Source organism: Acomys minous (assembly GCF_964271855.1).
Source record: "Acomys minous genome assembly, chromosome: 17".
NCBI lineage: Eukaryota > Metazoa > Chordata > Mammalia > Rodentia > Muridae > Acomys > Acomys minous.
In genome coordinates this window covers 3384513-3527191 of record NC_140500.1, presented here as the reverse complement: position 1 = coordinate 3527191, position 142679 = coordinate 3384513, and the positions used below count along the sequence as shown (strand labels likewise).

General features: G+C 47.0%; 4 protein-coding genes and 1 pseudogene across 13 annotated transcripts; 3 read left to right on the top strand and 2 right to left on the bottom strand.

Moving 5' to 3' along the window:
* Nucleotides 1-4428: 4428 nt before the first annotated feature.
* Nucleotides 4429-6763, top strand: LOC311588864 (bax inhibitor 1-like; annotated as a pseudogene). Its single transcript has 2 exons — nucleotides 4429-5162; nucleotides 6676-6763. The product of its transcript is annotated as a bax inhibitor 1-like (transcript).
* Nucleotides 6764-43661: 36898 nt separating this feature from the next.
* On the bottom strand, nucleotides 43662-67552 carry INTS13 (integrator complex subunit 13). 4 transcript variants are annotated; one of them, XM_084766579.1, is made up of 18 exons: nucleotides 67430-67552; nucleotides 66086-66321; nucleotides 64634-64708; nucleotides 60080-60282; nucleotides 59248-59328; nucleotides 57062-57152; nucleotides 55732-55860; nucleotides 54108-54192; nucleotides 51801-51890; nucleotides 51545-51634; nucleotides 50291-50469; nucleotides 49211-49381; nucleotides 48761-48915; nucleotides 48259-48489; nucleotides 46463-46602; nucleotides 44841-44976; nucleotides 44110-44187; nucleotides 43662-44011 (listed from the first exon to the last, which is right to left on the bottom strand). In XM_084766579.1, the coding sequence occupies exons 2-18, from the start codon at nucleotides 66308-66310 to the stop codon at nucleotides 43972-43974; spliced, it is 2199 nt and encodes a 732-aa protein (XP_084622705.1). In that variant the 5' UTR covers nucleotides 66311-66321; nucleotides 67430-67552; the 3' UTR covers nucleotides 43662-43971. The 4 variants fall into 4 exon arrangements, with proteins under 4 accessions (XP_084622705.1, XP_084622703.1, XP_084622704.1 ...); XM_084766577.1 differs by lacking the exon at nucleotides 67430-67552 and adding an exon at nucleotides 67163-67296; XM_084766578.1 differs by lacking the exon at nucleotides 67430-67552 and adding an exon at nucleotides 67092-67199.
* Nucleotides 67532-87062, top strand: FGFR1OP2 (FGFR1 oncogene partner 2). Of its 5 annotated transcripts, none has more exons than XM_084766588.1 (7): nucleotides 67532-67669; nucleotides 73687-73823; nucleotides 76651-76768; nucleotides 78089-78231; nucleotides 80442-80555; nucleotides 82813-82926; nucleotides 85023-87062. In XM_084766588.1, the coding sequence occupies exons 2-7, from the start codon at nucleotides 73689-73691 to the stop codon at nucleotides 85158-85160; spliced, it is 762 nt and encodes a 253-aa protein (XP_084622714.1). In that variant the 5' UTR covers nucleotides 67532-67669; nucleotides 73687-73688; the 3' UTR covers nucleotides 85161-87062. The 5 variants fall into 5 exon arrangements, with proteins under 5 accessions (XP_084622714.1, XP_084622713.1, XP_084622712.1 ...); XM_084766587.1 differs by lacking the exon at nucleotides 67532-67669 and adding an exon at nucleotides 67759-68114; XM_084766586.1 differs by lacking the exon at nucleotides 67532-67669 and adding an exon at nucleotides 67760-68058.
* Nucleotides 87063-89671: 2609 nt separating this feature from the next.
* TM7SF3 (transmembrane 7 superfamily member 3) lies at nucleotides 89672-122342 on the bottom strand. 2 transcript variants are annotated; one of them, XM_084766581.1, is made up of 12 exons: nucleotides 122160-122342; nucleotides 114034-114188; nucleotides 111844-111994; nucleotides 109763-109883; nucleotides 108690-108861; nucleotides 107620-107797; nucleotides 102512-102598; nucleotides 100653-100733; nucleotides 96063-96215; nucleotides 94144-94241; nucleotides 92789-92951; nucleotides 89672-91383 (listed from the first exon to the last, which is right to left on the bottom strand). In XM_084766581.1, the coding sequence occupies exons 1-12, from the start codon at nucleotides 122236-122238 to the stop codon at nucleotides 91121-91123; spliced, it is 1701 nt and encodes a 566-aa protein (XP_084622707.1). In that variant the 5' UTR covers nucleotides 122239-122342; the 3' UTR covers nucleotides 89672-91120. The 2 variants fall into 2 exon arrangements, with proteins under 2 accessions (XP_084622707.1, XP_084622708.1); XM_084766582.1 differs by lacking the exon at nucleotides 96063-96215.
* Nucleotides 122343-132713: 10371 nt separating this feature from the next.
* MED21 (mediator complex subunit 21) lies at nucleotides 132714-138866 on the top strand. The gene is made up of 4 exons (XM_084765003.1): nucleotides 132714-132802; nucleotides 136412-136526; nucleotides 137548-137648; nucleotides 138398-138866. Exons 1-4 carry the CDS (start codon nucleotides 132761-132763, stop codon nucleotides 138572-138574), a joined length of 435 nt encoding a protein of 144 aa, XP_084621129.1. The 5' UTR covers nucleotides 132714-132760; the 3' UTR covers nucleotides 138575-138866.
* The last annotated feature ends 3813 nt before the right edge of the window (nucleotides 138867-142679 follow it).

Here is a 142679-nt window from a genome sequence, read left to right as displayed (position 1 = left end):
CATCTATCTCACATGGTCTCCATTAGAAAATACGTGTAATGGCCTTGGCGTGGCAGAGCCTGGCACAACGCTGGTGCTCAAATAAATGCCCAGCTTCGTGATTAGGAGACAAGCAACACTGGGCGTCACAGAAAACACACAACTGGATGTCACATCCAGAGTAAAAAGTGACTGGTGCCCAAGGTCCTGACAGAAGCTTCTCCAGTCACTTTGTCACCAGCTCTTCTGCACAGTCAGCAGACCCGTCTGTGAACACTAGCAAGCACTGCTGACTGTTGGCCTTTCGGTTCTCTCAGGGACATCTGAACTCTTTCAATAAACTCAAAATGATCCATTTCTTAAACAGGAAAATGGCGGACATACAAAGGAGACTTGCCCTTTACACACACACACACACACACACACACACACACACACACACACACACACACAGAGTTGCTAAATTCCCAGCATATGGCAGCAGAACCACCAACAGATGCCACGTGAGAACACCGATGTCCACAGCCAAGACTTCTCACCCTTCTCAGAAGGGGCAGATGAACACATGGAGAAACTTCACTGCAGCCCCTAGTGCTACATAAGACTGGGTGTAGTGGTCCATACCTGTAATCCCAGCACTCAGGAAGCAGGGACAGGGGGCTCAGAGGTTCCAGGTGACCCTCTGCTACAGAGCAGGTTCAAAGGCAGCCTTAGCTCTGTGAGAGCCTGCCTCAACAAAGAACGAGCCGGGGAGGAGATGAAAACCTCTCCTGCTCTCCACAGTGAAACACAGCACAGCCTGTACTGTTGGGGATGGTCTGATGTATTTGGATGCTAATTACTGCTTGCTGTCTGTGTGACCCACCTTTTGCTTAATAAAAAGCCATCCCACCTGCACAGGGCAAAGGAGATAGGTGGGGCTAGGAGAGAGAGGAATTCTGGGAAGAAGAAAAGACCACCACGAGGAGAAAGGAGAGAGCCCTGAAGGGAAGAGAGGAAGGCCGCCATGGGTTAGATGGAGGAGAAGCACATGGTTGGCGTGGATGGAGAATCCAGCCCAGATGAAGAACATTAGCAAGTATTTGGGATTATGGATGGGAGGTAGCTTGATAGAAGTTATTGGAAGCAGATAGCACACCTGCCCCACTATGGGAGGTAGTTTAGAGGATTGATATCTGCCCTGCCCCAGGTTAAGTAAGGCTATTTTAAAATATAACAAGTGTCTGTGTCTTGGTTGATTGATAGCCGGGCCTACTGGTAATACAGATAATTTTTAAAAAACAACACTGTACACACACAGCTTCTGGCTCACTCACCCTGCTGAGCCAGAAGCTCATCTTTCAGGGCGTCTCAACGGAAAAAGTGTACATAGAAATTCATGACGCCTGTTAGAATTGGAATCCATCCATCTTCGCAGAAGCTGAGTTAAGGTTGGAATGCAGCTCTCCATGACAACCTTATCAGTGTTTGCGGTCTGCTTATTTCTAGGTACCACGTTCCAGGAGAGTGCTGCCGCTGAACTAAGGTTTTGGCCTTAGTTTATGGGCGTGAGACTAAGCAGAGACTCGGCTGCCTTCATATTATAATGTCAATTTATCAAACTAGAGCAGATATTGTACTGAACAATCCTAGTGATAAATGACAGAGAGCTATATGCTGACCTTTTAAATGGGAATTGTCTACAGATGGCAGGCAAATATATGGGCCTCACCTCAGCTTCCCAAATGCTCCCCAATCCACCCATCAACTACCACAATGAGTGTCTCAAGACGTGTGCGAATCTTGCCTGTTGTTTTTCCTGTTAAAAGAGGTCCACAGGGAGAAAACAAATTCTCCCTTAGGAAGTTATGTTTTCACAACTGCTTCACACAGACTTCCATTTCTCCGAAGGGAAAAACACCCGCCTCAGATGTCACTTCCACTGAGTTGTCTGTACCGAGACAACAGGACACTAGGTTTTTAATACACACACCCACACTTCCTCCCGGTCCACTGAGGAGCCTGCCTTTGTGTGGCAGAACTGCTGAGGTACAGCGGAAACAGCCTTGTGAGGAGCAAAGACATAGGTGGGCGAGGGAGAGTGGAGAGCATTTTCCAGAAAAGCATGTCACTCGAAAAGTCGCCTCTCTATCATTGTCTTGTTGCTGTGACAAAACAGCTGACAAATGCAGTTTGAGGGTACAAGGGTCTAGCTGGGTTCCTGGCCGGAGGGCGCAGTGGCGGAGAAGACACGGTGGCCAGAGGCAAAGCACTGGTGGCGCTGAAACAGCAGAGAGAAAACTCTCATCCTCGGCTCTCTCTCTTCTCCGCTGGGGACCCCCAACCCAGTCGGTGCATGATGGTGCTCAGGTTTAAGGCGGTCTTCCCTTCTCAGCCAACCTAATGTAGAAATGTCCGGAACTTCAGCAATTCTAGGCCCTGTCAAGTTGACAATCCGTATTAACCTCCTCAGCCTAAGTCCTTCTACCTTTTCCTCTTATTTCTGACACAAGGAACTGTTGAGGGGCCTGTGAGGTGGCTGGGTAGGCACTTGGCACCAAGCCTGATGACCGAGTTCGCCCCAGGACCCATGGTGTGGAAAGAGAGAACTGACAAGCTGTCCTCTGGCCTCCAAATGCACGCCATGGCATGCACACACAGACAAACAAGTGCAGTAAAATTTTCAATTAACAAAATGACATCGCTGTCGTGGTTATAAAAAGAAAAAGTGTTTCTATTTTCCATCCACTCTCATATAGGCGTACACACCTATTTGTGTAGAAACCTACCATGTTGGTTTCTCGCAGCCATACTCCTGACTCACGTGACGTTGCGTGGTATCCTAGCAGTTCACGATCATTTGGTCTTCCGTTGTTAGCATTTCCTTCTAGCAACACTGAGCTTAGTTTCTTCCCTTGCTGATACTCTTGTCAGCCTATTCCCAGGCAAAAGATGAGAAAACGGGAGAAGACATCTCCGTGATGTGGCTCTCTAACCCTCACCCCAGCCGGCCACACATCCAGCCAGTGCCTACGTCACTCGCGATTCTGCCTGGTGTGACCAGTCACAGTGGCACCCGATACAGTCACATCCTCCACTTCTCTCCCTAAGCAATGGAAGCACCCCCGTTCTCTCTCCTGAGCCCCTAAATAACTGTCACAGTTTGGATGTGAAACGTCTTCACCACCCCAAGTGTTTGAACATTTAGTCTCTAGCAGTACTCTTCAGGGACAAAGTGGGGTCTAGGAGTAGAAATGTGCATCTGGGGCCAGCCTTGCCATTTAGAGCCTTGTGGGCTTCCAATCTCCTCTCTAATTTCTGGTCCATCAAGACATGGCTGTGTTCCCCGGCAAGGCCTCTCCTCTGATGGATTCTAATGCCTGAAAACCGTGAGTCCAGCGGACTCTTTCCCCCAAGCTGTCTTTGCTGGTTATTTTGTCTCAATGAGAAGAAAACAGCCACAGAGCCTTCCTGGTGTCACTCTTAGCATTCGTTGTTTGTTTCTCCTTTTCATCCATGACTGAGTCGGGTGGTGGCCAGTGAGTGCCTGACCTAGAAACAAAACTAAAGATGCTGTCATCTATCCAACACACTCTTGTAAAGCAAGCGAATAAGAGCTGTTTGAATGCTTTAAGCTGTAGCTGGTTATTTAAAAAAACGGATGAACCGTAGTCAGCGTACTCACTCAGCAAATATTGTCTGAGCATCTGGCATGTGCCAAGCACCCTAAGGGACATTTGTGCCTACAAGGCGCTTGGCCTAAGTAACTCCTAGGGAAAAGGCATTTTGGGGAGCCACACACAGTTGGGAATTGTAGGAAAGGAACATTACCATTGTGCACCATACTCAGTAGACTTGCATGAAGAAGCATATGATATACTCTTAAAGGTGTAGTGTCCCTAAAGTAGAGCTACACTAGCTTCCCCAGTACTAACATTAGTATTCTCCTCTTTATTATTTAAACAAAATGTTAAACTCTAAGTTTGACTCTTTTGGTTTCACGAGAGCCATTGAGCCCCTGGACTTTCCATAGTCCTATCATTGCTGTAAGTGAGATTCCTGTCCGCCAAAGCATACATCTGAACAAACTTACTGTGCGCTGCTATGACAAAGTGCGTGATGCTGAGTACTTCATGACAAAGAGATATCTAGCTAGCTAACACTCTTGAAGCGAAAGATTCAAGATCCGATGGCTCCATCTGTCTGGCTTCTCAAAAGGGCAGGTTTGTCAGCAGCGCAGCACGACAACTGGAAAGAAAAAACAGGACTGACACAGAAAAGGCTAAGTGCATGAGGCAAGCCCTGTTCCAAACAACACAGGAAGCTAGTATTGCTCCCTTCTGCAGGCATGGTCGAGTGACAGAGCCAGAGCACATCCTGTCTTAGCAGAGCTGAGAAGCTCGGGAAAGCGGCCTGAGAAGTGGAGGCTGTGCTGGACAGACTTTGGAGCCATCAACTATTTGATGGCACTTTGATGCCCTCTTAGAAGTTTCCCACATAACTCCCCACGACACAGCAGTACCGAAAGAAGGTCTGTGCCAGTTTTGTGCTCTATATGTTTGTGGTGGCGGCAGGGGCCTATGTCCATGTGGTCACACACTCCACTCAGGCTGGCTTACTCTGCACCTCGGGTGCCCTGGGCTTGGTGATGTGCCTGCTGGCAACACCTCACAGCCATGAGACTGAGCAAAAGAGATTGTGACTTCGCGCTGGCTTTGCTCTCCTGACCCAGGAATAGGAGTGGGCCCTGGTTTGGAGCTGTGCTTTGCTATCAGTCCCAGCGTCCTCCCCACGGCCTTCACTGGCACCGCCTTGAACGCGCTCTACCCCAGCGCCGGAGCTGGCTCTTCTGGGGAGGCGTTACGATGTCGGCCACGAACCTCAGGCTCTCGTCCTCTCTGGGGAACCTTTTCTTTGCATCCATTTGGCTACTCCAGGGACCCGGGTGGGGCTGCTAGTCACGTGCGCCTTTGTCCTTTTTGATACTCAGCTCAGGGTTAGAAAGGCTGAAGATGGAGGCAAGGATTGCGCCTGGCGCCGCACTGACCCCTTCTTAGATTTTGTTCCGCTCTTCCGGAAGCTCAAGCTGATCCTGCTCGGAATGAGAAGGACAGGAAGAGAGAAGTGAACCGCCTGTCAGCCTTACCCCGCGTCGCTCTTCTCCCTCCTGACGTCATGACGTCATTGCTCTGCACGCATCATAGGTGCCATGGTCCACGATCACGAAAAGCATCAGGAACGATTTTGTACTTTGTAGTTTTCTCTATTTTGAATTTTTTGATTAAAAAATTGTAATTAGTGAACATAGTTTGGGGAGGAAGAAGTATGTGTTAACTACATAGGGTGTCAAACATAGGAAGGCCGTCTTTACTGTTTTCATTATAATCCAAGGCTGTCAAATATTTTCACACTAAAAATATTGAAATACTAGTGAAGCTCAAAAGGTTCAGCATTTCCACGGATAACATTTTACTTACAAAAATATAACATACTTATTTGTTTCCACTGTTTATCCCAAAGTCAAATGAGTGCTTACTGTTTTATTCCTGTATATGTAAATTTTTATAATCAATGTATTATTTTGGTTAGGCATCCTTAAGAAATATATTTTACAACTTCTAAAAAGACAACATTATGAAACATTTAAAGCCATAGAAGCAGTCATCCCAGGACTCGGGTGGGGAGTGAAGACGGAAGGATGTGAGTTCAAGGTTTGGGCTTCACACTTTGAGAAAAGTTCCACTACATGAGACCCTGTCTCAAATGAAAAGGCAAAACAAAAGAAAGAAAGAAAAAGAATGTTTAAATTTTTCATTTTGTATTTTGGTTTTAGTCACACATTTTCAATACTTGCCACTGAAAGCATACAGTTCACTGGCCTTTCCTGCTTTTTAAGGACAGCAGCTGTTAATTTGGACAAGACTGTGTTTATGAGGACCTTACAAAACAGGAAATGACAGTAATTATCAAATTGACAAGCTTCACCCATTGTCAGCTGTGAATTGCTCATAACAGTTTGCAGATGTTGTTGTAGTTGCTGCTGTGTTTCGAGACCGGGTTTTTCTGTGTAGCCTTGGCTGTTGCGAGTGCTGGGATTAAAGGTGTGCACCACCACACCTAGCTCAGATTTATTTTTATTTATGTATATGCATGTGTGTGTGTGTGTGTGTGTGTGTGTGTGTGTGTGTGTGTGTGTCGACAGAGGCCAGAAGAGGGGGGTTATGTCCCCTGAGCTGGAGTTACAGGTGGTTGTGAGCTGCCCTGTGGGCCCTGGGACTCGAACCCAGGTCCTCTGCAGGAGCAGCCAGCGCTCTTCGCCACTGAGCCCCGCCTCTCCAGCCCTCATTGACAATTTTCAGCTAACTTGTTCCTGCACCTGACAAAGTCTTCAGAGAAAACTCTAACTCTCCGATTAAGTTAATATTAAGTATAGGCCGTAACAGGGACACATAGAACAGCTCTGTCACTCGTCACATGTGTTGTGTGTTTTAGTTTTCAGGATTATTTTCACATTCAGCAGAACTGCATTCCAGTAGCTACCACGGCGAGGGGAGTTCTGACTGAATCATCTAAAAACAATAGATGATGTACATGATTGCATCTAGAATTTATGTCTACAGGGACAGTTCTCAAAACGTAAAAATAAACTGCACTCCCTCACTTATTACCCGTCTCTCCATGTTAGCGGTAAAGTCCCCTAACAGACTGCAGCTGCAGATCTAGCGTACTCACATTTGAGAGTCGCATCTTTGACATAACGAAGGAAGAAATGATCAAGAACTTCATCTACCTCAACTCTACTTAAGAAGCGTCTCCTTCAGCCTGGCGTGGTGCTCCATACCCCTAGTCCTAGCACCCAGGAGGCAGAGGTGGGCGGATCTCTGTGAGTTCGAGGCCAGCCTGGTCTACAAAGAGAGTCCAGGACAGCCAAAGCTACACAGAGAAACCCTGTCTTGGGGGCAAAAAAAGGACTCACTCACTAAAATGTCCACACCATCGCAACGATATGACACATATTTCTGTACTTAATTTTTAATATTTTAATGTACTTTAATATTTTAAGTAATTTTATATATGAAGAAAGTAAAATCTACAACCATTCAGATGTTTCTCTTACTGTTTACCAAATGAGCTGGAAAATGGGAAACACTTTCTGGGTGATTCGCGACACCTGGAAATAGCCGCACTCTCGGGTTTAAACTTTGTGGTCTGTTTTTATATTTCTGTTTTGCTGTTTTGTTTTGGACTCCATTTTCTTAGTGATTTTGCAAACAGAACACTCCCCAGCTGGGTGGCATCTCCACACCTAGATGGATATCACTCTTCCATTTTTGACAAATCGAGAAAACAACAGAGACCGCGTAATGAGACGGCTCACCCATGAACCCCAGCCTCCCCACCCACTCTTCTCCCTGTTGCGTCAGACGTCAGCCTACTTCTGAGCACAGCCATTTCCCTTTAGCAGAGGTCTGCGGCAGGGCAGATACCAAAGGTGCATCAGTCTCTGGAAACAATAAACAGAAACATCTATTCCAGCGCACTGCTACAACGTTCTTATTTGGTCACAATGTTAATCTTTTACTCTGCCTAGTTTATGGATTAAGCTCTGTCTGGGTATGTATGTAAAAAACACACACACACACACACACACACACACACATACAAGCTGGCATTGGGTTCTGCAGTGCCCTCAGTTACAGGGTCTTTGGATCATATGCCCCACCAATTAAGAGGGCCTACATAGTCCTGCTTGTAATAATTATGCCTAACTTCTGGTAGCATACAAATAAGTCATATTGCAATAGAAAATAATGACTGACAACAGGAAAACACCACGGCCTTAGGGAGCAGGTGCTGTCACCATCCTCATGGGTCTTTGTAGTACTCACTATTGGTGCATGATATATTTGTCAAAGAAAAATTTTAATTTTTCTCAGAACTAAACAGAAACCTTTTTTTTTTTTTAAGTTTTTCGAGACAGAGTTTCTCTATGTAGCCTTGGCCTGTCCTAGACTCGCTTTGTAGACCAGGCTGGCCTCGAACTCACAATGATCCATCTGCCCGCCTCTGCCTCCCAAGTGCTAGAGTAAGAGGTATAGCATTGCGGTACAGTAGATGTGCAGAAATGCTGCCGTTCGCTTACTTATGTAGTGTCGGCGTGTACATGTGGGGTAGGCACATGCCATAGCACACATGTGGAGGTTAGCAGACAACTTGTGGTTGTCTGTTCTTACCTTCCATCATGTCCTAATTTGCTCTTTGTGGCTGTGAAAAATACCATAAGCAAAGGCACCTTGGGAGGAAAGGGGTTATTTGGCTTATACTTCCAGTTCACAGTCCATCCTGAAGAGAAGTCAAATCAGAGCTCACAAAGGAACTGAAACAGAAACTTAGGAGGAATACAGACTACTGTCACGCTCCCTCTCACACCAGCCTGTGCTCAGCTAGCTTCCTCAAAGGGACCGGACCACCTGCCAGGAATGGTACCATCCACTGTGGGCGGGGCCGCCAGGAATGGTGCCACCCACAGTGGGCGGGGCCTCCAGGAATGGTACCAACCATAGTGGGCGGGGCCGCCAGGAATGGTACCACCCACAGTGGGCTGGGCCCTCCCACATCAGCAATCAAAACAAGTTCTTACAGATATGCCTGAAGGCCAGTCTGACAGAGGCAAGCCCTCCATTGACACTTCCTGTTCCTAGGTGACTCTAGTGTGTCAAGTTCATAAAAGCAAGTAACCAGTGCACACTCCGTGGGATTCAGGGACTGAACTCAGGTCTGTAGACTTAATCACCGTCACCAGCCGTCTTGTCTGGCCGGACATGCCATGTTTTATGGAGTCTCAGCTATTCCTGTCACACCAGCACGTGGTTTGCCCCTAGTGAACTTATTTAGCAATTTGGTTGCCGGTATAGCGGTGCTCCGAGGTGAAGAAGAAGAAGCAAGAGCAACAAAATGTCCAGTTTATATGGTGAAAGGGAAGGAAACACTCTGCCCTGGAGAGTTCAGGGTAGAGGGCAGGGTATGTCAGCCATGTTCTGCAGCAGATAGGGACCGAGGAGTGCTGGGAGAACCTGGAGCTGTTTGTCCCGGGACTGGGAGCACAGCATTTCAGCCTTTTGGAAATGGATAAAGGGTGAAGAAATCAATGTCCTTGACTGCTCCCTGTTGACAATGGGGCGGTGTCAGGGGGTTACAAGGCTGAAATGCTAGCCAAGCCCAGGAAGAGCAGACTGTTGCATTCACTGTCTGAGAACAGAGGCTAGGAGGGGCAATCCACGTCCAGCTGACACAGATCCGTGACGTTGGACTGGACTGCCTGTAGATAGATGCTTTAGTGCTGTCCTGGATATAGGAAATCTGGCAGGACACTGGAACATGTGTGCGTGTGTGTGGAAGACAAAGTTAGTAGGTTAGGGAGAAAATTCCCTTTAGGTGTGCATTTGAAACTCTTGGTAGAGCGAGCAGAGACGGAACTTTTGGAGTAAAGAAGAGAAAAGCTTGAATGTAAGGGACTTCCTTTTATTTTACCTTACATGCATATTTGAAATTCCTGGGAAGGCAAAGAAGAGAAAAGGTTTGAACAGGGGAGCCTCCTTCCATCTAATATGATTGCTGGCAGTCATGAAAAAGGTCCAAGTTTGGTTGCAGAGGTGTTATAAGATTAGCAGCCCTTAATGTGGGCACAGGGATTTGAAATTCTCTAGAAGGCGTCCCAGAGGGAAGCCTGAAGGGACAGTGGATGGACTATTCCCATAGAGAGAGTAGAAGCCAGTGACCTGTCAGGGCGTCCCCTGAGCAAGGTTTAACTCAATGAGATTGGTACAATCTGTTCCAGCAGCTTGTCAGAGACCAAGGGCATAGGCCAAGAGCAGACATGGTTACCCAGCACTAGGGTTTCGGTCATGAACAAGAAGAGAAGAAGATGGGACCGTGCTGGTAGAGGGAGAGCTCACCACAGGGAGAAGGCCCTAGACGAAGGGCTCGGATGTAGGTTGGCAGGAAGCGTTTACATCCGCCAGAAGGGAAGACTCAGCAATCACTTGTTTGGTGCAAGGATGCAGCAATTGGGTAATTAGGGGAGTCCCAAAACCAGGCAGAGGGTGAGGAATCCACCCTCGGAGATAGACGACAGGGGGGAACTTAGGCTGTTGACAGACAACACTTACCTGGACTCCCTGTGACCTGAGAGACGGATCTCCGTAGCTTACAAGAAACCTTTCGAGTTTGAAAAAGGAGATACATTTTAAACATGTACATTTTAAACACCATCACTGTTTGCAATATGCAGTGAAACACTGTAGGAAAAGGCATAGCAGAGGCGTGGGGAAATTTTTGGGTTAAAAGGATGAATATTCTTTGAGGTGAGCTTAGGAAAGGCAGAAGCCTTACGGAACTTTCTGACATCTGCAGAACAGTAACACAGGAGGACAGAAATCTCCTGTAGAGCAGAAGGCAAAAGCTCACTTGACCTTGATTTTTAGCATCATTACATGTCATGAAAGAGGGGATTCTTCCCTCTGTCCAGAAGACTGGGTATATATAATTTAAGTACAATGAAAAATATTTTAAGTCTACATTTAAAAGACAAACCAAAGGAAATTTACAATCTTAAGCTTGGAAATATAATAGAGGATCATACAGTGGAATGTTTACCATGGTTAGATGAATAAATCAGAGAGCCATTGATTAGTGCCAATACTTTGAACAGTCTCAATGTAGAAGTAGCATAGCAAAAGAAAGGAATAGAACATCCTTTTAGACATTTTTACCTTCATAACCTCATTTACTATCTTAAAACGCCTTCTTAGACCTTCTAACATACGTAACTTGCATGTATCAACCTTAAAACACCGTTTTAGACCTTCTAATATTCACAAAACATCTTCTTGGAAGCCTTAAGACATAAGTGAAATTGCTGTGAGCAGTCACTGGACTTTAGTTAAAAGAATGGTACAAGGTTGTATCTGAAACTTGTCTATCTTTATCCTGAGGTCTGTGAGTAAGGCAACCCTGTTCTCCCTTTTAAAGAAGAGATCCAGTATCTAACAGTTTTAACTAGCTGATGAGTTGACCAATGAACTAACATGGAAGCTTACTTTGGGCTTAGGAGCTAACTGTCTGTTTTCTAGCTATCAAACTAGCATCAGCTTAGCCATCAATGTGATCAGAGACCTGAGAAGGATACATTGTAACCTAAACGAATCTACGTATTAATAAAAATGGCAGAGGTGACTAGTTAAGTCATATCCCAGTAGATAGAGAGTATGCCAGTTGTCTCCTGTGGCAACATGGCACCATGGGCAGAGACAGTCTGGTTTCAGGTACAGAGGATGAGAGGCTGTCTCTGTGGAAGGTGAACATGGAAGAGACTGACCTTACCTTGTGTTCAGCAATGTGAGACAATGACTCTCCAGGTGTCCAGTTTGTCCACAGTTCAGACTGGGCCGTCGTATCAGAGGGCAAGACGTTGGGAGCAGTTTTGCCCAGTGGTCAGCACAACACAATCCAGGGTGGGGCCTTGAAATAAGAAACATTTTGAACCAGGGTTACAATAAAATGAGACTTGTTGGATTTTTAGCCTAAAAGGAGATAAACAAAGAGTTAATTATGATCAAGAAGTTTTATAAATGTTTTGTCATGTGGTCCAAATAAGAGTTTGAATTTAGATTCTAAATATCACATCCAATAAACAAATTATAAAGCCTTAGATAAGAGTTTACAGTGTAGTCTTAAATTTTGGTTTTTGTTGTTGTTTTGTTTTTTGTGTCTTTGTTTTGTTTTGTTTGAAAGCAGAAAAAGAAATTAGAGATGATTTTTATTTTTAAGAGTTGCACAGTACAGTCCTGGAGAAATGAGGCCAGGTTTTTTTAGCAGAGAGCATGGCATATCTGACCCTCCCAGCCCAGGACTAGGGGAGTATAGCTGCCAGTCACTCTGTCCAGAGGCAGGGAGCCAGTCACTGTATGGAAAACACTGACTCCACCCCAGCCTTCCCTGGCCTGCCTGTGGGCAGGTGGAACTTAGGGAGTAAGGACGGTGCCTGTGCATCTCTGGCTGACCTGCAGGGAGGCACGGAGGTGGGGGGGGGGGGGAGGAAGTAAGCTTGGCATGCTAGCGGTCATGTGGCCAGGCCATGTGGAAGAATTTTAAGGAGGAATTTCTGATCAAAATCAGACAACTGGTAACAGAGAAATGGAAGGTAAGCAACAGGCACCTTGGAGCAGCATGGACTTATAAATGGTGTCCCAGCGCAAATCATGAAGCAGGAAGTGCCAGTTGCAGGCTCGCTCCATTCAAATCACACAGCATGCAGAAGGCAATCTGGCAGCACCAAGCGTGGCACATGGGGTGCAATCTCTGTTCCCACCTGTCAGCGCCGCACCGTCCAGCGGAAATAAGACACCAACAACCAGACTTCTTCTCGAGATCTTTACTCAGGATTAAGCTCAGTGGGAATGGCCCCGAAGAAGAGAAGGGCCAAGCTTAAGTACAACTCCAGGGCCAATCAGCTCATGCCAGGTGCCACCTCCTCATAGGTCCGTGTCAGAGTAGGACTGCTCGTCATCAGATCACCAGTTACCCTTGCACAGCCTTTTGCCATATAAGGACTTGTTTATCTTAGAGAGCGCTCGCCGTTGGGATGGCAGAAACCTGCGCCTTGTTAAGGCATGGCACCTCTCCACACCTACCTGGCTCTAATCAGCCATGCAACGCAGCAGTGCAGCAGCATCTTCTCCTCTGGCTCCTGCTCAGCTCCCAGACCATGCCAATGCACAGGTAGTGGGGGCAGGCAGCTCAGTGCAGAAGTGCGCTAGGGGCCAAGTCAGGCTCCCTCGGGCTGGGGGGAAACTGGGAAAAAAGAGAGCATCCGTTTACCACAGTGCCAGTCTGGAACAACTAGTCGTTTCAAAGCAGCTGATGGCGGGAAGGTGACTGCACAGTGGCGCCAGCCAAGCACGGGCTTTCGACTAGGCTAGTCAGAGCCAGCAGGAGAGAGAAAGAGAGAGAGAGAGAGAGAGAGAGAGAGAGAGAGAGAGAGAGCGCATCATACTTAGAGAAGGGAATCTGGCGCAGACAGTAAAGGGGATGGGATTCCACTGTGAAGACAATGGAGAAATTTATTATAAGAGTGTGTGAGAGAAAGTGACAGCTCCTGCAGACCAGCTCCAGGAACCAGTGAAGAGGAGAGAAGAGAAAGTCTTGGTGGATCGCAGGTAGGGAGAATTGAGCAGGTGATGAACAGCTAGTTAAGGAAAACCAACTGTTGGTGAACAACTATCTAGAGGAACTAGTTATTGAGCAGAGGTTGAAGAACGGAGGAAAAAATAAATACTAGCCCAGATATAAGTTACAATGCAAACTGAAAGATCTTATGGCCCAGGAGAACTTTATTATTTTGTATCTCTGTCTTGCTCTCTGTTACTCCTTGGGTTCAATTTTTTTTCATTACAGATTATATCATGATTTTTCTCATCTTTTACAATCAACAAAACATTTAAAAATTTATGGAACAACAGTTTAAGGCCGGGTGGTGGTAGCGCAGGCCTTTAATCCCAACACTCCGGAGGCAGAGGCAGGTGGATTGCTGTGAGTTCAAGGCCAGCCTGGTCTACAAAGCAAGTTCAGGGCAACCAAGGCTACAAAGAGAAACCCTGTCTCAAAAAAAAAAAAAAAGAGAACAGTCTAACGAGGAAATACAAACAACTCTGTATAACCTACAATAAAATTTACAGCAAAAAAAAAAAAATCAATTAATTTCCAAGCAATGATCTGCATAACCTGATTATTATTCTTTAAAGAATACTTGGGAAAGTTTAATCATAAATTTCCCCAGGCTAAAGCCATTGTGTTTACATAATTGTCATAGCAACATAACTTGAGCTAAATGTTCTCTAATAAAGACAAAATGACTTATTCCCAGTCTCAAACCAACATGTGTGCCATCTAAGCCTAGGCTAACTGCCAAGGGTTCCTCTATTATAAAATATCTGTAAAGTATGACATTCCAAACCCACCTTCTATTGCTCTCAAAGCAGATTCTAAAGAAACTTTCCTATAGCTGACAGTATCTAGCCAGGCACTGCTATGTCAAGGTCCTAACTTTCTTTCAAACAGTTTCTGATTGAGTGCTTACAGTCAGAGACAAAAACTCTCTCATTGTCTCAAGCCTTTGGCCAGATCCCTCTTTCACCATTCTCTGTGGGAAAAAGTTTTCCAGTGTGAATTTCATTAGAGCTGAAAATTAAAGAGAAAAAGATGGTTTTAGGAGAAAAAGTAGATTTCAAAGTAGTTTTCAGACAAAGTTACACCTGCACCATACATAATATTTGGGGGCAGTGGTGATCAGCGGGAGATCTTTGGAACTTTGTCAAGCAAAGCCTCAACAGATGTTCTGGATGTCTAGAGATCATGTTGATGCTGAAAAGTCAGAGTCTTTGGAACGTTGTCAAGCAAAGCTTCAATGACTTGTCCTTATGTCTCCCACAGACAGCTAGAGAGGAGAAAGGTGTGAGAAGGGGCAGGAAGGGGTAGATTTGTCCTTTTTATATACTGGGTAGGGGCACGCCCAGTAGCAGGTAAGTAATGATGCCACGTGTTTCTGGCAGACTGGGTAGTATGCTAACTATTTCTGCTCCTGTAACTCCTCACCCATACCTCTGAAAGGAACCCCAGGGAAACTCATTGGTTCACCATGTTGGACTTAGTGGCATCCTTACTTTGAACTGTCTGTCGCTGGTTTCCTATTTCGGGTGAGTAGATACTTGTTCATGACTCCTCAGAAACAGTGTCACATGAACCCTCCGGAACTGGAGTAGCAGGTGGTTGTGAACTGCATGATGTGGGTGCAGGAACTGAACTTGGGCCCTCCGGGAGAGCACTATTTACTTTAACTTTCTGAGCCATCTTTACATCCCCTGTGACATGGATTGTAAGATCTGGCTTGAGAGATTTCAACATGGGCTGGATGTTGCGAGCTGAAGCTGATTTGGGGGAAGTAGAGGCCCTGCTTCCAGTTAAGATGTAGAGGTTGTAAAAGGAGGTGACCTCTCAAGCAATCTCCATGCTTGAGAGGCAGGGGAAAGGAAATGGGGTGGCCTAGATAGAGCAAGATGGCATAGACCGGGTCCCTGAAACATCCTCTCCTGTTGTGGTGGGAACAGAGTGTTGGCGACAAGGGTAAGACTGTGAAAGCCAAGGACTGAGACCCACTGTGAGCAGATCTTCTCCGATTGCAATGAAGGACAAAATGTTCTCATCGCCTGCTAGGCCAGAGGCCAAGTAGAGAGCAGGGGAGAAGGAATTCCGAGGGCACTGGAGCAGTCAGTCTCTGTCAGGTCAGTCAGGGAAGGCAGCAGGCTCAGCTCACTAGGTGTCAAGTCACACGTCAGCCAAAAGGGTGGGTGGAGCCAGCAGCCACCTGGCATGGAAGGGACATTGCCACAGAGAACCAACACAAGGTGCAGAACAGCCGCACAGAGAGCTGAGGACCCCGTTCTCTCAAAGCCACAAGGTACAAGCCACATCCTGTCAAGAGATTCTTGCCCCAAAGGCCTCAGTGTTTACCTGAAGAGTTTGCTTAAAGTTTGCTAACTGCATCAAGTTTTCCCCTGGGAAGAGCTCAAATGGGCCACTTGGGAGGTGGAGCCTCCTGAGAGTCACAGCAGTTGTTTTAGACCCCACTGGTTCTCAGCCTGAGCGGGGGTCCTGGGATGTGTGCCAGTGGAGAAGCCTAGCCGAGCTAACCAGCTTGCATGCACTGCTGCTCTCTGTTTCTGATTGAGATGTGGCATGTGGCCAGCTCCCTTATGCTTCTAGGGCTGTAACTGGGAGCTGTAAGCACAAATACAGCCTCTCCCCTTAAGCTGTTTTAGTCAGAATATTTTATCACAGCAACAGGAAAAGAAACAGAGACAGTGAGGATAGGCGTACATGACCCAATAAGGGAGCCTGGCTTCTTTTCTGCTGAGTCAGCATGTGCTGCCAGTATCTTAATCTGCACTGACTTCCCTGACTCTCTCCAGGAAGCAGTCCCACCCTCTCGGTACATTAGCTCTCAAGATGTTTTCTAACTGGCTGCTGTGACACATCTGTAATCCCAGCACTAGTGAGGCAGAGTAAGAAGACAGCCATCAGGCCTGTGAAAGGTTCACCAGGCAAAGGTCTACACCAGCAGGCCTGATGGCTGGAGTCCTGGGATCCACATGGGGGGGATGAGGAACCAACTCCCACAGGCTGTCCTCTGACTTCCGCGTGCTCACACTCACTCATGCACACACCCCACACATAGATGTGATCTAAAAAAAAAAAAAAAAAAGATTGCGCTGGAGAGATGGCTTCACAGTTAACAGCACTGGCTGTTCTTTCAGAGGTCCTGAGTTCAATTCCCAGCAACCACATGGTGGCTCACAACCATCTGTAATGAGATCTAATTCCTTCTTCTGGAATGCATGAAAACAGAGCACTTGTATATGTAAAACAAACAAATAAATATTAAAATAATAATTTTTTAAAAATGCTTACATTGGTCAGAGGTTACAGTGGTTGTCATGGTGAAGGGACAAAGCTACAAAAATAGAATAATGAAATATAGCAAGGGGAATAAATGCTGTTAAAGATCAATTGCTTGGTGAAGGGTGTTATGCTGACCTACAAGAATAAATTCAATCCGATGACGTCATTATACAACAGTGTCACGTAGCAACTTTGAGAACTTGAGATGTGGTTTGATGAGCCTGGGAAAAGATCCACCTTGTTTCTAAGATGACATGAGGCTCTGTCGAAGCCTTCACAGATGTCTTACAGAGTTTGGCAAATAGGGCCATGTGAAACCCTGATGCCAGACAGGTGTAGATAGAGACCCTGGCATTTGAGAATGCAAATACTGAATGTAAAAGAGTAATTAGACCATTAAAGGCGTGAGCAGCACCAATACATGAAGGGATAAGAGACACAATATTGGCTCTCACGAGCATCTCATCAATATCATAAGACAAGCCGTAGCTAGAGAGAATAGATATCAAAGCACCCAGTGCTTTTATTGCAGTGAATTTGGCCATTTAGAAAGAAGTTGTAAGGTTAAAAGCTTCAGAGCTCAGAATGGCAACTGTGTTAACTCCAGGAAGTATCATTTGTACTCCAGGGAGTCAATTGTAGACACTAACAAGCAGTTTCTGACAGCAAGGGAATGCCCAGGTTTCACAGGGTTTGTAGGCGGGATAAAAAGGAAAGCATAGGAGTAATGAGTGCAGATCCAGGAGAGGCACACAAGGCAACCTTTGCCATCAGGAAATGAACTGAGGGGCCTGTCATCACGAGGTCCTGCAGCAAAAAAAATGAGCCATTTTCCTTTGGTCAACTGGGAGGTAAGTATCGCTGATCTAATGCAGGCCACAGAAGGGAGAGCAGCTTAGGATCTGGCCACAGATAAACCTCTTACTCTAGCCCCAAGAGTTGAATGTTCCAAAATAACCATTGGTGTTTATGGTCCTTTGCCTTCAGGGACAGTAGGGATGATCTTGGGAAGAAGTGGATTAACTTCTCAAGGATTTACTCTGCATCCAGGTATTGTAGATGGGGATTGCAAGGAAAAATTAAAATAGGAGATGCAAATTAATGCAGGGGATAGAATTTTTCAACTGTTATGGTTTCCCTACATCAAGGGCAAAGCTGTTCTGATAGAAAGAATGAGGGCTTTGGGCTGGAGAGATGGCTCAGAGGTGAAGGGCACTGACTGCTCCTCCAGAGGTCCTAAGTTCAATTCCCAGCAACCACATGGTGGCTCACAACCATCTATAATGTGATCTGATGCCCTCTTCTGGCCTGCAGGTGTACATGCAGGCAGAGCACTGTATACATGATAATAAATAAGTAATAAATCTTAAAAAAAAAAATGAGGAGTACTGGAAAATGTGTGTTCTGGCAAACAGTGGTTAAAGATCAGAGACCCAAATTAATATTATAAATGAATGGTGTTGTAATAGAAGGTTTGGTAGATACAGAAGCTGATATCACTATCCCTTCCCAAAAGTCTTGGAAGCCAAAATGGCCACTTCAGAAGGTTTATACGCAGTTTATAGGAGTTGGTAAATTATCTCAAATAACCAAAGTGTCAGATGGATTAATTGTGTGGGACCATAAGGGTAAACAGGGAAGTTGAGACCTCATGTGGCTGACATACACATAAATTTATGGGAAGGGATCTTTTATAACAATGGGGTACTCAAAGTAATAGTCCTGCAATCCCAGAGACCACAAATGATGAAATTCGGGATGAAATGGTAGATGCTCCTGGAGAAAGCATTGATGTGTGTCATCAAAAACAACCACAAGCTGTTCCCATTGTCCGGACACAGGACACAACAGGGATTGAGTTTCCAAATTGTAAGAGGAGCCACTGCTGACATACCAACAGCCTTGCCCCTAAAATGCATATCAAACAGATCTGTGTGGAAGGAACAGTGATCAATAACAAAGGAAAAACTGCGGCACATGGACAAATGGTAAAGAGCCGTTGGAGACTCAACATACAGAAAAGTCTACCAGCGCGTAAAAAAAGAAAGAAAGAAAACAAAGTTATGGCCTATAACAGTAATTGATGTAAAAGATTGCTTTTCACAATTCCCTTGCATGAGCAGGATAGGGAAAGGTTTGCTTTCTCAATACCTACTTAGAACAACAGTGGTCCAAAAAAGAGATACCATTAAAAAGTGCTTCCACAGAGATTTTTTTTTTCAGAGACAGGGTTTCTCTGTGTAGCCTTGGCTGTCCTGGATTCACTCTGTAGACCAGGCTGGCCTCAAACTCACAGCGATCCACCTGCCTCTGCCTCCCAAGTGCTGGGACTAAAGATGTGTGCCACCACCTGGCTTCCACAGGAAATATTAAATAGTCCAACTTTATGTCAATATTTTGTGCAAAAACCACTAGAAATAATTTGTAGGCAATTTTTATTTCAATCTATTATTTATCATTTCATGGATGACACTTTGTTGGCTGATTCTGACAAAGATACTTTTTAGAGAACATGTTCAAGGAGACACAAAGAGTTCTGCCCAGCTGGGGGTGACATATTACTCCAGAAAAAATACAAAAAGGAGACTCAATTAGCTATTTGAGTTATGAAATAAGTCAACAAAAAATTCAACCACAAAAGATAGAGATCAGTTGCAAACTCTTACTGACTTTCAAAAATTGATGGGAGATATTAACTGGCTGAGGCCTACAATTGTATTAAGCACTTAAATGTTAAGTAATTTGTTTCAAAGATTACAAGGAGATTCAGATTTAAACAGCCCATGATATTTAACAGCTGAAGCAGAAAAGAAGTTAACTCTGATAGGACAAAGACGGCAAAATGCATGTGTGGATCTAATTGATCCTAAACTTGATTGTATTTTGGTTATTTTGCCTTCAACTCACTCTCCTACTGGTCTCATTATGCAAAGCAAAGACTGTATTATGAAATGGATTTTCTTAGTGCATAAACAAAGTAAAAATTTAAAGACAAACATAGAAAAGGTTTAGACTACATCAATCGTCAGAAATAAACCTGCCTGAAAGTGTAGTGCCTCTTATTACTGCTGAGACTCTATCATTGTGTGTAATCAATGAAAACTGGCAAAGAGCTTATAGTAACCACTTGGGAGAAATTAATAATGAATATCTTAAAAGCAAGTGGTTACAGTTTATAAAAAGAACAAATTGGATTCTTCCATGTTTTGTAAAGGGAACACCACTTCCAGAGGCACATACATTCTATACTGATGCAAACAAGATAGGAATGGAAGGTTATAAATCAGACAAAATAAGCAATATGATTCAAAGTCCATATTCTTCAGCTCAAAAACCAGAGTTATAGGCAATCCTATGATATCATTAGATTTTCCCGAAATCTCTTAATGTAAATCCTGACTCTCAATATGCAGAAAAAGTTGTTCTGCATATAGAAACTGCTTAATTTACCCCTGATAACTCAGAATTGATTTTGTTATTTATACAATTGCAACAAGCTATCAGAAGTAGAAACTATCCGTTATATATCACCATATTCAGGCTCATACAGGTTTGCCAGGTCTATTGGCACAAGAAAATGAGGAAATTGACCAGTTACTAATAGGAAATGCATTAGAAGCCTCAAATTTTCACAAAACAAAAACAAATAAACCCATCATGTTAACAGTAAAAAATTTCTATCACTTGTCAACAAGCCAAAGAAATAATTTTTAAAATGTCCTACTTGTTCTCTGTATAACCAAACTCCATTACCTGCTGGAAGTATCCCTAGGCATACCAAAAGAAATAAAAATCTGGCAGATAGATGTGTTTCATTCTGCAAAGCTTGGAAAACAAAGTTATGTACACCATACCATTGATACATACTCAGTGTGTCAATGGGCAACTGCTTTAAGTTCTGAGAAGGCTGATTGTGTAATTACACATTTAGCGGAAATAGTGGAAATTATGGGGATACCTGTACAAAATAAGACTGATAGTGCTACCACATATGTGTCAAGTAAGATAAAAACAATTCTTTGCATATTAAAAGCACATTACTGGTATACCACACAATCCTACAGGACAAGCAGTTGTAGAAAGAGCTAATCGTACCTTAAAAGAAATGCTTCTTAAACAAAAGGGAAGGGCAAAGTTCCCCAGGGACTGATTAAATAATGCTTTGTTGACTTTAAATTTTCTTGTTAGTGAAAAAAGAACAACAGCTGAAAAACACTGGGTTATAGAAAAACCTGGGAAAACTAGGACAACCAATTTACTATAAGGATCCATTGACAACGAAATGGAAACCTGCAATAGTTTTGAGGTAGGGATGTGGTTTTGTTTATGTACCCACAAGGAATGAAAAAATATGGTTACCAACAAAACTTATAAAGATTATAAAAAGGACCAGGGATGACAAGACATGAATGTCTTGGCATGGCAAATGGATCTTATTGGCTACCTGGTCCTCATGACATGCCATCTTTTTATCTAGCATGAAAGGAGATTTATACTTCAGTCCAAACAGATTTATAAAGTTGATAAATGCCTTTTACCTGCTCAAATACAGAGCAGGGAATTATCTTTAGCTGATTTGTGTACCTTGCATGTTCCATGCACCTATAAAAATTTGTTTCTTTTCAGAGTAAAAGGCCAGATAACAATGAAGACAACGCAAGTAGCCCAGGTGGTTCAGCCTCACAGACTGCCTTAGTTACTGTTTCCTCAAGAATTTGCATCCAGGTCAACTTCAAAAGGGCTAGCCCAGATGATCCCACAGAGACTGGACAGCAAAAAATGCTAGCTCTTCCAGCACTTGGCCAATATCCCATCTTTTCTTAAGGTACCCAAAATATGTCTTTGCCCCCAGAAAGCAAGAAGTAATGTTAAGAACATGACATCCCCATTCCCAAGAGGTGGGGTGGGTGTTTTTGTTGGATTATGGATGTTTGTTGCCGTTGAAGGGGTTGGTTATAAGCTGTTATTGGTCATGGTCAGGGAGGAAACAAAATAAAGGTTAGAATCAGGGATCTCTTTCTTTCTCTGTTCTATCCTTCCTTTCCTCTCATTTTTCTCTCCAATCTAGTGTTAGGGGAAAGAAGGGAAAGGAGGAATGATGACAGAAAAATGGTGAACTATGGGATAAAAGGTGGGATTACTAAATCTATTCGTGTCAAATACTTTACTTTGACATAGATTATTGTATATTGATAGAAATTTATGATTACTTTGTTCAACTCTCGATTAATATATTGTACATATGCAACTCATTAATAGGAATACAAGGTTATTTTGTCCAGCTTTTGCTTAATGTACTGTACATATGCACTTCCCTTGAAAATATGATGTAGATTTCTAGTCCTATGAAAACTAACTATTGCAAACTACCCAGGATGACTGGACATGCAAGTTAGTAGTTAATCACCTGGAAATAATCTTACTTGTAATCTTGTCAGGTATTAGTTTAGTTAATTATAGAAATAAGCCTTATTTTAGTCTCTTGTATATGTTTTTAAGGTTAAGCAGATAGTAAATAGATAGAAACAAGTGTTTGTGTATTTAGATATAAAGAGATAGATAGATGGTCTTCAAACAATTCAGAGATCTACAGAATATGGCATTTAAAGGTGTTTTAATAACAAAAGGTTTTTCTGACAGAGAGACATATCTGATCCTGGAAGCACCCCTAATCTGATTCAAAGAAGATGATGGGCATCAAAGAAACAAATGTGGCAAGACAGCCACTGGACAAAATAAGTCCTTTCTTCAACTGTTGACCACAAGCTGTCCAGATTTTTGACAAGCAGGACACTGGGAAATTGCCTGTCCAACTTTGCAGAGACTTGGTAGGCCAGTCCTTCAAAATTCTTGCTTCACAGAAAAGTCTGTCAGATATTCTGGGACAGAAGGCTGAAGACTGGATGTCCCAATGACCTCTGGTGACTATCTAGGCAGCCAGCTGTCCCATGACCCCTGGTGACTGTCCAGGCAGCCAGCTGTCTCTATCACTTCTATAGTTCTGGGAGATGCTTGCTCTATACTTCCTACATACTTAGGTAATATTATTTCCTTCTCAAGTCTCTAATGGTGTTGAAGAACAGATAATCATAGTCTTACTACAATTAAGTTTAGTTGTTTAGGAACTAAGACAATGTTTTAGGTCTAAAAAGATGTTTCTAGGTTGATAAATGCAAGTTACAAGAAAGCAATTTAGATACAGAACTTTGGACTCACCAAGATACAATAGTGGAATATTTTTTCCAAGGGTGCCAAATACAAATGAACTAGACACTGTAAATGTAATTCTTACCTGATAATTATAATAGTTAATCTTATTGTATATAGTTTATTAATATTAGAGAAAGAAACCATTTTAAAAACAAAACAAAACAGGGGACATGTAGTAGAAGTTTTGGTTTCTTTAAAAACTCAGTTATGTTATATAAACAGATGTTTGTTATAATCCCAAGTGTGGGATATGGAGCTGCTTTCAGTTTGTCACACAGCTGATAACTGCCTTGTGCTGGCCAGCTTCAGTTAGTGAAATTCTGAGGACTTGGCGAGGAAATGAATATCAGAGCCCAGAGAGAGGCATGCTTCAAGGGATGCTCTGAGAAGGAAGAAGGCTGCTGCTGTGCTTGCTGTTTGATGGACTACTGGATCTCCTGAGAACTGAGATTGGTACTTCCCCATAGAACCTCATGCCCCTAAACAGCTGGAAGTAGCTAAGGAACACTCCGCCCCCTGTAGTCACGAGGTTATTACGTAATTCAGATGCTGACCTCTGTGTCTGGTTGCAATCCTTGTTTTGAGAATCTCCTGTCTCAGTGTTGTGTAAACACTGCTTCCCAATTGTCCCCTTGTATGCCAATGAAACAGCTTTCAGCCAGTCACTGGGCAGGTGAGAGAATAGGGCTGGACTTCCTGCCAGCCAAGGGAGAAGGAGCGAGGAGAGGCAGTAGGGGATTCAGCCATGGGCAGAGGTCCAGGAGACCTCAGGAGGGGAGCCAGAGCAGGGAACGCTACAAAGCACAAGTATCTCTGGGATGTAAGCTGGGAATAGAGTAATAACTGCTGAGTTCTTGTTCTGTGAAGCTTGTTTAAATAATATAATAGTGTCTAAGTTATTTGTGTGATAGCTAGGTTAAGAGAAACAGAGAAGCAAACAGTTTTATGATGCAGGTAGATCTCTGTGAGTCCGAGGCCAGCTTGGTTTACAGAGTGAGTCCAGGACAGCCAAGGTGACACAGAGAAATCCTGTCTCGAAAAACCTAAATAAATAAATAACAAATAAATAAATATAACTTTAACAGCCCCCTTTCCCTTCCAACTTTCTTTCTCTCCTACATAATGTTGGAAGGTTGGTGGAAGGAAAATAGAGGCATAAGAAACCAAAATAAAATAAAGTTAAAAAGTATGCCTACAGGGGGCTGGAGAGATAGCTCAGTGGTTAAGAGCACTGCCTGCTCTTCCAAAGGACCAGGGTTCAATTCCCAGCACCCACATGGCAGCTTACAACTGTCTGTAACTCCAAGGTCTGACACCCTCATACCAACACACATAAATTAAAATTAAATTAAATATTTTTTTAAAAAGTATGCCTACAAATATCAAATGATCAGACTTGAAAACATGTACATACAAGTAACATTATACTGATTGATCAGGTTATACTTATGTATTTAGTAGTGTGTGTGTGTGTGTGTGTGTGTGTGGGTGTGCATGTAAAACAATTCTTGAAAAAAGAGGCCATGAATTTGGCAGAGAGCAAGGAGAGGTATATGGGAAGGTTTGGAGAGAGGAGCAGGAGAGGGGAAATGACGTGATGGAATGTTCACCATGATTAAATTAGACTAGGAGTCTGACTATGGGCAGAAGTAGGGAGTGCAGGCCTCTGACCTGTCAAGCTGTAGGACATGTAGTCATCTCCAATTTAACAAGAAGAGCCTTACCAGGTTCAGTTGAATCTGACTAGATTTGGAGAAATAAATCTTCATTGGATAACATAGTATTCAGCTTTGCCTTACTTCATCCTGTCTGTTTGGGGAGCACTTATAAAAATATGTGTATATGGATAGTATACATATCTGTTTATGTTTATGTATGTATGTATATATGCATGTATACACATTTATATGGATTTTTTATTCTGTTGACACCTAGTATTACCCCACGTGTGGCAGTTATTGCATTTCAATTATTTATTTAATGTGCACATCTCAGGAACAGAACTTTAAAATAGCTGAAGCTGTACTTGTCTATCTCCAGAATTTAGCAAATACCTGAGACATGGGCATTAACATATGTTTACCGCTGGTTTATTGGTTGCATGCGTGCGTGGTGGGTGATTGCCAACACTGTCGGTACAGGGCTAGAGGAAGGAGGGCTAAGATGGACACGGTCTAGCAGTGGATGGCCATTCCCAAGGGAAGCGATGGAGGTGGGCGCCTCGTTTCCCTTTGTCGATGCTGAGAAAAAGAGGAGGGAAGGGACAGAGTGTACACAGACTGCTCGTTCGGAATGCCCATTGTACAAAGTCGGGAGCCGGCGCAGTTTATTCTCTTGGTTTACAATTAGGAGCCCTTCTTCCTATCCTAAGAGAACAAACGGAATAGCATCTGCAGTCTAAGGCATCCCTGATTTCAAAAGGGATGTGAAGACTGTACAGCACCACTCACAGGCCATCCCAGGCAGACCTCAGAACAAGCACACTTCAGTGATGGTGGCAGCAACAAAGACATCACAATACACCTTCACAAGATGACGGCCTTGAATAAATGTATGTTTGGCTATTTAAAGAAACGTGGTCAGGCGGAACTAACGTAGTGTAGGTAAGAAACAACAGTGTCAAAAGCTCGGGAGGTTGGTGTAGAGATAAAGTGGACGCACACAGACTCGTGATCGTTGGCTGGGAGGAGAGAGAAAGAAAAACGAGCAAAGTGAGTCCCAGGTTACAGGACGGACAACAGGAGACCAGGCAAGGCTGCCCGACGTGCTGTGGGGCAGGAGGGAGGCCGGCCTGGGTGTTTCAGAGATCTGCAGAGGTAAAGTTCATTTTGATCTAAGTTCCTGGTGCTTGATGGATCTAGTTGGTGAAGCAAATTAACTTAGATGTAAGAAACTGAAATTTACACCACGGGACCTGATTTAAAATATGAAACTGGGGAGTGGGCTGGGGAGGTGGCTCAGCAGTTACTCTTACAGAGGACCCAGGTTTGGTTTGATTCCCAGCACCCACATGAAAGCTTGAAATCGCCTGTTAATTCCAGTTCCAGAGGATCCGAGACCCTCTTCTGGCCTCTATGGGCACTGCACGCATATGGCATACACTTATATACACAGGCAAAATACATGGATAAAATTTAAAGAATAGATCTTTTTAAAATACAAAACTGATCAAGTGCCACGGAGTAATAAAGTGGGGTGGGGTGGGGTGGGAGTGTGTGCCCCCCCCCCCCCACCACCCTTTTGCTGCAGATCAGCCCTAGGACTGTGTCCATTCCCAGTGCACTGCATCTCAGCTTTGAAATGTGACTTAAAGTGAAACAATTTGAATGTCATTAGTGTGCTTGGCAAGAACAGCTCCGCTGAGATCAAGGTCAGGGGGAGGGGAAGAGGGAGGGAGGGAGGGGGGGAAGGAAGGGGTGGGCGGCCAGCAAGGCAGATAGATATATCAGTCCCTCCTCCTGCTGCTGACTAGATGCCTGAAAAGAGCAAACCAATGGAGAAGGTAGTTGCTATATTTGCGCTCACAGCTGGAGGTGATACATGTGGCAGCTGCTCCCATCACAGAGTCAGCAGGCTGGGGAGACCACCCTGGAAACACCAGTGGACATGTCTTCTGGGCGATGGGAAATCCAGTCAAGCCGACAGTAAAGCCGACTGTTGCAGTAGGTTAACTGTTTCACTGACAGGAGATAGGGGCGTGTCCCCGGGGCTCTGTGCAGAGGAGAGGGAGTAGGGCTGTTGCCTTGTTTAACTCAATAAACCAAGGGGTGTGTGTGTGTGTGTGTGTGTGTGTGTGTGTGTGTGTGTGCGCGCGCGCGCGCGCGCGCGCGCGTGCATGTGAGAGAGAGAGATGAGAGAAAGAGGGGGTGGTGGTGGGGGAACAGCAACCACTCAGGGGGCTGAGACAGGAAGTTCCCAAGTTCAAGACTCCAATGGGCTACAGGGTGAGTTCGGGCCTCCTAGGCAGCCCAGTGCGATGCAGCTTCACAGTGACAACACAGAAAGGGGTGGGGCTCCAGGTCAGCGGGCACGCACTAAGCCTGGAGTGTAACCCCCAGTGCCACAAAAGGGAAGAAGAGGAGGGCTACTGGAGAGAAAATATGCAAAGTGACTATGGAGAGAGAGCTGAGCGCAGAAGAAAAGCCTCTTTTTTTTTTTTTTTTTAAACAGAAAAGTAACAGGTTAAGCACTTTCTTCAGAAAGCAGCCCGTGTTGGGGGTCCGGTGGGGATGGGTATTAGCTGGGTAGCAAGCATCAAATTCCAGTCTCATTTTCACTCAAAATAAAAGGCTCTGCATATCGTAGGGTGTTGCGGAAATCATATACTATGTACATATAAAATGACCGTGAATCTTTATCTTGAAACGATAAGATGAGATTTATTGCCCTGAAATAAATAGGTACTTGCTGTCTTTGGTGGAAACAATAAGGAAAAATTAATCAGCAGGAATTCTGCTAATTGTCACTTCAGTGACACCATTTCCTTTCTTTGAAATCCATCTGGATCTGAGCTTAGGGCCAGGAGGCCTTTGCAGACCCAAAGTACACAAGCTGGCCAGGAGACAAACAGAGGAAATGGCCCTCCATAAATCTGTCAGCGGGGGAGAGAGCCCGCTCCTGCACTTACAAAGGCCTTATCTGCTGCTGGCTGGGTGCAGTGGCTGTTCCTCTCCTCTGCTGGGGAGTGTGAGGAGAGGTGGGCGTGGCTTCCAGCTGCTCAGAGTGCATGTGAAGCACAGCGCTTCATGTGCCAAGTGTCTGGTGACAGAGAGAGAACCCGTAGCTCTGAAGGGCACCCACGTAGCGGACAACACCACCTCCCTCAGCTCCCTGGCCTTTCTAGCTCTCCGTTCTCCTTTCTGTTGTCCCTTCAAAGAGGGAGGACAGTCAGCACCCACCTCCTGACGTTTTCCTGCGGCAAACCTCCCCAGTTGCATATTGCATTCCCCCCTTCCAAAGTATTTGACTGCGTCCTCGTCTGGTTATATTGGAAAGTGTAACTCCGAGAATGGGGCACAGTTATTAGGGGCGCTTAGGGGGACACCCAGAGAAATCATCATTTGGACTACATTTTGGTAATGTTATACTTATTGCTGATTAAAATTTGATTTATCGGGCTGGAGAGATGGCTTAGTGGTTAAGAGTGCCACCTGCTCTTCCAGAGGTCCTAAGTTCAATTCCCAGTAACCATATGGTGGCTCACAACCATCTATAATGAGATCTGGTGCCCTCTTCTGGCATGTATGTGTACATGCAGACAGAGCACTGTGTACTTAATAATTTTTTTTTCTAATTTATTTAGTGGGCATTATCAAGCAATCTTTCTTTATGATGTTAATGTACCCAGTGAGCCCTTGTCTGTTGGCAGTGACCTCCTGGTGCCAGCTCTTTCTACAGACTGAACTGTGGTTCCCCCAAAAAACGCATGTCCTAAACCCTGGAGAGATGTTCCGCTGAGCGTCAGACAAGACTCTGCAGACACAAGGCAAGGGTCCTGAGAAGGGAGCGTGGGCCTGGATTGCCTGAGAGGGCCCACAGTAATCATGAGAGGTCTCGAAGGAGGCAGCAGGTCACAGTCAGCTGTGACAGCAGGAGCCGAGCTGGGAGGTCACGGTGGGGACTGGGAGCAGCTACCAGAACCAGAGAACTCTGTCCCTTCAGGCCACACAATCACATGCATGTGTTAGAACAAAAACCGGGAGCACATTTCTCCTATTAGTTAGGTAAACACCTTGCTCGTGTAAATCACAGCTGAGCCCCCATGAGATAGTCTGTGTTAGGGTTCTGCTTCTGTTCCCCTACCTGTGATGTCATTAGCTAACTGCCACAGGGGCGTGGCCCTGCCCAGGGCTATGTAAAAGGACAGTCCTACCTCACCCCTCTCTCTTCCTCTTCCTCTCTCCCTCTACCCATCATCATCATCTTCATCATCATCATCATCTTCTTCTTCTTCTTCTTCTTCTTCTTCTTCTTCTTCTTCTTCTTCTTTTTCTTCCTCTTCCTCCTCTTCCTCCTCTTCCTCTTCTTCTTCTTCTTCTTCTTCTTCTTCTTCTTCTTCTTCTTCTTCTTCTTCTTCTTCCTCTTCCTGTCTCTGTCTCTGTCTCTCTCTGGCATACCCCTCCTCACTTTCCTTCTCTCCCCAGGCTCATTTAATAAAGTCCTCTACAACATAATATCGGGCATCTGGTATCTTATTACCTTATATCTTACTGCCTTAATTATTAATCATAAAAGTCTGCCCTTTGCCTACACAGTTCTACCAACCACAAATGTTTTGATGAAGAAGAGGAAGAGGAGGAAGAGGAAGGAGGGAAGGAAGGAGGGAGGGAGGGAAGGAAAATGTGTATCAAAGCCACGCATGACTGCAATCTGAAAGGTGACTGTGGATGTAAAGCAGCCATGGGCTTCATAGAAGACACACACACACACTTTTTTTAATGTTATTGAAGAGACAGCTCCAAAGGTAAGAGAGCCAGCTCTTCTTCCAGATCACGGTGACTATGGAGAATGAAGGGAAATCCACGGGGGATGATGGATCTCTCCCCAGATTTGGGGAATCTTTACTGTAACTCGTTCAAAACACCCAACGATCAGGAGGCTCTGTACTAATTAATGCCAGTGTAATACTGAGATCGCCCAGATCGCAAGACCGCCGAAAAGGCCACCAGGACTCGATACCGATGCAACACACACAGGTTCCTGTATTATGGGCCGGAGCTTCAGGTCACAATCCTTCCTGACGCAGCAGGATAGAAGAGTGAGACCGGAGCTTCAAGAGTAGTGGGGTTTTTTTGTTGTTGTTGTTGTTTGGTTTGGTTTGGTTTTTTGTTTGTTTGTTGAGACAGGGTTTCTCTGTGTAGCCCTGGCTGTCCTGGACTCACGTTGTAGACCAGGCTGGCCTCAAACTCACAGCGATCTGCCTGCCTCTGCCTCCCTAGTGCTGGGATTAAAAGCGTGTGCCACCAACTTTTTGGATTTATAAGGGGAAAAAATATAAGCGGGGGTTGTGGGTCACAAGAATGTCAGCCTCCAGGCAGGTTGGGTGGAGACTGGATCTCAGGGGAAAGTTGTTTTATCTCAGAGGATCATTGGGAGTTAATCGTATCTAATCACACCGGTGGAGTTTCTGGAGAGTGCTGGCAGGTCTAGTTTACGGAACACAGGAAAAAGTGAGGTCACCTGGAGGACAAGTTCTCACAGAACATTCACAGACTACAGCATTAGTTACAGGCTATACATTACATACAGAGCATGGTGTTCGTTTTGTCCTTACACTGTGAGCTGGTACCCACTTCCTGCACAGAAGCAGGTCAAAGAGGAACGTCACCCAGGGACCCAGCCTGTCAGGTCTGCGCTGGTTTCAGATGGTCATGTCATGGCAGCCATTTCCAGACAGCCATGAACCACAGCTGTACTACAGTCCTGAATAGGACTGATCATGAGCTCACAGGGCTCTGTCTGCCAAGTGTCAATGAGACTTTTTTTTTCTTCCAAGACAGGGTTTCTCTGTGTAGCCCTGGCTGTCCTAGGCTCACTTTGTAGACCAGGCTGGCCTCCAGCTCACTAAGATCCACCTGCCTCTGCACGAGTTCTGGGATTAAAGGCGTGAGCCACCGTCTCTCTCTCGGTTTCCTCTTGAAGACTCCCTTGGGATGTCAGTGCACATGTACTCAATGATGTCTAGGTGGTTTCCTAATGAGATCTTCATTTCTGCCCTATAACGATTTTCATGGAGCAACTGTTTGAAGGCTTGGTGATTTGAGTTTTATGTTTTTGAGACAGGATTTTGCTTTATAGGCCAGTCTGGGCTCAAACAGATGATCCTCCTGCCGCATCCTCCCAGAGTCCTGGGAATTCAGGCATGCATTACCACACCTGGATACGTTTAAGGGTCTTTAAAACTTACTATTCACTTACTGGGTGCTGGGGAGGCGGGTCACTCACTGGGCGCTGGGGAGGCGGGTCACTCACTGGGCGCTGGGGAGGCGGGTCACTCACTGGGCGCTGGGGAGGCGGGTCACTCACTGGGCGCTGGGGAGGCGGGTCACTCACTGGGCGCTGGGGAGGCGGGTCACTCACTGGGCGCTGGGGAGGCGGGTCACTCACTGGGCGCTGGGGAGGCGGGTCACTCACTGGGCGCTGGGGAGGCGGGTCACTCACTGGGCGCTGGGGAGGCGGGTCACTCACTGGGCGCTGGGGAGGCGGGTCACTCACTGGGCGCTGGGGAGGCGGGTCACTCACTGGGCGCTGGGGAGGCGGGTCACTCACTGGGCGCTGGGGAGGCGGGTCACTCACTGGGCGCTGGGGAGGCGGGTCACTCACTGGGCGCTGGGGAGGCGGGTCACTCACTGGGCGCTGGGGAGGCGGGTCACTCACTGGGCGCTGGGGAGGCGGGTCACTCACTGGGTGCTGGGGAGGCGGGTCACTCACTGGGCGCTGGGGAGGCGGGTCACTCACTGGGTGCTGGGGAAGCAGGTCATGGCAACCACGCAGAATTTCGAAGACAACATTTAAGAGTCTCTTCTCCCCTTCCGCCGCCATGTGGACCCTGGAGATCACACTTATGTCATTAGGCTTAGTGGTGAGTACTGTACCCCCAGCCACCTTCCCAGGCCAAGTGCTGAGTTTCCGTGAAGCTGACAAAGTCTTTGCTCTTACATGTCAGTGCTCTGTCTAACCTGCATCTGGTAACCATGCTTCAGCTGGAAGCTTCTCTGTAGTGCGTGCTCTCTCTCTGGCGACACTGATGGCTCAGCCCCAGTCCTTGAACTAGGCTACATACTACCACAGTTAGAGAAATGTTAGTGTATATAAAAATATGTAAAATATATAGGGAACTTTCAAAATAGTAGGTTGAAAACGTGTTCAAGGGAGGTCATTGTTAAGTTTCTGTCATTCAGAGTGACACAGACGGAACTGGAGGACATTGACACCAAATGAGCTAAGCCAGGGCTGAAAACGGCGTGCTCACAAATGGATGCTGAAGGCTGATGTCAGGGAAGTGGAGAATAAGACAGCAGTTATCGCTGCCTGGAAGAGTGTCAAGGATGAAGAGGGATGGACAGACCGCAGGCACAGGCGCTGCTGGAGGAGGGCTTCAGATCCGCTGGTGAGTATAGGGAGCGGAAGAACACATTTTCCATATATCTATATTTTCATCTATTTACATGCTGGGTGCATATATGCATATGTGCAAGTGTGCATATGTGTGTGAGGGTGAGAGGGCATAGGCCAGAGTCAACCTCTTGTGTCACTCTACTTTTTATTTTTGAGGTAGAGTCTCTCACCAGCTGGGAGCCTGATGATGAAGCCAGGCCAGCTGCTGGCAGGGCCCCTGAGACCCACCTGTCTCTGTTTCTCAGCGCTCGAATTACAACCCTACACCTCCAATGCCTCGCATTCTTATGTGCATTCTAAGGATTGAACTTGGGTCCTCAAGTTTATAAGACAAGCACTTTAGCAGTGAGCCATCTCTCCAGATCCATATGACTATTTTATATATAGTAGTTTTCCAGTATTTGTGGCTTGAGATATAAAATACTTACTCTGAGACAGGCACATTGGCACACACCTGTAATCCCAGCACTCAGGGAGGCAGAGGCAGGCAGATCTCTGTGAGTTCAAGGCCAGCCTGGTCTACAAAGTGAGTCCAGTACAGCTAAGGCTACACAAAGAAAACATGTCTCGAAAAAACAAAACAAAAATATATGTACTCTGAAGCCCTACTACATAATAAGGTTTTTGTCTGTTTTGTTGTTGATGTCTTTGAGTCAAGGCCTCATGTATCCCAGGCTAGCCTGGAATTCATTATGTACCAGAGGATGACCCTGACCTCCTAAACCTACTGCCTCCACTATCTCAGTGCTGTGATTATGGACCACTCTAGACTGCAATGAATATTATTAATAAAAGCCTAAAAATACTAATTTCTTTTTTTAAAAGCCCAATTAAAATGTTGTGTTCTATATTTGTGACAAGTAAAAATTATTCCCATTTACAAATCTTGGGAGAGAAAAGAAAGCTGTAGCAGGAAGAAGCGCGCCCAGCTGCTGAGCCCTGTGGGGAAATACGTCAAGCTTTTACCAACCAGACTGATTTCCTTGACCACAGGCCAACAGGAGCGTCTCCCCACACCTCATTTGCAGCCTGCCTCCTCTGCAGGCTCACTTTCAACACTTACTTTGAACACTTTGAACACTCCCATCATGCTTGCTTAAGGGGCTTTGTTATCCCATCTCCTCAGTGTGCCCTTCTGCATGTGGCCGGATGAGCTGCTCACCACTGATGGTTTTCTGGAAACTTCCTCGTCCATGACAGACCTGCTCAAGGCGCCTACACTACAAACCTTCCTGCGTTCCTCCACTCTGGCGCACTTCACAGGGCTCCAGTGAGGGTTAAGTAAGTGGAAGCATCAGCAGGCCTCAGAGCAGCGGAGTGTGTGTGTGTGTGTGTGTGTGTGTGTGTGTGTGTGTGTGTGTGTGTGTGTGTGTGTGTAAGCATCAGCAAGCCTCAGAGCAGCAGAGGGCTCGAGCTGATTATAATTACAGCTGCCCTACGTGCCTTCCCCACCCATCCTCAGCACAGGGCACAAACAGAGAGAATAATCATGGGGGCCAAGCATGGAGCCCCACATCACCAGGATGTGTCAGGGACGGAGCAAAGGGCGATTGTCTAGAACACAGACCACAGTCCGGAGAAATAAAATATTTGAATAAGCTGTTTTCATGTCGAAGATGTGAGGTTCTTAATGGCTGACACTCAGGGCTTACGACTTGACTCGTAATCAGTGTGGCTTGGTGTAATTAGTATAATTAACCACACCCTTACTGAGCACGCTTTAAACGTTACCCTGACAACAGTCACACAAAGAGCAGGTGTGAGGCTGGGCAGGAGGGAAGAGCCCCAACAAGATAAATTCTTAGGTACAAAGGAAGGAAAAACAACAACAAAGTTTGTGTAGTTTAGTGGTAAAACTGTGCCAGATGTACCAACTGATGAAGCAGGGCCCAGCAGCCCAGGATGCAGGGCACTGCCCGGACTCAGTGAAATGTTGTCTGTGCAATCAAGCAGTGGGCTGGGGCGGGAGGTAAGGGTAGGGGTGTGTGGGTGTGTGTGTGTGTGTGTGTGTGTGTGTGTGTGTGTGTGTGTGTGTGTTGCCCTACGTGCCTTCCCCACCCATCCTGAAAGACAGGACTGAGGTTGCCAAGGATAGTGATGGCCTGGTTTCTAGAAAGTCTTGGGTGTCTGCAGGCCTCAGCGACCTCCCTCCATGGAGATAGGAACAAGGCTTGGATGAAAACTAGAAGAGGTTGAGGCAAGAGGATCGGAAGGTCAAGGTCATCCTCAGCTACATAGTGAGTTCTAGGCCAGCCTGAGCTACACCAGACCCTGTCTCAATCAGGTGAGACCAGTAGGGGCTCAGATTCCATCGTTACTGGTACAGAGCTCTTTAAGCATGGGCAGTGTTATTTCATTAAGCTCCTTTGTTCTCAACTGTAAAGGAAAAGCACTAACAGCCCCTGCTGCACAGCAGCTACACATGTTACATGAGGTCATGCCTGCAAATCTGTCAGCGGTGCCAACTCTCCTTAGGAGCCCACTGAGATGGCTCAGGGGTCAAGAGCAGTGGTTGCTCTTGCAGAGGACGAGGGTTCAATTCCCAGCATCCACTTGGTGGCTCTTTAACTCTGGTTGCAGGAGATCTGATGTCCTCTTCAGGCCTCTGTGGGCTCTGAACAAACATTACATAGACATACATATAGACAACATAAAAGACCCATACACATAAAATAAAAATAAATCTTAATATTTACTTGCATTCATCTGTTTATTGGAGCAGAGTGGGCGTGTATGTGTCACAGCTTACTTGTGGAGGTCAGAGGACAAAACAAGGCATCCCCTCTGTCCATGATGTGAGCTCCATGAATTGAGGTGACTCACTAACGTGAGTTTCCACACTGAGTAAAATAGAGCTTTCCTAAGAACATTGGGAGCTCTCATCTTAAAATAATACTCTACTCTCTGCTGAGGCCTGGAGAGCATCATGGGAAACATCCCCTTAGAAGTGAAGTGGACACTTTTATCATGCACGTGATTAACGGCTCTATCAAGAAAGGCCCTGCTTCTGTTCAAAGCTCCTTCCCCCGAAAAAAGCTAACTGTGGCCAAGGAAGGCAGAAGGGGCGGGGGGGTGGGGGTGGGGGGTGGTGGAGACAAACAGACAGGAGGAGGAGGAAAACAGACAGGGCTGGGAAAGGAGAGTAAGCAATGTCAACTGCAAGAGGAAGAGTCACAGTTAAGTGGCCAGGCCCCACCCACTTCCAGTTGGGAGGACGGGGTGCTGTGCGTGTGCACATGTGAAAAGGTAGGGGCTCAAGGGCCTATTCTCATTTGCAAAGCTAATGTTGCATGGTCATTTAGGCTTCAGAGAAGGTGCACAACAATTTTGCCTAGATAACCCTCAGTCATAGTTTCCAAGCTTATTTGAATACACACAGAACACCTCCTGGCCAGCCCCCTAACACTTTGCCAAGCAAGTTTCTCTCCACCCAAATTAGTGAATTGTAGATAAATGCTTTGACATTTTTTTTCTTTTCTTAAATTCATTAACTTTCTGATGCTTTAATTAATTTTTCATTTCACTTATTTATTTACTTATTTTAATTCCTGATAATTATAAAAATTCTCTCACTTTGCTGGTCACTCTGTCCAATTCCCTGTTTGATGGGCATGAAAACTTAAAAGCCCCCGGAGTGACTAACTGAACCCCAATATCTGTGGATGTTACTGGCACCCACTACATTCTAAGCCTGAGCAGCAGCCCTTCTCCAGGACCATGTGGGTGAGAGGCTGCCCCATTTCCTTGTGTCTCCATCAGTTAGGAAAATGCTACAGCACCCTTAGCACAGACTTTCACAAGACTGGGCCAGTGGCTGTGTGTGAGCTCTTACCCATCTCTTTCTGGCCAACATTCCAGAGGGCCTGACGGAGCAGGACCTGTGGGGCAGGGGAAGGCCCCTCTCTGGCCGTGCACCGCTCTCCAGAGGATCCACAAGCAGCTCGCTGCTCCCCACACAGGGCAGGGCTGCCCATCGGCAGTCTGCAGTGAGTTCTGTCCGTGAGGTGCCGAGGCTCCCACACACCAAGGGGATACCACTTCCATCCTGAAGGAACAGCGTGGCTGTGTGACAGACAGGAAGCTGAAGACAGGGAGGCTTCTCTGTGGTTGGTTTGTTGCTGCTGTGGCTGTTTTGGTTTTTGAGGTAGGGTCTCACGCTGTAGCCCTGGCTAGCCTGGACCTTGCTATATGAGGGGTCATGTTCCATTGGCAATATGCACCATAACATTCTAAGGGAACTCTTTAGAGCCACAGTCCCATTTGGCTTGTAAACCCTTCTTCTCTTGCCCAGCAGTGATAAATCCTGAGTAACCACATGGCAGTTCTCAACTGTCTCTAATCCCAACACCCTCATATACCTCACTGGTGTAGGCAAAACACCAATGCACATAAAATAAAAAAAATTTTAAACTATAAAGAATTATGAAATATTTTTCTTTTGGCAATTATTTTTTATAACCTAGTTGCACAGTTCTTAGGCATGGCAATATCAAATTTTAAAACAACTTTATTAGCCTATAAAATAACTTTGTTTAAAGTAGTAATATTGGTCTACAAATGCTTGGTGGCATAGGTCACAATGAGGAACTCAGGAGTCCCAACCCTGGCTGGGGAGGGCCAGCTCTTAAAAGCAGCTTCTGTAGGCAACCCGAGCGTGGACTTTACAACTACGTGGGACTCCAGCTACAGAGGGCCCACTCACACACACGCCCACCTGGTCTTCCGGCCTTAGTGAGTTCCAGGACTCACATGCACATATTTACACAGACACACACAAGTAAAAACAAACCTGAAAACAGAAACAAGGCTTCCCAAGCCTGGTGTGGTGGTAAATTTGAGACCAGCCGATAATAATCCCAAATGGAGATTAAATTGAATATCACAAAATCCACAGAGAAACAATGTGCCCTGGACGCTCTGGCAGAACAAACAGGAAAAGGCTCAAAACAAGTATATTGGGATTGTTCCTCACACGATGTAAGGTAACCTAAAGTAAGATAATACAAGGCGTTCCAAACATTAAAACTTTTTTTTTAAAGTAACAAAGCAGAATGTTTAGAAGTCAAAGACAAAAGAATGAGCAGAGAGGAGTGATCACAGAAGAAATGTCTACAGCTGAAGAAAGAATTTGCAAATGGGAAGACAGACACGAAGGGATTCTGAGCATATCCCAAATAGAGATGAAAATACGGAACAAAAGTTGAAAGACTGAGGTCTAGAGCCAGCACGACGGCTCAGCGCCAGGCCTGATGACCGAGCTCATTCTGGAACCCACACTGTGGGAGGGGAGAACTGACTCCCACACACTGACCCCTGACCTCCACATGTGAGGCATGGCTCACGCAAACAAGCACAGAACAGTAAGGTCCAGCTATCACTCCAGAACAAGGTAATGATGGAAAGGAATAAGGAGGAAATGTTAAGATAACAGCTGATATTAGTGGTATTAGTCATGCTTCTTTCTACGCTAGAACAAAACATCTGGGGGGGGGGGGAGGGCACGGGATAAGCACCTTAAAAGGAGGAATTTTCCCGTTAGAAAGCAAGAAGCCAAGCATGGCAGCACAGCTCTGCAGCTCTAGCATTTGTGAGCTGGCAGCAAAGGTCAGAAGTTCAAAGTCAGCCAGATCTTAAACTCCATCTCAAAAACCAAACAAGACAAACCACAGCAGCAGAAGCAAATGAAGCAGGAAGGGGGGACCCAGCACTGAGGGCTTGATACAAACGCGCCGTCCTGGGTCTTCACTCCAGCACCTCAATGCAAATCAACAACAAATGGTAACAGTTTTTGGTTTTTAAATTCAGCTATTTTAAGCTGTTCTCAAAATAAAAACAGAAGAAAAAGTCTTGTGCTAGGCCAGGCTAGCTTCCAACTGTCTTCCTGCGTTAGCCTCCCAAATGCTGGGTTGTGCCTGTGCCTTTTTTTTTGGGGGGGGGGGGTTGTTTTTGTTTTTGTTTTTGGAGACAGGGTTTCTCTGTGTAGTCTTGGCTGTCCTAGACTCTCTTTGTAGCCCAGGCTGGCCTCCAACTCACAGCGATCCGCCTGCCTCTGCCTCCCGAGTGCTGGAATTAAAGGCGTGCGCCTCTTAACCTGCACTGTCTTGGCTTCTCTGTCAGGCCTGGCTGTAGAGAAACAGGATGGCTCCTGTGCTTTCGCAACTTGTTACAGTGCATACAAAGGGCTCCTAAAGACTATTGACAGTGACTGAGGGACCACCTTTTCTTTGCCAATTCTTTTTTCTTTTTTCTTTTCCTGATTTTTAAATTATGTTTATTTTTTAACATATATTTATATTATTACACATGAATAAAATAAACTATGATGATGCAACAACGTTATTGTGCTGGGTGACTGTTCAAGCAGTAAACTGTCTCAGTCATTTTTTCATTTTGGAAGCTGCTAACCTACACTTCGGTTCACTCAGACATTTAAGTTTCATTCCTTCTCAACTCTCTGATGGATTTGAAGACCAGATAGTTTAGTCTTACAATTAAGCTTAGTTGGTTAGGGCTTAAGATGTTTGTTTGGCTTTGGTTAAGATGTTTTTAGATCCATTCTTCTCAACTCTCTGATGGATTTGAAGACCAGATAGTTTAGTCTTACAATTAAGCTTAGTTGGTTAGGGCTTAAGATGTTTGTTTGGCTTTGGTTAAGATGTTTTTAGATCCAGATAGATGTTTTAATAGAGGTGAGATATGATCGGTATTGATTTTCATTCAGAAATTTAGACCCAACAAGATAGGAAAGATGTTTACTTCAAGTTTGCCAAATATAAGTAGCTCAATCACTATGAATGTAACATTTGTATAATTCCTGATTGTCTTGTGGTTCTTCCTGCTGTATGTAGTTTCTTTTATTCATGTGTAATAATATAAATGTATATGTTCTTTGCCAATTTTTTTTGTTTGTTTTTTGTTTTTCAAGACAGGATTTCTCTGTGTAGCCTTGGCTGTCCTGGACTCACTTTGTAGACCAGGCTGGCCATGAACTCACATCAATCTGCCTGTCTTTGCCAATTCTTAAGCCAGAATATTCAGAGGAAATCCAGTAAGTGTTTCATTCCATTAATGACCAATTGTTTCTTATGACACCTTATTAACTGGGCATGAATGTGCTGGTTTTCCTGCCAGGGTGAACCATTGTAGTCATCTTGTGATTCTTACATCCTAAGAATAGTTTCTATAACCCAAGGTCATATAGATTTTTCTTCTATTAGTTTTATAGCCTTGTTTTAAAATTTTATTTGTCCACTATTTCATGCATCCAATTATCCTCTGATCTTTCCTCCCACTGACCCTGTTTTCAACAAGTCCCCCTTGTTATATTCATGTGTGTGCAGGTGTTCCCCTTACTTTCGTGTGTGTGTGTGTGTGTGTGTGTGTGTGTGTGCGTGCGCGCGCGCGCGCGCAGGTGTACTCAGCGGCATGCGTATGTGTGGGTACCAAAAGCTGACTTTGGGTGTCATCCCCTATCATGCCCACATTATTTTTATCTTTTGAGACTGGTCTTTCTATGTAGCCTTGGCTGCCCTTGAACTGCCTGCCTTTTTTTTTTTTTTTTTTTTTTTTTTTTTTTTTTTTGGTTTGGTTGGTTTTTGAGACATTTCTTACTGAACCAGTGTATTGCCATTTTATCTAGATGGGCTGGCCAGTGAGTCCCTGAGGTCCCGCCTCTGCCTCCAGTGTGGGGACTGCTCAGGGCCACACCCAGGCTGTCACGTGGGTGCTGGGCTCACCCGAAGGTTCTTAAGGCACTGCAGCCAGGCTCCCTACCCTTCTTCAGGTAACTTCTAAGTACAGAGATAACTGTCGTTTGCTGTTTTTCCCCCTCAATCTAAAACTCTGGAGACAGGCCCTAGAAAGTGGCCTTTGGCTCCTGAAACAATCTCAGTGTGGTTATAAAAAGACAAAGCCAGCCAATTCCCCCCAGGTATCACTGCAAACATCTTTTTTCTTTCCCCACGTCTCCATTTAGTGTCTCTTTGATAAGAATGTATCGTCTACTTAGCAGGTTTTGGTCTAGGAGTTAATATGAAGTAGCCACTGAGAAGAGCCCACAGTTAATATACCAGCAAATTACAGAAAGATACAAAATACAAAGAGTAACAGTACAATGACTCATGTTAGTGGGCTCGAACAAGCTACTTAGGAAGAAGGCGTTGGCAAAAGCTGGTTTAATGTCAGGTTTTTACAATGTTGCCCAGGCTGGATTCAAACTAGTCATCCTCCTGCCTCAGATTCTCCAGTGTTGGGATTACAAATGTGCAATGTGCATCACCATGCCTAGCATGCTGAATGTTAAAGTTGAAGAAGTCAGGTTATGTAGAAACACAAAATACTGAGGGCCCAGAGGTAGGACAGCAGGGCGTCTGGAGGCTGCAGCGTCCTCCTGCTGAGGCACAAGAACAGGTGAGGAGTGACAAGAAGCAAGGAGAGGGGGACAGTGCTCTAGAAACCCTCATAGCAGTTTCCATGACTGTAGTTGACTATCTTGCAAGTGGAATCCCCACACGCAGGAAGGAAGGTAGGAAGGCTGCTATGACTTTGAGGTCAGCCAGTGCTATAAAGTGAGACCCTGTCTTGAAAGAAAAGTAACGGCAGCCCTAGAAGAAGGCATAAAAAGTGCGCTTTTTACTTCGCTGCTCCCACTCACAGGACAGCCTGGCAGCCCGCATCTCTGCTGTGACGTGGGGCTTGGCATAAGCGCCTCCCCACAGCAGCAAGGACCTGAGAGCTTTCACTCTAGTTGCCGCTCCTCAACAACCCAGCCGAAGAGCCACACAGAGGCTGGCAGACCACTTCCTCCTGGACCCATCTTTAGTGAGGGGGAGCCCATTCCAGGGTGGGCAGAGATGGCAGGCTTGTTACCATGGCATCAGGTTACCCTGTGTGGCCCACAGCATGACTTGCAGCAGCAAGTTCCTGCTGTACATGACACCTGAACTGTAGGGTGTGAGATGGAAAGCCGGAGACCGTTTCAAAATTCCCGAAGGCACCCCAAGGGGGTGAGCACAGGGCTAATGGAGCTTCAGCTGGGCCAAACAAAACAGGCACAAAATCAAGCCCAATCTGTTTTCCTTACTTCCCCAAGAGCTCACTGGATGCCAAAGGAAGGGTATGGCACCACACCATGGGCGAGGGACCTGCACTAAGGAAAAGGAGAAAAGGAACAGAATGTCATTAAATTCTAATCCAAATAGTTTACTACGTATTGCCTTATTCTTACCAAGAAAGCGGCCATCACCTTCTCTCCATGGGTCTTTTATCTTCTGATCCGTAACAGTTGCAAAATGCTTTTAAAATGTTACAAAAAACAAAAACACTCAGCACTGGAAAGATGGCTCAGTGATTAAGTGCACAGTCTACTCTTACAAAGGACCTGGTTTCAACTCCCTGCATGAAAGAGAGATGAACCTATTTCCCAAGTGTGGGATTGGAATGGTCTTGTGAGAGAACAGGTAAGGTTAATCCACTCGAAGATCAACCACCTTGTGCGGGAGCTTGATTGTTGTCAGCTGAAAAGATCCCATCAACAGACTCTGGGAGGAGATATATAAATGAGCCCAGGACTGGAGGCGGGGCTTTTTGGAGATGGGATAGTTTTGGCTGTTCATCGCTCCACTTCGAGACACCCACCACTGGAGGGAAGACTTTGGGACTCTGGCTCCTGCCGAGGTTCCAGGTTCTGGTTACTCCAGGTCCCAGCAGAAGAAATCCTGCGGTTTACGCCAGGAGAATCATTCTTCAGAACTGATATCCTTATGGTTGTTAGTGTGTTCTTTAATTCTTTTCCTATTGTTTTGGTTAGCTGGGTTACAAGTGACGTATGCTCGGCTAATAAGTTGTAATAAAATATATTGGTTAAGAAAACTGAGCCTACACCTGCACTCACATGGTGGCTCCTGACTGTTTTAACTTCAGTTCCACAAGATCCAATGGTCTCTTTTGGTCTCCGTGGGCGCCAAGCACACATGTGGTGCTCAGGCCTACATACAGGCAAAACAGGAAATGCACATAAAATAAAAAATAAATCTTAAACAAAACAAAACAAAAACAAAGAAAAAAGTTTTGTTTTGATTTTTTCTCTTTTTTTAGATAGGGTTTCTCTGTGTAGCCTTGGCTGTCCTGGACTCACTCTGTAGACCAGGCTGGTCTTCATCTCATAGAGATCCACCTGCCTCTGCCTCCAAGTGGTGGGATTACAGGCTGTACCACTGCGCTAGATAAAAAAAAAACTTCTCAGACACTAAATTAGCACCTTTCTATATGATGAACTTATCTCAAAATATCCAAGCAAATATGTAGTTCCAACTGTGTATTGAGACAGTATAGAAAGACAAATATATATATATTGTATATAAAGTTGTAAAATTTGTCATTGTCCTCCTCACCCCAGGTCAGGGTTTCTCTGTGTAGCCCTGGCTATCCTGGAACCCACTCTGTTCAAGACCAGGCTGTCTCTGCCTCCCGAGTGCTGCCCAGTTCCCAAGTGATAATTTCATACAGCTTAAGCTAATGTGTTGCTTCAAATCACAAAGAGAGTAAAGTGTCAGTCTAGATGATACAACCTTCTGAATTAAGTCTAGCACTTTAAGTCTTTACGATTCTATGGAAATTTCTAGATTTGTGCGCTTCTAGATCTGTATACAATTACACTAATGGTTTAGCAGCCTTGTGGCAGAAATGAGAAAGCAAGCAACTCACACTTCATCCAGACGGTTTTGATCTGAACCAAGGGCACCCAAGCAACGCTGAGACACTTCAGTCCTCCACAGCAAGCCATGTATTGTTCAGGTCAATTCTTAGTATTTACATGAAGACTCCATGCCAATAAATCTGTGTCTTAATACTGTAATAATGATTGGCCATGGTCATGTTACAATTTTGAACAATCAAACATAAACCTTAGTTTTTATATATTGTGTACACAACTCAATTGCACCCTGTGATAATAGGACTGCTTGGCTCTCACTTAAGCTGTAATGTCAAAGAGAAATTAGCATCTAGTGGGTGACTTGGTGACTGGAGTGTAGCTGTCCCTCATGCTGCCCACTTAGAGCCTTAAAGTCAGTGTCTCCTGGACTCAAAATCCCAGAAAGATGAGTGATACACATGACTCCTCCCCAGTAAGCCCAAGAAAATGTAGGACAACCCTAGAAACTGTTTAACCCTGAGATAACATGTCTCTTACAGCATCTTATGAGATTCCGAGCAAACAGCACAGAAAGGACAAAGGAAACCAAACCCTACCAGGGATGAAAACAACCTCAGTGTGCCTCTTCCTCTTTTGTGAGGTTGTTTCCTTTATCCTTCTCTTTCAACACAAAAAGTTAATGGACAATAAAAAATTTAAGAGTTAAAAAAAAGGTGGTGGTATATCAAACTAAAATGTAAAGTCACACTAACTACTTCAAAATTCTGGCTTAAATGGGTAGCAGACAAAACACATGTGCACACAGGCAAAGCCTTAAAAATACAACCAAACCAGCAGTCTTCCTGGGAAAAGCGCTCACTATACACCATGCAGACAGATACAGTCTTCTATTAACTACTACAGATATCACTTAAGTTCTGACCAAGCTTTATAAATTCTTAAAGGGAGCTGTTATGAGTAAGAGTAACAAATATATTTTTCCGTTTCTTTTCTTTTTAAAAGATTTATTTATTTATTACGTACACAGTGCTCTGCCTGCATGTACACCTGCAGGTCAGGAGAGGGCGCCAGATCTCACTATAGATGGTTGTGAGCCACCATGTGGTTGAACTCAGAACCTCTGGAAGAGCAGACAGTGCTCTTAACCTCTGAGCCATCTCTCCAGCCCCAAATATCTTTTTAAAAAGTAACAGTCCAATACTTTGCATTTCATACATTTAGTAGTTTTATTTGGCAAAGAGAAGCCTAAGATTTTTTTTTTTATAAAAAACATTTCCAGAGGGAACACCTTTTACCGTAAAATAAACTGTGTGATTTGGGACGACAAATCTCAAACGTATATATTTTGACTCTGCCAATCTTAGAATTAGTACAAAAAGATAATTTGTTGAAATTCTTTAAAAATGTAAAAACCAGTCCAGGCAACATAGCTATACAATCTTGCTGTAAAAGTACTTATATCAAATTCTGCCCAAAATATTTTTTGCAATAACTAAGCTTAGTTTTCCAGTCATTCTTCACTGGCGGCTGGCTTTCCCATTTTCTGTTGTCTCCATCCTGAAAAGATCAGAAGGGGCAAATGAGATGGTAAATTAGAGCACTTACCAGCAATCCATATTTGTATCTACTTTTACCCATTGGAACTAAAATCTAACCTATTCACAACAGGAGAATGTGAGCACTTTAAGAAAGGGATTGAAGTTCGGGGTCCTCCAGCCAGTCCAACCTCCTCACTGTGCACATGAGAGAAAAGTGAGCCTGTGAAGATCAGGGCACGTCCCTAGGCCCCTCCCTGTCCCACTCCCCCTTCTCCAAGCACAGAAGGGAAGTCTCCTCCACTTAGCCAAAGATTTCTACAAAAGGAATCCCTTTAACAATGTACTGTAGGAGGGAATTTTTTGTTTGTTTGTTTGTTTGTTTGTTTGTTTTTCAAGACAGGCTCTCTCTGTGTAGCCTTGGCTGTCCTGGACTCATTTTGTAGACCAGGCTGGCCTTGAGCTCACAGCGATCCTCCTGCCTCTGCCTCCCGAGTGCTGGGATTAAAGGCGTGCACCACCACGCCCGGCCTGTAGAAGGATTTCTTAAAACAACTGATTAAAATAATCATGTCTGACATTTATTCTATTCTAATACTTTAACATTCCATAGTCAGTGTATGATTTTTACTCCCTGAAAACATAAAGCTGTAGGCAGCAGACAGCTTCACATTACAATCAGTAAACTGGGCTTTTTATGAGCTTCAAGTGTCTAAAAGGTTAATATCTTCCTCCTCAGAAGCTGTGTATTCAGCTCAGAATACCAGTACAAAACTGCTGACCACAAGCCAGCAGCTTCACGACAGGACTACACAATCAACAAAGCAGTTTCCACAGGAAGTTACACAAACCCATTCTCCTCCTTAAGGTGTTGGTATAGCTCAGCTCTGTTATTGACAGAGTTCAAACGCCCAGCAAACTCCTGGTGCTTCCTGGAGTTGGCAGTGTTGATCCTGTTACTCCACAAGGACAGTAAGGACACTGGCCCTGGTGTCGGAGCAGAAAGAGGGAAAGCAGAAAAAATATTACTTCAAGTTTTAGAAATGTAACAAACTTAACCCTCACTTCTGTTGCTCACTCTGTACTATTCAGGCCCTGCACCAGGCCAAGAAAGCCGAATAGATTTCCAACAAATCCACAAGGCACACTTAGAAGAACCAGCCTTTACGGCAGTGTAGACATCAGCCATACAACTGCCTTTGCAGGTGGGAAGTCTTTTCCAAAGCAGATGGAACAGGAATAAGGGCTGCTGCTGATCAGAAGACACACAACGATTTAGCTGGTAAAACTGTGAGACACAGGACGGTGGGAGGGGACACCTAGGGAAGAGGGAAGCGGGAACCGGGGTGCGGATGCTTCGAATACACATGTACGTGTATGAATTCGCAAAGAATAAAAAATCTTTAAGGTAGGCCTAAACGCTCACTGTAACCCGCAGTGGCATATCCAGCATGTGAGGTATGTATTTTTCAGTAGACAGACTTATATCCTATCGCCTCTAGCTCCGCACGGCCTGAGAGGCAGATACCAGAAGACCACCTCAAAGTGACCCCTGCTTCCTCAACCGCAAGCTTAGTGACCTGAAGAATGAGTGTGTCCAGAGCTCTAAGGAGAGGGCTAGCCTGCGTGGTCAGAGGATGACCCGCTGACAGCAGCGAGCTGCCCTGCCCTGCTCTCAAGGTCTACACGACACAAGTGGAAGGTACCAGCTAGTCTGATGACGTCCCACGTATCCAAGGGGACTGAACCCAGTGACCTCCAAGGATAGTAAGGCCCAGAATGACATCAGGAACTCGGAGTCCAAATCCCATCTCTTAGACCTAGAATATTACTTTAAGAAGAAACTAAGCTTCTCAGCCTCTAAATAAGAATAAATGTCTCATGGTGAAAACAAGGTCACACCGTACTTTCCTACTAAGTAAGTATCATCTAAGAGTTGGGTGGAAGGGGAGGAAGGGGAACAACACGCTCCTCTCTACCTCACATGCAGAGTGTAGATTTTACTACACTTTGCACATGCACATAACAAAGTGGGGGAGTACTTAGGAGAAGAGGGGGCTGCTGAGAGAGCAGGGACAGGAGAGCATCTCGTGCAAGGGGACTACAGTCAACACTCCATGATGTGCTCAATGAAAATGTCACAATAAACCAATTACTTTGCTTGTCAATTGAAAAAGAAAAGGGGCAATGATGAAGGGGCTGAGGGGAGAGCCATCTTCTGTAAGCCTGCAGTCAGTAGTCCAGGAGCATAATTAGATTTAAGCCTCTAACTTACAATTTCTTATAGACTTTATATTTTTTCAAAGCCTTCACTAATGGAGGTATACTGCTTTTTTTTTTTTAATGTTGAAAGCATCTTTATTTCCAAGGCTGTGAACAGTGTCTCCTGTCTGACATCCAGCTGTGAGGAGCTCCTTCTCACAGTCGTGTAAAGTAGCTGAGCCCCCGTGGCCACGCCCAGGGTTGTCCTCACCTTTAGACTTTTCCATGTGTGGCGTCTCGTCTGTTTCAACAAGGGGCTTTTTGTTTGGAGGTTCTGGGGAGTCAGGTGAGTCCTTTATGACCTCCGCTTCAGACAGCTCTTCTTTCCCTCGTTCTAAAATCCCTTTCAGTCTTGTAGAGGAACAAATAATGAAGCCAAGTTTAATTTACAAGTCTAAAAGATGGCCCAGTGGCTACACTATCTGTATATTATCAGTTTTCATATTACATAGTTGATCTTACAAAAGGTTCTAAAAGTCATATAAAAGAATCTAATGAATTCAACACAACTTTACTTCCCTGTATATTATAGTAATAACAGTTCAGGGATTTGTCAGATGTAGAGGGAAAAACCAAGCCAGAGGGAAACTTAAGATTATAGTTAAAAGGTTAGAAATAATGTAATACCCATCAGACATTTCACATTTTAGGAATAAAGAAAAATAAATCTATTCCAAATTACAATCAAGATTAGCCGGGCGTGGTGGCGCACCCCTTTAATCCCTGCACTCGGGAGGCAGAGGCAGGCGGATCACTGTGAGTTCAAGGCCAGCCTGGTCTACAAAGTGAGTCCAGGACAGCCAAGGCTACACAGAGAAACCCTGTCAGAAAAAAAAAAAAAGATTATAGCTTTATTGTCATGTGTGGTGTGGTCTAGGTAATAAGGAATGTGTTGGGTTTCATCAGTCAGGAGCCTCACTCTAAAGTTTTCCTTGAGATGGTGTCTCACTGGAGTCTTGGCTGACCTCCAGCTCAGAGAGCCAGTGCCTCTTCCTAGGCCTCCAGGCCCTAGTCCAGGCTTTTAGCAGACTCCCCCCGTAAGAGGAACACTTCTCCTACACGCAGAGGGCTGGAGCTGAAGCAGCTTTCTCTCTGTGTTCTACAGTCAGCAGGCAAGAGTGCATGGCTTAAACTGCCGAGAAGCAGAGTGTCCTACCTATCTAGAAATGGATAGGCCCTTCCAGAATCACTGCCGACAGTCCTACAGACCAGGGCTGAGGGGAGCAGACATGAACTGGCGATTATGAGGGCAGAGGCTATTTGTTACACAGTTGTGAGTGATTGCAATTTTCCAAATGAAAAGTCCTGCTGCTTTTAGGGACGTATCCCAATACCACTAAGGCAAACCCAGCTGTTTTGCCTGATTTGTGGCAACTCCTTGGTGGGACATTGAGATATCCACTGGCTTTTAAAACTAGTTAAATGGGAGAGGAGGAGGGTGACAACTATGGCTCTCCCTCAGTTCTCTCCCTCACCGTGGTGGTCCCAGGGCTCTAGCTCAGTAGTAAGTGTGGCCTCAAGCTTTTACTCTGTGAGCCATCTTGCTGGCCCACACTGTTAACTTTTATTTATGTAGTTTTACAAATTCAACCTTGATACCACTAGGGGGAAGCAGCACGCTGCTCGGGATGATGTCAGACTTATGATGGCATGCTGTCTGCTCCAAAGGGCTAACTCAAGCAAGACAGCGTTGTCCACACTCTGCTGTCATCACTGACCATTGGCCTATCTCCAACGTAAGGCAGAGTGTTCTTTCAGGATCTTGAGTGGCAAATCACTCACTCAACATAAACATGTTTTTTGAATTTTATAATATTCAAAGTGCATACAGCCATCAAACATCATGATAACTAAAAGCTGGTTAGGAAAAATTAAACATTTTTACCCTAATAGTAAAAACTCACTCTTTTTACAGCAAAGAAAGATGCTGTGACTAAAGGTGCAGTTATGGAGCGGACGAGCACAAGCACGAGGCACAGGCCGCGTGTGCCGAGAGAGAAAGGTCACCTGTCAGGGTCTGCCCGGGGCCTGTCTGGCCCGTGCTCCTTCACTGCTTGCTCTGACTTGTCCTCCCTGTCCTCCCTCTTCCTCCCTCGCTTCTTCCGCTCCTCCTCTTCTGGGGGTTTGCTGCGACATGCCGTCAGACACTCCAGGACTTTCTGGTGCTTCTCCGAGTTGTTGATATGGGCTCTGACGAGAGTCTCTAGCTCATTCCACATGATACGGTACTGTTCATCCCTGCGGTAGAGATCACGCATCCTCAGAAATGCTCCTTGTTAAGACATCTAAGCACTGAGAACTGCTGAACCCACTTGCTGTGGTAAAGCCAACACAGATGGAAACGTGTGTCTACCCTTCCCCCCAAGACGCCCTGCAGCAATGTCCACCATCATGCCTGCGTCGTGGACACATTCATCCCTCAGAGAATTTATAGATGACAACGTTATCTTACAAAGTCATGTCCAGTAAGTAACCCTGATGTGTGAACAAGTAAAGAAAACAGCACTACCTTTTAGGGCCCTTTCCTCGGGTACCAACTGTAGAAATAGGAAGAGGATCATTTTTCCTTTCCATGTCAACTAAGTTGTATATAGTTTTTTGACAGTTTAACACATCCTCTTCTGTCAAAGACTCTTTCACAATAACACTGGCTAATGGAACTACCTGTTAGGTTAAAAAATGAAAGAAAAAAAGAAAAGAAAAAGAAAATCCATCTTGAAAAACAAGCATCAAAGAATTAAGGAAGAACATGGTTTAAAGCTGACTTTATCGATAGCCACAGGAAGGGAACCTGTAGCTGCTGCCTCTGTCCTCCATCACTAAGCCTTCAGCCACAACAAACTCACATTTCCTTTCTTGCTTGAGAAATGGCACAATTACAAATTTAAAAATTTGTCCCTACAAATATAATTACAAATACACACTAATCCCCCCCCAAAACAGGAGGAGACTCACTCACCGCTTGCATGTTGAAAATGGTGGTTTGCGAGATAATCATGGGCCAGTAACGCGTGTGCTTTTCTAACTGATCCTTTGCACGTTCCAACGGGATCTCTAGACTTGCATCGATTTTATATCTGGGGTCTAGAAAAGGAGTTAACCTGTTTTCCCTCATAAATTCACCAAAATCCTAATGGTAACCAGATAAGACACAATTAGAACCTAGTCTGAAGTTCCAGCATGGGCTACATCTGACAGTCCGTTTCCCTCATGTCCTGTCCTGTGACTGTCAGCAAAGCCCTTTCTCTAACAGCGACCCACCTCACTGCTTGCCCCCCCATTTCGAAGCTGAATAGATCAACATTTACACAGTGGAAACGAAGCGCGCCCCACGTCCCCCTGCAGTTCAAGTACTCTCTTATGAACAGCTGCTTTGACAGAACATCAAAACGATGAGTGTTACTCTCTGAATAATGGAACTGTAGGTAAGCTAGGGTTTCTGTTGGCTGGTTTTCTGATGTTTGTATGGGCTCAGTTTTCCATAATGTATACTGATTGGCTTTCAACCCCTTATTAAAGTAATTACCAAAGAAAGCCTAATAAAAATAAATTACATAATACTTGGTAGTTTATGAAGAGTAGACACACACATAAATCCACATTTAAGTCCCACAACCGTCTCAAAAAAGAGGCCCTGAAATAACACCATATGCCAAGGAAAGCTCTAGTTAATCCTATCTTCTCCACAGCTCCAGACACGTGGCAGAGTGTGCAGTGATGATGGTTACGGGAACAACTCACTTCCCCGTAATGTTAACATGAACAAGAACTCTTCCTAACTGACTCAGTTCTACAGGTAACACATTTTATGGCAGGGCTGGAGAGACGGCTCAGTGGTCAGACGCACTGGCTGCTCTTGCAGAGGACGCAGGTTAGACTCTCAGCACCACACAGTGGCTAACAACTCTAACTCCAGGTCTGGAGGCTCCAGCATCCTCTGCTGGCCTCCAAGGGCACCAGGCGTGCACATGCACATGGTGCACAGACACAAACATAGGCAACACACTTATACGCATAAACAGTTTATAAAAAGTCTCACTGTAATCCGGTAGTCTGTGACTCTTCCTCCACAGCCTTCACTAATTGAAGGCGGATCTTCTAGAATGGACCGAGAACTGCTAAGGACATGCAAAAAGATCTCTCCTCCGTGGCTGCTAAGCATGTGGCTGACGACTTTAGAACCTGACTTTCGTGGCTGTTCCAACAATACAGACCGACCTGTGAGAAGCAAGACCAACTGTCAGTAACAAAGCTCAAACAGCTCATGTTTTAAGCAGCACTGCTAAGCTATGTATCTACACTTCTGTTCTTAATACTCAGCGTCTCTCAGACTCTTTAACGTTTACATAGTTATATGGCTAGTTTCCCAAAAGCAATTATAATGGCAGGTTTGTATACTTTATTCAATTTCAAGTTCACATAAAAATTTACTCCTAGGCATTCAAAGTGAATATTAAACTGAGAACTTCTCAAGTCACTAATGCTACAAAGCATCTGAGGAAAAGGTCTTAATCCTCACCCACAATGCCATCTTTCTGGAATAATCGTTTTTATTTCACATGCCAAACGCCATCAAATTTAATTTTATTACTCTGTACTTAATAATGAAAATAACCTTAGAAAAAACAAAGACTTTTAAAATCAATAGTTCTACAACTTAAGATTATCCTAAGTTACCAGAAGAGCTTTTAAAATTTACATTTAGAAGATGGAAGTCAGTAATTGAGACATAAAATAAGTAAGTAAAGAAAACTACAAATTTCAGCTCACAGATAAGAATCATATAGTGAGACACTGAAAATAATAATATCTATATACGGTAAGTATTCAAAGAAAACTCAGTCCACAGATAACATTTAACACAGTGGGCCAAGGTCAAGGGCTATTATTCCAGCTTCCAAAAATATGTTAAATCAGCCAGTCATGGTGGCACACGCCTGTAATCCCAGCAAGTGGATCTCTGTGAGATCAAAGACATCTTAGTCTACAGAGTCAAGGACAGGCAAGGCTACATAGAGAAACCCTGTCTCGGAAAAACAAAACAAAATAAAGTGTCAAATCAGATTCTAAAGATCAAAATTTTAATAAAAATTCTTAAAACTATGTTAGCTAAAACTTACTTAGACATACTTACAAGTCAGAAAGAAAGTAATTTTCTGACCCTCAGCAAAACCGTTAAAGGCTACTTACCACTACGTTAAGTTTAAAAATGATTTTGGCAAATATGCTATAGTGATACTACTGACTCCTCTTAACAATAACTAAAGCTAAGCCATTACGTGATCAACGTTACCGTTGAGGAGAAAATTAGTGAGGCAGGAAGAAGGTCTGCTGTTTACATCTACAGGGGAGATGCGGTAAGCTCCGGTGCAGTAATGTAATTCTGAAATAAAGAACCACTGATTTGAGAGAATCCAAGGAAATATCCTACACTTAAATACAATTTGCCTAGGCAATGACAAACACAAGTTCAAAACCAACCTCAAGGCCCAACATTACACTTACAAAGACCTTTGGTGTGCCCTTGCTCTCCCAGGCCTTCTACTTACCAATGCTGTTGGTCCTGGGTGTGCACCACTTCAGGGTTACTGTCTCTTTAAATGGGCCTTCTCTACTGCTGCTGCCTGAGTGGCTGTCACCTTTAGAAAGGTCAGAAACACTAACTTTACTAAAAAGGTCACCAACTTCAAAGATGGATCGTTACTTAAGTTCTCAGGGTTGCTACGTAAGCTCTGGAAGAGAGAAGGGCGATGTGAGAACACTCTTTTTACAGTCTCGGGACAGGGAGCAGGGGGCAGGGGGGAGACCAATAGCAGATGGATATCAACTATGCAGTAAGCAATTTCCCTTCAAATTTCTTATTTTTTCATTCACTAATTTAATGAATTTGGGTCGCTGCCTTCATAGCCAAAAATGAAACTTTTACAGACCTCATAATATCATGCTGGTCGCTCCCTGCCCAGGTCAATAAATGATCAAGGAACTAAGAATCTAAAATGCACAACTGAAGCTTTAGTGTACACGTGTCCACCAATAGTGGAGCAATGTGAAATTACAAAGCTGATGAAGTGTTAAGAAGATGCCGTGAGAGCCTCCGATGGGGAGCTCTGCCTCATTCTTAGACCCTGGAAACGCTTCTTTTCCTGACAAGACTGGCTTAAGTTCTCAGAGAATGCTGTAGAAATGAAAGAAATGAAGGAAACTATTCAGGAGCGAGAAGAGCACGTGTCAAGATCTTGGTAGCAGTGAGCAGTGAAGCAACACGGAGGACAATCAGGCAATGTGGCCCTGAGGCAGCACAGCCACAGAGCACGGCAGCTGCGCCCTAGTCTGCCTGGCTAAGGGACCGACGCAGCTACACGAGGAAGTCTCACTGGAATGCTAGGTGAGGAAATAAATGGGCTCCACTGAGAAAGCAGTTAGTGGGAGCAGAGATGCAGACATGGTTGTGTTTGAGGGACAAAAGATGAAATCAAGAAAATGTAATGATAATAGTGATATAAAAAGTATCAGAGAGGCATTTCAAAGATGATTTTGAGGTTTCTGTCTAGTGCTAAGTCTTGGTCACAAAGCTCACCAGTTGTTCTGGGAGAGCTGGGTTTTCAATAGAGTCCTGACATGAGGAGGTGCTTGGGTTAAAGTACAGGCCTACTACCACCTGAGACCCCCCTCTGATGTCCCTCCTTGGTAAGCTTACCTATAGGAGCACTTTACAATGGCATTAAGGCTTTATTCACTCATGTATACACGTGTGTCACGTATAGGCATGGAGGCGTGGCTAGTGACTCCTTGAATCTACACCTGTCTCTGCCTCCCAACTGTGGCTTTACAGGCTTTTATATAGGTGCTAGAGACTTGAACTCGGGTCCTTGCCATCTCCACAGACAAGGAATACTTTCATAGCCAAGGTAATTTTATACAATCTTTTAAGTTAAAAATAAATAAATAAAACCTCTTAAAAACTGACATCATCTTAATGTGTTCTTAGCAATGTCCACGAGTTACATTTTCAAAATCAAGTCTTCTATGTTCCTTCACTAAACATAGGAGATACATTTTCACAGTAGCTTTCTTCTGCTAGTAATTCAGTGAATCCCAAGACCCCTTAGGCACATAACCATCTCCCTAACCAGCTCACAACTATGCTTCAAAATAATGCACACAGCATGCTCAACACCAGTCCTGTCATTCTGTCAGCATCAGCTACAGAGAAAAGCCTCAGGAATAGAAACGGTCTTCAAACCTTACAGTGTCCTTCAATCTTAGGAGTGAACGACACAGTGTGATTTGCCCTGCTACAGCACCTGAAACACAGAGCTGCTGTGGTGACAAAACTTTGCTACCCTACGGCACGAGGGATGGAAGCCACAGCTTGGAGATGAAGGTAAACTCTACAGAATATCAGGTCCATGGAACCTGTCCTAGTTGTTTTCTGTTGCTGTGATAAACACCATAAACAAAAGCAAATGGGGGAGGAAAGGGTTACCTCAGCTTTTCATGTAGTCTACCATCATGGGAGGCCTCAGCAGCAACTCCAGTCAGGAACGACCCTGAGGCCACGGAGGAACCAGCCTGCTTCCCCAGCTTGCTCAGCTACCTTTCTAGAATACACCCCAGACCCCCTGCCAAGGGGTGACACTGCCTACAGTGAGCTGGACCCTCCTCCCGCCCCTGGCAGTTAGGAAAAGGCCCCACAAACACAGCCGCAAGCCAATCTGATGAGAGCAATTTTCCAGTTAAGATTCTCTCTTCCCAGACGGGTCTGATTTGTGTCAAGGTGACAAACACTATGATGGCGGCACTGGACGCAGATGAGCTCAGTCTGTGTGCCCGTGAGCCCTTGGCAGCCGTCTTACCACTTCTCAGGAAATCCACATGTGCATCCTTGTGGTGAAGCAGCTCCACGTCGTAGTTGGCGGAGGTGTTGGCGTGCTGCTCTTCCTTAGGCAAAGGTAAGACAGCTTAAATAACTTGGGTCTGCTTTCAAAGTGAAGTAAATCACTCAGCGTGCCTTTTGCTTAAAGTGACATTCTGCCACAGTTAGCTAAGTAAGAGAACGGTTTGCTCAGTCATTTATTTAAAGATGCAACCCTTTTCAGAATGTATTGAACGCTACTGTAGAACCGTTAGCTGAACACAAGACTCAGGTAAGAACTTCAATGTGTCAGAATTAACAAAAATGCCTCTTCCATAAATTTTGAATTTGTTTTACTACGAATGTATTTTCTTGCCAATAGTTTTAAAACTCAACTATACTATCATTAAAATAATATATGTAAGTTGAACTTAAGTTGTTAAAAATAGACAATAGCATCTTTAAATACCTGCAGTGAATTAATGAACACCCGTTATTTAACATAGTAAATACTAATAAACAAGCTTTAGTAACTTGTTTTTGGTATTATCTATTAACAGAACGAACACAGACTACAGATGCACACAGTGTCAGGTCCAACAAGCAAGCTGCCTGCTGCCTTCCCAGCACTTCTCTTTCCACTCAAAGATGAGTTGGGGTTTGCTACAATGTTTTACTTCCACTGCCTCTTATCAGATCCATTCCACAGGGTCTCCTAGAACTCGTAGTAAAGAGCCACCCAATAAAATTGGGAGGACATAAAAAAGAAAATCTAAGACTTCTCATGCAATTACTATCTATGGGATAACGGCAAAGCCGAACCAAAACAAAACCCAAAACCTAAAAACAAGGCTGGGTACTTATGATTCACATTTGTGATCCCAGCACTAGGGAGGTTATGTTTCAAGTCAGCATGGACTATAAAGTGAAATGTTGTCTCTATAGTAAGAAACAAAAAAGAAAAAAATTACAACTGGACTCCGAGACAGTCCTCCTGAATTTTTAGGTAAGAACAGTCACTGCACGGACTCGGTGTTAGGAACGACTCGCTTAAAGCTTACTGTGGACCAGGCACTTTGCTGGTCCTGACATCTTAATGACACTATGAAGAGAGAGGGACAGACTTCTGAGAAAAGCCCACTGGTGAGACCATCGACTCCTCCCACGGCTGTCTACCTGAAGAGCCAAATCAACTGGAAGCCATAGGTTGTTTTTCGTTCATCAGACCTATTACTTATTAATATCTTTACACTTGGGTGCATAAGAATGAAAGCACAGGAAATAAAAGATCCACTCAAATATACAAAGTAAAATCTAATTACACAGTTCTCAGGAAAAGAATCACAGAGAAGTAATTTAAAATATAGATTTTGATAAAGAAAATAAGAACATAGTTCTTAAAAATCTCGTATGACATGTTCTTATTAGAAACAGTAACAATACATTTTGTTCTGTGATCCTTTCTTTCTGATTTTCAGTATTTACTGACCTGTTCAAAGACACTGAATGTGGGCTAGCAAAACAAAATATGATATGGGGAGAAAAAGTAAAGGTTCAATTAAAGTGAATAAGGCATGTCAAGCAAACAATCAAAAAGCACAGGAAGCACTCTCAGCAGGGCCTACCTTCATAGGAATGTTAGTGATGGTCGTGGACGCCAAGTCAAAATGTTGCTGCACTAGAACATTCAACTTGGTAGCAAGATGCCGCCCAGCTCGGACACTGTGGACTTCACTGGTCAAAACTGGGGACAGCTGCAGGAAAGGACCCAAGAAAGGGAATCCACTGACTGTTATTTCTTAGTGCTTTACTGCAGACCATTAAGTATCCAGGGGCTCTTTACTTTGGGGAGAGGAACGTAAAAGTTGGCCAGGATAATTATTTCATCAGTAAAGTATTATCAGTTACATGTGCAATCCATGTATTATCTACAGGCCAGGAACTATGTGAGCCATAAGGTACGGCCACAGGACAGACAGTCACTGTCCTCTTAAAACCTAGGCTGGAACCATTCACTAAGCATGTTATAGTTTTTAACTTTGCTTATCAGTATGAAAATAGACTCCAAGTCATATAAAAATATTGAGGAAAAATAATTCATTTTATAAAGAACAAAACTGCAGATAAAAATTAAGAAGGAGCATGGAAATCACTACAAACATTTGACTTGAGGTAAGGTAGCAGAAAATATAGTAAACTAACAAAATTTTACTCATTCCAAGACAATAATAGGATAATTAATTTTTTTAGTTACCAAAAAGTAAAACCAACATGCTGTATCATTAAAAGAGGCATAAGATAATCAAGAAACCACCTAAAAATATGACAAGGACAACAACTTGAAAGTATCACCTAAATACAAAAATCCATACACTAAAGTAATAAGTGAATAAATTAAAAATATAAAATTAAAAATTATTTTGCTATAGTGCATTTACTATAACTACATAAATAGATAGATTTCTATTTCTAAATATAGACTACCATTAAAGATGTGATGTGAAGATACCTACTAACCAGCAAAATCATCTTTTCATATAAATTTTTTTCTTTTCTTTTTTTTTTTAAGTAAAAGTTGAGAAGTAGGTTTTCCTGAACATTTAAGTTGATTTCTTTGTCATCAGAAGGGGATTTTATTAGAATGTACTGCTTTTTCACAAAATGGGGAAAAATATAAAGTTACTGAAGTAACTAAAATTCATAAATGTAGTATGGATTTATAACACATTTTACTAAACTAGATGCTAATAATGAAGCAAAACGGGCACCATGTAAAATCTATAATCACAGTCTATCCTGACCACTTAGGCGCTTGACATACAGGTGTTGTTTTCAGTCTTTCAAACACTTTCTTGGTAGAAAAGAACAGCAACGTGATCAGTTTAACACTATCGTTCTCAGCAATGCTGAGCTCCGACACACAACCACGGCTTCCTGCGGCACTTCTGCACTTACCTCTTTTTTAGGACGATCAGAAACAAGGCTGTCTTCACCAACGGGGTAGGTATGGATCAACACCAACTCACATTTTTGAATCTGCATGAGACTTAAAAAAACAAAAACAAAAACAAAAAAAACCTTTCACTCAAAATGTTAGAATAGCTACTGTGAAGAATTAAGGAAAGCAAACAAACCACTTCAGCTTTACCGTAATAAATAGTGTCTGACTGTAGTCAGATGCTCTCAACACTTACACGGTATGTAAGCGCTATGTCTGTATAAATACCTAATAAGTAATTACATACATTTAAATGAAATGCAAAATCTCTGTGTATTTAAACTATAAAAACACTGGCAGTGGGTGCCAGAGCAGAGCCATGCACAGCTCCCTGGTCTCAACTGGCCCACTGAGGCAGCCCCACTGCGGCTGCCACTAGCAGCTGGGATGTTTACAAGAAGCCGTTCTGTGGAGAATAAGAGGCAGTACGAAGCAGAGCATATCCAATTATGTGACAATCCCTGCAAAGTAAAAATCTGTTTAAACTTAAAAAATGAGAAAGGTCTTATAATTTTCTATAGTTATCACAAAGAAAATAAGTTATCTGTATATTGAATTTTTTTTTCTTTTACGGACAAAAATCAGGCAATAGTAACCACTACCTGCAAATGATCACTTCTAAGAATACAAGCATTATTACAGTGTTACTTATTTATGCAGGGAGCGCACAGCGCATGTACGGGGTCACAGGGTGATGTGGGAGTCTCTCTTTCCACCAAACAGGTCCTGAATTCACGTTGTCTGACTGGGAACATCTCCTCAGCCCTTCCCTACCTAACCTTGTATTCTGAAGCAAAGCTGTCAACAGTGTGTTCGATGAAAGTCCGTATGTTCTAGCTGTACATTGCACACACTCACTGTTGGTGCATTTGTGTTCTTTCTGACTTTGACTAGAGGTGCGACTGTTTCTTACTGAGCCAGCCGCAAGTGAGCTGTAAGGGACATTGCTGAACCCTCGAAGACCCATCTACTAAGGATAGCTCCACTTCTAGTGCAACATGCCTACTCCATGGAAGAAGATTGGCAAGTGCTCACTCTGAGCTGCAGCCCAGTACAAGTGCCATGAACACGCACGCCCTCATTAGCTGTGATCTAACAGGTCTACATCTGGTCTACGGTCCTCAGTACTGTGGGTACCGACAGTACTTACGCTCTCTACTATGTCCCCTTGCATCTAGACTGACAGTTGGTTCCTAAGTCTCTGGGAATGTCCTGAGTGCTTGTCCAACTGTGCTAATTACCTAACTCTTGGGATTGTCCACAGCTTCTAGATGGAAAAATATTACAGAAAGGCAACGCTAAAATTAGAAGCTTTGAGCCCTACTCTGGCTTCCTTTAGGAAGGAAAGAGGACAGAGAAGAAATAATTAGTTAGGCCTGTGTGACAGCTCCATAAAAATCCCGAAGATAAAGGGCTCAGCGATCCTGACAGGGACACATCCACACGTTCTCCTCAAGGGGTAAATCCTCCCACACTTGCAACTTTGCTCTGTGCTGCTTCACCTGTGCCCTTTGTAACACGTTAGCACACTAGTGTTCACAGCAAGGAGTCAAAAATGACGGCACCAGCAAGTCAGACTGTCACCGATGTCTGAGAAGCTGAGCTCTTCATCTGTGGGGGCTGCACTAAGTGCAAAGAGTTAGTGTCATAACTGAATTACAGGACACCCAGATGGTGGTTATACAGTGGCAGAATTGTTTGGTGTATTAAAACAAACAAACCAAACACTTTTGATCATCTGTAAATATCTCAATGATTATTTTTTTCAATTGCTACTACTTAAAAATAAATTCACACAAAGCAATGAGCTGTTATATTCTGAACTAGTAAATAATGAATAACGACAACCACATCTGCATAATTTATAAATTTCTAGCAGGGATGATAATGAGCTACTAGCTCATTATAGATTTATATATTATTTTATCATTCTGAATGCCTTCCCTGTGAGAAGAAAGTAATATTCTAAATGTAAGGGAAACGAAAAACACTGTGATGAAACTTATAGCTTTAGGCTAATTCACTAAGTAAGAAAAAAAAAGAAGGAAATGCTACCAAACATACTAAAAACTAGCAAATGAGTATGAAGCACACATCACAGGAGCTAGAGACAGTTCTCTCGTCTCTGAGCTGTTGTACTCACTGATCTGAGTTTGCAGCGAGCTTGTTGTGCTCATGAATTGTTTCCTGGACACAGTCTTCAAGCATCCGCACGTGACTATCACTACGATATTAAAAAGAGAGAGAGACAACTTACAGACACAAACAGTAAGAACACAGTCAAAGCCACTTTGCGCTGTAGCTGCCCACACTGCATCTACAATTCCCTCAGCAGGGGCTGGAGGGAGAGCTCAAGGGTCAGAGCGAGCGCTGCTCTTGCAGAGGACCTCAGCTTGGTTCCCAGCACCCCAGTCTGGCAGCTCACAACTGCCTGTAACTCCAGCTGCAGGGATGGGAGGAGTTGCCTTCCAGCCTCTGCAGCACCTATACTCATGTGCACAAACCCACACACAGACACATGTGTACACATAAAAAATAAAAATAAGTTTTCAAAAATTACTTCAACAAAGACTATCAAGCATATTCATTCATAATATCAAATTACTAGCTAAAAAAAAAAATTAGTGAAGAAAACAGTCTTATCAACGTACATGATAATCTAAACAGTTTTCACCAAGATGCTGCTGTTGAGACAGTTTTGCTCTGTGGTCCAGAACGGCTTCAAACTCAGGGCAATGCCCTGGCCCTGCCTCCCAAGCACTAGGATAGCAGGCGCACGGGCACATACATCTTATCAACATAGAGCTTTATTTGGAACTGAATGAGCTCAGTCTCAATATTAAAGGCAAGTAAATAAACCAGAGAATCCATTTGCATATCCTTGTACATTTACAGGCTATCCACACTTTGCAAAATAAAAACGTAACGGTAATTAGAATTCTCTCAGGAAAGAACCACTGTGACTAACAGCCCACCTTTTTGCATTCGTAATGCAGATTATCCGTCCTCTATTCCCAACTCTTTCTGCATTCTCCATGAGTAAAGTGCGAGCCTCATGTTGATATTCGGTAATTTTGCAAAGGGTCTCCACTGCAGCAACAAGTCCATGCAGAATGCTGCAGCACTCAGGGTCTGCCCGAGGGTTAGGAGGCCCCACAGTGGCTAGCGCCGCCATAAGCTAAGAGGAGAAACAGCTATGTTAACAAAGACACCCTAAGAACACTACAGACCGATGCTTCAGAAAAATTTGGACAAGGTTTCAAATGTGGCAAACCAGCTACTGGGCAAAATGTCACTTCAGCCACTGACAGAATTCTGCCTACAAATGGGCAAGCTTGGATGTAGGCAGAGTCAATGGCCAAACTCTGCCAAGAGAGGGTAAGCAAGTCCTCAATAGTTCCTGCCTCACAAATACCTCTGTCAGAGGTACTGGGCCAAAAAGCTGGAGTTGATGCTCCAATGTTACAGTTTTGGGTAGCTGTTCAGGCAACAAACTGTCTCTGTCATTTTTATTTTTTCCACGTTGGGAAGCTGCTAACCTGCACTCCCTGTATACTCAGGTAATTAATTTTATTCCTTCTCAAGTCTCTGATGGAGTTGAAGACCAGATAGTTTAGTTTTACAATTAAGCTTAGTTATTTAGGGGTTAAGATGATTTTGGGTCTAGATAGATATTTTAAGTTGATAGAGATGAAATATATTGATTTACATTCAGAATTTTATACTAACCAAGATAGGAAAGATGTTTTCTTCAAGGTTGCCAAATACAAATAGTCAAAACACTATGAAAACACACTGATATAATTCTTGATTGTTTTGTGGTTCTTCTTGCTGTGTATAGTTTATTTTATATATGTATAAATAATATAAATGTATACATAAAAAATTAAATATTTTTTTAAAAATTTGGACATGGAGTGGTGGTGGCCTACACTTTTAATCTCAGCACTCTGGGAGGCAGAATCAAGTGGATCTCTCTGTGAGTTTGAGGCTGGCCTGGTCTACAGAGTGAGTTCAAAGACAGGCAGAGCAACACAGAGAAATTCTATCTCAAAAAACAACACAACACAAAACAAAACAAAAACAAAAGCTAACAAGGGGCTAGACAGATGGCTCAGCAATTAAGAGCACGGCTGCTCTCCCAAAGGACACAGGCTCAATCCCCAGCACCCATGTGGCAGCTCCCAACTGTCTGTCACTCTAGTTTCAGGGGATCTGACACCTTCACACAGACATACATGCAAGCAAAACCACCAATACACATAAAATAAAAATAAATAAACCATATGGCTTGCTAGTATTTTGTATAGGGAGTTTGTATCCATATGTAGAGTTTGTGATACACACATACATATTATCCCTTAATGAAATATTAGCAAGCCAAATCTAGCAACACAAAAAATTATACACCATGACCATGGAGGATTTTTGTCAAGAATAAAAGTTAACTCAGTATCAAGTGGAGAAAAAGAGGATTATGGGAAAGAATATTGGGAGAGACAGCTAAAATTAAGGCATATTTGAAGGGTAATATGGAAACCTAATACAGTAGAAACTCTGTAAAATATACAAACATGAAGGTAATCTAAGTGGAATTGCAAAATAACAGGGGCGATAGAGTCCCCAATAGCCACCTCTTGTCACCAAATGAAGTTTCCAGTACCAGAATTGAGTTGTTAACCTAATGGGCCCAATTGGAATCCCCAAACAGCCCAGGCTGTTGCCAATACTGCAGGTAGCTATCCATAAATGACAGTCAGGCCCCACTGCTGCAGACAACACCTACACAGCTGGTGCCTACAGAGCTTCATCCGTACATCTGAACGTCTCTGGTACAGGAAGGTACTATGCCTGCTCTCAAAACACCAAGACCCTTTATCTACAACAGTGTACAATGGCGTATCTATGAGAGGTAACAGTGACACAAAGCTTGCAGGAGTAACCTATCAATAACTGATTTGACTTAAGGCCTACTCCATGAAATGGAACCCATACCCCACACTGCTTGTGTGGCCAACAACCTGAGACTAGGAATCCCAGGGACCTAGGGTAAAACCAAATACTACTGGTCTAGAAAATGTGATGAAATGACTCATCACGATACTCTTGTTATCCTCATGGATCAGATGGTGGCCTTGTTCAGCCATCATCATCAGAGCAGCATACTCTGGAAGGGAACAAATACAGAGACTCACAGCCAGACAGTATGCAGAGAGTGAGAGAGCTCCGTGGCCTGAGGTCTCAGAAGCTCAAGGTAGCCCTAGTGGTTCCTTGTCTCTCCCTGCTGCCCGCTGATGCAGATGTGGAACTCTCCGCCCCGCCTCCAGCACCACATCTGTCTGCGTGCCACCATGCTTCCCACCATGACAACGATGACTAAACTCTGCACTGTGAGCCAGCCTCAGTTCAACGCTTTCCTTTGTGAGAGTGCCATGGTCATGGTGTCTCTTCACAGCAATAAAACTCTAACGAAGACAAACATTGAGCCCTAAAGGGGATGCGCCCATAAAATCCTTCCCCTCAATGCCCAAGGAACCCCTTGGAAGAAGTGGAAAGTTAAAGAGCCGGAAGGACTGGATAACACAAGAAAACAAGGCCCTCCAAGTCAGCCAAGCTCACTGAGCTCAGAGACAGGCAGCACGTGCAGGGCCTGCAGGCGGCTGCCCCAGGCCCCTCTGTGCTTACACTATGGCTCCCAGCTGAGTGTGTAAATGAGCAGGTCTAACGCCTGTGCCTTCTCTTGAGCTCTTTTCCTTCTGTTAGTTTGTCTTGTCCAACTTTGGAGTGATGGCTTTTGTTTTATCTTACTGTATTTTATTCTGTTCTATTTTTCAAATGAATGAATGAAGGGAAGCCTAGTCACTAGGGTAAAGGGCAACACCTGAACTGTCGCTTAGGACAGGCCACATGATGAGGAGTAACCAGCTAACCAACATATAATGACTCCACACTTTTATCTGGTTACAGTTTGGTGGGCTTTTTTGCTGTTGCTATTGATTTTGGGTGGTGTTTTACTTTATCTTCCTGGTTTTGAGGAAGTTTGTTGGGTTTGGTTTTGGATTTTTGAGAAAGAATTAAAAGCTGGATGGGTAGAGAAGAGGACTTGAGGAAGGGGTTGAATATAGTCAGCATATACTTAAAATTTAAAAACTTTTAATAAAAAAAGAAAATAAAGTTAACTTAGCATCAAAAGTTAATGCAAGACATAACCACACACACACACACACACACAAAAAAAACCCAAACCACACCAACACTCTACATAAACCCAGAAATATTATTAATTTTAACTTTTTTTTTTTTACAAAATACAAAAAAAAAAAATCAATGAACTGGGACAGACAGGAGTTTCCTCGTGCAGGTAAGGGCGTCCTTGAAAACCCTGTGAGGGCATCACACTTAAGGGACTACATGCATTCACCCTAGTGGCAGACACAAACCAGGATATCCCTCTCACCATCTTATACAACACTGTACGGAGGTTCTAGTCAGTACGATTAGGAAAGAAAAGGAATGTGGCGATCCAGACAGGAAGACAAGAAGCAGAACTTTCCCTATGCTACAAGTGCCATCATCTTATCTGTAGAAAACCTTAAGGAATCCACTCAAAAGCTACTAGGATTAGTAAGCACAAGGCTGCAGCTGTAGCTTAGTGGTAGAACCCTCACCTAGCATGCATGAAGCCATAGGTTCAATCCCAAGTACTATCAATTGATTTATTAATTCATCAAGGTTGCAGTATGATCAATACACAAAGTTAATTATATTTCTACACACTTAGAATGATCCAAAAAGAAAATTAAGGGGGAAAATCAACGTACAGTAACTCTTAAAAGAAGAAATACTTAGGAATAAATTTAACAAAATAAATGAAAACTACAAATTATTAACTAAAGAAATTAAAAATCTAAATAGTGTCCTGTGCTGATGGACTGGAAATCTCTATACCGCTAAGATGCAACAGTCCCCAAATGGATCTACAGTTTCAGTGTAGCTCCTGTCAGTCTCAGCTGACACCAAGCTGATTCTGCAAGGAATCCACAACAGCTAAAACATGCCAAAGAACAAAGTAAGAAAACAAATATTAACTAATTTAAAAGTCATACAACGCAGCAGTTATTAAAACAGTGCAAGTAGAGCTGGAACAAGGGCAGCAGCAGCCAGGGTGTGGATGCTCACATTCATGAAGCTGTAAGGTTAGCTTGTGAGCACCAGATAAAAACCCAGAGCTGAGCCAGCAAGACGGAGGAAAAATCAATGCCTTCTACCTGTGAACACACACACAGTACCCCCCACTAACAATCACGATAAAGTTTAAATTAAGAACCCAATAAATAAAATGTGCTATGTAGCAAGTAAGAAAAAAAAAGACTCTATAGCTGAGACTGCCTTGGGTTTTCTCTTAATATAACAGGATTTTAAGTCTGCAAAAAAATTAAAACTCTGCAAAGATACAGGAATATTTTTTAAATTAATAATTCTTAGAAAGTTTTTACCACGTTCAGATAATTTTCATATGCTAAGCATACCTCCTGTAAGTTTTGGTCTTCTTGAGTCCAAGAATTTAAAACATGTGCTCCTGAGTCACTCACAATGAAATTCACCTAATAGATGCCAAAGAAACAATTAATATTCAACTCTAATTTCACTCACTCCCCACAACACTGTAAAATAACACACAATTCCTAACCCTGGCAGCCACCTGACTCATCCCTCTGTAAGTGTAAATGCCCAGTGCACGCAGCTGCCCTCCAGCACCAAGCACACGGGAGTGCAGGGTCACTACGTGGACAGCGTCGGCGGCGGTAAAGATGTAGTTTAGCAGTGTAGCGGGTGAACGAGCAGGGCAATTTCAGTGGATGATGAACGATACGACAAACACCTCAGTTAGCCACTTCAGCCCAGGTGAGGATAGACAGGCTCTCTAGACGTAGCAACTGAGGGGACTCCTAACTGACTGCTGAACCAGCCACCAACCAAGCCGGAGTAGGTAACTCCCAGCACAGCAGACAGCAGATGCAAAGGCCTTTAATTTACAAGTACTCTCCAAAAGGCAAAGTCCGGAACAAGCAGAGGGATTGGACCTAACCCTGAAGAAACAGGCTTTCAGGACATGAAAGCCATACAAGGTGCTGACAGCCAAATAACGGGCATCAGTTACATACATCCTTTTCTTCCTCCTCAGTAAAACACAACATTAAAATACTATAAGGGATGAAAGTGGTATAGTGCCTGCCTAGCATGCAGTGCTGGGTTTGCTCTTAGCACCACAACCCTAAACCACAGCAGGTGAGGTGATAAGGTTCTAACCTGCTAGGCCTAGCTTAGGCTGCTGCAGATGCCACTACTTGCAGTTAGTCCTGACACAGCTACCCTGAGACCTAAGGGAGCTTCACATTGGAATGCTATCCAATGTCAGTGTCTCCTCTTACTGATGGGAGCTACAACAAAACACTACCACTATCACCACCAACAACAAGGTGGCTCATGTCTTTAATCCCAACATTTGAGACAGAAGGTGTATCTCTGTGAGTCTGAGGCCAGCCGGGTCAACAGAGTGAGTTGCAGGACAGCCAGGGCTACAAAGCAATTCATTCCACTTGAGACACCAGTTGTTCTGCAAGCTCAGCTGCCGCCCCTCACCTGTGACAGGCTTTGTGCGTGCCTAAGGTGCACAGTGCTTACCTCACCCCACACCTGTGACAGGCTTTGTGTGTGCCTAAGGTGCACAGTGCTCACCTCACCGGCTCCTAGAGAAGCAGTAAGGATAGAGCACTTTGGAAGGCCCTGGAACTTGTAAGTGCTCAGGGTTCACTAACCGTATTACTGCTGGCCATAATTAAATACCAGTGCTAAATTAGTCAAAGGGCAGCTCTGCGCGCATCTTTAACTCAACAGTTATAAAGCTACAGCAAATTCACAAAACAACTATTTACACAGTCGAGTACGTTCCAAGTCATAACTTTGTTCACAACACTCACCAGCTTTTTGAAAGGGAAGATGTCATACATTATTCTACAATATTCCATGGAAGACTCGACGGAGCAAGTCCACAGAGATTTGGAGATGGGAGCCAGAGGGATGATCCCTTGGGCCCTGTTCTTCACCAGCATGTCAAACTCCACGTGCTGCCTGCACGACTCTGCCATGTACGGGCAGTGATCCACAACAAAGACTGTTTTGTGAGATTCAGAAAAAATCTTCATTTTGTTTTTACCTATAAAAGGACAAACATAACAACCAAATGTTGATTCATAACACTTGCCTTAAGTGAGTTCTAACTTCTGTGTGCTTTTTTCAAGATCCAGTGGGAAGCCTAAGTTCTGAAAATTTTGTGCAACGAAGGGCAAGGCAGTGGTGCCACTGCAGGGCATGAGGTACCTCATGCTACGCGGTCAATTATCATACAGAATGAGGCCATTCGTCTTTTTTTTTTCTTCTTCTTTTAAAAAGCACGGAAAATAGGGGGGGAAACCTGTACACATCATTTGCATTTGATTCCTATACCTATGAACCACAGCTCTATTCTTCTTTATAATGATCCTTGCTGGGGGCTGAGGGGGGAACCACATGAAAAGACTGACAGCAAAAAGATACACATCTCCTGAGGTAACTGCATACTGGGTCTGCCCAAGGAGCCTCACCTCTTATCCTCCCCGTCAACCTGCAATACACTACCGTAATTCACCACGTAGTCCAGAACAGATGCTAGTCCATACTGGTGAGGAGGAAATACTTCTAAAACTTTTCCTTATAAACAGAGAGAACAGGTGGTGCGCTCCCCTGCTTCGCTCATAAAATCTTACACAGGAAAAAAAAACAAAAACAAAAAACAAAACCCTATATTGTACATGCACATGGGAAGGAGAGCGGGAGTGTTCGCGGTAAGGCAAGGAAGCGAGCTACGGTCCCGCTATTACCTTCTGCGGCTCCCGAGCGCGCCGCCCCTCCCCGCAAAACTCGCTCTCAGCAACCTTCTGCACACACCTGGCTGCAAGGTGGGGGGCGGCGGACAAGGTGAGCGGACAGGGAAGCCCTGGGCATCGGGGTTCGCTTACTTTCGTGCCCGGTCCTGCAGTGATGAACGGACGGAGGCTGAGGCAGACGGCAGACGAGGGTGGGTGGGGAGCCGGCGCGCAGCCAGAGTCTGGGACCACACGCTAAGGACTGGGGCTACCCGGCTCATCGCCCAACACACCGGCTTCCTAAACCCAGGGGCGCGCGCATGCGCGTGTCCGCACAAGCGCACGCTCAGGCTCGCGCGTGCGCACGGCGCTCCCGCACAGCCCCGCCATCTTCCCTTTTCCCCTTAGAGGGCAACCCACCAGAGGGCGAACCGGAAGAGGGCGGAGCAAGTGAGGAGGAGGGGGAGGAAACAACGCCCTCAACGGTTGTTCCCAGCCAACCGTTGAGAAGGAGAATGGTCAGGACGACGTGACTGGAGCCCCCACGCGGCGCACCGGCCGCGGCCCCGGCTGAACCAGCCTCGGCTCTGCACCCGCTCAGCCTCCCCTCCTCCGCCTTCAAGCCAGGCCGGTCGCCCGTCGGAAAACACGCGAGACCAGGCGAGGAGGGCGGGGCCGCCACCGCCCCTTCCTCCAATCAGCGGCGAGCCGCCCGTGGGGGGGCGGGGCCGGGAGGGCTCGGTACCGCGCGGAGGGAAGTCTCGCGAGACTTGTCGCTCCGGGGCTGCCGGTGGCGGAGGGTCTGGTCTAGCCGGGGATGGGGCGGAGGCGCGCAGCCTGCCGGTGCGTCCCGCCGCTGTCCGTGGGGGGCTGCGCGGCCCACGCTCGCTGAGCAGGCGCGGAGACTGCCCCCGAGCGCCTCGATCTCGCGGGGAGGCTGCTCGTCGCCGGGTCTGAAGCCGAGTGAGTGGACTAACACACGCGTGGGCGAGCCCCAGAGCCGGGCTCCCTCTCCCCGTGCTCCCGCTGAGCTCCTGCCGGGACCCGAGGTACGGAAAGTTCCACGGAGACCCCGAGGCTGCGCTCCGCAGGACACCCCTTCCGGGTTTGTTGTCTTCCGGGCCCCAGCTACTAGGGAGCTCCGTGGGCGGTGGCTGGAGGGACTCGTCCCACTTGACTTTCCTCCCGCCGCGCACTGGACACGGTGCTTGGCGGCTTGGACTTAGCCACAGTCCTGAGGCAGAAGCTGGAATTGTTTTAGTCCTGCTGCTGCTGCGGCGGCGCCTTTCCAAATTCTGTTCCAAGTTCAAAAGCTGGTTTTTCTTCAGAAAGCTGTTTCATAAGTGTGTGCGTGTCACCATTTTCGAAAGCAGCGCAGATCTCTTGCTCTCAGGGGGATGTGTGTGTGTGGACGGGGTACTTGTTTACATGTGTGGCCCGCACGCAGTCGTCTTTATCCCATTCTGAGGTTTTCATTGGAAGACGCATTTTTTTATATTTTGCAACCTCCATGGTCAGCTACCGTCGTGTAAGTCTGCTCTGCACGACTCTTCTTCCCGTCCCTGATGACCATCCTCCTTTGCAGACCACGGACCTCAGAATTGTGTAAGGTTCTGTGTTCCACTCACACTGCACCAGGTTATTTCTTCCCTCTCCGTGAGTATTACAGTTGGCCTTCCTTCGCCCCAAGCTGGTGTCCCCACCGCAGCCTTCCATATTTACTGGGAAATGCATTATCTTTCCTGAAACTTTTTCAAGTTCTAATTTAAGCAGATCGATTTGTCAGGGCTCCCCCGTGCTATCTCATATCATATTTTGCCTTTTTAGTGTCGTCTCGTTGCTGCCCCTCCTCCCATTCCAAGTTGTTGGCTGTTTCCCCAGCCGTGCCTCACAGGCCTCTGTGCGGGCGTGCAGTCGGCTGGGATGCTTGCTTGTCCCTGTTTCACCATCTATGCAAACCCAGTTCACAGAACATTCTTGTTAGACTCACTGGGGTGACGTTGGCAATGCAGTGAGCTTCCAGAGCTCTTGACACAGTTCTGCAGCATGTATTAGGGCGAATTATTTGTTCAATTACTTGTCTCTCCTGTCAGCTTGAGCTTGAGTCTAGAGTCAATGTCTCATTCATGTTTAAAATGAAAGCTAGTTCAGTGTCGGCACATAGCAAGCATTATTTATACATACATACCTATAATGTAACTGTTCTAAAGCATTTGCTATAAAAATCCTTAGCCCCTTAAAAATCAGAATATTAGAATCCAAAGGAACTTTTTAATTTTAGGGTTAAATGCCGTTAGCTGTTCTGCATATGAGCAGTCTTGTCTTCCTAACACACACGTAATTGTACTTTTGGTCTTAGTAAATAGAGATTGTCAGTGCTAGCAAGCACATGTGCATGCGCTCACCCTTTGCACTCAGATGTCATCGGATACTAGCATTTCACGTGATGCAAGTGTTGTTGCTAGTGTTCAGCATATGTGCTCTCATGCAAACGGGCCCTGACTCCTTGGCCCAGGTTAGGAGTAGCTGGCTGAAGTTAGCTTAGCTCTCCTCTGGGTTGTTCATCTGAGCACACACACAACATGGCCACAGTTGTAGGGAGTGTGTACGTTGGTTTTGATTACCAGTGCGTTTCCTCTCAAATTGTGTTCCTTTCAACTCTAAGAGTTGCTTTTCTTGATAAAGCTCCAAGTACATTCATTTTTCAAAAAGAGTAGAAATTGTCTGTACTTTGAAATAATTTATGTCTACACAAAATGCCCGCCCCACCCCCACCCCCCTTCTCTCAGGGTTTCTCTGTGTAGCCCTGACTATCCTGGAACTCAGAGGTCCTCCTGCCTCTGCCTCGTTAAATGTTCATTTTTATGTGTTTTTTTATATACTTTTTTTTTTTTTAAGATTGAGTCTTTCTACATAGCCCTGGCTGTCCTAGAACTAACTCACTATGTAGACCAGGCTGTCCTTGAGTTCAGAGATAACCTGTGCTCCTGCCTCCCTAGTGCTGGCATTAAAGTTCTGTGTCACCATTTCTAGCTATAAACATTCTTGACCTATTCAAATATTTCTCTGAAAGACTTGAAACATATTTTATCTTGCCATTTCCATGTGCCTGTTAATATAATGTTATCTAATTAAGTAGTAACATTAAAGATGCCCACCTGAGCAATAACAAATTTTAAACTAAACGTTTGACATTTTAAAAACACATCTGACATATCACACCATGTTTGTGGATCTCCAGAAATTTGGATAATTAGTAGATTTGTTTATAAGAGAAAGAAGAGTTACTTGAATTTCTTTAGAGTTTTCTTAACTAAAAGCTAAAAGTAAACAGCTGGCAATTGCTGCCATGGGCAGGTGGTGGTTTCTCTTTAATCAGCAACAGAATGTTCTTGACCATCTGTAAGAATCTGACTGCAAATATCTTCATGGGTAGAGTGGGTGAAAATGTGGCTAAAGCTGGAAGCAAAAGAAGAAAGAAAACCTGTTTCTTAAAAATGTTCTCCTGTGATTTAAGCCTCCCTGTTTAAAACAATTTTATATCATGACTTATTAAGACAAGCACTGAAAAAAAATAGGTTGATAAATTGAAGTTTTCCTTTCTTAAATTGGAGGTTTGGTGTTTTATTTGTTTTTGGTTTTGGTAACAGAATGTGGAAAACAGTGTCTCTTAGGAGCCAAACGGGGAAGAAATCATCCTCAAAAAGGGTGGCAAGGCAGATTCTCATTGTAAATTACTTTAAGCTATTTTGAGGTTTTGCAAACAGGAAATGAGTACACAGATTTTCAGAAGCTGTGTCACTGTTTTTCTGAAATGTTAATAAAATTAGTATTTGTTAATCTGTTTAGAATTCCTACTGTGTAGATAAGTTTTTATACTTTAAAATATAAAATATAGTTCATTTTGTTAGTCTCTGTGCAGCCTAGAGATCATTTTTTAAAGTAGCTGTTTTTTTAAAAGGCCACCATATTCACTGCTTAATTTTTATGTATCCTTGAAACAGTTGCTAAATTTTTATAGTTATATAAAAAGAAGTTATTTAAAATTGTCATTTAAATTTGTTCATTAATATTTCCATTGGCTGACTCAAAATGAAAAAAATAAAATCTTTTAGGGGCTCCACTCTGTAGAGTCAGAGAATTTTGTTCCTTCCATCTCAGGAAGTTGGGTGGCTGTTACATAGGAAAAAGCAGACAGGGCCCTCCATCCAGCTCCACTGCAGAATTCCAGGCCAACACTAGCTGGACTGCCACTCGGCTCCCGTATTTGGAATTCTTGAGTCTTTTCTCGATGGAATAAAGAAGTCACACTTGTCCTTTGTCTAAAGGGCAAAATAAGGTGGTGTTCTTCAGGTCTGTCTAACTGTCCAGTTTATCATCCAGTGACACTGGGTTTATCAGTGGTTTTTACAGTTTTTGTGTTTTATGCTTTTGGTATCATGACTTAAAAGTCTATCTCCAGATTACAGAGATTTTCTTTGCTTTTTTTCCCCCTTATACTATTACCATTTTAAAGTTTGTGCTCCATTTTGAGAAAAGCTTTAAACCACAGAGCTGTATAAAAACCAAATAAAAATTGTATTGAGATTACTTTCAGGTATATAGATAGGTGTTGAGTTCTTCCAGTGCCACTTGTGGAAAAAACACTAATCTTTCTCTTTAAGAAAAGTGTGCCAGGTGTGGTGGCACAGGCCTTTAATCCCAGCACAGGTGGATCACTGTGAGTTTGAGGCCAGCCTGGTCTACAAAGTGAGTGCAGGATAGCCAGGGCTACACAGAGAGACCCTGTGTGTGGGGGCGAGAGGTGGAGGGAGTGGAGTGTGTGTGTGGGTATTTGAGTGTGTGCACATGCGTGCATGCCCTTGAAGGCTAGTGGAGCACTTTGGATTGAAGCTGGAGCTGGTGACGTTTGTGAGCTCACTGACGTGGGTCTTGGGGTCTGAACTCATAGCTGAGCACCAGCACTGTTAACCACTGGGCCATCCTTCCAGCCTCCCAAACTCTTTGACTTGCCTTTGCACTCACACACCCTTTTTTTTTTTACTTTGTATAGCCAAAGATGGCCTTGAATTCACTACGTAGTAGCTTATGCTAAGCCTACACTTGCAGTGACCCTCCTGCCTCAGCCTTCTCTATGCTTGAACTGCAGGCGTGTGAGCAGCACGCCCAGCTCCCTTTGCACACTTTTGGAAATAAGCTGGCCACGCTTTGGCGGGCCTGTGTCTCAACGTATCAGAGCAGGCTTGTTCTGTGTAGAGTCTCAGATCTTCACAAGATGGCTTCTATGGTTCTGCTTCCTTAGCTTTCTGTAGCAATAGAAAATCAGCTTGTCAGTTTCTGGCTGCGTCAGACTGACAACCGAAAACCTACTGTCCTTGTTATATTGAGTCTTTAACTCCGTCACATAGCTTAAGTGTATGGACCTTTTGCCTGTGTGTGCGTGTGCGTGTGTGTGTGTGTGTGCGCGCGCGCGCGCCTGCGTGCTCCTAGTGTGTGCTTAGAGCTCATGGAGCTTATAAGAGGCTGTCAGAGCCCTGAGCTAGAGATAGGAATATTGTGAGCCACCCATGGGTGCTCAGAAGCAAGCCTGCTCATCTGCGAGAACAGCAGTGCTCTTACCGGCTGGGCCATGTCTCCAGCCGTGATGTGTTCTAGAACTTGCTACTGAAGCTCCCTGGGTGTGGAGCTTCGTTTGCTAGTTATTTTTAACTCCGAATCCTTTACTAGTTGAGCTTGTTAGAGAATATCTGTGGGAGTGTGGTTGCGTAACTGTCTCCAGTGGCTATAGTAGTTACAGGACCATTGCTTGTCCTCTGTGGGCTTGCGGGATCCGTTGCTCTACTCTGAATTGCTCGTTCGTGTGTGTGACATGTGTTGTTCAGCTCGCTTGTGTCCACAGTGAAATCTGCCTCTGCAAGGACCTCTCTTGTTCTCTCAGGGAGTGGATTGAGACAGACGTGGGACCCAGTTGGACTCCTTGTCTTGATCCGCTGCTGCAGACTCTCCGCACTGGGATTGCAATTATGGCTTCCACCTGTGGCTCTTCATTTGCTCTTGACTTAGTTACTGTATCTCTCGTGGTATCTATCTCTTGTTCACTCCCACTTTGCCAAGGGGAGGCTTGCCCCCTCTGGCCATGGCACCCTTGCAGCAGATGTCCTGCTGTTGTTGAGTGTTCCCTGACGTCACCTTCAGAATGCAGCTGCACACCTGCTGCCTGTTCCCTGTGCTGGAGAGAGGAGAGTGTTGGCCTCTGTTGCCATCTCAAAATCCCCTCAGCTTCTCCTGAAACAGTGAGAGTTGCCTGTATTAGCTAATGGTACCCTCTGTGGCAGCTGTTCCCACCGCTAAGAAAAATGCAGGAATTGGGACTTTAATGTCACTTTACATGAGAAGCAGAAGCTCTTCCAAGCGAAGTTGAGACTGACATAGAAAAGCACACAGAGGCCAGCTTGGCTGTTCAGCTGTGAGTGTGAGTGGGGAGGGGGGGTTAAGGAGAGTTCTTACAGTCAGATGTGCATTTACGCTACTACCCCAGTCGAGGTGCGTGATATTCCTAACAGCTTTCCTGTCTAACGAGTGAAGCCTTAGAAACTGAAGCGTAACCAGCAACTGAGGGTGAGGTGGTGCGTCGACTTTAAGTCCTGACCTTAATGTGTCTGTTGGTATTCTTTCAGAAATGAGCTGCACAATTGAGAAGGCACTTGCTGACGCTAAAGCCCTTGTGGAAAGGCTGAGAGACCATGATGATGCAGCAGAGTCTCTGATCGAGCAGACCACGGCCCTCAGCAAGCGAGTGGAAGCAATGAAGCAGGTCTGACTGCCCCTTGCTGACTCCATTTAACCAAGTTCACTGATACTTGGTTAAGTAATATTAAAGAAAAAATGTCTTGGTCTGTGTTCTGTTGCTGTGAAAAGATGCCTTGACCACAGCAACTCTTATAAAAGAAAACATGTATTTGGGGCTTGTTCCAGTGATGAAGTCCAGTCCAATGTCATTGGCAGCAGGCAGCATGGTGCTGGAGCTGAGAGCTCCGCATCTGGGTCTGCACACAGCAGGGAGAGAGACTCGGCTTGGAGTGGGTTTTTTGAAACCTCAAAGGCCACCCCCAGTGACACACCTTCTCCAGTAGTGTGTCAAGTGGTGCCACTCCCTGGTGGCCACAGCTTCAAATCTATGAGCCAGTGGGAGCCATTTTCATTCAAACCACAATAAACTACTACCTAATCGAATAATTTCTAATTGAAGTTTTCAGGGAGCCTCCCTTGTGCGTTTGTTTCACTTCGGAATAGGGGATATTATGTTGTAGTGGCATTTATATAGGGAGGTTGACACAAGCTGGAGTCATCAGAGAGGAAGGAGCCTCCATGAGATCCAGCTGCAAGTCGTTTTCTCAGTTAGGATCACTGGGAGAAGGCCAGCCGTGGTAGGTACAGCCATCCTGGTGGTCCTGCGTTCTCTAAGGTTCCGTGCTGAGCAAGCCAGTAAGCAGCATCCTCCATGGCCTCTGCATCAGCTCCTGCCTCCAGGTTCCTGCCCTGCTTGAGTTCCTGCCCTGACTTCCTTCAGTGATGGACACTGATGTGGACGTATAAGCCAAACGAACCCTTTCCTCCCCAGCTTGCCTTTTGGTCACGGTGTTTTGTTGCAGCAATAGAAACCCTGACTAAGACAGTAGGTTTATTTTAAAACCTATAAATTTCATCCCTCTTCTGACAGAAATGTACATTTGAGTCAAATAATAAATGAAATTGTTACGTCTATACATTTGATAACATATTTCACTAATGTCAGGATGTTTATACTTTTACTTATAAAAGTGCTTACATTTATTTAATAACCAAGTCATTTTTGGAAATTAATTTTTCAAATTCATTTTTTCTAGCATGTTTTAAATCTGTCATTTACAGTAGAAATTAAGTAGGTTTTGCTTCTTGCTAATAGCAAGAATCTTTGAGTAGACAATCAGATCAGCTACTGTGTGAGCCATCCCCCCCATAAGGATTTTCAGCTTTTAAAAAAGCAGCCCTTGGGTATGGAGGGCTGGCTGCTCTTCCAGAGGTCCTGAGTTCGGTTCCCAGCACCCACATGGTGGCTCACAGCCATCTGTAATGGAATCCCGTGTCTTCTTCTGGTGTACATGAGGACAGAGTACTCATGTACATACATGAATTAATTTTTTTTTAAAGCCCTTACCAGACAGTGATGACACATGCCTTTAGTCCCAACACTTGGGAGGTAGGTGGATCTCTGGTCAAGTTCCAAGACAGTCAGGGCTACACAGAGAAAAACAGTCTGCTTTTCTCTGCCACCAGAAATCGTATAGCAAGTTCCCTCGCTCTGATTTGCATCTGTGTCACCCTAAAGCCACCCACCCCTTGATGTCAGCCTGACCCAGGCGCTCCAGCAAGCACAGACCTCTGTGATGAATGTGCCTGAAAAAGGAGTTGAGTCCTGGAGTTAAGAACCAGGAATGCTGCTGGTTAGAGCTTCATTGCTGTAAGAGACCACTGACCACACAACTCTTGTAAAGGAAAACATTTCATTGGGGCTGACTTACAGACACAGAGGTTTAGTCCATCATCAGCATGGCGGGGAACATGGCGGAGAAGCTGAGCGTCCTGTATCTTGATCCACTGGCCTCAGAGAATTGGCTTGTGTTTGTGAGACATCAAGGCCCACCCTTGAGTCAAGAGTGCACCTCCTCCAGTGAAGCCACACCTCCTAGTAGTGCCACTCCCTATGGGCCTACGGGGGCCATTTTCTTTCAAACCACCAAAGTTATTATGAACTCATTGATAGTTACCCAGTAAGAATGCCTCAAGAAGAATGAATGAAATTCTAAAATTGGATTCTCATTTTTAGAAAAATTCAAAATCAAACCAGGCATGGTGGCACATACCTTTAATCCCAGCACTTGGGAGGCAGAAGCAGGTGGATCTCTGAGTTTGAGGCCAGCCTGGTTTTACAAAGTGAGTTCTAGGACAGCCAAAGCTATATAATAGGCAGACTTTGTTTGTCCACTCCCTTTTTTGTGGTGCTGGGGATGGAACCTGGGGCCTTGCTCGTACTAAACAAATTATACACACATCGGTGTCTTCTGGCTTCCTACCCTCTCAACCTTGGAAACCACAGATTCTCTCACAGGGGATTTGCCTGCTCTAGACACTGCAGTGAGTCATGTGGAGGCACCTGCTTTTGTGATTGGTCTTTTACTGCATTTTAGAATTCATTGGGGTATAGTAGGTGGCAGGCTCTTTTCTTCTGTTCATTGTCCAGTAGAGCTGCACTGCACGGGGACACAGGGCATCCTGTAGAGCTGCACTGCACGGGGACACAGGGCGTCCTGCAGAGCTGCACTGCACAGGAGCACAGGGCCTCCTGTAGAGTTTCACTGCATGGGGACGCAGCGCATCCTGTCTGTCCTCTCCTTCCTGAGTAGATGGCTGGACTGGTCTCTGTTTTCCTTACTGTGAGGAATAGCACTGTGAGCGTTTCCTTTTCTCGTCCTCAGGAATGGAGTGTTGGGTCATGTGACCCTCTGCTCAGCTGCTGCAGGGTCTGTTCACTTATGTTCACATGTCAGATAAGATAGTGAAATTCTGCCTTTGCATATGTTGTTCTTTAATCTTTTCCTTAGTATCAGGAAGAAATCCAAGAACTTAATGAAGTTGCAAGACACCGGCCACGGTCCACGCTAGTTATGGGAATCCAGCAAGAAAACAGACAGATCAGAGAGCTACAACAAGAGAACAAAGGCAAGACGCATTGTCACTAAAGTGAACGCTAATCTTCCATTGTGATGTTGGTTTGAGACTAGTTAGTGTATTTACAAGTTGGGGAGGGGCCAGAGAGATGGCGCAGCCTCTGTAGCTCCCTCTCCAGAGGACCAGCTACCCTCCTGTGGGCACCAGGCACTCACATACACACGTGAAATAAACAGAGTGCTCTTTCTTAGCAGGGAGGAAGTACACTGAAGTCACTCTTGCGTATCTAATCTGCCCCGAGTGACACTCAGTGCTGCTCTGCCCAGTCCTCTGCGAGCCTCTGCCCAGCTCAGCACCAGCTTAGATGCTTCTCCTCAACAGCCTGTGTGCAGTCTGGTTACCTGTAAAGGACCTGCACCCCATCCTCTGCAGTCCCAGCCTGGGTGCTCATAAGCCCTGCCGTGCTGTCTGTCCTGCCATCCTTCAACACAAGCGTTAGACTGAACTTCCCAGAATAAGTATGGCCATGTTGCTTTTGTTTAAAATTTTGGCTAGTAGTTTTATTTCCTTGAACAAGGGCCCTCAGTCAGTCCTTGGTCTCTTTTTTGTCCTTTTCCCACCGCTCCCCCTCCCCCACCCCCATCCACTGCCATCGCAGACCAGTTTCTTAGTGCTTCTTCACTTTCACGCCCCTTGTTTTGGGATCCTTCCGTGTTGAGCATAAGAGCTGCAGTCCACCCCCGGACTGTGCTTCTTGCATTGTTCAGTCTGGCCTCACAACTCGAATGAGTTTTAAGCCAGGTGTGGTGGCGCACTCAGGGAGGCAGAGGCCAGGCCATGACAGCCAAGGCTACACAGAGAAACCCTGTCTCAAAAAAACAAAAGGAAAGAAATGAGTTTTAAATAAACACTTTTTTAAAACTGAGAGATGGCTTGACAGAGGATCAGGGACACTTGCCACCAAGCCTGACAGCCTGAGTTCTGTCCCTGGAAGCCACATGGTATAAGTGAAAGGCAATGGTAGGTTGTCCTCTGACTTCTGTGCCTGTGCCGGGGCATGTGTGCACACACAAAACTTTATTCAATAAAAAATGAGGGGGAAAAAAAATGAGGGGCTTGCTGGGTGTGGTGGCGCACACCAGAGGCAGGCAGATTTCTGTGAGTTTGAGACCAGCAGATAGAGTCCAGGACAGCCAAGGTTAGACAGAGAAACCCTATTTTGAAAAGCCAAAAAAAAGCAGGGGGTACTTATTTGTTGCGTGTTTTCTTTTTTAAAATATCCTATATCTCAGCATTTTGATAAATACTAAATGGAAGAACAGAATTTACGCAATCTTAACTCCTTTGAATAAAGCACATTGTTTTTGACAGAACTGCGAACATCTTTGGAAGAACACCAGTCTGCCTTGGAGCTGATAATGAGCAAGTACCGAGAGCAAATGTTCAGACTGCTGATGGCTAGCAAAAAAGACGACCCAGGTGTAATACTGAAGTTAAAAGAGCAGCACTCGAAGGTAACCCGTCCTACAAAACTGCCTTGAAAGCAGAGCCGGGGCCGCTGGTGAGCCCAGGGAACAGTGGGCATCCGTGGCGCTGTGGTACATACAGCACCTCACACTTTAGCTGGCGCCGTTTGTCGCCATCCCTCCATTTCTTGTTCTGTATTGTTTTCTACTTGGCTTCTGTTTCTAACTCCTTTACTCCTCAGTAACAGGTCTCACCCTGTAGCCTCTGGCTGTCCAGGAACTCACTTCGTAGACCAGGCTAGCCTTCAGAGACCTCCTGCCTCTGCCTTAGGATTGCTGTCCTTAGTGACTTTGAGAGTGAGTGAGTGAGTGAGTGAGTGTGTGTGTACACTAGTTCAAAAATAAACTATTTTTAAAAATAAAGGTACATTCAGTTTAAAGCAAAAATGCTTTTAAAGCCTGCCAGCAGCTGAGTGTGGATTGTTTTCCCGCAGAGTCTTGTCTGAGTGAGGGACCTTGAGGCTGGGGAAGGAAGGGACCAGGGCAGCATGTAGCTGACGTGAGCGTGGTCTACTTGGGGTCACGTGGGGGCAGTTGCTCTCACAACAGACAGAATGAAACTGCTGCTGTTCACATTAAACTGTGTTTAACTGCCAGTGTGAAGTGAAGATGTTAGAGCCGATGGGATGGCTGGCTCTTAGCTGTGTGGATAATGTGAAGTAGCCTGCTTACAACGCACACTGTTTAAGAAGTAGTAGTAGTTACGTGACAACATTCCTCAATTGCTGACACATATTTTGGATTCTTTAAAATATTTCTAACATATTGGTGTCTGTTGTATTTTTTAATTATTCTATCAGAATTAAATAACTAATAGTATTCTTTGGGTGACACATTTACATTATTAGGAAATGTAATAGCTATCTCTTGTGTCAAATAGTAGGAGAATAAAGATTTACTATTATCTAATGTAATATTCATGCCCTGATGAAATGGAAGTTCTTGGTATTTGGCTTGAGCATTTCAATGCAAACCTAAGCCAAGTATGGCGACACAGCCTTTAGTCCCCTACCTGTGAGATGGAGGCAGAAAGGTCGGATTCAAGGCCAGCCTGGACTACATGAGATCCTGTTTTAGTTCTACCTTTCTTCTCAGAAAATAAGTAAATATGTGACTAAGAGAGTTTCTTTAAGAATAAAAAAAGTTGATGGATAGTTTTAAAATTATGAAAGGCCCCGAGGTTTTACAATTTGAAAAACAAAATTTTGAAGTTTTGAAAGAAGAGGGAGGGAGGGAGGGTGGAGAGTGACATCTACAGTCTGTGAGCCCCGGCAGTAGCGCTGTGGCAGCGATGTTTTCTGAAACACGTGAGGAGGTAGGAGCAGAGCATGTGGTAGAGCATGTGCTCAGTGCCTGACGCCCTGTGTTCACCAAAAATAAACAAAACCCATTGGTGTGTACCATTCAGCGATGTGTCCTGTTAATTTAAATACTTCCTAATTAGCCCTAAGCTTTCCATTTTTATTGTATAGATTGAGTTCATCTAAGTGCTGATCTTGCCATCCATAAAGTGACTGTTGAGTTATTTGCTATTAATTCTAACTAATACATATTAATGTTTGTGGTTTTGACTTTTCCCAAAAAGGAGACACTTTGGCCTAGTAAGTAACACATTTATTAACACCCTGCATTGAATTAGTTGTCATCGGCCAGAGCAGGGTAAATGAAGGAACACATTCTGCGACCGCGGGGCTGACCGCGGTGAGCGTGAGCGCTGGTGTAATAGGAGGAGCAGGCTTGGCTTCCATCAGCAAAGTCTTGAAAGAAGGCAGATCTGTAACCTAGCCTCGAGTTAGCGACAGGAGCGGGGAGTGCATAGATGGAGGCACCAAAGTGCAGGGTTCTGGAACTCCTTAGGCACCAGTGCTCTAATATGCCTAAGCCTACAAGTAATTCTGCGACACACTTAGCGGGTCACCGCGAGGGTAGCTGCCCTGGGACCCTAATTCCCACTTGAGGTTGTAGTAATGCAGAATTTCTCACGCACCAACAGTTCTCTGAGTCCATATTTAAAATCAATAGCGAACTCAGTTTCATCTAAACACTTATTTTTACATTATTTTCTAACAGATGCCTTTTTGGAAATCTTAAAAAAACAAACATTCCAACAGTTGGCTAACACGCATGAACTAACACTCATTCAGTTTTTAAATTACGGATGAGGTCCGTATTAACATTATAATGACTCTGTACTACAGATTGACATGGTACCTCGTAACACCTGCGAAGGACTCTTCCTTGATGCACCTCGGCTCGTCCTTGAAGCACCTCAGCATGGCCTGGAGAGGAGGCACTTGGAAGCAAATCAGAATGTACACTAAACCAAACAGTCAACTTCGGGGTGGATACAAGGGGGGTCCCTTTAAAAAGTTGTTTTACTTTGAATTGCTCTCCCAGAATAGATCAGCAAATAAATGAAATCAATCGAAGAACAGTGTGCTTTTCATGGCCGTGCTGCTGAGTCTAGAGCTCCTTAAGTTTGCCTTAGTTCTCTGTGTGTCATGCACAGGATATAAGTATATGTAAATTTATATATATATAAAATGTGACAGAAATTTTAGAGGTGTTTACCCACTATCTTTTGTTTGCTCTTGCTAGGTGGTACTGCAGTTTTTGTTGTTATGAAGCAGTGTATTTCTAGACATTAAATATTTTCTCTCTCAGGAGGCAGAGGCAGAGAGATCTCTGAGAGTGTGAGGTGAGATTGGTCTACATGGCAGGTTCCAGGCTACCCAGAGTTAGGCAGTGAGGTCCTGTCTAAAAAAGAAAACTGTTTTCTTGATATTAACTTCAGTCTGTTAGTATAAAAGAACTGGTCCTCCATCAAACTTAAAATTTTTTATTTAGATCTTTATCTGTGACCCTTTTGTTTGGGTTCACAAATAGGAATGCCTTTTGCACAGACGACAAAGCAGTACATAGTGATGCTTGTGTCTTAAGTGTTGACATGCTGGGCCGCTGCTGCAGAGTAGAAAAAAGCTCACACTCAGGTGGGCAGCATGTCAAGGCAGCTCAAGGGTGCTGCGCTGATACTTAGGCTTTAGAACCACAGTCCTTGTTTTGTGTCCCTTAAAAGCAGTGTGACCCTTACAGTGAGTGAGTCGTTGCCTGGGCTAAGTATTGCTTTGTTTCTTCCTCATGGTCTTGTTAAAACAGACTGCCTGAAAAGTCAACACCTTTTTTCTTCATTTTAAAGGCGAGATCATTGGCTTCCTGTTACCACAGTCAGCTTCTCGGTTCTCTGTACTTATCTTCTCCACAACAGGCATCTTAGTGGCTGCCGTGCTGCAGAGAATGGCAGCCATGTGCTTTGGTTGTGCTTGGCCGCACAGCATAACTAGCCCAAGGCTACCAGGCGGCCTTCCTGAGCATTCCATGTCTGTGCGTCATGGGGAAGGCACGTAGCCACAGAGCCCACTGAGCTCTTAAAAGTCTGACTCCTACAAGTGAGAGACACTGACTAATTGTTAACACTCAGTTTTAATCCTAACTGTTGTACTAGGCAGCTGGTGAGTTCTCTGTGGTGTCTTATAAGTGCTTGGGTTACAAGGATTTCTCCGTTAAGACAAAGGTTTAAGGATGTATGTAGCCTTGGATTCAGTCTCCTAAACCAAAACTATATAAGGCCTGCTCCTTTTCTTTAAGATTATTAAATGGGGCTACAGTGTGGGTCAGTGATGCAATGCCTGCCTATTCCAAAGGTCCTGGGCCATCTCTTCCAGCTCAGGAGTTAAGTGGGTTCTCTACAGTCTTGACCGAATCCTTTCTACAGCCGGTCAAACTGCATAAAATTCATTGGGAGATTTTTTTTTTTTTACTCACGTTGATGGTTAACTTTTGCCTTAATATAGTAAGTTCTATTGTCAATAGAAACTGTTTATCAAGAAACAGTTGTTCTCAGGCTTCTGTCCGTTCCTCACCACCTTGACTGGTCGCTGAGCAAAGCTCCTAAGGGTGGCGGGGTGTCTCAGGAGGAATTGCACTTTGCTTACCTGGCTTACTATAGATGTGCAGTAAGGACCAAGACTGATCAACACGGCTATCTGTGTTCTACTCACAGCCCTGTTTTCATCAGGCAAAAAGAAAAGACACTTCATGCTTTAATGCTCCATAGCAATTTGTTGATTTTGCTTAAGAATTCTCAGACAACAAACGCTAAGTAAATAACAGACCTACACTTCCTGCTCTCGAGAGGAGGATGGTCTAGAGAGGGTTAGGTTGATTGGGATCAGAGGAGACCGGATCCTGTAGGCTTCAGAGAAGGAAAGAGATTGCATGTGCCAACAATTTCTATATTTCCCATCACTTTGACACTAGTACGTGCAGATGTGAAAAAGAAAACCTTTCTGGTCATTGCAATAGATGTGAAATAGACAAGTATTTTGAGCAGGGCTGAGTGAGACTGTGATCTGGAGCTTTAATTCTAATCTGAACACCTGCTCTCCACCCAGTTTCTTAGGATTCATGTTGAGGCCACATAGCGATATCACACTGTGTTTCTATCAAAAGAGAATTAAAATGTGACTAGTAAAGTCTTCCTCTTATTTGCACATCCACCCTTTCTTCCAGGAATTGCAAGCACATGTTGACCAGATCACCGAGATGGCAGCAGTAATGAGAAAAGCTATTGAAATTGACGAACAGCAGGGTTGCAAGGAACAGGAGCGAATATTTCAACTGGAAGTGAGTTTTAAACTTCAAATACAAGTTGACAGTGTCCCTGCAAACACTCCAACCAAGAACACCCGATCTTAACACCTGCAGTGCTCTTGAGTCGGTGGCAGTGAGTTCTGACTCTGGTGATAGTAAGTGGGGTAGGCCACTGGGTACTTGAGGGTCTGGGATCCTCAGTGACTCAAGCGGATTTTTAAACCAGGCATGGTGGTACTCACCTTCAGTCCCAGCGCTCAGGAGCCAGAGACTCGTACTTGGTCTCTGAGTTCAAGACCAGCCTGATCTACAGAGTGAGTTCTCAGATAGACAGAGCTACACAGACCCTATCTTAAAAAGAAAAGAGAAAGTTAGGTTTTGATTCTGTATTGTTTTAATATACGTGTGTGTGTGTGTGTGTGTGTGTGTGTGTGTGTGTGTGTGTGTGTGTGTGTACTGAGTTTTAAAATTATGAAATTGAAGACATTCATGGTTTGAAAACTCGTTCTTTGTGCTAGAGATCTAACAATATAAAAAGGTTTTATGATGCACAAACGATGCAGGTGTGGTGCTCCCTTAATCCTAGCTCTTGGGAACTTGAGGTCATCCTCAGCTCTCCAGCGGGTAAGCGCTGACTGTGAGGCAAAAGCCCTGACTCTGGACCCCAGTGCTTGTGTAAAGGTCAGGACTGCGCAGTGCTCCAGGTTCAGTAAGACCCTACCTCAAAAAGTAAAGTGGATTGCAACAGAGGAGACTCGCACCTTCAGCTCCTGTCCTTCACGTGTACACACACATAACACATACACCCAAATATTTAATTTTTTTTCCAAATATTTAATTTAAAATGTTTTTCTTAGATTCATGATAAGGAAATTTCTTAATGATTGGCCATAAAAACTAGTTCTGTCTCTGAGTTTATAGTATTCTCCCAGTTGTGTAATAAATGGGTAGGTCAGCTTTCTCAGCAAGGGAACAGAAAATATTTTGCATTTTGCAACCTGGATAGTTTTTAATCTGCTCAGCTTCATTGTGGTGATGCAAAAGCAGCCACAAATAAAAGGAGAAAGGCAGGACTGTGCTCAGAAACAACCCTCAGGCCAGACCATTGAGACTTAGAAAGTAAGGCTGAAGATAGCTGTAGAGACAGGGTTATAGAATGACAAAATTGATTTCAATACCAAATAATCATTTATATATTTTTTTTAAATAATTATTTCAATGGGTCTTGGCCTCAAATTTTGCTGAAGGCAGCATATACTAACTTTTAATGAGTAAAGAAATCTACCTCAAGGTATTAGTCATAGAAATTTATAATTAGCATGAATGAGTGTGTGTGTGTGTGTGTGTGTGTGTGTGTGTGTGTGTATACATACACGTACATGTACACGATCTCCAATCTGTTGTAAACCAAGCTGATTTCTGCCCCTTCACCTGTCTCATGCACAGAGCATAAGACTTGCAGCGCTGGGGAGGGAGGTTGAGTACCAACCCTGCATCTTTAACACCATTTGAAATCTGGTTTTGTCTTTTGTTTTTATTTTTGAGACAAAGTCTCACTTGTAACCCTAGCTGGCCTAGAACTCCTTATGTAGGCTAGGACGACCTCAAACTCATAGACGTCCCCCTGCCCTTGCTGGGCTTAAAGGCGGGTATCACCACACCCAGCTTTGAAATCTGTTTAGAGTCAGGTTGTAAGGTGCTTACAGCACATAGTACAGCCATCCATTCGTGTGGCTGCAGAACCTGCTTTTTATGCTGCAGCTTCATACAGCTAGCTGGGCTTTTAAAATGTGTCCCTCGGGCTGGAGAGATGGCTCAGTAGTTAAGAGCACTGGCTGCTCTTCCAGAGGTCATGAGTTCAATCCCCAGCAACCACATGGTGGCTCACAACCATCTGTGGTGAGATCTGGTGCCCTCATCTAGCATGTAGGTGTACATGCATGCAGAACATTGTATACATAATAAATTTTTTTTAAGTAAATAAAATAAAATGTGTCCCTCTTAGAAGTGCCTTGTAGGAATCTTTTAGGGATGAATATCCAAACAAGAATTTTCTGTCTGTGCACATGTAGTGCTCTCCTGTTTGCATAAGGTATAAACCATCTTGGGTTTTGCTTGTCTCCTTACAGCAAGAAAACAAAGGCTTAAGGGAAATCCTTCAGATAACTCGAGAATCCTTTTTGAACCTTCGGAAGGATGATGCATCAGAGAGTACATCTCTGTCTGCATTAGTGACTAACAGCGACCTGAGTCTGAGGAAGAGCTGAGGGACCTTCTGCCTGGTCACCAGGACGAGCCCAGAAGTGAGTGGACGAATGACCATGAAACCCGACCTGAGTCAGCCTTTCCCCTCCACAGTATGCACAGGTACACTGGCAGAGGCCGCAGAAGAGTGGACAGTGGCTGCTCATAAACTAGACGCTGCACCACTGAGTGAACAGTGAGTCTTCACGGTGCTGCGGAGCACTGCAGTTTCAGAAGTGCTGTTGGCTTCCTGGATGACACATAGGTTACCCTGAATACTCCAATAAGCATTGGAAATCCTACAGTATCCCAGATTCAAACGTAAATTCTGCTGTGGTTTTCTAAATGGAAGACATTGTTCCAAGTCTTACCCTTCCTGCTCAATGTCAGAGTCAACACAGCTTATGTACCATGAGGCTTCTGCCTTAGTGCTTGCCTGTCAGCCTTCCCATTTATTCAGTCTGTCAGACAGTTCAAGGTTAAAGGCTCTAATAGGAATGTCACTTGCACCACAAACAGAAGGAAAATGCTTACACCTAGTTCCCACAACTCTTAGCTAGCAGTTACCATGCTTGCTTGAGTGTGCAGTACCATCTCAGGAAGGAAAGAGAAGGAATATTACTTTCTAAGAAAGACAGGCGTGTGTAGACACACTTAGTAGGTTAAACTACTTTGAAAGATTGCTTTTGTTCTCGGTTAACAATGAGGCCAGCTTTTCCTCCTCTCCACTTGGTGTTTAAGGTAAGACCTTCCACCGTGGACAGAGTTGATGTGATGTCACAAGATAGGCATGTTCATCTCTGGGCAAATTTGGAATTCTTTTGTTGTTGTTTAAGAAATTACTCTTCAAATACTTAACAAGTAGATGCAAGTTCCAAAAACAATGTTCTGGGTCCAAGTCTACTAAGCTCAATTTGGTTCTTATGACCTGTGAGGTATTCTCTACAGCCTGTGACTCAGAAAACGCCAGCCAAGTGTGGAGCCATAGGCATTTTCCATTGCACTTAAAAAAATACCATATTTGGGCCAGGCATGGTGGCGCACGCCCTTTATCTCAGCACTTGGGAGGCAGAGGCAGGTGGATCATTGTGAGTTCGAGGCCAGCCTGGTCTACAAAGCGAGTCCAGGACAGCCAGGGCTACACAGAGAAACCCTGTCTCAAAACAAATTTTAAAAAAAAAAATCAGTTACGATACATAAAGCTTTTTAAGGCCACAGGATACAGACGTGTGCTTTAACACCAATTGAAACCTAAATTGTTATTTTGTAGTCATCAGGGTAAAGGATGGCTAAAAATATACTTGTATGTGAAGTACATACTACAATTAGCACAAATAAAAATTTTTAAGTTTTTCATTTGTTAAGTAAATATTACTTTGATTGTAATGTTACATGTAATTTCACGTATTGGCAAAAGTTTCAAAGGACTTCACTTGAGAAATTCAGTCAAAAGCTTGAGGTTTACGGGGCCGTTGGCCGTTAGGAGAAGACTAGTGGCCAGATGGTAGACAGTTCTCATGCAGAGGCCTTAATATTTTATACAAGTGAATTTATTTTTAAGATTTTCTGTTGGTTTTTGGAGAGCATCCCTTAATTTAATGATTCATTCTTTCATGTAGTTTTGTCCTAGGCCAGAATTTTAAAAAGAAAGTCTGCACAGTTGAAATAAGTCAGAGGCAATGCATTGAGTAGCTCTATTATAAAATGTTATTTGAGAAGTAATTATTTTTATAAAAAATTATTTATCCTTTGTCTTCTTGGATGTAATTTTAAGGTTGTGAATACTGAAGGACATTTGCTTTGTTTTTAGCAACAGTTTTCCATCCTCTCCCACCCACCTCACCCCCCAAAGACACGTGACACTTACATCTGAGAGTGCTGAGGAGGAGCCTATTTTGTCAATAAAGATGAGTGTTTAAAACTGGTATGGTCTCAGGCTTAATTTGAAAACAAAGCTTACAACATTTCTTAAATACACTTTTTTTTTTTTGAAGCTTATTCATTCTCTTTGCTGGAAGGGTGGGTGGTGGTGGGGTTTGGACTCAGAAGGTTGTATATATCCTGTATACCGTTAGGCCTAATGTGTGTGCATGCGTGTGTACACACATGTGTATGTTTGTGTACGTACATGCCTTATTCCTTTATAGTGTGTGACTCCCCTCAGTTCTTACCCAATGCCCTGGGACTCTCAGACTCCACACTAATCCGTCTGTGGCTGCCATAGAGAAATTTCAGACCCAAACTGCCCCAAAGCCAAACTCTGCATCCCCAACCCTCTGTGGTCGTCCACATCCTTGCAAGGGCAAATGCAGGGCAAAAGATGGTAGCATGTTAGACCATCGTTTCTTTTATGTCTTGTACTGAATTCGTTAGCAAGTCCTGCTGGCTGTGTATTCAGGAACATACCTGCTGGCCCCAGTCCAAGCCACTGTAGAGTGAGTAACACTCAACCTCAGGCTGTGGGGGGTGGTGCACACCTTTGATCCCAGCACTCCGGCGGCAGAAGCAGGCTGATCTCAGTGAGTTTGAGGGTAGCTTGGTCTACAAAATGAGTTCTAGGACAGACAGGGGTGTTATACAAAGAAACCCTGTCTCAAAAAATAAAGTAAAATAAAATAAAAATCACCCTGAGTATGTTACAGTAAGAAGTCATTTCCAGGACACGCTTGGTGTGCTTTATTATATACTCTGTCTTAAGACAATAAAGGACCAACTTACAGCTACAGGTATGGAGATGGCTCATTTACTACAGTGCTTGCCCTGCAGGCGTGAAGGCCTGTGCAGGACTGGTGTGGGAGGCAGCATGTGGCAGTGATGACAAAGCCCAGGATTAGGGCCTTAAAATGCCCAGGGTCTTGGGGATACTCACTCCTGCTTGCCCGTGACCAGGCACCATTCATTTCCTGTTGAAGAAAGCAAGCTGTGTGCCTAACCATCCTGAGTCCCGATGCTTGCTTTAAGCTGGGCCTCCTGAGCTTCCCTTCTATGTGGATACTCAAGAACAAAGATTTTTTAAAAAGCAGAAACAGCTGTGGTAGGCATTAAATAGACACTTCTTACATACTGGGAGTCACTAGACATGGACGAGGTGTTCTTATCAGGAGAAAGCACTTGGGATTGAGCCAAGCAACGTCAGTCTGTCCCACAGTCTCACCCCCCCCATCAGTCTGTCCCACAGCCTCACACCCCCTCCCCGTCAGTCTGTCCCACAGCCTCACCCCACATATACAGTCCCAAACCTACTGTGTTTCCTGAGTGTCAGAAAACCTATCTAGTTATTTTTAAAGGTGTATTACAAACAGGTGAGGTTTTCCTGTACACTGGGGTTGTTTATATATAACTATATGCATGTGGAGCACAGCTGTGACCCCCGTGTGGCGTTGTGTATATAAAACTATATGCATGTGGAGCACAGCTGTGACGCCCATGTGGCGTTGTGTATATATAACTATATGCATCTGGAGCACAGCTGTGACCCGTGTGTGGCGTTGGTCCTCTCCCTCCAGGCTTGAGCGTGCATCGCCTGTACCCGTGGGCCAGTAGGCTCTTCATGGGGTTCTTGGCTTGGAGTTTTTTCTTAAGTTAACGACATCCAATGCTGTGTCTTTCCATGCCGCAGGGTAAGTCAGTAGCTACTACTGCAAGCACCAGCAGTAAACCCTGTACTCACGCTGGAACTGCTCGCCCCAAGGCAGCCATTCCCTGGGGAGCGGGTGTGGAAGAGCGCAGGGGAACTTTGAGTACAGCCACAGAAAGCATGCTACTTTTGATCCAGGCTCCCTACCTACTGAGGGCATGACCAGGGTTAGCGATACTGGTTTTGACTCCTTTACAGTTGAGGGTATCTTATCAGTTCCCAGTCTCAAATCCACCAGGACTCTGGCCCAAGACTCAGTATTTTCCCTAGAGTTTCTCAAATACTCACTTCCTCTAGGAGGGGACTAATGTTAACACCTGCTGTCAAGACAAAAGGCCAAAGCTGGGCGTGGTGGCGCACGCCTTTAATCCCAGCACTTGGGAGGCAGAGGCAGGTGGATCGCTGTGAGTTTGAAGCCAGCCTGGTCTACAAAGGGAGTCCAGGACAGCCAAGGCTACACAGAGAAACCCTGTCTCAAAAAACCAAAATATATATATATATACATATATATATGTATATATGTATATGTATGTATATATATGTATATGTATATATACACACATACACACAAAAGGCCAAAAATGGATAAATAAATGCAAAGCCCCCCACACTTTAATCAGACTGTGACCCCCTACTGACCTCTGGTGCCTATACCAAGCTAGTCTCAAACCTCAGCAGCATAGCACCCTCAAGACTGGCTTGGGCCACATGAAACCCAGTCTCAAAAGATGAGCATTTAAACATCCGTATATGTAAACTCTAACATACCACCCTGTGTTTCCTTCACTTCCTGTTATCCTCAAATGGAGTTTCTAAAACTGTATTTTAATTTTGATTGTTTAAATACAAACATAACCAGTATAAACTTCTGGAGACATCATAAGGAAGACGTAAGCATTGTTTTCAAAGTAGGTGTTTATTATAAAAATTATACAAATGGAATTATTAAAAATTATTAAAGTTTAAAAATGTGTATTCTTCCAAGAAAGCATATTTTGCCTTTTACAGCTCTGACTGGCAGTGTGTCCACCATACCTACCACACAATTGAAATACAAGCATGTGACAAGACACCAGAGTCCCTATAGGGATTTTTTTTTTAATTAACTGCTGAAGTTAGACTAACAACAATAAGAATTTTCTAAAGCAAATGTAGTTCATTTTTATAATTTTTTCAGTATGCTTTATCTTCAAAACATTTTCCAAAGCCAAAACTGAGGAGGCCACCCATGACCTGAAATGTCAATAGCTAATTGCACTGTAAAGAGACCAAAAGCATCATCCAGGAAGTGGTCCCCTCACTCAAGGAGCACAACCTGGTGCTCAGAGGGAGCTGTGCAGCCCGAGGAGGAGCAGCGGAGTTGAATGGTGGTTCCCTCTGAGTTCTGGGGCACAGGCACATTGGTTACTCAAAATCATTAGCAACAACTTCAGAGTGCCAGGAAGGAAAAGGACACTACAGAGTGAGCCAGCAATCAACTTGTTGCTGACAAAATACAGTCCAGTCATCATGAGTCAACGCTGCTTTAACTGGCCCCAAGATAAAACAGCCACCATTTGGACTGTAAATAACTTACTCAGAGAAGTTGTTAGTATCTTTAATAAACAGCTATTTTCAATTACAGAAATTATTTAAATTACCACTTTAAGCACTAACGGGCAAAACAATACAGAATCCATATTGATACATTTTAGGATAGTTTGTCATTGTTTTTACTTACTTATTTTCATGTATTACATATATAGTGTTTGCTGTGTGTTCCCCTGCAGGCCAGAAGAGGGCGCCAGATCTCATTCTAGATTCTTGTGAGCCACCATGTGGTTGCTGAGAGTTGAACTCAGAACTTTGGAAGAGCAGACAGCGCTCTTAACCTCTGAGCCATCTCTCCAGCCCTGGCATTGTTTTTAAAATAAGTTGTTTAAATACTGAAAAAAATGAAAAGGTTCCTGGTCTGAGATACGAGTATGTTACTTTCCCTGAGTCAGGCCCGGCCCTATCCCTAATCTCTGCACAAAGTAAGGAAGTCCCACCACCTGCCTCCCCTCCTCAGGTTCAGAGTCAGAACTATTCAAGAAGCCATGAGAAAAACACCAAGGCTTTAAGGAGAACCGATAATTTTGGTGTATTTTATAAAACATATCCATTTATAAATCAAAAGGGAACTTCTCCAGACTGTATAAAATGAGGGGACACACCTACAACCAAGCTTTTGGTGGGTTTTCTCACCCTGTCGCTGCTGTGCATCAGGGCGCCACCCTCTCCCTGACCCCAGCTGACCCCGACTGGACAGCTGGGCGGTGCAGAGGAGAGCTCCAGGCCAGACACACCCACCAAGCCCTCAGCCCGCTACAGAAGCAGGGGCGTCCGCTCCCCAGCAGGCTGTGCCTTCTGGAAGAGCTCTGTGATGCCAGCAATGTGACCATAAAGCCTCTCCCTCAGGGGCGGGAGGTGATGGCTGGGGTCCAGAATGTTGGTCACTCTGCGTTCTCTCTCTTGCTTCCACAGCTTGTAGGGATGGGGTGGGAAAGGCGGCTGTCCCCTCTCTCTCCGAATCTGCAGTGTGATGCCACTGACCGCCAGCATCCCCCACACAGCCAGGATGATGAAGTCTGAAGGAGAGAAGTGCCCTTTGTACTCACGGGGTTTTGTGTTGAGCGTTGTTTGTTTTCAAGAATGCCTCAAGCTATAGCCCAGACTAGCCCTAAACTTGCGGCAATCCTCCTGCCTTGCCCTCCTGAATATCAAGATTATGGGCATGAGTCACCACACCTCTTATTTTTATGTATTTTTAAACTGTATGTGGTTTGTGCAGATTCCTGTGTGTGGAGGCTGCAGTGGGTGGCAGGTGAGACAGAACCTTACTGTTCTGACAGCCTCTCCCATTAAACCTGATCTGCTAGAGAGCCGGCCAGCAGGCCCCACTCTCGGAGTCACGGATGCCCGCTGTCATGTCTGCCCTTCACATGGCTTCCAGGGATCTGAGCTCGGGTCCTCGTGATGCTGAGCAAGCACTTTACCCACTGACTGCTTCCCGGCCAAGTTCTCCTCTTTCCTTTTCTCTTTTCCCTCCCTCCCCCTTTTATTCCTGTTTCCTTTTATGTTTTTAAAGATGGCAGTCTTTAGAGATGGCCTGACCTGGAACTCACTATGAGCACATGCTGGCCTCGAAGTTGTGGCAATCCTCCGGCTTCAGATCGCCGGACACTAGGAGTGCAGCGGTGTACGAACACAGCTGGCGCTGAACCGGTTAGTGAACGACAGCCCTTCCCTTCACGGGCTAACCCCAAGTCTACCTTTCCAATTCTGGACATACATCCAAACGTGAACTCCCTCACCCACAAGCCACGGTGAGGAGACACCACAGTCCTGGTGTTAAGCAGACCCACTATAGGCATCCAGAAAGTTGAAGTGGGTGGTGAAAGTTGCCTGTGTGGTTCCCCGGAGCCGCAGCCTTACATGTGCAGCACCCATAGACGCAGCTGCCCTACAGAGCCACAGCCTTACGTGTGCAGTGTCCATAGACGCAGCTGCCCCACAGAGCCACAGCCTTACGTGTGCAGTGTCCATAGACGCAGCTGCCCTACAGAGCCGCAGCCTTACGTGTGCAGTGTCCATAGACGCGGCTGCCCTACAGAGCCACAGCCTTAGAAGGATGAATGCCCAGCACTTTAGACATCTGGGTCCTCTGCTTATTGGCAGAGCACTCTCATGGCATCAGTACCAGTTCCTCTTTCAGCCCCCAAGTGATGCATATGTGCCCCTGTCAGGGTGGGTAGGCAGCCCCGGGTGATGTGTATGTGCCCCTGTCAGGGTGGGTAGGCAGCCCCGGGTGATGCGTATGTGCCCGTCAGGGTGGGTAGGCAGCCCCGGGTGATGCGCATGTGCCCGTCAGGGTGGGTAGGCAGCCCTGGGTGATGTGTATGTGCCCCTGTCAGGGTGGGTAGGCAGCCCTGGGTGATGCGTATGTGCCCATCAGGGTGGGTAGGCAGCCTACCCATTTGACTCGAGTCTTACCGTTGGTCTGGAGAGGGGCTCTGATGAAGGCCCCACGGAAATCTGTGTTGAGAGCTCTTCTGAGGACGTTCAGAGTGATGTAGGAGAGGCTCGTGAACAGGTAACTGTCGATAGCCAGCACCACAGAGTAGGAGCCCACGATCCCACAAGCCAGGATGTTCAGCTGTGAAAGGGCAGAGTGGGCAGGTGTCACCCAGAGACTCCAGCCTTCACGGCAGCCTTGTGCCTCTGCACCGACAAGGGCCACTGAGAAGGTAGGGCGAGACGGCCTTCCACATCTGTAATGCGCTCTTTTCTGTCCCTTGAGAATTCCATACAGTGTCTTTTCATCATATTCCTTCCTGTCCTCTAGTGCCTCCTGACTGCCCCTACACACACCCACACACACACACACACACACACACACACACACCACACACACACCCACACACACCCACACACCACAGTTCCTGCCACACTGTTCAAGCTGTCAAAATACGGCTGGCTAGTGGTTCAGAGCACTTCCTGCTCTTGCAGGGGACCCAGCGCCCACATGGGCAATCACAGCCGTCCTTCCCTATAGCTCTAGGGGGTCTGACACCCTCTTCTGGCCTCTAAGGGTACCAAGCACGCACAAGATACACAGCCTCCTTAGAGTGTGGCCTGGCTCCCACTGCTGGGTGCTGACACTCTGAGGGCCTGGGGGCTACACAGATCCCTGACAGGCAGGGATAAGGGAAGGGCCCACCGGCAAAGTGAGGATGGCCTGCAGGTTTTTTCTCCCTCAGCGAGGCCCCCTTCTGGCTGACCAGTCTAGGCTGGTCAGAGCATGCTTACCTGAAGCTGTGGCCTATAGCTCCCCTTTCTTTGTTTAAGTTGATCAGTCCAAAATTAGGAAAGGGGACCCCAGCCCTCCGGAACTGAGATCAGGGAAGGAGACCCCCAGCTCTCTGGAACTGAGATCAGGGAAGGGGACCCCCCAGGCATCCAAAACTAAGATCAGGGAAGGGGACCCCCAGCCCTCCGGAACTGAGATTAGGGAAGGGGACCCCAGCCCTCCACAACTGAGATCAGGGAAGGGGACCCCCAGCCCTCCGAAACTCAGATGGGCTCAGTTTCCCCGTCCACACTGGGGTGTCAGTGTCTTTGTGTGGGGTCTGCATGCACTTTCACTCTCAATAAAACTTGCTTTCTTTCATGGTTGGAGAAAGCAGACCTGACCTGAGACCCCCTAGGTTACAACTCTGAAGGAGAACAAGGTCACTTGGTGACCACAGCGCCTCCCGGGTGAATAACCCACAGAAAGGACTGGGTGCTGCTTCCTGGGGGCTGGGAGGCCGTGCGAGCGGGAGAGCCCGCTGCAGGGAAGCACTCACTATTCTCAGGCATCCCATGAAGATGACTGGGACGAGCAAGTCGATGCAAGAGAACGTCACCCAGAACACTCCATCGTCACGGAACGCACTGAGGTTTCCTGGGAAGGCAGAGAAGTCACAAAGGAACAAGATGTTCACACGCTAACTTTCACTGTCCTGGTGTCTGGACACAGACACTCACGAGACTTAAAGCGACAGCCAGGGAGTACGCTGGCAACTCGACCCACGCTTTTGTTGTCATTTAATGGTCAATATAGTCCACACACCTGCTTTTGTTTGTTTTTCCAAGACAGGGTTTCTCTGCGTAGCCCTGGCTGTCCTGAAACTCACTCTGCAGACCAGGCTGGCCTCAGACTCGGAGATCTGCCTGCCTCTCCTGGGATTAAAAATGTGTGCAGCCGGTGTCCCTATGGCAGGGACATCTGTCATCCACATGCAGCAATCAACAAGAATCAGGGCTGCTTTTGTGTGTAGAAGAATCCAGGACCCAAACCAGAAAAGTGTTTCAGTTTTCTTTAAGGGAGTTGCTAAAAGTGTCAGGAACTTCTAATGAAAGTTTAGGGGCAAAATTTCATGGATTTTTAATACCTTAAAGTAGAAAGGAAGGAATGGTTTTGTGGCTTTCTGTAGTTACTGTGTAGAGACAGGCACTGGAGAATAAAAAACAAAAGACTTTTGTTTAAAAAAAGTGTGTGCAGCCACACCTGGCTAACATGATCCCTTTTTAAGGGCACTTTCCAGAAGGCGTGAGGGACCTAGAGGGTAAGGTGGAGAGGCTGCCCTAGGCTGGTCTCCATCATTGGCTCTGTGGCTCTGGCCTGACCCTTACCCTCTAAGCAGGAAGACGACCGGGGTGGGGGGGTGAGGGGGTGGGGGGAATGTGTGGGCCACTGTGTGGTAGCTCCCACTCAGCCCTCTAGCTCTAAACCTTCAGGATCTGTAGTGGGGGACCCCACAGGCGATACTCAGAGTTAAGCAGCGAGCTCAATCTGAGATTTGAACCCCTAACCCAATTCCTGCCATGAAGATGTACAGGATGGAGCAGAGCGAGTTTACGCGCTTGAGCACTCTCGGCGACTACAGATCAGCGGACAACACATGTGGGTGACCCAGAGCTAGGTGAGGCCTTCTCTATACACTAGCTTTTAAGGTACAGACGCCTGTTCTCCTAGATAATTGGGAGGCTAAGGGAGGAGAATCTCTGAATTTGAGGCCAGCTCGGTCTACACAATGAGTCCAAGCTACCAGAACTATACAGTGAGACCCTGTCTCAAAAAAAAAAAAAGTAAAATCGTTAAAATTTTAAAGGGAGCTATGGCGTTGAGAAGGATCAGCATCCAGCCACCGCCTGATGACTGGGGTCCACACCACACCATAGAAGAAAAGTGACTCAGGAAGTTACCTGTGACATCCAACACCTCCTCCGCCATACTCTTAAACACACACTAAATTAAGTGGTTGACAGTATTTTTAGAGCAAGCCAAGAACACATGCCCATTTAATACTGACACTCATGAGCGGGGCTCCTACACCTGAACACACGTGCATCCTGGAGAGAGGCTCGGACTGGGGACACCACATTTGCTGAGAGCCATGCTGCACTTGGGTTGCTCTACAAATCACATACAGAAATGTAGCTCCTTTGCCATCACAAGCTCCTTACAACATGCGGCCACTGCTGTGCCCTATGTCCCGACACCTACCTTCACTGTAACAGAAGCCCAGAAAGCTAGCCCTGGGGACATGCCAAATTCCCCTAGGCGGGGCTCTGCGTGGGCCTTCTCTTCTGAATCAGGCCATCTCCGCAAGTGCCATGGCTCTTCAGAAGGCAGAGATAAGCAGCACACTGTGGGACCTGGATCCCACAGCCTCAGAAGCCTAACTAAAGCCCTCACAGAGCATGAGTCAGCGTCTCCTACCCAGAGGGCTGAAGAAAGCCGCAGAAGAGACAAGGAACCCCAGAACGAGTCCAACACACAGCATGCAGAGCGTGAGGATCCCAAATCGCCACCACAAGGCCACCAGGAGGGCTCCACCAACGCTGCCGGCTACAGCTGTGAGGACCAGGCGAACTGCACGAGGGAGACAACACAGCAGCAGGTTACAACCTAAGCTTCGGCCTGTGTGCTGTGATACCACACTCACCATCACACCACTGTCTGCACACCAGCCACACCGTCATCTACACTCATTGTCACACCACTGTCTGCACACCAGCCACACCGTCATCTACACTCACCGTCACACCACTGTCTGCACACCAGCCACACCGTCATCTACACTCACCGTCACACCACTGTCTGCACACCAGCCGCACCGTCATCTACACTCACCGTCACACCACTGTCTGCACACCAGCCGCACCGTCATCTACACTCACCGTCACACCACTGTCTGCACACCAGCCGCACCGTCATCTACACTCACCGTCACACCACTGTCTGCACACTCAGCCACACCGTCATCTACACTCACCGTCACACCACTGTCTGCACACTCAGCCACACCGTCATCTACACTCACCGTCACACCACTGTCTGCACACTCAGCCGCACCGTCATCTACACTCACCGTCACACCACTGTCTGCACACTCAGCCACACCGTCATCTACACTCATTGTCACACCACTGTCTGCACACCAGCCGCACCGTCATCTACACTCACCGTCACACCACTGTCTGCACACTCAGCCGCACCGTCATCTACACTCACCGTCACACCACTGTCTGCACACCAGCCGCACCATCATCTACACTCACCGTCACACCACTGTCTGCACACTCAGCCGCACCATCATCTACACTCACCGTCACACCACTGTCTGCACACCAGCCGCACCGTCATCTACACTCACCATCACACCACTGTCTGCACACCAGCCGCACCATCATCTACACTCACCGTCACACCACTGTCTGCACACCAGCCGCACCATCATCTACACTCACCGTCACACCACTGTCTGCACACCAGCCGCACCGTCATCTACACTCATTGTCACACCACTGTCTGCACACCAGCCACACCGTCATCTACACTCACCGTCACACCACTGTCTGCACACTCAGCCACACCGTCATCTACACTCACCGTCACACCACTGTCTGCACACCAGCCGCACCGTCATCTACACTCACCGTCACACCACTGTCTGCACACTCAGCCGCACCATCATCTACACTCACCGTCACACCACTGTCTGCACACCAGCCGCACCGTCATCTACACTCACCGTCACACCACTGTCTGCACACTCAGCCACACCGTCATCTACACTCACCGTCACACCACTGTCTGCACACCAGCCACACCGTCATCTACACTCACCGTCACACCACTGTCTGCACACTCAGCCACACCGTCATCTACACTCACCGTCACACCACTGTCTGCACACTCAGCCACACCGTCATCTACACTCACCGTCACACCACTGTCTGCACACCAGCCATACCGTCATCTACACTCACCGTCACACCACTGTCTGCACACTCAGCCGCACCATCATCTACACTCACCGTCACACCACTGTCTGCACACCAGCCGCACCGTCATCTACACTCACCGTCACACCACTGTCTGCACACCAGCCGCACCGTCATCTACACTCACCGTCACACCACTGTCTGCACACTCAGCCGCACCGTCATCTACACTCACCGTCACACCACTGTCTGCACACCAGCCGCACCGTCATCTACACTCATTGTCACACCACTGTCTGCACACTCAGCCACACCGTCATCTACACTCACCGTCACACCACTGTCTGCACACCAGCCGCACCGTCATCTACACTCACCGTCACACCACTGTCTGCACACTCAGCCGCACCGTCATCTACACTCACCGTCACACCACTGTCTGCACACTCAGCCACACCGTCATCTACACTCACCGTCACACCACTGTCTGCACACTCAGCCGCACCGTCATCTACACTCACCGTCACACCACTGTCTGCACACTCAGCCACACCGTCATCTACACTCATTGTCACACCACTGTCTGCACACCAGCCGCACCGTCATCTACACTCACCGTCACACCACTGTCTGCACACTCAGCCGCACCGTCATCTACACTCACCGTCACACCACTGTCTGCACACCAGCCGCACCATCATCTACACTCACCGTCACACCACTGTCTGCACACTCAGCCGCACCATCATCTACACTCACCGTCACACCACTGTCTGCACACCAGCCGCACCGTCATCTACACTCACCGTCACACCACTGTCTGCACACCAGCCGCACCGTCATCTACACTCACCGTCACACCACTGTCTGCACACTCAGCCACACCGTCATCTACACTCATTGTCACACCACTGTCTGCACACCAGCCGCACCGTCATCTACACTCACCGTCACACCACTGTCTGCACACTCAGCCGCACCGTCATCTACACTCACCGTCACACCACTGTCTGCACACCAGCCGCACCATCATCTACACTCACCGTCACACCACTGTCTGCACACTCAGCCGCACCATCATCTACACTCACCGTCACACCACTGTCTGCACACCAGCCGCACCGTCATCTACACTCACCGTCACACCACTGTCTGCACACCAGCCGCACCGTCATCTACACTCACCGTCACACCACTGTCTGCACACCAGCCGCACCATCATCTACACTCACCGTCACACCACTGTCTGCACACCAGCCGCACCGTCATCTACACTCATTGTCACACCACTGTCTGCACACCAGCCACACCGTCATCTACACTCACCGTCACACCACTGTCTGCACACTCAGCCACACCGTCATCTACACTCACCGTCACACCACTGTCTGCACACCAGCCGCACCGTCATCTACACTCACCGTCACACCACTGTCTGCACACTCAGCCGCACCATCATCTACACTCACCGTCACACCACTGTCTGCACACCAGCCACACCGTCATCTACACTCACCGTCACACCACTGTCTGCACACTCAGCCACACCGTCATCTACACTCACCGTCACACCACTGTCTGCACACCAGCCACACCGTCATCTACACTCACCGTCACACCACTGTCTGCACACTCAGCCACACCGTCATCTACACTCACCGTCACACCACTGTCTGCACACTCAGCCACACCGTCATCTACACTCACCGTCACACCACTGTCTGCACACCAGCCGCACCGTCATCTACACTCACCATCACACCACTGTCTGCACACTCAGCCGCACCATCATCTACACTCACCGTCACACCACTGTCTGCACACTCAGCCGCACCATCATCTACACTCACCGTCACACCACTGTCTGCACACCAGCCGCACCGTCATCTACACTCACCGTCACACCACTGTCTGCACACCAGCCGCACCGTCATCTACACTCACCGTCACACCACTGTCTGCACACTCAGCCGCACCGTCATCTACACTCACCGTCACACCACTGTCTGCACACCAGCCGCACCGTCATCTACACTCATTGTCACACCACTGTCTGCACACTCAGCCACACCGTCATCTACACTCACCGTCACACCACTGTCTGCACACCAGCCGCACCGTCATCTACACTCACCGTCACACCACTGTCTGCACACTCAGCCGCACCGTCATCTACACTCACCGTCACACCACTGTCTGCACACCAGCCGCACCGTCATCTACACTCATTGTCACACCACTGTCTGCACACCAGCCACACCGTCATCTACACTCACCGTCACACCACTGTCTGCACACCAGCCGCACCGTCATCTACACTCATTGTCACACCACTGTCTGCACACCAGCCACACCGTCATCTACACTCACCGTCACACCACTGTCTGCACACTCAGCCACACCGTCATCTACACTCACCGTCACACCACTGTCTGCACACCAGCTGCACCATCATCTACACTCACCGTCACACCACTGTCTGCACACTCAGCCGCACCGTCATCTACACTCACCGTCACACCACTGTCTGCACACCAGCCGCACCGTCATCTACACTCACCGTCACACCACTGTCTGCACACTCAGCCACACCGTCATCTACACTCACCGTCACACCACTGTCTGCACACCAGCCGCACCGTCATCTACACTCACCGTCACACCACTGTCTGCACACCAGCCGCACCGTCATCTACACTCACCGTCACACCACTGTCTGCACACCAGCCGCACCGTCATCTACACTCACCGTCACACCACTGTCTGCACACCAGCCGCACCGTCATCTACACTCACCGTCACACCACTGTCTGCACACTCAGCCGCACCGTCATCTACACTCACCGTCACACCACTGTCTGCACACCAGCCGCACCGTCATCTACACTCATTGTCACACCACTGTCTGCACACTCAGCCACACCGTCATCTACACTCACCGTCACACCACTGTCTGCACACTCAGCCACACCGTCATCTACACTCACCGTCACACCACTGTCTGCACACCAGCCGCACTGTCATCTACACTCACCGTCACACCACTGTCTGCACACCCAGTTACACCGTCATCTACACTCACCGTCATACCTCACCGACGTCAGTCTGGTGATCAGGATGTAGAAGAAGAACCCCAGGAAGATGAAGCCAATGAAGAATAATTCTAGAAGGAATCAGATGAAAACCTATGTCAGGCGTCTTCACTATGCAACAGAGGCATCTAATTTACAAGTCTGGAGCTAGAGCGCATAGAATTCATACAGCATGGCTGTTCCCAGAAGAAATGGTTATCTGAAAGGCAGGGAAACCCCAAGAGTCTCGGGTAAAGTCCTTTATTATTAACAAACAATGAATTACTCGGCAACAGCATTAGGTACTGACTGCACTTGCCTGTGCTATGCCTGTTACATAATGTGATGGTTATGTGCTAATTTCATAATTCCTATACTAGGCTTCTTTCTTCTTGTTCTTCTTCTTCCTTCTTCTTCTCCTCTTCCTCTTCCTCCTCCTCCCCTTTCAAAAAAGGCTCTCCTTTATTTATGTACCCCAGGCTAGCCTCAGACTCATGATCCTTCTGCCTCAGCTTTCCAAAATCTAGGATTACAGGACTGTGCCACTATAACATGCCTTGGTTTTTGTTTTGTTTTGTTTTGTTTTGCTTAATGGGGGTGAGCTTGTGAGGCCACAACATACCTTTGTTGTTGTGTGTTTAATAGGGGTGAGCTTGTGAGGCCAGAGGCCAGAGGCCAGCTCAGGCGTTAGTCCTTGCCTTTCACCCTTTGAGGCATGCCATGTTCTGCTGCTCATTTGCCCACCTGCTTAGCTGGCCCCAGAGCTGCTGGCCTTCTCCTTTCTCCACATCCCACCTTGTCTCATGGACACACGCTACCACACCCACTACCACACCCACTACCACACCCACTACCACACCCACTACCACACCCACTACCACACCCACTACCACTACATGGGCCCTGGGGTTTGAACTCAGGTCCTTACACACAGCCATATCCCCAGCCCTTTGTTTTCCCTTTGCATATACTGCCAAACACACCACCCTCCGCTGTCCCCAGGCCTCTGTTTTCTACTTGAAAAACTTGTGTCTACTCTGAAAGGAGGCACTAAATAACAATGGTCAGATAAACAAAAACAAAGCTGAGAGATGAGGCGGTGAGGAAGGAGGAGACTTTCCTATCGTCCCTTCACCCACTGAAGTCTTTGTGGCCTGAGCCCACAGATAACCTTGTTTCCCAAAAGCAAATCTAACCTTGATGAGGAGGACGCAGCTCTGCCATTTTCTCAAGTTCTCCCCAGTTGTTACAGAACACTGTATCTCAACATGGAAACAGTTTGAGGACTTCCCACAGGATAGCAATTGGACTCCCAGTTTGTAATCATAGAGGACCGACTCCTCCCACAATTCTTTCTTACCAATTAAGCAAGAAGAAAGATCATGTGAAAAGGAAAGGGGGAAACCTGAAACTTCAAACCCGGTCAGAGCGGGCTCCCAGGCAGCTGCAGGGCTCAGCCTCACAGCCTGGGGCTTCAGCGAGGGCTAAGTGAAAGCATTACATAAGAGGCAGTGCGGAAGTCCCACCCACTTCCTGCCCCAGGCACCTGTGCCCTTCTCAGGCTACAAGCTCCATGCTGAACAGGTTCCAGATCACTGCTCACCACAAGGCCAGCCTGGTCTCTACCAGATCGAGCCTACTGCTGTCCCCAAACCCAGACAGCTGTCCAGCTGTCACCAATCAGCCATCTCCAGCTGGCTAGCAGACGGAACAATCTGAGCTCCGCCATACAACCCACGCTGCACTCTGCTGCTGAGATCGGGAGAAAACGCAGCCACAGAAATCTGTGAACAGCGGGGACGTCCTCACAGCCCGGCAGCAGGAGACACAGCATAAGGTGCAGAATGCGGGGCTATGTGGGAAACGGTACCTGTTTTCCAGAATCTGTGTCCAAAGAAACAAACGAAGAGCCCAAGCACGGCAGACAGAGTGGAGAACACTTTGGTAGATACTCTTCCTTAAAAATATAATAAATAAAGATTAGTGGATAAATGCATGTGTGTATTAGTTAAGAGGCAGAGCAGGGGAGAACGGAGTGAACTGCTTGAGACTCATTTGCTGCACACAAGCTCGTTGCTCTTAGACATAGCCCTGTTCCCCTAATGAGCTCTCTATGCAGGCAGTCGCTACCAATGGCTGCTCTTTATAACAGAGAGAACCAGACAAGGCGTGCTCCTGACAAAGGCCTCCCCCCCCACCCCCCACGGTGCTTCTTTAGGAAGGGTGTGGCAGAATGCGTGCCCAAAACACGCCTGGTTCTTCACAAAATAAACTGCAAGGAGAAAAAGTGGGCCAAGTTGGTTAAAGGAAATTCATGAGACATTTGAACCAAACATAGATGTCATCTGCCTGTCACAGCCCTCTGTGGTGACGCATGCCTGTCACAGCTGCCCTCTGTGGTGACGCATGCCTGTCACAGCAGCCCTCTGTGGTGATCCCTGCCTGTCACACCAGCCCTCTGTGGTGATCCCTGCCTGTCACACCAGCCCTCTGTGGTGACACATGCCTGTCACAGCAGCCCTCTGTAGTGATCCCTGCCTGTCACACCAGCCCTCTGTAGTGACGCATGCCTGTCACAGAAGCCCTCTGTAGTGACGCATGCCTGTCACAGCTGCCCTCTGTAGTGACGCATGCCTGTCACAGCTGCCCTCTGTAGTGACGCATGCCTGTCACACCAGCCCTCTGTGGTGATCCCTGCCTGTCACACCAGCCCTCTGTGGTGATCCCTGCCTGTCACACCAGCCCTCTGTAGTGACGCATGCCTGTCACAGCAGCCCTCTGTGGTGATCCCTGCCTGTCACACCAGCCCTCTGTGGTGATCCCTGCCTGTCACACCAGCCCTCTGTAGTGACGCATGCCTGTCACACCAGCCCTCTGTGGTGATCCCTGCCTGTCACACCAGCCCTCTGTAGTGACGCATGCCTGTCACACCAGCCCTCTGTGGTGATCCCTGCCTGTCACAGCTGCCCTCTGTGGTGATCCCTGCCTGTCACACCAGCCCTCTGTGGTGATCCCTGCCTGTCACAGCAGCCCTCTGTGGTGATCCCTGCCTGTCACAGCAGCCCTCTGTAGTGACGCATGCCTGTCACACCAGCCCTCTGTAGTGATGCATGCCTGTCACACCAGCCCTCTGTGGTGATCCCTGCCTGTCACAGCTGCCCTCTGTGGTGATCCCTGCCTGTCACACCAGCCCTCTGTGGTGATCCCTGCCTGTCACAGCAGCCCTCTGTAGTGACGCATGCCTGTCACACCAGCCCTCTGTAGTGATGCATGCCTGTCACACCAGCCCTCTGTGGTGATCCCTGCCTGTCACAGCAGCCCTCTGTGGTGATCCCTGCCTGTCACAGCTGCCCTCTGTAGTGACGCATGCCTGTCACAGCAGCCCTCTGTGGTGATCCCTGCCTGTCACAGCTGCCCTCTGTGGTGATCCCTGCCTGTCACACCAGCCCTCTGTGGTGACGCATGCCTGTCACAGCTGCCCTCTGTAGTGATGCCTGCCTGTCACAGCTGCCCTCTGTGGTGATGCCTGCCTGTCACACCAGCCCTCTGTAGTGACGCCTGCCTGTCACAGCTGCCCTCTGTGGTGACGCCTGCCTGTCACACCAGCCCTCTGTAGTGACGCCTGCCTGTCACACCAGCCCTCTGTGGTGATCCCCGCCTGTCACAGCAGCCCTCTGTGGTGATCCCCGCCTGTCACAGCAGCCCTCTGTGGTGATCCCTGCCTGTCACAGCAGTCCTCTGTGGTGATCCCTGCCTGTCACAGCAGTCCTCTGTGGTGATCCCTGACTGTCACAGCAGCCCTCTGTGGTGATCCCTGCCTGTCACAGCTGCCCTCTGTGGTGATCCCTGCCTGTCACAGCAGTCCTCTGTGGTGATCCCTGCCTGTCACAGCAGCCCTCTGTGGTGATCCCTGCCTGTCACAGCTGCCCTCTGTGGTGATCCCTGCCTGTCACAGCAGCCCTCTGTGGTGATCCCTGCCTGTCACAGCAGCCCTCTGTGGTGATCCCTGCCTGTCACAGCAGCCCTCTGTGGTGATCCCTGCCTGTCACAGCAGTCCTCTGTGGTGATCCCTGCCTGTCACAGCAGTCCTCTGTGGTGATCCCTGACTGTCACAGCAGCCCTCTGTGGTGATCCCTGCCTGTCACAGCTGCCCTCTGTGGTGATCCCTGCCTGTCACAGCAGTCCTCTGTGGTGATCCCTGACTGTCACAGCAGCCCTCTGTGGTGATCCCTGCCTGTCACAGCAGTCCTCTGTGGTGATCCCTGACTGTCACAGCAGCCCTCTGTGGTGATCCCTGCCTGTCACAGCAGCCCTCTGTGGTGATCCCTGCCTGTCACAGCAGCCCTCTGTGGTGATCCCTGCCTGTCACAGCTGCCCTCTGTGGTGATCCCTGCCTGTCACAGCAGCCCTCTGTGGTGATCCCTGCCTGTCACAGCTGCCCTCTGTAGTGACGCATGCCTGTCACAGCAGCCCTCTGTGGTGATCCCTGCCTGTCACAGCTGCCCTCTGTGGTGATCCCTGCCTGTCACAGCTGCCCTCTGTAGTGACGCATGCCTGTCACAGCTGCCCTCTGTGGTGATCCCTGCCTGTCACAGCTGCCCTCTGTAGTGACGCATGCCTGTCACAGCAGCCCTCTGTGGTGATCCCTGCCTGTCACAGCTGCCCTCTGTGGTGATCCCTGCCTGTCACAGCAGCTCTCTGTGGTGATCCCTGCCTGTCACAGCAGCCCTCTGTGGTGATCCCTGCCTGTCACAGCAGCCCTCTGTGGTGATCCCTGCCTGTCACAGCTGCCCTCTGTGGTGATCCCTGCCTGTCACAGCAGCCCTCTGTGGTGATCCCTGCCTGTCACACCAGTCCTCTGTGGTGATCCCTGCCTGTCACAGCAGCCCTCTGTGGTGATCCCTGCCTGTCACAGCAGTCCTCTGTGGTGATCCCTGCCTGTCACAGCAGTCCTCTGTGGTGATCCCTGACTGTCACAGCAGCCCTCTGTGGTGATCCCTGCCTGTCACAGCTGCCCTCTGTGGTGATCCCTGCCTGTCACAGCAGTCCTCTGTGGTGATCCCTGACTGTCACAGCAGCCCTCTGTGGTGATCCCTGCCTGTCACAGCAGTCCTCTGTGGTGATCCCTGACTGTCACAGCAGCCCTCTGTGGTGATCCCTGCCTGTCACAGCAGCCCTCTGTGGTGATCCCTGCCTGTCACAGCAGCCCTCTGTGGTGATCCCTGCCTGTCACAGCAGCCCTCTGTGGTGATCCCTGCCTGTCACAGCAGCCCTCTGTGGTGATCCCTGCCTGTCACAGCTGCCCTCTGTGGTGATCCCTGCCTGTCACAGCTGCCCTCTGTAGTGACGCATGCCTGTCACAGCAGCCCTCTGTGGTGATCCCTGCCTGTCACAGCTGCCCTCTGTGGTGATCCCTGCCTGTCACAGCAGCTCTCTGTGGTGATCCCTGCCTGTCACAGCAGCCCTCTGTGGTGATCCCTGCCTGTCACAGCAGCCCTCTGTGGTGATCCCTGCCTGTCACAGCTGCCCTCTGTGGTGATCCCTGCCTGTCACAGCAGCCCTCTGTGGTGATCCCTGACTGTCACAGCAGCCCTCTGTGGTGATCCCTGCCTGTCACAGCAGCCCTCTGTGGTGATCCCTGCCTGTCACAGCTGCCCTCTGTAGTGACGCATGCCTGTCACAGCAGCCCTCTGTGGTGATCCCTGCCTGTCACAGCTGCCCTCTGTGGTGATCCCTGCCTGTCACAGCAGCCCTCTGTGGTGATCCCTGCCTGTCACAGCAGCCCTCTGTGGTGATCCCTGCCTGTCACAGCTGCCCTCTGTGGTGATCCCTGCCTGTCACAGCAGCCCTCTGTGGTGATCCCTGCCTCTCTCTCTCTCTCTCTCTCTCTCCCTCTCTCTCTCTCTCTCTCTCTCACACACACACACACACACACACACACACACACACACACACACACTCACCGCCTCTCTGCTGACATTCTAAACCACAGCTCCCCCACTTCCAGAGTCTCCTGACCCACGTGGCTGATTCTGCTCCCATCTGTCTTTTCTGCACAGGCACCAGTGATGCCATCAGAGTCTACGGTCAGGATGCCCTTCGGCCAGCACCTCCCAGTGCTTTCTAACTAGAGCCCACTCTGACCCACAAGGCCGGGCCTGAGCCACCACCCTGCACCTCTGGCTTCATGGCTCCTCTCCTCTGGTCACCGTTGCTGCTCACACTGCTCCTGCTTATAAGGCTGCCGCCAGCCACCTCAGCATTTCCTCTCACACACATGTGGCCACTCCTCTGCCTGCTCTGTTTTCCTTCCTGGTGCCCATTAGTTTCCCAGTGTTACGTATTTTATAAACATATCTTCTTATCTCCCTCGTTATATATATGTTTATATTATATATGGTAGGACTAAATGTTCAATGCTCTGGGCTTTTGTCTGGTTTTGTCCAATGCCCTAGTTCTATGCACTCTATTGCCTTGTATGGAGTACAGAATATGGCTTTTTTTTTCAGACTTATTTATTTTATTTTATGTGCATGCCTGGTGTCCTTACAGGCCAGCAGAGAGCATCATCCCAAGAACTGGAGTCATGGATAGTTTGAGCTGCCATGTGAGTGCTGAACTGAACCTGGGTCCTTTGCAACAAGTTCTCTCTGTCTCTCTGTCTCTCTGTCTCTCTGTCTCTCTGTCTCTCTGTCTCTCTTTTAAGATTTATTTATTTATTACTAAGTATACAGTGCTCTGCCTGCATATACAACTGTATGCCAGAGAGGGCATCAGATCACATCATAGATGGTTGTGAGCCACCAAGTGGCTGCTGGAAATTGAATCAGGACCTTTGGAAGAACAAGCAGTGCCCTTAACCTCTGAGCCATCTCTCCATCCCCAAAGCATTTTTGAACAATCTTAAACTCTTCACTAGTGGAAACTGATCTGCAAAGCCAAGGAAGACTCTGTCCAGGTTCAAGTCCACACACTCACCAGGAGAGACACAGTTCCCATCCAGTGACTCAAAGCTGCAGGCATACGTGTGCACAGGAACGTAAGCAGCGGACGTGTTGAAGGACGGATCCCAAACGATGACATTATAAATGACTCCTTGTCCGGGGAGGGAGGAGAAGGACACAGCTGTTTTGTCGTCAGCTGTTAGGGTAACCACCTAAGGCCAAACATAACAAGTCGTGTTTACATGGCTTTTTGAAAGCTGTGGTCACCTGCACAAGACCTGGAAGAAGCCACGCCAGTCATCAGTCCAGTATGGAATCCCCAGGAGCTACTGACAACGACGCGTATGGATGTGAACTTGTGAGTATAGAGACCCATGGCACCCAGAAGAGGGTGTCAGACCACGCAGCTGTGAGCCGCCTGAAGAGGATGCTGGGAACTGACGTCCTCTGCAAGAGCAGCAAATGGTCTCAACAGCTGAGCCACCTCCCCAGGCCTGAGAAACAGCTTTCTTTTTCTTTCTTTCTTTTTTTTAAAAAATAATTTATTTACTTTTATGTGCATTAGTGTGAAGGTATCAGATCTTTTTGGAACTGGAGTTACAGACAAGTGTGAGCCACTGTGTGCGTGCTGGGAATTGAACCTGGGTCCTCTCAGACAGTGCTCCTAACCACTGAGCCATCTCTCCAGCCCGCGGGCCAGCTTTCTTTAAGAGCCTCTGCCCTGAGTTGGGCGCAGTGGCGCATGCCTGCAATCCCAGCACTCTACAGGAAGTGGAGAGGTAGCTTGGGGTCTCGTTGGAGTTAGAGAAAAGGGTTGGGGGTAAATATTATGAAAATACATTGCACGCATGTGTGAAATTCTCCAGGAATTAATAATATATGTTAAAATCTTAATACAACGTGTACATCCTTCAGCAGTTTCTCGGTGTTTATCTACGTTGCTTAAGTATACAGACACTTAGCACCTACTTCTTTTCGTACCTCAGGATGATAACATCAGAGACATGGCTGCAATCAAAACAGAGCTGACTTAACTCTCCCTGAAGGCCAATGTCGGTTCAGACGACCCAACCCCTCCACATGGGCCATAAAAACCAGACTCACCTTGGCCGCGCTGGCCTTCACCTGGGGCACCTGGGCCATCCTCTGAAGGTGCCGGAGCAGTGAGGCCTCGGTGAGGTCGCCCTCAGGCAGGAAGTACTGATACACGTCATAGCGCAGCCTCCACCTGGACTCCTGGCCGGTGCCCACGTCACACGGCGGAGGCGCCGCAGCTCTAAAAACAAAGCTAAGCATCAGTCTCTTGTGGCTCAAGCCCCGTCCGGGAAAGGGGGTTAGAGCTGTTCGTTTTCAGGCGCAACCCCAACTCTACAGCTGTGGAGTGCGCGATACAAGCGGCACACGGCGATGGACTGAGCTTCACACCGGAAGCCCCTGCCTCCCACGTGATCATACCGGAAGGCAGCTTTGGGTGATAATTAAGTCCGGAGGGGGAGCCCTCCTGAGTGGGACTGCCGCCCATACAGAAGCGGCCCCAGCCAGCTCCCAGGCACTCTCCCTTCTCAAAAGGAGTCTGCATCCTGCAGGAGGCCCCTGCCAGAGCCTCACTGCATCCAAAAAAGGAGAGAAGGGAATTGCCCTAGACCTTGGAAGGCAGGAGGAGGATAAATGCAAGTTCGAGGCCAGCCTGGTCTACACAGAAACTTCCAAACCAGCCAGGAACACAAGTAAGAAAATAAATAAATGCCAATAAATAGCAAATAAATCCAGGCAGCTCACAACCACCTGTAACTCCAGCTCTGGGGCATCCGGCACCTCTAGCCTTTACAGGCTCCTGTGCTCATGCACACACACACACACACACATACACACACACACACACACACACACACACATGAATAATAAAAATAAATCTTTAAAAATAGAAAATTAAGGTGCACTTCCAAGCTCAAAACAGGCTCACATCCCACCTGTCTCTTCAGATAAAGAATTCAAAAGGATTGAGGAGACTACTCAGTATAAACAATAGTTCAAATATTAACTGCGCCAATCCCAAGTACGAAGCAATTCAAGTTTACTATAGGAAGTGATGGGCTGAGGCAGCCTGCTGGGCCTGCTCTACAGTCCTGAGCATCTGGAGAGCAGTTTCGGCGGGGGAGAGCATCCATCCGTCATACCTTGCATAGCCTAGGTTTGCTGGTGCAAACTTGATAGTTGTTTCAAAAAAATTATAGTCCAAGTAAATGTTGGGATCAATATCTAAATCAAACTCCAAATTACAGCCTCCAGGAATGGGATCTGGGGGGAAACGGTGAGATTAGTACCCCAAGAACCCTCTTTGTGCTCCAGGGCACCCACAGCCACCACGAGAACGTCCCAGCCAGCAGTTCGTCAGCACAGAAGGCCAGCATCTGCCGTGTCATCACAGAGTTAGGACGTCTACAGTTCCCTCATTCCCTGTCCCCTCAAACTGTCTCTTTCAACCCCAGGGCTGTGTGTACATCAGCCCTGAGCCGTTCCCCAGATCTGTCCCCAAATTTAACAGTCTGCCTGTCTCCACCACCTTCACTTAGCCGTCACTGTAAGCTGTCTAAAGAGCTCCCACTAAAGGACGCTCCTGCTCTTTCAGTCAGACACTGCTGACTTTGGATTTTTCTGGAATGTACTATTTACCACTCCTGGTCAGGCACAAATTGCAGGCACTCCTCTGACCTCAGATGTCTCCTCAGCACTGTAGTTATCAGGTACCGTGCTTGACAAGCTCAACACGAGGAAATAACAGAACTCCCCCAGGCGGCTACACTCTCCCGAGTGGCCTTGGCCTTAAAGCCAGCTGCCCGTCTAATCTCATTCTGTGGTTTTCCTCTTCCCTGGAGGCTGATGGCCACCGAAGCCAGAGGAGCAGAAGCCGAGACGTAGGGCCTGGAAGGCCGTAACCATGACGGAGATGGAACACTCCAGAACCACTTCAGGAGCTCGTTAACTTTACTCAGGGAGAACGCTCCCTTGGGAGGTGGGTGGTGGCTTCCAGGACAGGTGTCCATAACTGGTTGAACCAGGCACTTTAAGGATGCTGGTTTTGCATTCGGCAGCACAATCCTATCACATGAACAGGAACACAGCACCTAGTTATCCCACAGGCGCAGGGAGGGCAGAGCTAGCAGGGAGCTGTGTCAAGGGCCATATATCAAATGTGGTTAGGAGCATCTATGTCTAAAGACACCATCCAGATGGAGTCAGGCAGAGAGCTGGAGAAGAGGGAGTCCTGCACCTAGCTAGCTGCGACCTCAAACAGCAGGGGCAGGGGCCTTCCAACATCATTCCTTTACTGCAGGCCAGCACTCTAGCTGCCAGCTGTGTGCTCCTAGTCAGACATCCCACAAGCATCTCAGACTCACCGTGCCCTTTACAGAAGTCACGACTGCCTCCAGCCCACCCGACACCTACCCCTGCTGTGTAGCACAATCTCCAATTAGTCCACACAGGAGGCCGAGGCTCCTCTCTGATAACGCGTAGCCACTGTGCCTTTCTGGTTCCCTCTCCCAGGCTCAGGACCCGCTTTCCGGCCCCACGTTTCACTTGCTGTGCTCATAGCTCTGTTCTTTCTTCTTCATGTAGCTCAGGCTAGCCTTCAACTTGCCACGGAGCTGACTCTGACCTGTTGGTCCTCTGGCCTCCACTTCTTTGTGCTGGACTGCAGGCATGCGCCACAAAGGCCAGTTTTATACAGTGCTGGAGACAGCACCCAGGGTGCCGTGCATGCTGGGCAAGCACTGAGCAACCAAGCTATGGCACCAGCTCCTCTGTATTCAGCTCTCTGAAGATGAAGTGGACTACCTCCCCAAACGCTCTACGTTTCCTCCGAATCCACCTTAGCAAGCTGTGCCCACTGTCCACGGCCCTTTGCTCTCGGGCTCCAGGCGCCGCCATCGCTCTCCAGACCCTGCCTGCGCCTTCCCTAGGATAAGCCTATGCCTCCTCCGCCCTTGGCAACATGGAACTGCAAAGGACGGGGCCTCCTGTTGCTCTTCCAAGGGCTCGATGCATAGTTTGGTTGGTTTTGTTTGTTTGTTTAGTGAAGGGATAAGCTCTCCAGCCATGACCTGAGCTTCCAGTCACACCAACTCGCTGCTGCTCTTACACTCAAACACTTTGATCAAATAAACTGCACCCCTAATAGACAATCTACCAGGAAGATTTCCCCTTAGGGTTCCACATGGTAGCTCATATCCACACATGAACTGGTATAGGAAATTACCTCTTTCTGAGTAGGGCAGCGGAATGGCCACACTTTGGACAGGCTTCGTATCTTTCGTCTCCAAGTACCAAGTGCACGTAGTCTGCCCGGGCCTGAGGATGGAAACCAGCCCTTTGTCGTTGCCTGTCCCTGAGGCGCCAGGAAGGAGCGTCTGCGTTGGGGAAGCAAAGCCATCATGAAAACAGAACTGAGAAATAACATCCTCCGCAGAGCCGCCCAGTGTTCACAGGTCTCTCCAAATCCCCTCAGAACAAAAGGAAAAACCTCCTTACAGAGTTTCCATCTGATGTTCATATAGCCACACCTTCACATAGGCGACTCTAAGTCACACCGTCACTGCGGGCTGGAGAGGTGGCAGTCAAGAGCACTGGCTGCGTGTGTGTGTGTGTGTGTGTGTGTGTGTGTGTGTGTGTGTTCATGTATATGTAATTGTAGCCATGTGTGTATGCCCAGTGCGTGACCATACACGTGGAGGACAAAGGTTGACACTGGGTATTGTCCTTTATCCCTCTTCAACTTATTATTTTAATTAATTGGTACATTTTAGATTGTGTGTGTGTGTGTGTGTGTGTGAGTGGTTTGCCTGCATGTGTGCATGTACACCCTTGCATGCCTGGTGCCCTCGGAGGTCAGAGCCTCTGGAACTGAAGTTACAGATGGTTGTGAGCTGCCATGTGGGTGCTGGGAACTGCACCCAGGGCTGCCCCAAGAACAGCAAGTGCTCTTAACCACTGACCCATCCTGCCATCCCCTGCAGATTTTGTTTTGTTGTTTTTATTCTTCCAGACAGGGTTTCTCTGTGTGGCCCTGGCTGTCGTGGACTCACTCTGTAGACCATCCTGGCCTGGAACTCACTCTGTAGACCATCCTGGTCTCGAACTCACTCTGTAGACCAGCCTGGCCTCGAACTCACTCTGTAGACCAGCCTGGCCTCGAACTCACTCTGTAGACCAGCCTGGCCTCAAACTCACTCTGTAGACCAGCCTGGCCTGGAACTTACAGAGACCCACCTGCCTCTGCCTCCTGAGTGCTGGGATTACAGGCGTGCACCAGGCGTGTAACCTTTGCAGATTATTTTTTTAAAACACAGTTTCTTGCTGAACCTGGATCTCACTGCCTGGCTAGACAGACCGGCCAGCAGAGCCCTGTTTCCACCTCCCAGGCAGGGTAGCAAACCCACACCAGGACTGGCTGGCTCTTCAGAGGGCTTTAGGGATCGACTCATGTACCCAGACACCGGGGATCAGGGTGCAGACCAGTGGTAAAGCTTGTTATCAAGGGTGATGGCCTGGATTTAATTCCCATCTTGATACTGGGAAAGAGATTAAGGGAGTGATGGAGGGAGGCAGGCAGAAAGAAAACGCTACGAATTGCACATTAAAATTTTCAATTCACTACAGTGAACTGGGCTGAGATTTATTCTATCAGGTTCTGAGGCCGAGAAGACAAAACAGGAACTCTGGCCCCAAAGAGTCCAGTCCACGGAAAGCATTTGTTTTAGGTTTATTTAGTTACTTATTTTTGTCTTATGTGTATGAATATTTTTGCCCGTATGCATGCCTGCCCACCATATGTACGCCTGGCACCTGTGGAAGCCAGAGGAGGGCATCAGAGCCTCTGGCACTGGAGTTAGGGACAGCTGTGAGCCGCTGTGTGAGTGCCATGCCGGGAAACAAACTCAGGACCTCTGTAAGAGCAGCCAGTGAGCCTTAGCCACTGATCCACCCTGCTGGACGGCCAGCTGGTCTCAGCTTCACTGTGCAGCGGAAGCTGGCCTGTGACTCCTAATGCTCCTGCCTTGAGGATCAGAATGTTACCTTAAGCCACGAGAATGAGAAGGGAGAAGCATAGCAGATGAGTTTCACCATGGCAAGCCTCAAAGTAGAGCAGGTGGCTTCAGAGAACGCGTTGCCGTAGCGACCAAAAAATCCAGACCGCCATGAGTGCCGCTAGCCAAGGATGGAAGAAAGAGCACTACTCTTCACAGTCAGTTCTAGAACCCTCTGTAGTTCTGTTCCTCTAAGGACTCTGGTCAAGGGAACTCACCCAGGAGTGAGATCTTGTAACTAAAGATGCCAGAGACCTTGCTGGGGGAGCCAGGCCCACACAGAAACAGACACCAAAGTGTAACACACAAGACGGCAACATTGTAGAGATGACCTTCTCAAGGAAATCACCCTTTGCACCCACCTTCGTAAATGACACGGTGGCGTTCTGATACTGTGAGTGTATTTGGAAGAGAAGAAAGGTCACGTTGCTTGAAACATGGCGCAGAATGGCCTCCCGTGGAAAGGGCCCGCTGAGCACCAAGTATGTAAACTTCCCCACAGAAAATTCAAGGAGACCTACAACAAACGAGAAAAGTTCCTCGTTACAATGTGGTGCCTCTAGTATCGATTTCACTCATAAACAAGTGTACAATGCTAATTTAACCCGCTTACCTCAGCACTTGGAGGCTAACCCAATGACTGGGATCTGCGTGAGTTCAAGGCCAGCCTGGATGACAGATCAAGACCCTGTGGTGTTTGTGTGTGAAGACGAGGATAGCTCTAAAGCTGAGGCCGGGTGTGCTAAGAAGAAGCCATTGCAATCCTGAACTCACAGTAGCCATGGTTACCTGCCAGGCCTGCACAATCTAGCCCTGTGAACAATCCATCCTGAGCACAGGGGCTGTGGGCTCCACCCCTCCTGCTGACCAACAACTACCACAGATTTTAGGGGATCACTGTATTTAGTTGTGCACCCCCGATTGAGCCCACCAGTCTCCAACAGGTAATCCCAACCCCATGTGTAAAAGTGGCAAACAATTTACTTTTTCTAATGACACTGTCTAAAAAACAACACAAATATGCCTTCTGGCCTGTCAGCCGTGGTGGGGCCTGTTTTCCCCAGCACTGAGGGGCCACTAACTTTTTCATCGTGCAAGGGGCTCTCAGCTCGTTTCTGTCCTCCGTCTCCTGGTTTCATTTTTGTGTCCCCCCTCTCCCCCCCCCCAACACACACACACACCCTTTTCACCTCATTTTCTCCATTTCTTAAGAGTCAGCAAGCTGGGGCTGGAGAGACGGCTCAGTGGTTAAGAGCACTGCCTGCTGCTCTTCCAGAGGTACTGAGTTCAATTCCCAGCACCCACAGGGTGGCTCACATCTATAATTTGATCGGATGCCCTCTTCTGACATGCAGATTGTACACGTAGACAGAGCACTGTATACACCAAAAGCAATCAGCAAGTACTTATAAAATCTGTACAGCCCATGCATCCGCGCCACCTCCGTCATCTTGTGGGCCTCCTTCCCTCCAATGCACTCTACACGGCATTCTGGTGACCTTTTTTTTTTTTTTTTTTTTTTTTTTTTTTTTTTGGCCATGACACAGACTCTGGAGCCAGAACAGCTCAGAAGGCCTGGGAAAGACCGAAACCATTTCTGGAGATATGTGCGTAGTCAACCCTCCTCAGCATCTCTTCAACCCAGAAGCGAGAGCCAATCTCCAAGGCACCAACACACTAGGAAAGCACAAGACCAATGCTCAGCAGCTGAGAGCACCGGCTGCGCTTGCAGAGGACTCAGGTTCGGTTCCCGCCACCGACATGGAAGCTCACAACCGCCCATATCCAGTTCCAGGGCACCAAATGCCCTCTTCTGGCCACCTCAGGCAGCAGGCACACATGTAGTGCACAGATGTGCACGCACACAGGACATACATGCACATCTATACACATAAAATAAATAAGATGACTCTTTAGAAAAGAAACATAGGGCCACAGTCACCAAAATGATTAAACAGCAAGTGACGGGTAACAAGTGAGTGAGCAGGAACCGCTGGGAGCGCATGTCGAGTGGCTTTGCTTTACACATACTCTTTTTCAAGTTTCAAAGTGTTCTTATCAGAAATTTCTTGATTTAGCAAAAGCTTCCAGCTTCGATGGCCTCAGGATTTAAGCTCTGCCTTGAATCTACATTTTAAATCTGTGAAAACGGCAACAAAACGCACCCTACCAAAAAAAGCTATGTCCAATTCTCAGCACTTAGAAGGAAAAAGACATTAAACAATATGGGGAGGCTGTCAACCCTGCCCGTTGCTTCCCCTTGCACACATCCCCACAGCTGACAGTCTGCTGCAGGCACCGTCATCCCTCAGCAGCCACACGATACAGGCCCCAGACGCTTCAGACTGCCAACCCCTGCCCATGCCTCACATAAAACCGTACACATAGGAGGAGACGAAGAGATGGCTCAGTGAGTAAGAGCATGGGGGACCTGAGTTCAAACCCCAGTACCCTCATAAAAAGCCAGGCACAGCCACGTACCCTGTAACTTCTGTACTATGGAGAGCAGAGACAGGAAGACCACTGGGGCTTTCTAATACCAGTATAGCCCCAGGGTCAGGGAGAGACTAGACACAGACACACACACACACACACACACACACACACACACACACACACACACACTGTATGCAGTTTGAAAATGGTGAGCAGAACGTGGTGGTGACAGGCGCCTTTAACCCCAGCAGAGGAGGAGAAAGGTGTGTAAGCGTTTGACACAGACCACTCACTCACTCACTCGGACTTCAGCATCTGTCTAGTCAGCGCTGATACCTCAGGGCGGAAGCTGTGGCTCGGTGAGAGAGCATCTGTGTAGCACGTGTGAGGCTGGGCTCCCTACCAGCACTGTGGTGGGTGGGGGAGGTAGCTTGGCTCTTTTTTCCCCCTCTTGAGACAGGGTTTCTCTGTGTAGCCTTGGCTGTCCTGGACTCAATTTGTAGACCAGGCTAGCCTCGAACTCACAGTGATCCTCCTGCCTCTGTCTCCCTGAGTGCTAACTCTCAGAGTTTTATTACTTAGGGTTTCTATTGCTATGAAGAGACACCGTGGCCACGGCAACTCTTATACAGGAAAGCATGGAACTGGGGCTGGCTCACAGTCCAGAGGTTTAGTCAATCATCATCATGGCGGGAAGCATGGCAGCGTACAGGCAGACACGGGGCTGGAAAAGGAGCTGAGAGTTCTACATCTGGATCCACAGGCAGCAGAAAAGAACTGACTTGAGCTTCTGAGACCTCAAAGCCCACCCCCTAGTGACACACTTCCTCTTACAAGGCCACACCTCCTAATACTGCCACTCCCTATGGGCCAAGCATTCACCACAGGAGTGTATGGGGGCTATACCTATTCAGATCCCTACAGGGGCAGAGACAGGAAGTCCAGTGGTCAAGGTTAGCCTCAGCTAGATAGTGTGAAGCCAGCCTGGACTATATGAGACTGTCTCAAAAATTCCCCAAATTAAAATAAAATACTTCTGTTTTACAGGAGAGTGTTCTAGAAAGCACAGAGGTGAGATGGTTAACTTATGTGAGATTTCTGATGCCATGGTGTGACAGATGACCTTTGTCCTTTTGGTTAAACAGTGCCTAAGTTGTATTCCGGTCTAAATACTCGTACCTGAGAACTAAGGGCAGAGACATGACTCGGGGAGCAGGAGTGAAGTTCAAGGTGAATTAAAGCCTGAGCTGCTGACTTCAGGAAGAACTCTTGCTTCGGAGTGCTCCACAGAAGCCTCACCCCACAGGCCAGCAGCAGGAACCAGGCGGAAGACAGTGAAAGGGGATTGAGCGGGAGACAGTGTCAAACCTGGGCCTGTTGTTTTAATACCAGTAATGTTAAGAACAGGTACCTTAAAACATTTCTCTTTTTCCAACAGCTCCTTATCCATCCCACTTTCTGTGGTTTCTATGAAGAGTCCTTATCATAAGGACATGCTAGACAGGCTCTGGTTGTCTCCATGCGCAGAGCCCTGGGTTTGATCACCAGCCATGCATAAGCAGGTGTTGGGTGCTGTGATCCCAACACTGGAAACAGGGGTGGAGGCAGGAGGATCAGATGTTGAAATCATCCTTGGCTACGGGGGTAGTTCAAGACCTGCCTAACCCTGTCTAAAAAACGAAACAAAGTCCTCTGGGCAACTGACCACTGCAAACACCAAGTTCTGTGACTAAGAGAGCGAGGCTCACACCCCTCTGCTCTTACCTGAGCCGGCCCTGTGTGGGCATGATCGGCCATCCAAGAGCCATTGCACAATCTGCACAGATGATTACACCCTAACCACGCTCCTGCGGTTTCCCTCCCGGCTACGCAGGCTTTGTCATACCCGATGATCCAGTGTCAGGCTCCTGCCTAGCCTGGCAGTAAATGCCTGTTCAACAGTGACTGAACCGTGTGACTTGAGGCAAGGCATTCATTTCCTCTGGGCCTCTGTCCTCTCACAGTAAAAGGGAGGTAGCCATGCTACAGAAAGCACCCAACAAGCGAGAGGACGGTTTTCAGCCATCAGATGCCGCACAACGAGCATCCTGAGCTTTGTGGCTCATGGTGCCTTGGAGACACAGCTCCTCAGTTAAAAGAGAAACCAGAAAACGTTCAGGCATTCTCAGATTGGCCCTACAAAGACACTAGTGGGGAGAATGCCCAGGGAATGCGTTCAGAGAGATGCTCTGCCTACCATAAGCAGCAACAAGGGGACTTCCACAGAGATACAACGAAAGACACTCAAGGTAGGGCCTGGGGGCTATAGAGCTTAGTGGTAGATGCTTGCACAGGGCTCTGGGTTCAATCCACAGCACCACCAAAAAGAATCCAGAAACGAGAGGAAAAAAAAAGGGAGGTGGGGCTGGGAGAAAACTGCATGTACTAAGGTATGAGGGGCTCTGGGCAGAACACAGAGAGAGAGAGAGAGAGAGAGGGCTGAAAGAACAGCTTTTACCACATACACGATAAAAACTGGATTTCCTTCATTTGGTTTTGTTATTATTATCTGGTTGTTTTCTGTCCTAAGGAATGAAGCCAGGCCCTGTAGAGTACTAAGCAAGCAGTCCACCACTCAACCACATGCCTGGTTCTTCCTTAATATTTATATTTCAAGGCATGGTCTAACTTGCCCACACTGCCTTTGAACTTATGCTCTAGCCCAAAACGGCTTTGAGATTGCAATCCCTCTGCCTCAACTTCCCAAACAGCTAGCTAGGTCATGACAAGCCTCAGACATCCAGCCTAGCTGGAAAGTGTATTTAATTTCTACTCACAGAAGAGACTTGGCAAGAGAAGACATACCCAAAATACATCCTACAGAAGTTAATAGGAGCCTAACTTCACCTCCAAGCTGTCTGGAGAAGGAGTCACCAGAAACATTTGACAGGCATAATTAGGTCTTATGACTGGGGTGTGGGAAGAAGACAGCACATCAAGGAGGTAGCAGAGCGGGCAGCCCAGGCAAGATGGCGTGCTCGCTCACTCGGTACTCGGGACAGATATGGCTCTGTTTTATCTGACATTTTAAAAAATGGTCCCAAGGCCAGGTGGTGGTGGCGGCGGCGGTGCACACCTTTAATCCCAGCACTCGGGAGGCAGAGGCAGGCAGACCGCTGTGAGTTCAAGGCCAGCCTGGTCTACAAAGTGAGTCCAGGACAGTCAGGGCTACACAGAGAGACCCTGTCTGGGGGCAGGGGAGGGGAAAGGACCCAAACTGCCATCTGAACAGAAGGGAGTGTGTTTCTATTTTCGTAGGCACTTTCCATCCCTAACCAGCCAGAGTCCTGTTTTCCTTCCACTAACTCCATTCTAGAAAGACCTTCCATTCTTAATCGCTTCCTCTTTCCCAATGAGATCCCTATCTTAAAACGGCCCAACCCCTCCTTCGGCTATTACTGAAATGCACCTCAGACTTCCCTCTGCTGTGCTAACACACAGCCGCCAACCTCAGGAGAGCTGACAAAGCGTAGCCCTCCTAAGTCTGCCCAGTCCTCAGACTCAGAGAAGGACGGCCCAGCTCCTGGAGCTGGTGGCCATCAAGTGTCCCTTACAACTTTTACTTGTCTGTGGCTTGTTTGTTCATTTTGAGGTAAGGTATTGCTGTGTGGCCTACACAGGCCCTGAACTGGAGGCAATCCTCCTGCCACAGCCTTCGAGGTGCTCAGAATGACAGGCGTGCACCATGCTCAGCTACCCTTTTTCATCTTCTGATGGCAAAGATTGAGGCTCTAGACCAGTGCGGGCTGCCTGTTTGGTATGTGCGAGGGCCAGAGGCCGATCCTCAGCCCCACAAGGTAAATGCATAAAGCTAACAGGACGTGCACACCACAGAGAACACACGACCTTTCAAGTTTGGAATAAAGCAGTCACAGGCATCTGTCCACACAGGGGCCCGTGGCCCTCATCAGAGCCCGCTCCAACGTGGGAAATGTGGACACCCCACCCCCCACTCCCCGCCCCCCCAGCCGGCTCTTACAGGACGGGCTTCCAGGGGGACAACTGGGTATGAACCTAAAGCCAAACTGAAGGCATCCAGGCTAGCAGAGACCAGGACTCCGAGGAGGACGAGACGAGCCCCGGGACGCAGCTGGTCAGAGGAAGCACCCAGAATCACTGAGCATCCAGCCTCGGTGCCCTGGTCCTGCTGAGACCGGGCAACACCTGCCACTTGTATCACAACACAGCCGCTCCACAGGAGGCCCATCCTTCCGCTAAGTCTACGCTGCTTTCACCATCCAGATGTGCGGAATGTCGGCGTCTTAACACAAGTACTATCACCTGCAGCACAAAACAATGCTGATACATAAGACAGAGAGAACAGCACCGGCAGCAGTAGATGTGACAATGTAAAAAAAAAAAAAAGTACTAATTCTCCACTTACTACTTTTCTTCTCAACTTTTGTGAAAAGTTCTAGATAATAAGTCCTGAAATTTCAAGCTGGACATAGAAAGGCCTGCCTCCTAGCCCTCCAGACTCAGGCGCTCTTCCACATCAACCCCAAACTCAGGTGCTTCACTCACTCACCCTCCTCAGAAGGCTGTTTCTTACCGCCCCCACCCCCAGCCTCTGCCTCCTGAGTGCTGGGATTAAAGACGTGCGCCACCACGCCCGGCCAGAAGGCTGTTTCAAAGATTGGTAAATTAAATCCAAAGCCTCGTGTTGTGATTTTTTTTTCTTTTTTTTTTTTTTTTTTTTTTTCTTTTTTTTTTTTTTGGTTTTTTCGAGACAGGTTTTCTCTGTGTAGCCTTGGCCATCCTGGACTCACTTTGTAGACTAGGCTGGCCTCGAACTCATAGTGATCCGCCTGCCTCTGCCTCCCGAGTGCTGGGATTAAAGGCGTGCGCCACCACGCCCGGCTGAATTTTTTTTTTTTTAAGATAGGGTCTCAAGTAGCCCAGGCAGGCCTCAGAACCCTTAGGTCACCGAATCTGACTTTGGGCTCTCGATCCCCCTGCCCCCACCTTCAGAACGCTGGGTTTCTAGGCAGCGCCACCACACAGGGTCCACTACACGAAGCTACCAGCGGTTCCTTTGTGTAATGAGCATCTTGAGCCTCCAGGGGGCGGTCGTTATCTCCTGGGGCTTTGACACTTAGAGAGCACTGAGCCCAGGAAAAAAAAGCACCTAGCACAGCGCCAGAGGCGAAAGCTTGCCCTGACTGTGAGCCAGAGTTGTCTTCAAGAAAATAGACCGTTGTGCGTGTGTACACTCAACACACACGTTTGTACTTTCCATCGCTGACCTTAGTTGTACGCAAAGACCCTAAAATGCGGCTCTACGCAGACTTTTCAGAGATAAGCATATAAGAAACCGATCCCGTCGTTCAGAAAACTGTTGCATTTGCTGCTTGTCTCAAGCTCAAAACAAGGAATGCATTTAACGTCACCAGAAAAAGCATGTGATCACCAGCCTGGCACAATTAGTGCTTTTCACATTTCCCATTAACGCTCCCGCCCTTCTCCCAGCAGTCGCTAAACCCTTCTCACTCAACACGTGACCTAAGGGTCTCAAGACCCATCGCTGTCTCATTTTCCCCTCAAAACTTCACCCATTTGAAGAGCGTCTAGATTTGGGAGCGTCACGGCCAGCTGCTGCGTGGAATGCCTTAGTTCCTCGACAGAGTTAGCTGCCCCGTAGCCGACGGGCTTGGTTTTAGTTCGTTTGGCCCTGACTCTCACTCTCCAGACTGGCCTTGAACTCAAAATCCTCCTGCCGCAGCCTCCGCGGGGTGCTGCGCTTACAGGCGAGCTCCCCGAGAAACTCAGCTCAAAGGGCCGTTTCAATGCGCCCAGTCAAAGCTACAAACATGGCTGCTCCCTCCCGGGAAGAAAGTCTGAACAGGGGTTACTTATCTCTTCCCGGTTCTCAGCCCCAACGAGGCGCCCACAGAAGGGACCCGGTCCCGAACCCGCGAAGCCGAGCCGAGCGAGCGCCTGCAGCCCGGGAAAGGAGCGCGGACCCGGGCGGCCTGCGGCCTTGCTGCGGAGCGGAGGAAGCTCGGAAGCTCACCGTCGCTGGAGTTCGCCTGGGCCACGGCGGAACCCGCCGCCAGGGCCACCAGGACCGCCAGCACCAGCAGCCGCCACATCTGTGCCGCGGGCCGGGGGCGCGGGCCCGGTGCTACCCCGCCTCACCCGCGGGCATCGCCCGCTGCTCGCCCGTCCCGCGCGCGCACGTGCCGCCAAGCGCGCTCTTCCGGACTCACGGCCGCGCGCGCGCCCCCTGACGGCCCCTGCGGGCGCGCGCCTGCTGCCGGGGCTCCCGGGCCAGGCCTGGTCCAGCTTTTGTTGTGTCTTCACCTCTCTCCTCTCTCTCTATGTCTCTCTCTCTGTCAGTCTCCGTCTTTCTCTGTCTCCCTCTGTCTGTCTCTGTTTCTGTCTGTCTGTCTCTGTCTCTCCTTCCTTCCTCCTTTTTTAAAATCTTTCCTTTTTATGAGGGGCGGAGGGAGAAGGTTCAAGACAGGGTCTCTCTGTGTAGCCCTGCCTGTGCGGGAGCTCACTCTGTAGACCAGGCTGGCCTCGGACTCAGAGATCTGCCTTCCTCTGCTGGAATTAGAAGCATGCTCATGCGCTCCACCGCGCCTAGCTACTCTTGTGCCATCCTAGCAGTGCAAAGTAGCTTTCTTCTTTTTCTCCTCTGAGACTGAGAAACTGTAAAACCTAAACTTCTGACCCCAGAGGCTTCTCCAAATTCTTGGAACTGCTAACCTCAAGAGTTCCACCCTAATTCCCAGAATAGTTACATACAAATTTACAGATATCAGATGTCCTCACAAGAAGTTCCCCCAGGCCAGATGTCCTAATATCCATATGGATTCCAGTGAGAAGCAACCCCACCTGCTTTGTGGTTTTTGCCTTTAAAACTAGCCTGTAACAGCTACTCAGGGTCCTTCGCCTCCCGAGTGCTGAGGGACCCTGGCACATCAAACAATTGGGGCTTCTGGTGTGTCAGTAATAAATGTTACCTACACCTCTCAGCTGGTGTGACTTGAGTGGTTTCTCGAGGCGACCCCCTTCCCAAATTGGACTCCCAGGGTCCAACATTTTGGGCCAGGGTCCAACAAGACCAGGTCTCACATAGCCCAGGAGTCACGGCCAACAGCTATGCAGTGGAGATAACCTTGAATTTCCGACCATGGCTTCTTCCTCCCAAGGGCTGTGTCGTAGAGGGATTTTAATCCAGCAGCAAGGCTACTCTGCCTGGGATATAGACACGTCCCTAGGACACACCTGTAATCCCAAAGTTAGTTGGTAGAAGGAAACAGCCATGTTTGAAAGTGATGTCTAGTCGGCGGTGGCGCACGCCTTTAATCCCAGCACCAGGGAGGCAGAGACAGGGGGATCTCCATGAGTCTAGGCCAGCCTGGACTACACAGAGAAACCCTGTCTCAAAAAACCAAAAATATATAAAAAATAAAGAACACAGAAAAAGGAGACTTAAAAGGGAGCAGCCCAGGGGTGGGGGAGCGAGACAGGCAGAGTTTTACCAGCAAATTTTTACAGAGGCAGGTTGCAGGGAAAACAAGCAGACACAGGTGAAGACAGAACGAGCCAGAGAATGAGAAGGAGCCAGAAGGTTAGAGCAGATTGCTGGAGTTAGTTTGAGGCCAAGCAGAGCAGCTCAGGAGAGGAGCTTGAGTTAGAACAGCTGAGTTGAACCAGCCAGCCCAGAGCTCAGAAAGAGCTAGAAAGGGTGAGCTTATCCCCACAGCAGAGGGTCTCAACCTTCCTGATGCTATGATCCTTTGATGCAGGTCCTCCGATTGTGGTGGCCCCCCTGCCCCCTAGAATTCCCACACTGCTACTTCATAACTAATTTTGTTATTTTTATGCGTCATAATGTAAATATCTGTGTTTTCCGATGAATTTAGGTGACCCCTGTGAAAGAATTGTTCAACCCCCTCAGAGGGGTCATGACCCACAGGTTAAGGAGAGCTGACTTAAAGTATTATTGTGTCCGTGGTGTGCTCTGAGATGTCTATCACGTCAGGAAGAATAAAGGAAAACAAACGTCTGTGATGTCACACACACAGAATCAAATGTGTCTTTCTCTCCAGCCGCAGCTACACTCAGTTGTGCTCCTTATCCTGTTAGTCTCTCTTTTTCTTTTCTTTTCTTTTTTTTGTTTATTTTTTGTTTTGTTTTGTGAGATTCTATCTTGGGCCTGTCATTGGTAGCGCAGGATAGCCTAGAATTCACTATGTAGCCCAGGCTGGCCCCAACCGCCAGATTGTCCTGCTGCAAAGTAACTTTCTGTTGAGGGCTGAGAACACCTGCTTGTGTTTAACAGCCTTTTGAAAAAAAATTTATTTTTAAAAAAGAGGAGTCTGAAATTGGATTCTTGGGTTTTGTTTTGTTTTTGTTTTTGAGCATTGGAAGATTACTGTCTCCTGCAGCAAGGGCTGTTTCTGAAGTGTTTGCTGAGTTAGTCCTGAGCATCAGGGCAAGATAAATTCAATAAATAAGTGTTTGTTTCCTCTAAGCAAAATTATCCTTGAGAACTCAGCCTCGACCAGAACCTGAGGGCTCATACCATGTGCTGTTGAAGAGACAGCATCCATGGACAGACTTCACACGAGCCGGTGGGTTCCTTTATGAACTGGTCTGGGCGGCCTTGCCTGGTTTCTATTGACTTCAAGTGCGAGGGTGTTTTGTCTGAATGTGTATTTGTTCACCATGTACATGCAGTGCCTGAGGAGGCAAGAAGATGGCTTAGAATCCTCTGGAACTGGAGTTACAGATGGCTGTGAGCTGCCCCATGGGTGCTGGGAATTGAACCCAGGCCCTCTGTAAGAGCAGTCAGTACTCTTAACAGCTGCGTCATCTCTCCAGCCCATAATTTGTTTTTTTAACAGTATGAGTACAGTAGAGGGAGAGCGGAGATGGCTCAGTCAATAAGATGCTTGCCACAAAAGCAGTGAGGACCTGAGTGTGCTTCCCGGAAGTCATCTGTAGGGCAGCGTGACGGAGCACACGGTAGCCCAGCACTGAAAACAGACAGGAAGAGCCTTGGGGCTCGTTGGCGGCCTGTACCGCTGAGCCGATCTCTAGCTCCAAGTTCAGTAAAAGACCCTGTGACTGAGGAAGACACTGGATGTCACCTGGGCAGGGACACACGGATGCATACAAAATTAAAAATGTTAAAAATAAATTATCTTAGAACAAGAGGAACAGGCTGGGGACATGGCTAAGTGGTTAAGTGGAGACACACAGTGTTCTCCCTGAGGACCTAAGTTCGATTCCCAGCACCTACGTCAGGTGCTTACAACTGCCTGTAACCCTAGCTCCTGAGGGATCTCACACCTCTGACCTCTGTGGGCCTCTGACCTCTGTGGGCCTCTGACCTCTGTGGTCACTTGCACTAATGTGCACATACCCCACCCCCACAGACACATAATTAAAATAAAAAAAAAAATAAGTTTTAAGAGGGTGTGGGGATTTAGCTTAGTGGTAAGCACTTGCCTAGTAAACAAAAGGCCCTGGGTTCGGTCCTCAGCTCTGGGAAAAAAAAAAAGAAAGAAAGAAAGAAAGAAAAGGAAGCAGGAGTTATGAAAGAGATCTGAGACACTTTCTAAAATTTAAAGTATAATAATAAGTTTTTTTTTAAAAGAAAGAATAGAAAGAATTGCTGAGCAAAAAGTGAAGGAAGGCAACCTAAAGGAAAAGGCTGATAGAACTGGCTGCACAAATGAGCCCACAGGCACTGAACCCGAGCCCACCGCTGACCGCGTGAAAAGGCGAGGACGTGCACAAGTGTGAGCTCACAAACGCAGAAGGGGAGATTTCACAAAAAGAATAACAGTCATACATCCTAAGAGCCAATAATCATATTCATTACACCAGTCCTTAGTAATGAACAAAACCATCAAATTAACAAGTCAGGTTTGCAGGCTTCTGCGCATAGTTCTAGCTCATGGGAGGCAGATAGAAGACGATTCCCATGAGCTCAAAGTCTGGGTTAAGTAGTTAGACCATATCTCAAATAAGTAAGAGGCAAACAAACAAACAAACAAATGAGAAAAAGAGCTAAGTTGTAAGTATTTTTTAAATAGAAGACAGTGTTCTAACATTGTTTAAAAGTTTAAATCAGTACAAAGAATGTTCAAGGTGTTGTTCTAACAAAAGGCGCTGCTTGGCATCAGGCACTGACCAGAGGACCTGTTGTAGCCGGCCAGCAGAGTCCAATGAGACACTTAGTGATGTTTCAGAAAGTAACTGACTCACATGAAAAGTTTAGGGAAAGGCAATTTGTGAAGCAATGTACATATGAGGTGAGTTTTTTTCCTTTAAAATATGTATTTATTGTTAAGTTCACTGAAAGGTATATACGTATGTCTACCATATGTAAGCCATGTTTAAAATACTAACAAGTAGTTGAATTAATGATCTTCTTCCGTATTCCTATAGTAAAATGCTAAATAGTAAAATGCTAAATTTAGGATATGTCTGTTGAGATTTTTAAGAGACACGTACAACTTTTAAAGCTTTCTTGTGACAAGCCATTGCCAAGCTACCCAAGACCAGGGATTCTCCACAGACGGCTACTCTGCTCGCTGAACAGCGCATCGCGTGGGAGCAGAACACTGAGCGAGCCACGGGACCAAGGCTGAGGCAACGGGAAGTTGTTAGAGGCAGCGTTAGGAGGCTTTCATCAGGCATTTTGAAACAGTAGCTCTTGGTCATAACGGTTAATAAAAGGAGGGCGGCTGTTGGAAGTGTCATTCTGAGGTACAGCAGTTTCTGGCCCGTGTCCTTTATAAAGATGCTTTTCCAACTGTGAGCGTGTGTGGGTGCACATGTGTGTGGGTGCACTGTGGGTGGGTGCACGTGTCTGTGGGTGCGTTGTGTGTGGGTGCACTGTGTGTGGGTGCACTGTGTGTGGGTGCACGTGTGTGTGGGTGCACGTGTGTGTGGGTGCACGTGTGTGTGGGTGCACTGTGTGTGGGTGCACGTGTCTGTGGGTGCACTGTGTGTGGGTGCACTGTGTGTGGGTGCACTGTGTGTGGGTACACTGTGTGTGGGTGCATGTGTGTGGGTGCACATGTCTGTGGGTGCACATGTGTGTGGGTACACTCTGTGTGGGTACACTCTGTGTGGGTGCACAGTGTGTGGGTGCACTGTGTGTGGGTACACTGTGTGTGGGTGCATGTGTGTGGGTGCACATGTCTGTGGGTGCACATGTGTGTGGGTACACTCTGTGTGGGTGCACTGTGTGTGGGTACACTATGTGTGGGTGCACATGTGTGGGTACACATGTGTGTGGGTGCACGTGTGTGTGGGTGCACAGTGTGTGGGTGCACGTGTCTGTGGGTGCATTGTGTGTGGGTGCACTGTGTGTGGGTGCACTGTGTGTGGGTGCACATGTGTGTGGGTGCACAAGTGTGTGGGTACACTGTGTGTGGGTGCACTGTGTGTGGGTGCACTGTGTGTGGGTGCACATGTGTGTGGGTGCACAAGTGTGTGGGTACACTGTGTGTGGGTGCACATGTGTGTGGGTGCACATGTGTGTGGGTGCACATGTGTGTGGGTACACTGTGTGTGGGTGCACATGTGTGTGGGTGCACATGTGTGTGGGTGCACAAGTGTGTGGGTACACTGTGTGTGGGTGCACATGTGTGTGGGTACACAAGTGTGTGGGTACACTGTGTGTGGGTGCATGTGTGTGGGTGCACATGTCTGTGGGTGCACATGTGTGTGGGTACACTCTGTGTGGGTGCACTGTGTGTGGGTGCACAGTGTGTGGGTGCACTGTGTGTGGGTACACTGTGTGTGGGTGCATGTGTGTGGGTGCACATGTGTGTGGGTGCACATGTGTGTGGGTGCACATGTGTGTGGGTGCACAGTGTGTGGGTGCACTGTGTGTGGGTGCATGTGTGTGTGGGTGCACTCTGTGTGGGTGCACTGTGTGTGGGTACACTATGTGTGGGTGCACATGTGTGGGTACACATGTGTGTGGGTGCACGTGTGTGTGGGTGCACAGTGTGGGGGTGCACATGTGTGGGTGCACTGTATGTGGGTACATGTGTGTGTGGGTGCACGTGTGTGGGTGTACAGTGTGTGGGTGCACTGTATGTGGGTACACATGTGTGTGGGTGCACATGTGTGTGGGTGCACAGTGTGGGGGTGCACTGTGTGTGGGTGCACTGTGTGTGGGTACACTGTGTGTGGGTGCACGTGTGCATGGACACCAGAGGCAAATCTTGGATGCTGATCCTCAGGAATCCATTCTGGTCTTTAAGTTTTGTTTTATTTCTCTGTCTCTCTGTCTCTGTCTCTCTCTCTCTCTCTCTCTCTCTCTCTCTCTCTCTCTCTCTCTCTCTCGACAGGGTTTCTCTGTGTAGCCTCGGCTGTCCTGTAGTCACTTTGTAGACGAGGCTGGCCTTGAACTCACAAAGATCTGTCTGCCTCTGCCTCCCTGAGTGCTGGGATTAAAGGCGTGCACCACCACCACCATGCCCAGCTTAAGACATGGTTTTTCTGTGTAGCCTTAGCTGTCCTGAAACTCATTCGGTACATTAGGCTGGCCTCGAACTCACAGAGATCCACCTGCCTGGGGACTAAAGGTGTACACCACCACTGCCCAGAAGTTTTAAAATTTTTTAGGATGGGGTCTCTCACAGGCCTGGGGCTCATTCATTTAGAGACCTCCAGCTTCAGAAAAGTCATTATTTCAGTTTAAAATACATGCAAACATTTAGCCGGGCAGTCGTGGCCCATGCCTTTAATCCCAGCACTGAGGCGGCAGAAGAAAGTGGATCTCTATGAGTTTGAGGCCAGCCTGGTCTACAGAGTGACTTTCAGGACAGCCAGGGCTACACAGAGAAACCCTTTCCCAGCACTCGGGAGGCAGAGGCAGGATCACTGTGAATTCAAGGCCAGCCTGATCTACAAAGTGAGTCCAGGACAGTCAAGGCTGTTACACAGAGAAACTCTGTCTCAAAAACCTAGGATGTGTGTGTGTGTGTGTGTGTGTGTGTGTGTGTGTGTGTGTGTGTGTGTGTGTGTCTCCAAGCTACAGGAAAAGCCTCTCCTCCAGACAAGACTCAAATGTCTGCATACATTTTTTGTTATTTGTTTGTTTGTAGGCATAAGTTTATTTTGTAGTTTAAATTCTGATTTTCTATCTAAATGTTGTGTAAACTCTCCTCCTCAATTGTCTCCGTTATGTCAATACAGCAGCTTAGGGCCAATTGACTGCTTAGATTGTGTTGTGAATCCTTGTGCTAGAAGAGTCTCAATTACTTGTACGATAGCCAGGAAAAGAGAGAAGCTAAGAGAACCAAATACTATTTTTAAAAAAAAACTCAACATTTGTTTTTTGGTTTTTCGAGACAGGGTTTCTCTGTGTATCCTTGCCTGTCTTAGACTCACGTTGTAGACCAGGCTGGCCTTGAACTCACAGTGATTCAACTGCCTCTACCTCCCGAGTGTTGGGATCAAAGGCGTGCGCCAGCACACCTGGCTCATTCTGCAGACTTGTTCCTCAGAATTTACTACTGGAAGGTGACAAGAGCTTTAAAGAGGGATGTCCTAGGAAGGGCCACCTTAGGTGACTGGGGTGTCCCTGAACGGGATAATGGGGTCCTGGTCTCTTCTCTTCTCTCTCTCCTTTCGTGTCCTGGCCATAAAGTGGGTCCCACCACCATGATCTGCTGCCACTGCCCCGAGTAACCAATCAGCAACAGCTGCAGCCTCGAACACCCCCAGTAAGATATCTTTTGTTAACTGATTATCTCAAGTCATATTACAGTATCAAAATCTAACACAGACCCATAGCCTTAACAGGACTCTCCAAATAGTCCACAGATAAGCTAAGGGAGGCGGGAAAGCCAGCAGCAGGTGCCTAGCAGAGGGCTCCTGTGTGTGCCTAAAAGTTGGCACAGAGTCTTGGCCAGTGCAACGCAGGTGGTCTTGAGACAGTGCCCTGTGCTGTACTCAGTTCTCTTCTGTCCGCTGAACACCTCACAACTCTTTACTGACTGGGATGAGCTGCAGCCTATCCATCACCATCTGGTTTAAGTGCTCTTCCGGAAATGGTTAGCCAAGCTGTCAAGATTAGCTCTGTATAGCCAAGCGTGGTGGTGCACACCTTTTATCCCAGCACTCGGGAGGCAGAGGCAGGCGGACTGCTGTAAGTTCGAAGCCAGCCTGGTCTACAAAGTGAGTCCAGGACAGTCAAGGCTACACAGAGAGACCCTGTCTTGAAAAACAAAACAAAACACAACAAAACAAACAAAAAAGATGGCTCAGCATGCAAAGGCGTTTGCTGGACCAGCCAGGCAGCCTGAGTTTAATCCCTAGGCCTCACCTAAAACAGAGAACTGCTTCCCACTGTTCTTCGACCTTTACATGCATGCTGTGGTATATACACACAGCACAGCACACACACATAGTGCACACACACAATAATAAGTAACTTCAAAATGTTTCATTTTTGTCCATTCTTTTTTTTTTTTTGCTTCTGTGTAGTTAAATTTTTGTAAAATTTATTTTATATGTACTAGAGTTTTGCCTGTGTGCTTGTATGGCCTCAGACTCCGAGATCTGTCTCCTGAGTGCTAGGATAAGATGTGTGCTGCCACACCCAGCTTTGTGGGTTTTTTTAGACATGGTCTCACTATGTAGCTCTGGCTGGCCTGGAACCTGGTATGTAGACCGTGCTGGCTTTGAACTCAGAGATCCAAGTACTGGGATTAAAGGCAAGCCCTACCGCAACTAACCGTTAATTTCATTTATAAGAGGAAGTGAAATACCTGTGGAGGGTCCTGGTTTAACTGTAATATTAGACTGTTGGTGGCAGTGAACAGATCTGTGGAACGTCCCAGACTGGGGTGGGGAAAATTCCAGAAGCTAGGATCCTCAAAAACTATTTCCTTGATATGATTTCAAAATATCCTTCAAACGGTTAGAATTTTAAATCCTCCAAATCATATGTTAACAAGATTTGAGAGGCGAGATCTCTGGAAGGTGACTGGGTCCCAAGGACTCTGTAGCTTGGATCTTCAGAGCCCTCAAAGCCCACTCGTGTATCTCTGGGCTATTACGGTGGGCTCTCTTGGGCTCTCTCCTTCTGCCTTGTAACAGGCCCCAGACCTTAGCACCACTGACTCCATGATGGAAGTGCCATTCAGACCATGGAACTCCGCACACAGACAGCACCACCTGCCAAAATGAAAACAAAGGCCTAATCCATTAAAACCCATTGTTCTAAAAAAGTCTCTAATGCACCAACATTGCTTTTTGGCTTCTGTAGTTAGGCATCTGGCTAACTGTTCTTGTTAACTGAAGTATCTCAACCCAGGATGCATTTTTGTTTTGTGCTTGAAACTGTACTCCGAGGAAGGCTCAGGGCTACGCTGGGACCCTGAATATCCAGGAGTGTCGCTGGCTGGCTAGTAAACACTATCGGCTTAAACCATGACTCAGCCTCACCATGCTGTGCCCTGCTCTGGTAGAATTCTCCGAGAAGGCTCTCTCAAGATGTTAGCACCTTGACAGAGGGCTTCCCAGCCTCCAGAACACTGAAGTAAGTGTTCTTTGGAATTACCTGTCTGTGCTATTGGGTACATCAAGAGAAAACAGGCTAACTTATCCACCCATCTCTTACACCATGGACTAGGATAGAGTTTGTCAGAGGTCCACAAGCCAGGCACTTGCAGATTCCAGGCTCATTTCCCACCAGGCTATCCTGGGCTAACAGAAATAACCTTTCCGCCTTGACTCTTAAACTGTCAATAGGTCCCAATTCTAAATCTAAATTCTGAAGCCGATTTTCTTAAGGCCGGGCCTCCTAACTTGCCTGTTTTCCCTGGAACCTCTCTTCTGATCACAGAGTCCTTCCTTTTCTCTGAATAAGTCTCTTCCTCACAGCCACATAAAATATGTTAGTTCCCTGTGCTGACAACCTACCTCTTACCGTCAAATGTCCTTCTCCTTCCTTTTCACCTTTACCTGTCATTTGCTCCTCAGCACAGCGCTGTTTAAGGCTTGCTTTCCCCCCTTATCCTAACCCCTAGGCAGAATTCCAGTGCGGGGAGCACCTCCTGCCCTAAACTAACAAGACACCCTCTTTTACCATTTTGACATCCTGGCGAATGTTAATCTTTTGGATGTTAATGTTGGAACCACACGTGTTTGTGAATGGCTTGCTGTGTGTGCCATGTTTTGTGGTCTACCTGGAAAGTAAAAGTAAAAGAGAGCACGTATTCCAGATAATGAAAACGAAACAAAACAAAAAAAAACTCCTCACAAACAAAACAGCTTCCAGGCCAGCCAGGACTACACAGTGTCGCTGCTTGAAACCAAGACTGGCGAGAGGGAGCGCCACGCCTCGGCGATCCGTCCAGCGTGGACGCGGACCCGCCCTAGACCCCCTCCCCCCGACCCCCTAACCCTGCGTGCCCCCCCCCCGCCCCCGCACTCCGCTCGGTCTCCCCAGCACGCCCCGGGCCCCGCCCCACGGACCTCAGTGGCTGATTAGCCCCGCCCCGGGCAGCGTGTCCCTTGGCCCCGCCCCTCGGGAAGGAGCCCTGTGATTGGCCCAGGCTTGCCATAAACGGCCCAATCGCGCCCGAGCGGGGAGCTTTGGCGTCACTTCGCGTGCGCGGCAACATGGCGGATCGGCTCACGCAGCTGCAGGATGCGGTGAACTCGGTGAGGCTTTCCTTCTAGTCGTCTGCTTTTCTTTCCTGACGGGAAGAGAGGGAGGAGGGACGAGGCTCCGCCGCCGCGGGAAGCAGAGTGAGGACGCCGCGGAGGGCGCGCTCGGCAGGCCGGGGCTCACGGAGACGGCGGGGCGGGGTCTGATGAGACCACAGGCCTGTTCCGAGCGGGGGCGGGGGGGAGACCCGGGGACCCGGAGGCCCGTCCCGAAGGGGAGACCCGGAGGCCCGTCCCGAGGGGGGGACCCGGAGGCCCGTCCCGAGGGGGGGACCCGGAGGCCCGTCCCGAGGGGGGGACCCGGAGGCCCTTCCTGAGTGGGTATCGGCTGGTCTCTGCTGGGCGGGGTGGCTGTAGGTGCGCGGCCAGGTAGCCGGGAACGCGTGTGCTCAGGTCCCAGGGGCGCTTCTGGAACCTTCTTCCTCGGGCGGGACAGGCCTAAGCACTTTTGTGTGTTTAGTCCTCCCGTTTCAAGTGTAACATGCCAAGCGGATCCCACCTGTGATCTCCGCACTCAGGAGGCTGAGGCAGGAGGATTGCTGCGAGCTCCGGGCCATCCTGAGCTCTAGTGTGATAGCCCATCTCAGAGAATAAAACGCGAGCGACCACAATAAAGTGTTCGGTGTCCGAGTGTTTGCAGGTTGGTGCAGGAGTGGCCGGGATGCGAGCTTGGCTCGGCTTCTCTAGGCCATAACCCTGCATCTCTGCGGCTCTGGCACCAGTCACTGGAGAGTAACAGCTGCTAGAGCCTTGATCCCAGTTCCTGGTTTCTTCTTGTCTAAGTTCACTTTAGGATCGTCCCTAAAAGGCGACGATCAGTTTTTGTTTTTTTTTAAGTGAGTGTACACAAGGGGGAATTGTTTTGTTTTGACTCCTCTCACTCTGTAGCCCTGGCTAACCTGGAACGCGCTGTGGAGACCAGGTTGTCAGTTAAAACAAAAACCAACTTGGGAATCATAATACCTACAGCAACAAAAGCTCCCGGAGACTGCTGGCTTTGCCGACTTTGCCCCTTCTGGCTGTTAGTTCTTGCTTACTATACGTGAATGGGAAGTACACCGGAGCCAGAAAGTAGTGAGCCGGCGTGGTGACACACACCTTTAATCCCAGCACTCGGGAGGCAGAGGCAGGCAGAGCCCCTGAGTTTGAGGCCAGCCGTAAAGTGAATTCTAGTACAGTCAGGGCTGTGTAAAGAGGCCCTGCCTCATGCTGGTGGTGGTGGCACACACTATTAATCCCAGCTCTGAGGAGGCAGAGGCAGGCGGATCGCTGTGAGTTTGAGGCTGCAGAGTGAATTCCTGGACAGCCAGGGCTATGTAGAGGCTGTACCTCAAACAGAAGTAAAAAGTACTTATGCCTATTTGCGTTAGCAGTGCATCAGTTTTCCATGGTGGTGCCGAGCTGGTTGTAGTTTGATGTTCTAGGGAAAGTGCATACAGAGTGTGTGCCTGCTGGGGAAACAAAACAAAGACCTAGTCCCCTGGCCAGGGTTTTCCTTACAGGGGTTGTAACTTGGCTTCTTGGTAATACGTTACTTTGAGATTGTGAGTCTACTTGTGGGAATAAATCAGTTTTTAAGTTGAGGGGCTATCCCTTAAATGTTGATGAATTCACCGAGGTAAATTCTGGTTTGCAAAGATTCCCTGGGCCGCCAGCCAACCTCTTCCAAGAAAATACTCCTTTGAGGTTTTACAAATGTTAACCGTGTTGTGTGGGACCTTATCTCAGAACAGTGTGCATATTAATGAAGGCCCTGTAGGTAGGATGGTGAGGATACAGTATGGTCCTGACTCATCTTAGGAGTGCTGATGATTTAGCTAGCATGGCTCCTACTGTGTCTATAGGCAACGTGTTTACAAAGAGCTACTCCTCCAGGAGCCTAAAATGATGTCATAAACTCAAGAGACAGATGATGTAAGCCACACATGGCTAGGGAGCTGGAGAGAATGGTGTTCAGCTGGTGAGGGCTGAGTATATGCATACCGAAGCTCTGTCATGTTCATAGATAATGGTTATGGCCAGCCTGGTCTACAGAACAAATTCCAGGACAGCCAGGGCTACACACAAAAACCCTGTCTCAAGAAACAAAAGTACTTACTTTGCTTGGAGTAAGTTTTGGCATATATATCTCAATACTTAACAAAAAAAGAAAGATTATTCTGTTTATTTTTTGTTTTATTGAGATTGGGTTTTGTGTTGTCCTCAAAACACAGCTCTGAGGATATCCTTGAAATTCTCATCCTCCTGCTTCCAAGCGCTGGGATTATAGGTGTGTACTAACTACCATGTGCTGTTTAAGCAGTGCTGTGGGTGAGACCCAGGGCTTCATGTATGTTATGAAACACCTGACCAACTGAACACTGTGTGTGTGTGTGTGTGTGTGTGTGTGTGTGTGTGTGTGTGTGTGTGTATGTGCGCGCACGCGCCTAACCCTAACCCTGTGCACCATGTGGGCGCCTGGTACCCATAGAGGCCAGAAGAGAATATCAAGTTAAGGGTATGAGCTGCCATGTGGGTCCTAGGAATTAAGCCCAGATCCTCTGCAAAAGCAGCCAGCGCTCTTCCCTCTTAGCGTCTGTTTGCCTATTGCAATCTATGCATCTGGTGGGATGGGGATCTGGCATTATTTGTGAGCAGCTTCTCTGGGGAGCTCAGTCTCCACAGCCACAAAGAGGGAAAAAAAAATCCTTTACAGCTCAGTCTTCAGCTTTCTCTGTCAAATCATCATCATCATCATCATCTTTCTTTTAAGATTTATTCGTATATTTTATGCCTGCATGTGTACCTGCACCAGATCTCAATGTAGATGGTTGTGAGCCACCATGTGGTTGCTGGGAATTGAACTCAGGACCTCTGGAAGAGCAGACAGTGCTCTTAGCCTCTGAGCCATCGCTCCAGCCCCATTCTTCTTGTTTATTCATTCTTGCTTCCTTTCCTCCTCATCTTCTTTCTTCTCCCTTCCTCCTTTTCTTCCTTTCCTCTTTTTTTTCTTTTCCTCAAGACAGGGTTTCTCTGTATCCCTGGCTGTCCTGGAAATCTCTCTGTAGACCAGGCTGGCCTCTAACTCAGAGATCCACCTGCCTCTGCCTCCTGAGTACTGGGATTAAAGGCAAATGCCACCACCACCTGGCTTTCATGTATCTTGGTTTTTCAAGACAGGGTTTCTCTGTGTAGCCTTGGCTGTCCTGGACTCGCTTTGTAGACCAGGCTGAACCTAACTCACAGCGATCCGCCTGTGTCTGCCTCCCCAGTGCTGGGATTAAAGGCGCGTGCGCGTGCGCCACCACACCCGGCCCTTGTATCAGTTCTTTAGGCTGGATTGATACCAAGTTTAATTTTATCTAACTGATACCAAACTTAGTTCCTTTGTATGATTACACCATTGAATCCAAACTAGATCTAAATAGACACCTGGAAGAGTGCGTGTTTAGCTGCACAGAGTCGGTCATTGTCAGTAGGACTGGCTCACTTTATCTAAAAACATTCCTTTGCCTGAGGAGTTTGCTTAGAGATCATCATTATCAAGAAGTTGTTGCCATTTCTCACAAAATCCTTAGCACTGACAACTCTTTGTAACGCTGCCGTGTTTTCCCTTTGCTTCAGCTTGCAGACCAGTTTTGCAACGCCATTGGAGTGTTGCAGCAGTGCGGCCCTCCCGCCTCTTTCAGTAACATTCAGACAGCAGTTAGTAAAGACCAGCCAGCCAATCCGACGGAAGGTGAGGCCTGCTTGGCTTGACTGACGTTTCTTCTACAGTTTATAGCTTCTTTGTAAATAACTGTGGTGTATATGTGGGTGTGCCTGCCACTAGGCGCGCACTCAAGAGGTTAAATAACTGTGGTATATATGTGGGTGTGCCTGCCACATGGCACGCACTCAAGAGGTTGAAGGTTCTGGAGCTGTTCTCTCCTTCCATCATATGGGTTCTGGGGAATCAAACTCAGGTCCTTAGACTTGGTAGCAAGTGCCCTTTATCTGCAGAGCTATCTCAGTGGCCCAGGAAAGACTTTGTCAGCTCAGTTCCTATGCCTCATGATTCTCTTGTGTCCAATAGAGATTGTTACTCTCTTAGAGGAAAGCTTGTATGAATTGAGCTGGAATTTACTTGTATGACCTTAATAAGAAAAACAGGGCCTAGAGAGATGGCTCAAAGGTTAAGAGCACTGACTGCTCTTCCAGAGGTCGTGAGTTCAATTCCCAGCAACTGCATGGTGGCTCACAACCATCTATAATGTGATCTAATGCCCTCTTCTGGCCTACATGCAGGCAGAGCACTGTATAAATAATAAATAAAAAACCATTTTTTTAAAGAAAAGCGGCAGTGGTGGGGGGAGGGCGGCTCATGCCTCTAATCCCAGCACTTGGGAGGCAGAGACAGATGAATCTCTGTGAGTTTTTAAGGCCAGGTTGGTCCACATAGTGAGTTCCAGAACAGCCAAGGCTGCACAGAGAAACCCTGACTCTAAAAACCAAAAAAAAGTGTGTAGGGGGGAGTATATCATTTATGATTCTTTTGCTGAAGTTAGCAAAATGTTGTCCTAGTAAATAAAGTGACGTTGCACTAATTCTGAATTTGAATCGATATTACATATATAACTAGTATTGCTGATGTGCTAAAGCTGCCTTCACCGTTAGGATTGTGGTACAGGAAGTGAGCTGAGCTTTCCTAGCTTTACTGATGTTATAATTTGCTTATGTTAATGTAAGACTCTGATAACTTAACTTAATGTTTCCTTCAGAGTATGCCCAGCTTTTTGCAGCACTGATTGCACGAACAGCAAAAGATATTGATGTTTTGATAGATTCTTTACCCAGCGAAGAGTCCACAGCTGCTTTACAGGTAAAGACTTTTCTTTTGATAATATTTCCAGTAGTAGAGACCGTTGATTTAAAGGAGGCTATAACATTCAATTCAGTATTATGGTGGAGTTTTTATGTTGTTGTTTTAGTTTTTTGAAACAGGACATCTCTGTGTAGCCTTGGCTACCCTGGACTCGCTTTGAAGACCAGTCTGGCCTTGAACACACAGAGATTCTCCTGCCCCTGCCTCCCTGAGTGCTGGGATTAAAGTCGTGCGCCACCACACCCAGCTATACAGTTTGGTTCTTTTCATGTGAAATCCGGGGTTTCGCCCCTGGGCAAACTGTACCTCTGAGCTGAACCCAGCCTTACCTGGGAGGTTTGCTGACTGAACTTGCACCGCCTCAAGATGGTGCTGGTGGTTATCCAGTTTTGACTTAAAAGACAAGATTAGGTGTGTTCAAGGTGGTGTCAGCATTGAGCAATTTCATCCTCGGCAGAAGCAGCCTACCTCACACCCCTTTATCTAACTAGCAAAGAATGGGTGAACAGTGGCATTCTGAGCATGGAGCCAAGCAGTGTGCAAGCAGGCATGCGCGCGCACACGCGCACACACACAGATACGTGCACGCGCATGCACGTGTGTATACTGATTAGTCTTCTAATAACTCATACAGAGAAAAAATTAAGTTGCTGTTTAGATTATCTGCTACTTAAGACAAAACCCAACACTGTGCTTTATTTTTGTCTGCGTCGCCTCTGACATGTTAACCTCCGTGTCCTGTACAGGCCGCCAGCTTATATAAGCTGGAAGAGGAGAACCATGAAGCTGCCACGTGCCTGGAGGACGTTGTCTACCGGGGAGACATGCTTCTGGAAAAGATCCAAAGTGCACTTGCTGACATCGCACAGTCACAGCTCAAGACCAGGAGTGTCACCCACAGCCATCCCCTCGTAGACTCGTAGCATCAGCAGGCGGCACGTGACTGAGAAGAGACTGTGTGGGTGGCCCGGAGGGTGCTGCATCAGATAGGCATGGAAGCCCACCAGCGGCTGCAGAGCGCCGTCGGCTATGACCATGTTACCTTGCAGCTAGTTTTGTTTTCCGTTTCACTCTTGATAAGTGAAAATCTGTAAATTGGAGTTGAATCATTTTGAAACATCGAGATGCCATCATGTCTTACCTGGCTACATACTGCACTAATGTTCATGATATAAGTAAAAAGATATACAATAAAGCTCTCTGTTGTTTTGTGTATGTGGCTTTTGTTCTTTTTTTGTGCAGAGTGGAAATGGAACCCAGACCAGGTCAATCTTGTGCTTGCTAGGTAAGCACTTTGCCACCAGGCCACACCTCCCCCAGGTCTGACCTGTACTGTCACTGTAGCCCTCCAGAGGTCAGAACAACCTTAAAGGCAGCGGTGTGGGCCTTCTCAGTTCAGATGTGTGTCCTGCCTCTTCAAAGGTGGCACCATAACATTTGTACTTTGAGCAGAAGTTTTTGAGAGTATTTTAAGAAACATATAGAGCAGATAGGAAAAGTAGACCGCCAGCCATCTGTGGAAAGCTGTCTTCTTCCAGCATGTCGGATATTAGCTTCTTTTTACTTTTGCTTCGACAAAGACATCTTTACTGTCCTGGGAATTCCAAGGATACTGTGAGAGTTTCTCACCCTGAACCATGTTGAAATAGTTTTAACCTACTTTCCCCACATTCTTAATTTACATGTATTCATAGTGAGGTCTGTCTCGTGACTTGATTCTTTCACATTTCCTGTGCCTGGAAGTTCTTGTTACTAGGCTTGTTCATGTCATATGTTTTGCTTGCACTGTATGTGTGCAGTGTGTGCATGCTCTCTGCCCTCAGGTCAGAAGAGGAACGAGTTGCCGATGTTTGTGCACCAAAGTGTGGGATCTCTGCAGGAGCAGCAAGCGCTCTCACTCTTGCCTCCGAACCGCGTCTCCAGCCCTTTTCTGATCTTACCAAGTTAACCTTTGTTGTAGTTCGAGCAGTGTGCTTGCACTGTGCATCAGTGTTTCTATGCACATACATGCTGTGTGTCAGTACACATATCCGTAACTCGGTAACACTATGCATCGATAGGTGTGTATGCACACATGCTGTGTGTCAGTACACACATCTGTCACTCAGTAACACTATGCATCAATAGGTGTGTATGCACACGCAGGCTGGGTGCCAGTGCACACATCCTTCACTCCACAGTGCTCTCCAGCTTCCTTGAGCTTGCTGTTGACATTGCATGTGCCGCTGGGCTGCCCATCCAGCTTCTGGACCTCGCCGCTGTCTGCTGTTGTGCAGTCTGAGGTTCTGAAGAGCCCACAAGAAAAATAGAGCATTTCTGACAATCCTTTCCTTCAGAATTAGCCCAAGTTACAAAAGTTATAACAACTTACTGGTTAAGCATAGAAACATTGAATGTTTGGTTTTCTTTTTGTTGTTGTTATAACACTTTGTGACAGTCATTTATTATTAAATCTTAAAACCCATCAATAGAATATTCTTGTTTGTGGGGTTCCGTCATTGTCTCCCATTGCTCTGCCTCCCCCACCACTCAGTTGAATCTAAGCCATTTCACAGTGAACATCTTTTACTACCATTCCTGACAATAGCCATTAGGGTCTTGAAGATTATTTTTTTTATAATGATTTTTATTTGTTTGTTTATTTTGGTTTTTTAAGACAGGGTGTCTCTGTGTAGCGTTGGCTGTCCTGGACTCACTTTGTAGACCAGGCTGGCCTTGAGCTCACAGTGATCCACCTGCCTCTGCCTCCCAAGTGCTGGGATTAAAGGTGTGTGCCACCACGCCCGGCTGAATTTTATGTGTTTGCCTTCATACATGTCTGTGTGCCTGGTGCCCCCAGAGAGCAGAAAAGGTCATCAGATGAACTGGAGTTACAGATGGTCGTGAGCCACCATGTAGGTTCTGGAAGCTGAGACCAGGTCCTCTGCAACAGCAGCCAGGGCTCCCAGCTGCTCAGCCATCACTCGTCCTTACAATCATGCTTTCTAAGAGCCTCTAAATAAGAGTGGATCCTTTCAGAGGATATAGGGATAAATTGGACATAATTAACTCATGTCTCTATCTCTTGGAGTCTGGCATGCCATTCTGTGTGTACTAAGAATATTCTGGCATCTTCCTTTCACTAACATCAACCTTCTGACTAGATACTTTTAAAAAAATAAGCCAAGTAATTGTGTATGAGAAGTCCTTCCTCCCCCCCTCCCCCCCGCCCACCCCAGACAGGGTTTCTCTGTGTAGCCTTGACTGTCCTGGACTCACTTTGTAGACCAGGCTGGCCTCAAACTCACAAAGATCCACCTGCCTCTGCTTCCCCAGTGCTGGGATTAAAGGCGTGCACCACCACTGCCTCACTTCCTCAGACATCTTGACAGGAAAACTAAGCAGTAGTACAAAGCAGGGTGGGCCCAGACCACATCCAATTCACACAGCAAGCCTAGGCTGTGCATGAACTCAAGAGCTCCCGTCCTACCATTTTGAATTGTACCAAAATTACTAATAAGGTAGGTGCCCATGCCGCTCCCGTCCAGCAGGAAAGACACCAACACCGGGAACTCTTCTTGCAGCAGTTTTTATTCAGAATCCTGGAGTGACCCTGGGAAAAGCTCCCACAGAACCTTTTATAGTGTGCCTGTCCTATCAGAAACTGCCACGTCGCCACTCCTGGTTGGTGCATTCAGATCACACCACCTCACGCCATGCCTTGTCAGATCACACCACCTGACGCCATGACTTGTTTGAATCAGGCCACCTCACGCCATGCCTTCAGGCATGCGCATAAGGGGCTTGCTCACTGCGCATAAGGATTACTCACTGTGCATGCACAAAAAGGGGCGCACTGCACATGCACAACGGTTTACTCACTGCGCATGTGCAAAAGGGGGCATATTGCGCCGGGGAAGCAGCAGGGGGCGCTGCTATCTGTGGCTCTCCACAGGTAGGTTCAAAGGAATATAGCCATGAAAATGAGACCTACAGGGCTGGAGAGGTGGATCAGCAGATAAGAGCACTGTCTGCTGTTCCAGAGGTCCTGAGTTCAATCCCCAGCAACGACATGCTGGCTGACAACCATCTGTACTGGAGTCTGATGCCCTCTTCTAGCATACAGGTGTGCATGCAGATGGGGCACCCATACGCAAATAAAATCTAAAAAAGAAAGAAAGAAAAAAGAAATTAGAAGAATGAGTGATTTAGCCAGGCGTGGTGGTGCACGCCTTTAATCCCAGCACTAGGGAGGCAGAGGCAGGCGGATCGCTGTGAGTTCGAGGCCAGCCTGGTCTACAAAGCGAGTCCAGGACAGCCCAGGCTACACAGAGAAACTCTGTCTCAAAAAAAAAAAAGAATGATTTGTTCAAGGAATTGGCGCACACAAAACTCAAGAGCTGGAAGGAGCAAAAGGAACAAGACAGAAAATTAACGTCATCCTAAAGGAGTGTGCAGGCACGGGAGAGATCATGACGATGTGAGGAACTGACGTGCAGCACCAAACAGCGTGTAGGGAAAGCTTGGGAAGAATCTTGTAAAAGCTGTTGCCCCTTAGGACTTGCTGCCTGGGTAGAAACCGCTAGATCCCCATGCTGTCTGCTCACGGGATGCCTGCACTTCAGCAACCGGAACCCATAGCATCTTACAGCTCGGCATCGTAGAATTCCTTTCATCAGCCAGCTCTAACCTTGATGACATTAAATGTATGCAAAACTGCACCAGGCTTGGTGGCGCACACCTTTAATCCCAGCACTCCGGAGGCAGAGGCAGGAGGATCGCTGTGAGTTCGAGGCCAGCCTGGGCTACATAGTGAGTTTCAGGACAGCCAAGGCTACCTAGGGACACTAGCCATCTCAAAAAGGAATAAGCAAAAATACCCTCCACCCCTCAAAAAAAATGACCTAGATAATCTCCCTTGGAAAGTCAGAGCTCTTTAAACTATCTTGACGCCATGCTGATCTGACAGATTGTCACTTGTTCTCCTGTAGTTGACAATCAGAACAGGATCCTTCACCCACATGCAAACCTCTATCCTGGGTGCCCTTG

Coding starts and splice junctions, on each gene's coding strand:
- INTS13 (XM_084766579.1), bottom strand. CDS start 66,310: ATGAAGATTTTTTCTGAATCTCACAAAACAGTCTTTGTTGTGGATCAC. Junction 59,329..60,079: donor TGCATTACGAATGCAAAAAG/GTGGGCTGTTAG, acceptor TTAATATCGTAG/TGATAGTCACGTGCGGATGC. Junction 50,470..51,544: donor CACTAATTTTCTCCTCAACG/GTAACGTTGATC, acceptor TGCTTCTCACAG/GTCGGTCTGTATTGTTGGAA.
- FGFR1OP2 (XM_084766588.1), top strand. CDS start 73,689: ATGAGCTGCACAATTGAGAAGGCACTTGCTGACGCTAAAGCCCTTGTG. Junction 73,824..76,650: donor GAGTGGAAGCAATGAAGCAG/GTCTGACTGCCC, acceptor TCTTTTCCTTAG/TATCAGGAAGAAATCCAAGA. Junction 80,556..82,812: donor ACTTGGAAGCAAATCAGAAT/GTACACTAAACC, acceptor CCTTTCTTCCAG/GAATTGCAAGCACATGTTGA.
- TM7SF3 (XM_084766581.1), bottom strand. CDS start 122,238: ATGTGGCGGCTGCTGGTGCTGGCGGTCCTGGTGGCCCTGGCGGCGGGT. Junction 109,884..111,843: donor GCTGCCCTACTCAGAAAGAG/GTAATTTCCTAT, acceptor GTTTCCCCCCAG/ATCCCATTCCTGGAGGCTGT. Junction 108,862..109,762: donor GCAAACCTAGGCTATGCAAG/GTATGACGGATG, acceptor CTTTGTTTTTAG/AGCTGCGGCGCCTCCGCCGT.
- MED21 (XM_084765003.1), top strand. CDS start 132,761: ATGGCGGATCGGCTCACGCAGCTGCAGGATGCGGTGAACTCG. Junction 132,803..136,411: donor TGCAGGATGCGGTGAACTCG/GTGAGGCTTTCC, acceptor CCTTTGCTTCAG/CTTGCAGACCAGTTTTGCAA. Junction 137,649..138,397: donor AGTCCACAGCTGCTTTACAG/GTAAAGACTTTT, acceptor TGTCCTGTACAG/GCCGCCAGCTTATATAAGCT.